The 144,179-nt window shown below is 37.1% G+C and overlaps 1 protein-coding gene and 1 long non-coding RNA gene across 2 annotated transcripts; both read left to right on the forward strand.

Annotated features, from left to right (window-relative positions):
* Window positions 1–7,109: 7,109 nt before the first annotated feature.
* On the forward strand, window positions 7,110–63,901 carry LOC150092473 (uncharacterized). The gene is made up of 3 exons (XM_090414762.1): window positions 7,110–7,372; window positions 35,040–35,092; window positions 63,757–63,901. The coding sequence occupies exons 1-3, from the start codon at window positions 7,288–7,290 to the stop codon at window positions 63,883–63,885; spliced, it is 267 nt and encodes an 88-aa protein (XP_090270888.1). The 5' UTR covers window positions 7,110–7,287; the 3' UTR covers window positions 63,886–63,901.
* Window positions 63,902–78,508: 14,607 nt separating this feature from the next.
* On the forward strand, window positions 78,509–106,526 carry LOC150092474 (uncharacterized). The gene is made up of 2 exons (XR_016550511.1): window positions 78,509–78,546; window positions 106,190–106,526. It is a non-coding gene; the product is annotated as an uncharacterized LOC150092474 (long non-coding RNA).
* The last annotated feature ends 37,653 nt before the right edge of the window (window positions 106,527–144,179 follow it).

Consider the following 144,179-nt stretch of genomic DNA (forward strand, 5'->3'; position numbering starts at 1 on the left):
CTCTCTCTCCCCCTCCCCCTCGACTGGCATTTACCTCCAACCTCTCTTAGCCCAAACACTTCACATCAATAGTTTTCTCAACTTCTAAAAAACTAAGCATCCTTTTCTGCACAAGAAGCTATTTTACACCCACCTAAATCCACCCATCCGTAGAATACTACACATACATTTGGGGTGGTGCACCTAAAGCCTCCTAAAAAATTGTTGCAGTCCAGAGGATAGCAGTTAGGCTAATAGATGAACCTTTCCTCAGAGGTTTACTTCTACCTCTATCTCACAGACGTAATGTTTCAGCTCTGTGTTTCTTCTGCAAGTACTTCCATGGTCAACTTCAGTGAATTGGCAACCATCATTCCTCAACTTGCTGTTGGCCCATTTAAAACAAGAGCAACTCCTATTCAACGTCCCCTTACAGCACAACAGCAAATTCATCGGCTCTGCTTTTCTCTTGGCTTATATATTCCATCAACTTCTGGAACAGCCATCTTCATTGTGTTTCCCAACAGTTTCAACCTACAACTCTTTAAAAAGAATGTCAATAGGTTTCTCCTTACTCAACCGACATCTACGCCTCACACACAGCACTAATTTGATATAGGCTCTTGCACCTCTCATATGTGGAGGAGTTCAGACGATGATGCATTGCGTTAAGGATCACGAGATTGTAGCAGTTGTCTAGTGTACTCTCTTCCCTGCTGGCAAATTAAAATAACTGACAGTCTTGGGCCAGCAATCTCTAACTGATTAAGGAAAACCTTCGGTTACCCTCTTTCACTCTCCAAAGGTAAGTTAGGGCTAACCGGATGGCCAGCTTTCTCTCTGGTCGTTCATTGCACCTCGTGATGGATTTTTAGCTAGTAGCTTTAGAACCCATGCAGGTAAGGAGTGTCTCAAGGAGAAAAGTACAAATTTTTCTAGAGTGAAGAATCTACCTCTGAGATGTGTTTTTGCAAGAGATATGTGAATATCATCCCAGTTTCGTATCTCACAGAAATAACGTTCACAAGCATACAGTTTATCTGTAGCGACACTTCTCAGAGAGCAATTTCGGATTCACTTATTACGTGCAGTGACAAGTGCAAACGAATATCTGCGAGTCTAGCTGCAATTGGTCGAACGTGATAATTCCGACACTGTGTTAGATCGCAGTGCATTTGTTTCGTAATCTAAAGCGTTAAACAAACAATTCCAATTATTGACTATTCAATCAATGTCGAAACATAAGCTGTAACCTTTAACGTGTTGTATTAAACACAAAAAAAAAAATTTAATTTTTTAGTTTTTTCCTTGCGAGTGCTGCAGTGTCGCAGTGCTTATGTACAAGCTGCCACTGGTTGGTATTGTAATATTGCTTCTCAATTCATCAGGAATCTGTGTGTTGTTCTCAAAGATTAAATTTCTCATTCTTTTTATGGTTATCGAACCTATTTTTGTTTAGGCCCAATAGCCATAAAAATAATATAAATTATGTAGTAAAATTTCATGTTTACTACATAATTTTGCAATTCATTATAACTTCTACCAGTTCCAAATGATTTCCTATTTTTATTTTTTAAGAAGACCAATTCTATTAAACTATTATTTAATTCATTTTCATCTGTGTCTTCTGGCTTTGATATTTGTTGTTATTTCTTCTTCACTTTCACCATACGGTTTGATAAAATAGTTTTCCTATTGTCCTCTTTCTACGTCTAATATATTTATATTGAGCGCCTCCATAGCGCAATGGGAAGAACGACGGTACATTGCGCCCTTCGATTGGAATAGGCCTAAGTTCGATTCTCGTCGCGACGGGGGGAATCTTTATCTGGTCGATTTCAATCGAAGGTGAGTTAGCCGATCTCATACGGAGTCAACAGGGTTTTTTCTCACGGAAACTCGGGTTTTTCATCCCGCATACATACAAATCGGCCCTTCAGAACACACGCAATTTACAGACAAAAATTACTAGTTGTGGTGGTGTTGGAGGTGGGCGGTAGATGGCGTTGATGGAGATGATTCGTAGTAGAGGTTAGGTGTAGAGACAGTTGTAGGTGTTCTCCCGCGATGAGTCTTCGGACTCCTTGGAGGTATCAGGAATAATAATAATAATAATAATAATAATAATAATAATAATATTCACAAATTAGTTTTTTTTTTTTTTTGCGATCACTCCCCTACTTGTTTCTGTGCACCGTAAAAGTCAATTGCTGGTTAGGATAATAACCTTTCCAATATTTTTGCATTATGAGTTTTATTTTGATATCTCATTTCTGATTCGTTGATATTCTTCATTTGGCTATAATTAGATTTATCTTTTAATTATTTATATATACAGTTTTTGTTGCAAATAAAAGCATTAATGCTTTTATTTGTAATGCTTTTATTTCTTCGGTAGACCAGGCAGCCCATCTTGTTTTATATTTTCTGGTGAGTCTCTGTCCCTGTGCTTCATACATTACTAGATTAACGTTAAGTTTAATTTTTTTTTCTTTCTATTTAGCAATGAGAATATAGATTCTCATTGGTAAACAAATTGCAAATTTATCGGTATGTAAATAAATTCTTAACTGATTAACAGTTTGGAAACTGGTTGACAGCCTATCTCTGCCTTTAATCGTGAATAATAACTGAATTCAGAGCTTTCGCTAATTTGTAAAACCTTCGAATAAGAGTCATACAGACAAGTTCCATCATTTAGTAACTCTTAACCATTATCCATTAACCATTATGCATGTATTAGTTTATGAAACTGTGTGTGCTAGGTTCGATTTTTTGAGTTGCCGGATTAAAGATCCAAATTTAAGCAAAGGGAAATATCATATGACCCGCTAAAGATCGGCGAACTCGGGAAACAGCTGTAGACAGGTCTAGTAAAGTTCCCCTAATTGGTGACCTGTATTAAACTAATAAGTCTTTCTTTTGACAACCTAGCATTGTAGAATAATATTACATTATGTTGGCTTTATTCCTAAATGTCGAAAACGTTTTCGATATAACGTGTTTACTTTGTTCATTCATGTCCCTGATCCTATCTACTGAAAAGCAAACAACAAAGAGAAACGTTTGTGAGAGATCAACAAAGAGACACTTTTTCCCATCGATCCCTCCTCTTCCCCAAAAAATCATTTCTATCTTCAGATCCTTGTCTCACGCATCTTCCCCTCCCAAATGCTCTCTACCCACTCATAATAACAATAATAATAATATTCATCTAAAAAACAGGTTTTTCAATTACTTCCCTTACATTACTTCACTCCCACTCTCCCAACACCTCCTTCCTTTAACAGCATATGAATGCATATCGCCGGGATAAGGAGACAGAAAACAACATCCAAAAAAGGTATGTCCGAATTTCGCTCCTATATTACTTTTTATACACTTCAGTAATGATGTCCTAAGATTTGAGTAAAGAGCCAATGACATTGTAAAATAAAGGGGGCACTTCGAAACGAAAGTAGGCTATATTAGTCATTAAAATGACAATAAAGAGGGAGATTAAAATAACTTTCATATCTTACAATGTAAGAAAAACCATCGTTTATTCAAGTGTAACTTAGCAGAAGTGATGTTTGCACTCTACAGCGCTTGACAGCACGACGAAAGGCGTTCGAATCTAGTCGCCGACTAGAAGAACTTTTTCTAAGCCTTTTCTTGACCGGTTCTAGAGTTAGTCGATCTCTGGCACGGGTTAGCGGCTTTTTTCTCCCGGAAACTCTGGTTTTTCATCCTGTAAATTCAAGAGAATCTGTTGTCGAACCCGCACTATTTTCAGACATTAAAAATATTGTGTTAGGGACCACCAGATGGCGACACTTACTAGCCGCCTTCCTCACTGAGTGATTGAATGAATTAGTGATAGCCTTGGGCCAGCTATCTCTGATTGGCTATCAGTGGAGATTGAACTGCCCACTCAGTCTCCAAAAGTTAGATAGGGCTAAATGGCATCGCTTACTCCCTATACGGGAACAAAAAGGCGTTAGCTGATTTTTTTTATTCAAAAACTCCAATATATTTTATGAACGTTATGTGGACACTGTTAGGAAGATAGACTGTTAATTACATTCAAAGGAAGAATCATAATAATGAGTCATAAATCATGGTATATTAGCCCATGTCTCGGTCGCAGCTTAAGTACATGATATTACACTATTACAGTTCAAAGGAACAATTGTAGTAAGTCGCGTAGATTTAAAAAAATAGTTGAATTAATTATTTAAATTTAAATAAAAAACTTGTGAACAATTAATAGTGATAATCCCAAAACATGTATATTGGCATACAGTCTGGTGGGTTTAGGTTCGGATAATTTCTTAGTGTTTAACAAGTTGCAAGGAAAAGTCGATCGACTTGGAAGTTGCTGTCTGGTTGCAAAGAATTCTGTGAATAGCGTGAGAAGGAAGGTTAGACATTTCAGGTTCCAAAATGTAATATAGTCTTGATGTTCTTCGTTTTTAATCAAGGCAGCACTGCCAGTCTATTCAAAATAGGCAATATGGCATGAGCAAAGAATTTGATAGATATATGGTAGGGAAAGAGGTGGTGATATATCCTTTATTTATATGAAGTAATCATACAGATTGCAAGGATTCTTCGTAAATGCAATTTGTTCCAAGGTTCCTTAATCTAAGGTATTGAACTTTTTTTCGCATCGGATTGTAGTCTATTATTAGGATAATAATTATCAATAATTTTTTGAATGGTAGTGCAACTGTATCCATTTCATGTCCGATTACTTTTAATTTTAGTTTCATTTTCATTCTTGGGATTGATGTGTTGAATGTAGTTAACGATATATATCCCTGACGATGTCCATGTAACGTTAGATGAAATGTATTGTTGTTTTTGAATAAAATTCTATATAATTTTTGTTATCTGTGCAATCCATTTCAGTTATTTTAATATGTTTAATGCGCATATTTCAATAAAACCATTTATTATAAAGAAAAAGAGAGATAATAGCCTTTATACACTCTACCAATAATTATCTGGACACTTGAGCAATTTAAAATTGATACTAGCAGGCGAACCCTAATATCAGGTATGTTCACTTTTGGCTTTGATCATCTCCTGCATGATTTTCCACCAATGTGTGGTAGACATCAGCTGGAATTTCTGTCTGTTTCTCCATCAAAGCAGCACCGAGTTCAGCGACAGATCGAGAACGTGCTGCTCTGGACCTCAGTCGCTGCCCTAATTTGTCTCACAAATGTTTGATGGAGCCGAATTCAGAATTCTGCACAGTCGTTTAACACCCATCTCTTCATGCCATTCTATAATAGCTGCAGCTTTGTGGCTTGGGGCATTGTCGTGTTTATAATAACATGGGTCGATTTCATAAAAACTCCACAGGTTAGGCAGCAATTTATTATCCAGGATATCAAGGTACAGAGCTGCCTTCATGGAACCATGGACAATAACCAGTGGTCCCACTCTAAACCAGCTGAATATACCCCACACCATTACTCCTCTACTACTAAACTTCATTGTGGTAACAAACGTTCACCAGGCTGCCTACACACCCACACCCTGCCATCAGATTGAAAACAGGTGATCCTGGATTTATCGCTCCACTTTCCACTGATCAAATCTCCACTTCACATGCTCTTTGCACTAGCAAACGAGCCGCCTTGTTCATTGTGATATTCGGCTTGTGTGCCGCTGCTCTTCCCTGGAAACCCAGTAAACTGAATTGTTTTCATACAGTATTAGTGCTCACTGTGATGTTCTTGCCACTCCGAAACTTATCATGGTTTGTGACGATTGTAGCTTGGTTTTGTGTACCACCCATTTTAACACCCTCCTGTTCCTGTCAGTGTTTTACGCCTGCCGCTCTGGATGTTTACCTGCAGTAGTGATACCAGAACGTCTCCATTTGTGGACATCGCCAACCGTTGATTTTAGATGCTCCAGTTGAACAGTAACGGCCCGTATGGATATGCCACCAATGTAACAGCCCACGATGATACGCCCTCTCGAAGTCGCTAAGTTCACTTCGTGTTGCCACCTGCATTGAACTGCTACGATCTGTACATTGGATTTTATTTTATTAACAAACCTCGAGTGTTCCATAACTTCAAATAACAGGGGGGGATCCGGGTAATTATTGCTAGATTGATTAATTTTAAACTGTATACAGTTAAGTATACGCTATGCTAATTAAATTAACCTTGGCGTTAAGTCATTTCCATATTCCTTATTTTTAAAATTCATAATATATTTCGTGTACCATTTAGGACGTGAAGAACCTTTATCAAAGCTTTCCAATAAAAGGCGAGTTAGCATGTCTCACGAAGTCGAAGTTCTTTTCCTCCCTGAAATGAAACTCTAGTTTTTCTACCTGAAAACCGGACAGATACACACACACACACACAATTTATATCCATGCAGATAGGATTGAAAACCCTATCGTAAGAAGTTATTATTATTATTATTGTTACGTGACACCACCAAGGAGTCCAAAGACTCATTGAAGGAGAGCACCTACTCTTCAACTCTCCGTCTTCACCAACTGCAGCGAACTGTATCATCTATCATTAGAAGTAAACAGGCTTCTATGACTGCCAGCTATTCACTTGGTTGTGGCAGGCCACTGGGCCTAACACAAAAACCGAAGATGGGGTTGGACTGATCGCGTAATAGCTGAACGCCATGGAGTGTAACATTGTGAGTTTCTTAGCCTCATGAAAATTTCCCTGAGATAGGTAAACTAGCCTCCATTAGGATATACTGAATGTAGTCAGGATTTCAGATTCTTTAGGGCATAGAAACGCCTTTTGCTTGCTAAGTGGTCCACTTAAAGTGGACTCACAAAAGATTTGGAAATTTGGAATTTATATTGCTAATTCAAATATTTACAAATATAAAGTTTGAATAACGATTCATTTAATAAAATCAATTTTATTAAATTTAAATTTAATAAAATTTAAATTTTAGCGTGCATTTAAATTTAATTAATTTAATTAAAGAAATTTAAATGCACACGTTGTAAAATATACAAATAGTTATTAAAATCACTTGAACATTAATTCACGTAAGATTTTTTAAAAAACTTCTCTGTCAGCGCTGCGTTTTTGGTTGGGCGAATTAGAGATTCGTTCTCTAGACTTCGAAATAAGCGTTGGCATCGCAATACGAGATTTTTCTAGTGAATTCTAATTTTTGCCACTAGGTGATTCATTGTACATAGCACACGTTATTGTTTGAGCGATATTAATTAGAGAGGGTTAGATAGTTTTGTGACTTCGTAACGGCGTAATGTTTTTGGGTATTAGTGGTGTTATTCGTTAATAATTTACTTTAGCTGCAATGCCGCAAGGGAAACTAAAAGTGAAAACGAAGTTACCAGACGCCTTAAGAAAAAAGAAAATTGCTACAAGAGTAGCAAAGAAAGGTAAGTATTTTTATAGGTAACTAGATTTGAACTCACTACGCGTACGTACCGAAATGCCACTAGAAATTATTATTATTTTAACGATGTCTCCATGGAGTCAAAAGACTCATCGCGGGAGACCCGACATTGACACACTAACCATTACTTACACAATACCTGTCATACCTCACCTTAAATTCATTCACAGTTGAAGCATTCACAACCACCTCTGGCAAAGCATTCCACCCATTCACAACCCTCCAAGTAAAAAATCTAGTCCTAGCACCCTTGTTAACCACACTCTTACACAATCTCCAGGGATGGCCCCTCGTTCTCTCACTTCCTGCACTAGTCTTAAAAATATTAATCCTGTAAAATCCCTTTAACAATTTAAATACCTATATCATATCTCCTCTCCTACATCTATCAGCAAGTTTTTGGAGCCCACAGATCTATCCTCATAGGGAACATCGCACAGACCTGCAACAATCTTTGTAACCTGCCTCTGAATCCTCTCCACCACTTCCACATCTCCAAGAAATCCTGGTGACCAGATCCGTGCACATTTGTCCAAATGCTGCCTTATTAATGCCTTATAGAGTGGAACAATAACCTCCCTATCCCTGTTTGTTAGTGTTTTCCTCAACAACCATGTAATTTGATGTAATGTTTTGGCAATCTTTGCAATATGCTATTTAAACTTAAGTTCTCTGTCCACAATAACCCCCAAGTCTCTCGTCTCGTCAACTTCTTGCAGTTCAGTTCCGTTAATATAGTAAACAGCATGCGATGTCATCCTCCCAAAGTGTATCACCTTACACTTAGCCATGTTGAACTGACAGTCAGTTCAAATGATGTAAACATCTTACAGGATGACTTAAATAGGCTGACCTTAGTCCATACCATCAGCCTATTTAAGTCATCCTGTAAGATGTTTACATCATTTGAATTGATTATTGCTCTTCCCAATTTTTACATCATCAGCAAACAAGTGGATGTTTCCATTCAAGGTATTTCCAATGTCATTGATGTACAAATTAAACAATAGAGGACCAAGCCCTGAGGTACACCACTAGTCGCTTGCCTTTTCCTAGACTCAGCTCCTCTGTAAACCACTCTTTGATATCTGTCCACTAGCCATCCTTTAATCCAAATCACCGTCTTCAGATCCATACCCATTTGCTCTAATTTATGTAACAGGGTTCCATATGGAATTCTGCCAAAAGCCTTTGCAATGTTGAGCAATATCACTGAGTAAGGATTTCCTTTATCCAACTCCACTGTTACTTTATTATAGAAAGTAAGCAAATTACCTAGACAAGGCCTACCCTTCACAAAACCATGTTGCCCCTTACAAAGTATCATATTGCTGTCCACCACTCAGTCCTGAATTCTAATTTTTACCAATTTCTCCAAAATCTTAACCACCACTCCAGATATATTGATTGGTCTATAATTTGAAACCTCAGTCTTAGAACCTCCCTTGTGCAATGGAACTATTTTCCACTCTATTGGCACTTTACCAGAACTGAGGCTTAAATTAAACATCCTGGTTAGAGGAGTTGCTAATTCTCTTGCACATTCTCGTAACACATGGCCGATATGCCATCTAACCCAATGACAGTGTTAGCATTAAGGTTCTTTAATATATTAAGCACCTCATTTTCGTCTATCTCTAGATCTCATCAGTCAATTGCACATTTGACACTGCACTATCACAACCAGGATGGTACACTTTTGCAAAATTATCACTAAGCAACTCAACTATTTGATTAGCTTCTGTAATTTCCCTACCATCAACACTTTTTAAAGTAATCTTTCCGTGGATATTCTTCCTTTTATTACCCACATAGCGAAAGAACTCTTTTGAGTTTCTTTTGAATTCATCAGCTAGCTTCCTCTCATAATTAGCTTTGGCTTTCCTTACAGGTTACTCTCTTTGCCTGTACCTTGTATCTCATTGGAACGCTCATCACCTTTTTCTTTATACTTCCTCCACAACCTTTTTTTTATCTGCAACTCCTGTTTAATAGTATTATTCATCTATTTTACTCCTACTTGATTTCTCCTTCTGACTCTGGGAATACAGTCTGATATGGCTTTATTCAAATACTCCTTGAGAATCTCCCATGCACCATCAACATCTCTCCCCTTGAAATTCTTATGCCATAGTACAGCTGAAAGCTGACTTCTCAGCTTGTCATAATCACCAGCCTTGTAATTCCACATATACCCATTCTTAATAGAATATTCAGCACATCTTACAATCTCCCAGGTCAAGACCACATGATCGCTTTCCCCAAGTGGAGACATTGTAACTAAATTACTTATTGATATGTTCTCCGATGTTATGACCAGATCTAACACTCTAGAATCTCTTGTCCCTTCCATGCTGTCTCAGGTAGTTATCTCTTAACTGTATAAACTCCATTTCCATTGTTCCTTGTGACCATTCTTTCTCCCAATCTATGTCCCCAAAGTTAAAATCCCCCATAATAATTACTTGACCTTCACTCATCGTGCTAATTTGCCAATACATGCTATCTACATTCTCCCTTATTCCCCTTGGATTATAGCAACAACCAATTACATATTTTGCCTTGTTAATCTCCACCCAGTCCTGAATTCTAATTTTTTACCAATTTCTCCAAAACCACCACTCCAGATATATTGATTGGTCTATAATTTGCAACCTCAGTCTTTGAGCCTTACTTGTGCATTGGAATCATTTCCACATCTTTCCACTCTATTGGTACTTTACCAGAACTGAGGCTTAAATTAAACATTCTGGTTAGAGGAGTTGCTAATTCTCTTGCACATTCTCGTAACACATGGGCCGATATGCCATCTAACCCACTTACATCGATGGATTGTGATCCATCATGTAGAATTAACAGCAATAAAAATATTAAATGAATGGAATAGGAGTTTCCCAAATCTTGTACTATGCTACAAATTACAAGAATAGATTGAAGATTTCTGGGTTACAAAAATTGACAGATAGATGGAAGGGAGGTGACATAATAAAAACATTCAACCTGTTAGAAGGGTTTATAGAATGGGGATAGAAGAAAATTTTCACTTTCTCAGGTGGTGAGAGAACAGTAGGTCATCATTGGAAGTTGAGTAGTGTGTCAGCATGAAAGCTATTAAGGATTTTCCCAAAATTGAGTAATGCAAAACTGGAAAATGTATATGTAGGTGGCTGCAAATTAGATACCTGTTATATTATAGCTTCAAAAGAAAATTAAACTTCATTGAAATTCTTCACCTTTATAAGTTCATGGATTTTTGGTTAGTAGCATAGAGAGGGTGCCATCAACAGTTGTTGAATGTACTATTGCATTAAATTACTCTGAAAATTTAGGATGCTGTTTAATTGATTAAAAAGTAAGAATTACTCTCATCTGAACTTCTTTCCCCTTTATTATCATTACTATTATAATATGGTCATCTCTATGGTATCTTAGGACTTATCATGGGAGGTCAGCACTAACCATTATTCACACAACACTTATAATTAATTTCCTTAAATTCATTCACTGACAAAAACACTCACAACCACTTCTGGCCACCAATCCACTCATTTAACAATCTTCATGCCAAAAATTTAGTTCTTACACCTTTACTAACCACACTTACATCACAATTATCCCCTTGTTCTCTAACTACTTGACGTGCTGAAAAATTTCTTCTAAATTCATCTTATAAAATTCCTTTAGTATATAGTTCCCCTCTTTTCCACCAGTTAGCCAAACTTTTATTCCCCACATCATCTGCCCTCATTGTAAGCATTCCACAAACCTGCCTTCGATCTTCAAAATGACCAAATCTCATAGTAGCCCAGGTGTGGTTCATATTAGAACCTTATGTAGAGGAATAGTAATATCCTTATCTCTACTTGTTAGTATGTTCTTCTAAATTTTAGTTTCTTATCTGTCATCACCTCTAAATCCTTGGCATCAAATTTCCTGCAGTCCATTTTTGTTAGTGTGAAGCACAGCTTATAGTCTCTTCATTCCGAAGTGCATAATCTCATCATATCAACTTCAGATTATCCTATTGCTCTCAGCCTATCTCCACTTTGCCACCCTAAATTGACAACCAATTATCCTATTGTTTTAATTACCCAATTATAATTGATAATTAAATTGATATAATTTAATTATAATTTAATTTAATTTTAATTATCCAAGATGGTAGGAAAGAGACCCAGAGGAAGACCAAGGTCTAGGTAGGTGGATTGATTTGGTCAGAAGTATCTTAGAAGCCCAAAATGTTAGATATGACCAGGCTGATTTGGAGGAAAATGTTAATAGTGATTAATAATGTAAACTTAATCATACTGCTGTCATAGTAGCTTGAACATCCCTTGGGGGGGGTACATATCAGGAAATTGATGATTATCTATTACCCATGCACTCAGCCTATTTAAATCATTCTGTAGAATTTCACACCACTCTCCTGTGTATATTTTTTAATATTTAACCCATGCACAAGAGGTACAAGAACCTACAAAACATTAGTGCCATTTGTGACATGCATATGTGGGTTGAGAAAAAAGAAACCTATTGACATTCTTAAGGAGCTGTAGGTTGAAAATGTTGAGAGACACATCATGAGAAAGGCTGTTCCAGAGGATAGACCTCAATGGAATTAATGAGGAAAAGAAGCAGGTTTGATTAGTTTGCTGTTATACCATAAAGAGATGTTTGACAGATGTTTTTTCCTTTCTCTTTTTATTGGGGGGGTCCCCCAATAAAAAGAGAAAGGAAAAAAAACTAGAAAATTTTCCAAAAATCTTTTCCTAATTAAACTTCATTTTTTTATTTATGTTGTGCCATGTCTTCCATTTCTATACTACTTATGAAATGAATTAGTGGTCACATAAGGTGGGAATATCCTATAGCTCTCGGGTATCGCGGCGACTGCGAACGCAAGGCAAACGAAGTAGTGCTCCTGCAGACCAAGAGCTACTTCGTTTGTCTGAGCCGGACCAGAGGGGATCACAGGTATCATGTATTGGCGATCACCGCAGATGCTCAGTCATAAGTTGTATACAATGTGCGGAATGTATTCTCAAATCGCCTATTCAATTCCCCCCCCCCCCCAGATTAAATCCTGAGTGCGCCACTGACTTTTGGCATTTAGATCTCTTAAAAGGATCTTTGTATCTGATGTTGTTTGACTTAGTTGCTTAAGTAGTTCTGTTATCTGGGTGATATGCATTGACTATTGTAATAATATGTTTTGGTAGAAATAGCTTGACTGCTTGGGCCTCTGTATTACTATTTATAGTTGATATGATTTCTTTATATTTAATGTGTTTGGTCCGTAAGAGAATAGCTAGACCTCCACCAGAGCGATCTCATCTAACTTTGTTTAGTGTTGAATAGCCTTTGATTCGAAGTTTAATTTTTTGTAGGCATACAATGTGGATGAAGAGCGTCTGTTTTCACTAGATAGATACTATGAAAGCACTACTCCAATCACTGAAATTTCAGCCTCCGAATTCCTGCAATATAATCACAGTGCAACATTTATTTCTGTGTTTGAAGCATATCTGGTTGAAGCCTTTCCAAATTTTAGATTACATGATTACATTCCTCTTGAATATTTTTTTACCACTGCTTATCTCATTTAATAATTTTTCAAAGTAATTACTTCAGACATGTAAAATATCCATTTCTTCAATAATTTAGGATTTCTAAACTAAAGGCTTATGTTGCTACTTTGGTTTGAAAAACACAAGGACAAATACAGCTACCCAATATTATCAAGCCTGAAAGCTAATAAATCTGCTAATTTAACTGTCAAACTTTCTAATTTAATTTCTGAAAGGATTTTTTGGTATGGAACTTATAAAAGAGATAAGTCATTAAAAAAATATGAAATAATAAATAAACGAAGAACCAAAAATGCATGAAGGGGTAAATATATAAATTTAAAAAGTGGAATAGCAAGATGAATATATATCCAATATAAATCCAATTAAAATTAAGGAATAAATATGCAAATGTATAAAAAGACTATCAATGAAATAGAAAAATATTTCAAATGCAGTATTTATTAATTATCTTGTAATAATTATTTCTCCCTACATCCCAATCCTATCTTGACTTAATATAGGATTGGGAATTTACCTTTATTACATTCTTTGCATGTTATTGTTTAAGTGTATTAGGAAGTTGTGGAGTATGTCTAAGCCATGTGGCCAAATAGAGAACACATCATCCAACTTGAATTTCAACTGCTGAAAGAAAAAAAAGACTGGATGAGATGGAGAGCCTTTGTTCACAAGATCACCAAGTGTTGGAAACAACAATGGCACATAACAGAAGTTATTAATCCCCCCTATACTAAGTTGATATGCTGCTGATTGGGTCTCACCTCTTATAACATGTATTGGTTAAGTTGGAGTCGAGGAAGGTAGGATTCTGCCATTATGGGTGGCTTTTTTTTTAAAAACACACACACACACACACACACACACACACACACACACACACACACACACACACACACACAGGACTCTTATATGGATAAATAATATAGGAAATAATTTGAAGGGAGATATTCAGTTTTTTTGCTGGTGATGCAAAGTTGGGTAGCATAGTAGTTAATCAAGGTGATGTAGAGAGCTTGTAGGATGATTTAAACAGGCTGACTATGGGCAAAACATAATGGATGTCAATTTAATGTAGAAAAGTATAGAGTTATGCATTTTGGGATGCAAAGATTACAAGCTGTGTACCACATCAAGGGCAACTGTACTCCATAAAATTGATGAAGCCGGCAACTTGGGAGTGGTAGTAGAGAGTTGACTTTTAGAGGGCATATTTCTAACGTAGCCAGGATAGCTCACAGGATTACTTGGTTACTGAAGATCACACTAACAAGCACAGATAAGGGAGTTATCATTCCTTTTTATAAAGCCTTGAAATGACCACATATGGATTACTCTGCCTAGGTCTAGTCAACTGGATTTCTTTGGGATGAGGAAGTGGTGGAAAGGATCCAGAGGTGACTGGTCTATGGAATGCTTCCTGTGAGAATAGAGTGTTTGTGGATTGCAAAAGTTGGTACATAGGCAAAAAGAAGGGGATATGATAGCAACACCTAAGTTACTTAAAGAATTTTATTAGATTTATGCAGTGGAAATGTTTCAGCACTTGGTTAATGGGGTTGGAACAAGAGGTCGTCTCTGGAAGTTGGGTAAGAGTATGGTTTGCAAGGGCACTAAGACTAGATTTTAGCTTGGAGAGTGGTGAATGAATAGAATTGGTTTGTCTGAGTTAGTTGTGAGTGATTTGTCTGTTAACAGTTTCAAGTACAATAGATATTGTGTTGATAGTATGGGTCTCCCACAATGAGTCTCATGACTCCATGGAGGTGTCTGTTTAATAATAATAATATCTAGTTATAACACTTCATCAAATTCCTGATCTGTACCCTCAAGGGTTGTACAGGATAATTATGGTAGTAGTACGTGAAAAAGTTACACTATGACTAACTTCCAATCAACTATTTTCTTCCAGATTAATCTGTCAAGATTCCAATATTATCAGATCTTATATTTCTGTCTTTTCAGGCACTTTTTGCTGTACCAATCTATCAACATCTTGGTGTTCTTCTGTGCCTGTTTACTATCTAAGTGACAAAGAACACTTGTTTTGCTAATCTTTCCTCTCCCATTCTGTTTACGTGACCATACCACCTAGTAGCTCTACTAACACGTTCGTGAATGCTAACAATCCCAGGTTCTTTCCTAATATCATTTTTAATGTTATATTGCCATTGATGCCATCTGTTCACTCTGCTAATCTTTCTCAGAACTTGCATATCAGGTTACCAGTCTTTGATCAACTGTTTTTTTTTTTTTTTCCTAATCTAACTTTCAGATCCATAAGTTAAAATTGGTTTGAACACTGTCTTGTATATAACTAATTTTATCTTTTGACTAATTTCTTTCTTATTCCATATAAATTTATTCAACTGACTTCCTACCATATCAGTTTTACTAATTCTGTTGTCTCTTTCCATATTTAATTTACCATCCTCACTAAAAACTGTGCCCAAGTAGGTTCACCATTCAGGATACAGTTGATGTTTTCAATGTTTCTGCCTATTTTCATTCTCTTTTTATTGCTGATTTTCATATCAAATGTATTACAAGTTATTCAATTTAATTAGGGAATCTTGCAGTCTTGCACTGAATTTATTCAGAAGTATAACATCTGTATAATTTGTGATGTTAATCACAAATTATACAGATGTATAATTTTGATAATTATACATCTGTATAATTATCAAAAAATTATGCAGATGTATAATTATCATCACAAATTTTGATATCAGATGTTTAATTCCGCCTTCCTTAATAATGAATAATAGACAGTGGCAATAATGTGCACTCTTGTTGTACACTTGATTTTACACAAACTATTTTCCCGTACTTCCTTCATTTCTGACTGCTGACTTACAACTTAAATTGAGGCTATGTATTGCTTGATAAAAACCAAAACAATCACTTGATGTTTTGAACTTCACATTGAGGTCATCATCTGGAGTATACACATATATAAAAAGTAACAAGCTGCACTACAATCTACATTGTATGCTAAAGTTACATTGATTTGGTGAGAAGTTAAAACTACTGGCCTGACCTCTGGTGGAAAAAAAATTTACACATCAATGCTAGAGTCCTGTTATTATTATCTATTTGGTTACAAAAATAAATTAAGCTAGAGAAAAACATGTTCACACAAAGTTACTCATATAAGTTTAATTTATTTGTATACTTATATACATGCCCCCAGTTCCTTTGTCAAGCATCTGGAGGTGTGTTTTATGGCCAAGTTTATATTTAAATATAAACAAGACAAACAAGGTAAGTGTTAGATGGATGAGTAGTAGTATCACGCTTGATATGCAAAAAAAAAGAAACTGTCATGGAGAATTTAGAAGGAGAAAGGCGATCAGTACACCCATCAGCAGTACAAGGCTCAAGCTAGGAAGATTACCATCATAGTAAGAAAAGCTAAATCAGATTATGAGAAGACCTTATAAGGAAATCAAGGATAATCCCAAAGAGTTGTTTCGCTATATGGCAAGTAAAAGGAAGAATGACTTCAGAAGGTAACTTTAGTGGGTGCTGATGGTATTGAGGTAACAAATTCAGATGTAATAGTAGAGTTACTGAGTGATCACTTTTCAAAAGTATCACCCAAGTGAGGATATCTCTATACCTGTAGCAATAACCAAAGTAAGAATTTAAATTAAGAAATCAGAGGTACTTAGTATATTGCAAAATTTAAATGCAAACACTGCTGTAGGTTTAGATGGAATATCAGCTCGGGTGTTGCGTGAATGTGCAAAGGAATTGTCAATATACCTCCTACTTGGTTATTTAACTTAAGTTTGAACTCTGGTATGGTCCATAGGGAGTGGAAGGGAGGCAAAGTAGTTCCTTTGCATAAAGGTGGCTCTAAAACTGTGGTAGTTAATTACAGGCAATTACCATCTCAGGAGTGGTGGTAAAAGTATTGGGAAAGTCGGTTAAAGACAAAATTCAAGAATGGGCAGATCAGGATGTGATACTCTATAGGGGCCAACATGCTTTTGTTAAAGGTTGATCCTGCTTTAGCAATTTATTAACTCTTTATAATAGAATGACATCTGAGTTGGACAAAGGAAATGGCTACACAGTGATACTTCTGGATCGTTGCACAAATTAGAGCAGATGGGGATGGATACTAAACTGGTGATATGGATAGGAGAATGGCTCAGGGAGAGATACCAGAAGGTGGTGTATGGAAGAGCAGAGTCCAGGATGAGGCAGGTGATCAGTGGTGTGCCTCGGAGATCTGTGCTTGGGCCATTGTTGTTTAATTTGTACATAAATGATACAGGAAATGGCTTAAAGGGAGATATTCAGTTGTTTGCTGATGATGCAAAGGTGGGTAGTGCAATAAAAAATCAAGCTGATGTTGAGAGTTTGCAGGATGATTTAAATAAGCTGGCATAAGGTAATGGATGTCAGTTCAATGTGGAAAAGTGTAAAGTTATGCATTTTGGGATTAAAAGATTACCAGCTGTGTACTACATTGGAATGGTACTCAAAGAGATTGATGAGGCTAGGGACTTAGGGGTGTTGGTGGATAGGGAGATGAAGTTCAGGGGACACATTGCTATGGTGTCCAAGATTGCACATAGGATTATTTGGTTATTGAGGAACACACTAACATCCATAGGTAAAGAGGTTATTATTCCCCTTTATAAAGCGTTGATACTTCCACATTTGGATTACTGTGCTTGGGTCTGGTCACTTGGATTCCTTGGGGATGAGGAGGTTGTGGAGAGGGTTCAGGGGAGAGTGTCTAAGTTGGTGAGTGATGTAAAAATGCTCCCTAAATAGATTGCAGAGAAGAGGGGATATGATAGAAACATTTAAATTACTAAAAGGTTTTTATAAGATTGATGCAGGTGAAATGTTTCAGCTGTGTGATAGTGATGGAAGAACAAGAGGTCATCCCTGGAAATTAAGAAAAAGTGTGGTTAACAAGGGTGTGAGAACAAGGTTTTTCACCTGGAGGTTGGTGAATGAGTGGAATGCATTGCCTGACTCAGTTGTGACTTCTTTGTCTGTAAATGAATTCAAGAAGAGATATGATAGATATTGTTTTGATAGTTTGGGTCTCCTGCAATGAGTCTACTCTCTCCATGGAGATACCCATAATAATAATAATAAATCACTCAGAAAACACACCTCCAGCTGCTTGCCAAAGGAAAATGGATCCTATAATGTTTGACCACATTAAGTGCCCCTTTAATACAGTCTATTACATAGCTAAATTCAGTAAGCCATTTGCTGATCTCAAAAACTTGATAACCTTTGCTAAGTAAGCATGATATAGATACAGGTCCAGTAGAGCAGTACCAGAATGACATGAAATGTAAAGAATTTGTGTCAGATGTTGCTGTTCTTGTTTTTAGAGAAACTCATCCCATAGTTCTATACAATATATACATGAAAACACTTTGTGTTTTCATGTATATATTATATATTTATTAAATATACTTATTAAAGAGTATTATTAAATATACTGACATATATTTCAGTCTAAATTAACAGACCATCAACAGTGTCTTAAAAAAACAGTTGTTATAAAAGAGTTAATTCCAACCTTGGCAAGAAGATAACTCCAATCCTATTGCACACATTCAAGACTATTATAACAATCTGCTTCCATTAATAAGAATACAAAACAGAATAATTAGAGCCATAACTACTACCGACTCTGCACACTCAACCAATGAACTGTATATCGTTCATAATATTCTACCATTTCAGAAACTATATCTCTATGGTTGTCTGTTATATGTAAAAAGAAACACTGAAAGTTTCTTGGTATATAATGTAGACTATGGATTGCGCTGCAGTCGAAACAAGCTGGAAGTACCTAAGGCTAACAAAGAAATTTTTCATAAATTTTTCGAGTACATTGCGATGAGTAGCTATAATAAACTTCCAAATGAAATTAAATCTATAACCTCAGAATGTATATTCAGAAAAAGATGAGAAACTACCTTATGGGATTAAACAATGTTGACAATTATTTTAAACATATAGTATAAGAGATCATTATAACTCATATATCATAACCAATTATGGTATTGATTTACAAATTGGTTTGCATTCAATTAGGTATTAAAATATCAACATGTACATTATTATAACACTGGTAAGGCAGCCCTCTTAGATGCAGTCCCCGTACTCCCAGTCTCTGTTTCGGGCTAATTACTTTTCTAGTAACCAGTATGGCTACAGCCCTTGGTTACACATATTTGCATTAACTAACGTACATTACTCTAAACCAGTTACTTATAACTATGAAACCATTCAAAATATAGGATATTCTACTTGCATATATGAGAGAACTTTTTATTAATCATAATAAAATAATAGCCAAAATAAGTGTTAGTACCAACAGAATATGATAGTAATACTTGAATTTTATTTTCTAACATTGTACTGTGCATCGAATTGTATTGTGAAATATTGTCATAATTATACAAATTGAATAGTATAATAAGTATAATTTATATATGTGATGTGAATAATAAAAACTGTTAAAAAAAAGTTCTCTATCACCAAAATTTGCAAAAATTATGAAGAAATTTAATATTAGGACTTACTTCACTACCCTACGAAAACTTCGTTCTTATCTGAGTCAACCCAAGCCAAAACACAACCAACTTCAGTTCCCAGGAGTTTATAAAATCATCTGCAGTTGCAGAAAACCATATTATGGGCAAACCGATAAGTCGGTCTCACTACATCTCAAAGAGCATCAACATGATACATCTTACAAAAGAACCCGTGCAAGCACCCTCTCCAGTCATGTCCTTTTCTCTGCCAACTAGATAGACTGGAATCTTACTACTAATATCCATAAATGTGCTGGCAAACTAGAAAGACGCATCTTAGAATCAAAAGAAATAGTTCTGGACCTCTCGTACATGAACAGTAATCTAAGCTTTAGCTTACCTTTCTCACACAGCGCAGTGATTCAGTTCTGCCGCTCTTAAGATAGTTGCCACTCACTAACACCTCACGCTAGACTTGCCACACAGACGGCATTTCAAATTTGATTGTTGTTATTCCTAACTTGTTTATATGAGAAGTCTATTTATCTTGCTATTTTTTTCCCAGTTTTTGTAATAATTTATACACCTGAAGAAGTCGGCGTTCCGACGAAACTAGTTGTGTTTTAATTAAAGTTTTTTACTTACCTTATCTTGGTGTTCCTAGTCAGTAAAATTATGATTTAAAAAATATATGTGTGTGTGTATTCATGAGCATTGACTCGGTTACTTTGATACATTTAGAAAGATATTTAATGACTAAAAAACCGAGAATTAATTAAAAGCTTTCATGATAAAAAAAAACACAACTAGTTTCAGCTTTTTACAGCCTTCATCAGGTATCTTTTTAGGAAGAGGAAGAAAATAATAAAAACTGAAGATTTAAAGCAACTGAGAAGCACGGATAAATTGCAATACATAATAGAAATAAAAAACGTTCTATTAATGTTCAGGTTGTTCTATTTTACGTGCCATTGTTTGTTTTTGCGTGGTAGTAGACTCGAGAATGCCAGTACTGAATAACAGCAGTATGGCTATCAGGGATGTTATAGCTTAAATTGTTGTTTAAATGATCAGGATTAAGGACGATCTCCCTGGATTCCACTATTTTTCTTTCAAATTCATCATGGCAGTGGAAAATGTTTTCAAATCTATCCCAGGAAATTGAGTGACCTTGTAAATCATCATCATGAGGATTGTTAGAGAAGAGAACATGGCTGGATAAGGCACCAGCATATGATCTTTTATAGGAGATGTCTCTTTTATGTTCCTCCATACGAAGTTCAATGGACTTATTAGTTTGACCATAATAAGAAACATTACAGTCACATCATAGTTTGTATTCGCCAGGATATTTCAGGTTGTGATGCTTAGGATGGCTTATAAGAGATCGGATCTCTTATAAGCGCGAGTGAAGAGATCGGATCTGAGCGCGAGTGAAGTACAGAGTTACCTATTCTAGGAAACATGCAGTCACAAGCAAGGTCAATGCGATGCAGTACAGTCCGGCATGCCTGTAGTGTGCACTGTCACATTTTTGTGATGCAATACAGCGTGCTATGGCGATAGTGTGCTCTTAGCTTTACGTTAAATACGGGGCTGATGATACTCAACTCTAACCATGGTGTTCTGTTAAAATTTTGGGCTTTGTAAAGTGTTCCGTTGTAGGAAAAGTTTGAGAAACCCTGGTATAATGAATAAATTATTCTTGCCGTGGAAGACTGGAAATTGATTAGTTGTTATCTGAACAGATGGAGCAGAAAGCATGCTTAAAATGGGCTAGTTGCAAAATTAAAGAGAGATGTGCCATATCTTATATCAACACATTGTATTGCACATAATTTGAATATGGCTTGGCTGTTTTAAATTCTATTGAAGATGTCATCTTTGTTTCTGACATTGAAACAGTAGCTAAAAATTATATTTTACCAGAATTCACCAAAATGAGAAAGATTCAGGAAAAGTAGCAGGCTATGTTACAAACCAGTATCCTGAAGTTCAAGTATCAGCATTCAAAGTAAGTATCTGACAGAGTGGGAGCACTGGCTGCTCTTGTTAACTACTACTTTTCAGTGGTTATGCATTTGGTGGAAATAGGTAGTGGAAAAGGGGGTGATGCTGCAATATCAAAAGGCCTGTTAAAGAAAGTGAAACTACCCCTTTGTGATACAAATCCATTTATTTTAGATTTTTGAACTTTATTCAAACAACTGCCACTGATTTTTCAAAGGGAAAATTTACTAATAAGGCAAAATACTATATGGACAATACCTTGAATGCAGTGAAAGAAATGAGAGACGCTCCACAGCCTTTTGAGAGGAAAATTTTTAGAGTACATAAATAGTGTAGGTATTTGTAATGGTATTCAGATAATGCTTGCAGAGGGCTATTCAAATGTTGAATGAAAAATACATTACGAAAAATTATGGATACAACTACCATGTTAGAGTAAAACTTTGTACTATATGGACAATACCTTGTCCATATAGTACAAAGCAAAAACTCCACTCTTTACTGTAAGCTTAAACCAAAAACTCCACTCTTTACTGTAAGCCTACACACACCAGCCAATATATACATACTCACTCATATCACCACCCTTTGCAAAAATTTGGAGTCATCATCACCTCAAAAACAGAGCTATAACAATTTGCTCTAATGAACAAACTCTTAAACAAGAATAAAAATTATTAGCAATACATTTATAAATAATAGATATAGCAAAAATACTATTAATAAAATTTTTCATAAACTTCATCAAAAAGTAATATAGATTACAGTAAAACTATAACACTCCCATACATTAAAAGGGTTATCAGAAAAAATCAATAGAATCCTACATCATTATAATCTTAATGCCACTTTTAAACCACCTTTAAAATTAAAAAACATATTCAACACCACTAAGGATTCTCTCCCCTATTGGTACACCCTGGAGTTTATTGCATCTATTGCACCTCTAACTTACCTTATATTGGGAAAACTGGACGTACAATCCCTATCCGTAAAAAAAAAAAAAAAAAAAAAAAAAAAAAAAAAAAAAAAAGAGAGAGAGAGAGAACACAAAAGGCACATTAAATATACTTTTGGTGAAGCAGGCCTCTCAGATCACGCTCTTAACATTGTACATCGAATTGATTGGAAAAGTACTTGTTCTTTGCATCATACAAAAAATTGGTATGAACAGAAATTTAAAGAAGCCTGTGAAATTTTGATTAACCCTAATCTTAATAATAATGGGGGCTTAAATATCCCAAGAATTTGGATAGCACACATTCAGCCCACTTAGTTTCCAGCAAACCCCGACTTTAGGACTCTAAGCAATTTTTCATTGTTTATCAGCCACTATCCATACCAGTTGCAATTTATACTTATATAAGTAATGGGAGAGGAAAGATTAGCAAAACAAGTGTTCTCTACCAGATTGGCAGGAAAACGACCCAGAGGAAGACCAAGATATAGGTGGATTGATACGGTACAAAGTGCCTTAGACGATAGAAATATAAGATCTGATAATGTTGGAGTCTTGACAAGTAACAGACTGATTTGGAGGAAAATTGTAGATAGGAAGTTAGTAATGATGTAATTTTTTCATGTAGTACTGTTCATATCCTGTACACCCCTTGAGGGTACTAGGCAGGAATTTGATGATGATGATGAAGTAATTTTATTTTCTGTTTATTTATTTATTTATCTATTATTTTATACATGAACATGTTACTCTCCAGCTTAATTAACTTTGTTGTAACCTAATAGATAATAATAACAGGACTCTAGCTTTGATGTAGTGAGGTTTTTTTTTAACACCATACGGTTGTTCAGTAACTTTAGCATGCCATGTAGATTGTAGTGCAGCTTGTTTGTGTGTGTGTGTGTGTGTGTGTGTATATACATACTCCAGAAGAGGACCTTAATGTGAAGGACGCAATGTCGAGTGTATATATTTTGGTTTATATTAAACCAAAGTTTTACTCTAACGCAATAGTTGTATCTAGTGGTGAGCTATAAGGTACTCGTGCAAGCCCTTTTTTAATTTTTTCTCAAATTTGTAAGCCCCTTGTTCTTCTTTAATAATCTTGTAGAACTAGAAAATACTGCCATGGAATGTATACATGCTACTATAACTGCTACTTTAAATTCATATGGATTTTTTCTGATAACTATATAAAAATCATTTCATTGCATTTTATTCTGATGGAGCTAATGTAATGTTACGAAACAAATTAGGTTGCAATCAAACTTTTACAAAAATTTCCCAGAGTTGTGATTTGACGTTGCGCTCATCATTTACACTTTGCATTAGAATATTCGATAAAAAAACATTAAAGAAATAAATCCTTTTGAAATATTTATGGATAAATTATATGCTTTTTATCATCAATCACGAAAAAATCAACAAGAATTAAATACGATTGCAAAAGACCTTGGAATCGAAATTTTAAAGATCGGCATGTGTTTGGATCATGATGGCAACTTGCAGTTTATGAATGGCTCTTGCTTGGTGGAGAAATTACCCAGCTTTATGCAAGCATTTTGCATCGAACGATAAATATAGGAACTTTTTAAACCGACTTCTCAATTTGGAATTTTTAAAAGATCTAGCATTAATGATTGATATCCTATAGGAATTATCATATCTGTCAGAAGCTCTACAAAGTCACAATATAAGTATTATAAGGATTAAGTTAGGCCTTTTTTTTCTTTTTTTTTTTCTCGACAATGCAAGCCCTTTGTTAAAATTTCCATAGCTCACCACTGGTTGTATCCATAATTTTTCGTAATGTATTCTGATAACCGTGTAAGCATGAAAGAAAGGATTGAATGAAAAATACTGATAGATGAAGGAAGAATGTATTTGATAAAAATATTTAGTGAGAATGAATCAAAAATTTTCAAAGCCATCTCAGCATTTGATACATTTACTTGGCCTGTAGATCTAGAACAGGGGTCTCCAAACTACAGCCTGCAGGTCAAATGTGGCCCACGATATGATTTTATCCGGCCCGCCAACTGGACTAATTTTTCAGTAAGAATGCACAAAAAAAAAAAAAAAACAGGGTGTTAATAGATTTCAAATGCATTAATTAAAATTGTGTTCAAAATATATTCCCGAATAGCAAAAAAGTAACCGTGATCCAAGTTACGGTCTATCTGACTGTAAAAGGTCGGTTAAAATGGACTAACGAAGAAAAAAAAAATTTAAAGAATTCAAAACGAAATAAAAAAGTTACATCCGAATAAACTTTTTTATCAACAAAAAAAAATTTATGTCGCACGAAATAAGAACACTTAAAAAAGTAGGTAAAAACGTGGTTAAAATTAACTAACAAGCAAAAAATCAAAATAAAAACAAAATTTCCTGATCTGTATTCATTGACAAAAAACTCGAAGTTATACAAAATGAAAAAAAAAGTTACATGTAAATTGTCGGTGTATATTCGGTTGAAAAACTAACGACTAGCAAAAATTTGCTGATAGTGTTCGTTGTCATTATCATCATCATACGTATCAAGGATTTAGGCCTAGTATGGCCTGTTCCGGCCTTAGAAGTCATCGTTGAATCGTTTAAGAGGACGTCCTGGTTTTCTTTTTCCTAATGGCTTGTACTTTAAGGCTTGTTTTGGTAATCTTTCTGTTTTCATTCTTTGAACGTGTTCCATCCATTTATGTTTATATTTTTTAATTTTTTCAATTACTGGTTCCTGGTTTAATTCTTTCATAATATCTTCGTTTCTTTTGTGATCAAATAGGGTATACTTTGCAGTTTTTCTCATAAACTTCATTTCTGCTGTTGTTAATCTTTGTTTGTCTTTTTGTTTTATTGTCCAGATTTCGCTTCCATACATTAAGACCGGTAGGGCTAATGTATTGTATACTTTTAGCCTGGTTTGTTTTTGAACTAGGTTTGGTTTAAATATCGAGTTAATTACTCCTGTTATTTTAAAATATTTTGCACTTTTTATGTTTATATCTTTTTCATTTTCATAAGTGATCATACATCCTAGGTAGTCAAATGAATTCACCTGTTCTAAGATCTTGTTATCTAATACTATTTTAGTTCTTGCTGGATCTTGTCCTTTAAAGGCCATAGTTTTTGATTTTTCCGTTGATATTATCATACCATAATATCTCATTTAGATTTAAAATAGCTTTCTGTAAGTTATCTTCAGAATTTGTAATTATTATTTGGTTGTCTGCAAAGAGGAGAGTGTTTAAGTTAACTGTAGGTGAAAGTTTAATTCCTTGATGTAAATTTTTACTCCATTTTATTATTATTTCATTTAAGTAGATATTAAAAAGAGTTGCTGTTTGTTGTCATTAATATATGATAATTTAATCTCACATACTCTGTAATCAGTTTTTATCTGCTTTCAATAAAACTCATATATCTAGTTCTAGAGCTTTTTATTACTATAGCCCCCTGAACAGTGCTGAAGTACCCAATGTGGCCCTCATGGCAAAAAGTTTGGAGACCACTGATCTAGAAGATTTTTGGGAAGAAAATATTTCAGGAAATATTTTTGATGAAACTGAACAGTTTCAACAAATTTGGTGAAAGAGTGGTACAAATTCAAATTTTTAGGAAGGCATTTAAACATGCAAGTCTTTTTGAAAGAAAAATGAATAATAAGGACAGGTTTCTATTTCTCTTAAAACTGCTTGAAATTATAGCCATTATACCATCAAGTACATCATCATGTGAATGAGGTGTTAGTCCAAGGAATGTAATTAAAGGGAAGTTGAGGTTATCAATGAATCCCTCCACCTTGCATGACTTATTGATGACACATACGATACATTACCCTTCTCTGCAAGATTTTTATCCAGATACGTCTGCTGTTAACTAGTATTTTGCAACAAAGAAAAGACATGCTTATGAAAACATGTTTTTTTCTTATGAAAGGCCATAGTGTTAAATTGTGAATGAAGCTATGTTATGTAATTTATTATTTTCATTCACATTTAACATTGCCTATTTAAATATTAATCATGGTTTATATAAAATTGTTTATTATTCCTTAATTAAGAATTACTAATTAAATATTTACTGAAAACCTGACCTGCTATTAATTTATAAAATAATAATATGTATAGAATTTTGTATAACTAAATATATGTGGTGTAACGTAAAGTGTTAATTTATATTTAACTGTATACGTAATCAAAAAGTTAAAGAAGTAGCTTAAATATTCTGTTGTTCTTATTTGTCAAATATTTAATGTTATGTAATCATTCATGTAAGAGTAGTAACAGAGCATACATTACATTAGCGAAATGTTTACGTCTAGTCTGTTGTCATGGAGACGCACGCGTAAACAACCACGAGTGAAGAGAGCGTGGCGTTCGAACGTAAGGTGGGAGTGAAGGTCATAGAGAATATAGAGAAAAAGGGTAAAGAAGAAGGAAGGTCATAGATAAGATAGAGAGGTAGAGAAGAATTATTATTAAGCGAGGGAGGAGAGAGTTTTGCGGAACCAAGATTATAGAATCCATAGGGCAGAAATTTATGAAAATAGTGTTCGGAAGTGAACCAATAAGTAGTGAATCATAAAGTTTAATATTATAAGTGAAATCAGCTGTCGTTATGAAGAAAGGTTAATGTCGTAATCAGATAAAAAGGAAACTGGACAGTCAATGCGAAAATTCTGATTAGTTCCAGTTAATCTGAATTACGATTTTAATTCTATGTTGCCCTAGGAAAAGGTTATATTGATTACTTGGAGAAAAGCGAACAAGAAAAGATATTAGTACCTAATTACTGTTGTTTGGAATAGTGAAGTGCGACTTACAGTAATACAGTTTAAACTGTGGAGAATTTTTATTATGTGTGTTCCGCTAACGTTAATTAAGTTAATTCATAAGTGCTCTCTCAATAATTTGATGTATTGAAGAATTTGTCTGGTAAGAGTAGTTGTATAAGTTTGTATATTCTAGCATTAACTGTGATATATCTCCGATGCTCAAGGACCGGAATTTATTTGTTTGGAATATTGCTTACATAGAGTATTGCCTGCTGTGAATATAAACATTGAGCTGATAGATTTGTGAAGACTGATTAAATGTGAAGTTGTTATATTAACTTGAAATAAGAAGAATTGTGTTTTTGAGACTGTGAATTGTATATGAAAGTTAGAACGTTGAATTGGAATGAGTGACCTAAGAAGTTGTATTAAGTTAATTGTATAGTTCCATTTTTAAATAGAGTTTTGTATTCGTTAACCATATCATATATTAAATGTTTTATTTTGTTGATCTAAATATTGTGTTTGCCTGAATTCCTTTTTATTGCACCGTTCATAAATATTCGAATCTTGCGGGAACCCCAAGTAAAAAAATGATAATAGATGATTTGGCCTAATGAGATGACTGCTAACTTAATTTAGAACTGATCCTACTGTTTATATAGACTAATCTAAGAATAGGGTGGCGCAGTATAAATATAAATTTCCCTACTTTTGGATCGGTGATCATTTCGTGATTAGTTGTATTATTCATAAAAGTGACTTGAAACTAAATAGATTTAGAACACGACAGAAAAGAGTCGTCACGACAGATGGCGCAGTCGGCAGGATGACTTATTGATGACACATACGATACATTACCCTTCTCTGCAAGATTTTTATCCAGATACGTCTGCTGTTAACTAGTATTTTGCAACAAAGAAAAGACATGCTTATGAAAACATGTTTTTTTCTTATGAAAGGCCATAGGAAACCATTATATAAATGAGCTATTTTCTGCTGTTCACTTTAAACCTGCATGAAAAGAATGGATATTTCTGTATGATTACACATAATGTGTAGTAAGAAATAAAGAATGTATTACTTTGTTTTGTCATCAATCATAACATTTAGTTTTTTTTATTTTTTTAAAAAAATATCACCTACAACAATATATAAAGCAGATACCATTAGCGAGTAAAATTCTTTTGTGTCTAGTAGATTTAAGTTGTATTTCTTGGAGCCCTGTGTGTATTGTATTTTTATTTTTGCAAGCAAGTGTAATACTGTAAGATTTTGAAATAATGTTTTTTAATGAACTCATATGGTATCCTTATATTTATAATCATAAAATTTTGTAATTTTTTAGAATGCACACTATGTGTTCACTATATATCACTGGTATGTGCCATTGAAATTTAAAATTAATATTTGTTTCCAAGAAGAATAATTTTATATGCATTATATTTTTGTTATAACAGTAAAAAGGAAAAAAATAATTGAAAGATAAAATAAATATTTAAATCATAGTTATATCCAAATCTTTCTTTGTTCTCTACAGCTGGATGACTAGCTTTCTCTCTTGTTGACTTTCTCTTTTAACCTTTCCTTTGGTTTATAGTTTAATATTTGTATGGGTTATGGAATATTTGTCATTTGGTTAATCTGATATCTTGTGCTTTTTTTTTTTTTTTTTTGCTTGTTGATTGTATTTTAATTCTTGATGTATTGTCATTAATATTAATATATATTAAATTAAAAATATAAATCAAGATTTTCATATGGTCAGATAATGTACATTTTACAGTTCTCACAAAATTATTATGTGACACATGCCAAGGAGTCCAAGACATCATAGTCCAAGATACTTTCAGGCACAAACTTTGTTTGCACACACTTGGATAAAGGATTAAACTAAATTTATTATAGGCTGACCAAGTGAAAAATAAACTTTCAACATCTTTCTCTAAATCCAGAGTAAATTAATAAAAAGGTGGCACACCGTTTGGCAGCTCCTATAGGAGGAGATGACCTTGCTAATGCTTCTGCCTTGGTATCTCCACTTGGGCCTGGCTCCCACTGAAGAGACCTCAAAAAGGTCAAAACTAGTCTGGGTAGTGGCCCTTCCCTTAATGCATAACATTATACATATCCGCAAGGAGATGTGTTTTGCATTATGGGAGATACTGAGATAGGAGTGTTAGTAGCTTGCTCCACCTTTGCAAGGAGTTGGCCGGTGTTGTACCACTTTACCCCAGTCCTGAAGATACTTTCAGGTGCAAACTTTGTTTGCATACACTTGGATAAAAGGATTAAACTAAATATATTATAGTCTGACCAAGTGAAAAATAAACTTTCAACATCTTACTGCCTAAAATATTCTGGTGTGAGGTTGATAGAATGAAATAGTTGGATGTTGCTATAGACATGGCAATGAAATGTATAAGACAATCAAATAGGGAAAAGTAGGTGATCATTAAGGGCAGAGGCTGGCAAGTTATACAAAACTCTACTCACATACCAAAAAAATTACTTGCCCCCAAGGGAAATCCCCCCCCCCCATTTATGATCTGTCCCAAACAGGAGTTCCACAAAATGATTAATAGTACTCTACCATGGTTGGAATTTTTTTTTTTTTTTTAATAAAATATATTCTATTCTGTCTAGTCTCCAGTTACTTGCCAGCTAGCAAATCTACTCGCTACAGTCAAATGAGTGAGCATATTTGTAGAGTCCTGATTATGGATAATTTTAATTATACTAATATAGATTAGGATTGACGAAATAGCATCCAGAAGTAAAGAAAATGAATTTCTTGAGTTTTTGACAGACAACTATACCTTAGGCATACTGAGTCTTGGATTTGATCATCTCTTTAGAGAATGTTATTATGAATGAGGTATTGAATTGCCTACCAGTTGGTACAAGTGACTGTGAAATAATTACCTAGGTTGTTGCCAGCTATATGAGGACTTCTGTGAGGAAAGGATATATGTGGACTTACAACGCTAGGGATTATTAAAGCTCAAGGCAACCTTCCTATGATGAACTTTCACTCTCATGGAGTGAAAAGATAATCATTTTATTCAGTGGATTGACTGAGAAAAACATATGAAAGGTTTATATAAGGAGGAAGCCTTGTGCTTGATCTTATGCTAATTTTTCCACTATTTAAATTATATCTGTGTATGTTTTGGGTGGAAGATGTTTAGTTGTTTGTTATGTAAAGCTAGGGTTAGATCAGAAATGGAGCTGATGTGGAAACCCTTCAAGAAGAGTCTGATCAGTTGACAAGTATAGCAGAGTGAGAACATCAGTTCATTATAGCTAAATGTAAGATTCTGTACTTGGGAATTCAGAGATTACATGTTGCATACGGTATTTGGGAGGTTTGTGCTGAAAGGAGGACATAGGGAATCTTGGATGGACTAGGTTCTGAAGCTGTTTCTACACATTCAGTGAAAATGATCCAAAGAATTTAAATATGAGGGAGATGCTGACTGGTATAGACAGAGAGATAATTGTTCCCCTTGTATAAAGCTTTGATCATATCACCTGAAGTATTGGTGCACAGATCTAGTCAACTAGCTTGAATGGTGATATGGAAATCATAGAAAGGGTGAAAAGGTAACCAGGCAATGTAAATTTCATCATCATCATCAAATTCCTGCCATGTACCCTCAAGGGGTGTACAGGACTACATGACAGTACTACATGAAAAAATTACATCATTACTAACTTTCTATCTACAATTTTCCTCCAAAGCAGTCTGTTACTTGTCAAGACCCCAACATTATCAGATCTTATATTTCTATCGTCTAAGGCACTTTGTACCGTATCAATCCACCTACAACTTGGTCTTCCCCTGGGTCGTTTTCCTGCCAATCAGGCAGAGAACACTTGTTTTGCTAATCTTTCCTCTCCCATTCTATTTAAGTGACCATACCACCTGAGATTAGCTCTGCTAACGCATTCCTGGATGCTGACAATGTCAAGTTCTTTCCTAATATCCTCATTTTTAATATGATATTGACATTGATGCCATCTGTTCACGCCTCTAATCTTTCTCAGGATTCTCATATCTGCGGTCTCTAGTCTTTGGTCAAGTGTTTTACTTCTGACCCAGCTCTCAGATCCATAAGTTAAACTGGTTTGAACACTGTCTTGTATACAGCTAATTTAGTGTTCCGACTAATTTCTCTCTTATTCTATATGAATTTATTCAATTGACTTCCCACCATACCAGCTTTGCTGATTCTGTTGTCTATTTCTATATTTAATTTACCATCTTCAGTAAAATCGTGTCTAAGTAGCTGAAATGTTTTACTTGTTCCACAGGTTCTCCATTGACAACACAGTTGACATTTTCAATGATTCTGCCTATTTTCATTGTCTTTGTCTTTTTATTGCTGACCTTCATATCATATCTATTACAACAGCAACATTTTGTTAATGTACACCATGTTGTTTTAGTCTTGCGTATTGTGACAAACAGTGTTTTTTGTGCTCTGAAGATGCTGGTTATAATACCAGCGAAATATCAGCATCAAGTTAATAAATCAATTATTTACTTAGTTTCTGTGTTCTATTGTACCGTTAAAATAATAAACAACATATTACAACAGCAATTGAATTTAGTCGGAGAATCTTGCAGACTTGTAGCGGATTTATTTAGAAGTGTAACATCATCCGCATAAAGCAAAGAGCTGACATTAACATCTCCAATTTTGATATCAGGTTTAATACCACTTTCCTTCATAATGTGATCCATATAGATAATGAATAACAGAGGGGATAATGTACATCCTTGTCTCACGCCAGATTTAACATTAAACCATCTTCCTGTATTTCAATTCTAGCTGCTGACTTACAAATCAAATAAAGACTAAGTATTGCTTGATATAATGCCCCATCGACACCATATAACTGCAGCGTATTGAATAGCTTCTCTCTTGGCACCTTGTCATATGCCTTTTCCAAATCTACAAAACTTAAATACAGATCTTTGTTATATTCCCATGCTTTCTCGACTATTTGTCATAAAGTGAAGATCTGATCCTGACAGCCTCTATTTGGCCTGAATCCAGCTTGTTCTTCACCAAGCTTTTCTTCCACAATTCTTCTCAACCGTTTCTCAAGTATACTTGCATAGATCTTGCCAGGAACACTCAGTAGGGAAATACCTCTGTAATTCTCACATTCAGTTTTATTTCCCTTTTTATATATGGGTACTATGAGAGCTCTACTCCAATCATCGGGAATTCGTCCCTCTGTCCAGGCTTTCTGAACTATGCAGTGCAGCCACTGTAAGACTTCTATACCACCATACTTCAGCATTTCTGGTCGAATATCATCTACTCCTGCTGCCTTTCCACATTTCAAGCCTTTGATGGCTTTTTCTACTTCAAGTATGGATATGTATTATATAATTAAATTATTATATAATTATATAAAAAACCAAAATCAAGGTATGTACATAATTTTTCAACATTTTTTATTCTGCCATAATTGCCTTCTACACTCACCCGTAATGTCCTAAAAAATATATATATATACCCCTTTTGAGTTATGTTAGCCAATGTATTAAATATAAGGGACACTCCTAAACAAAAACAGGCTAAAATAGCCGTTAATTATATTAATAGTGTTTTAGAGGAGTAGCATGGGAATACCCCAGAAATTATACTTAATGGATATGTATTCCTGACTGCATGCTTGGTCAGTGTTTTTTATCACTGTGCTGTCATCACTGCTTGTTTCATTTAGCAGTTTTTCAAAGTAATTACTCCATACTTCAAGGATATCTTTTTCTCCTGTTTTCATGTCACCTTTATCATCTAACTCCTTTTACAGCACTCTTTCCTCCATTCCTAAGCTTCTTCAACAACCTCCAGAATATTTTGCTACCTTCTTGATATTTATTTTCTATATTCTTGCCAAAGTCCTCCCTTGACTTCAGTTTAGCTAGTTTTACACACTCTTTAGCTTTCTTACATTTGTCTCTGTATTCTGTAAGAGTAAAAGCTGACTTATTTGCCAGGAACTTTTGATATGCTTTCTTCTTTTCCTTCACTGCCTCTTTAACTTGCTGTGTCAACAGGGAGTTTTGATTTTTTATCCTTGCACACAACCTCACCACATGCCTCTCTGGCAGAATCAATCAATGTTTTCTTCAGAGTTTGCCACTGAATCTCAAGGTTTGATTCCTGTTCTCAAACTCTTTCATTTTCTTTTCAATAATCTTTCTGTATTTTAGTCTACAGTTCACATCTGAGAGCTGCTCAACTTTTATTCGCTTCAAAACTTTCTTACATGTTATTCTTTTCAATATGAAATTCAATTTTATCCTGCTCAAGACTAAATAGTGATCACTTCCAATTTCAAATCCTCTGTACACTCTGGTGTCCTGCACCAGGGAGAAAACATCACTATCAACAATAACATAGTCAATGAGATTTTTCTTATTCTTTGCCTCTTCTCTCCATGTGAATTTGTGCACCTTTTTATGTTGGAACATGGTGTCAGTAATAACCAGTCCATGTCCTGAGCAGAAATCCAGCCGATATTTGCCATTATTATTAGCTTTGCTCTTTTCTCCAAATTTTCCCAAAATATTTTTGTATGTCTCACAATCATTTCCTACTCTGCTATTTAGATCCCCAACAAGGACCAACTTTTCCATTTTTATTGTGTCAGTTGCTTTTTCTATAGCATCAAAAAATTCCTCCACTTCTACCTTAGTAGAACCTTCTGTGGGACCATAGGCACAAATAAGTCTCATTGTCCAGTTCCCCATTCTCATATTTGCCCACATTACTCTGCTTGAGACTGACTGCCATTCAAGAAGATTAGCCTTGTATTTTGTGTTGAATACTATGGCTACTCCTTCTTTTCCTTGATTGTCATTGCCTGAATATAACATTTTGTATTTATTGCTCAGAAAGATCACACCAGTTTTGGTCTTTTGTTTCAGTCACCCCTATTATGTCGATCTAGTACTTATCTAATTCCTCAGCTAGCTCCATTTCTTTGCCATTCAGGCTTCTTACATTGATAGTACTGATCTTTAACTCTGGTGATGTTGAGTTGGGGTTTGTTTTCAGATTTATTCCAGTAGCTGACTTTTCGCTGTTTGCCCTGTTCCCTGGCGAAAACAACGGGGGCCTTGTTTAACCGGGCGAAGCCCCAGCCGGCATGAAATTTTGTCATGTTGTACCATCATTTTTTATTTTGGTTTAACCAATAAGAATACAATTTGGTCGGCTAAATCCCAAATTGCCAGCCCATCCTCGTTCGTTCAGTATCAAAGTAGATACCCAACAGGGTTCACCACGAGAAGGTGAGGATTGGACATTAGGTCAGAAGCCCTGGTCAGTTCTCCGCATTCCTTTAAAGGCTATGTGGAGGTCTCCTCTCAGTTATACAGCTTTGACCCTTAAGCACCCCATGTAAATTTCAGAACCTGTTAAATAGAAGAGGTGATATGATAAAGCCATAATTAATTGAGAGGAGTCTAGTTAAAGGAATTTTTTACAGGGTGAAGAAATAAGAGAAAGGGAGCCATCTCTGTAAATTAAATTGGGACATGGGAGAAATTTATTTATTATTTTTATTACCTAGAGTGGCTGATAATGGAATGCATTACTAGAATTTGTCAGCAGCATGAACTGCAAACATTTAAATAGTGATACAAGAAATATTGTGGCATTTTTGATACACTTGTATAGTGAATATGTTGACTTCATGAAACATGTTGTAATAATAATAATAAACTTTTATTTGTTCAACATTATCATTATATATATTGTCTTATCTTTCAGATAAAAAGCCTAAAAAACCAAAAGCAGTTGCTTGGAAAAAAAAAATACAATTGGTAAGCCTTTAATTTTAATCATTTATTAAAATATGACAAAAATGCAAGAAAATCCATAATCATTTACTTAAACTTGATGTTTTTTTATTAAACTAGGACCAAGCTAAAAAATCTAGGAACAAAACCTGCTTTTTCCTGTGTGTTGAGGACGATCATATTACAATGATGGTTTTCTCAATTACAGGAAAATTTCGCTTAACATGAATTTGATATGTGCAATAATCAGTTAGCGTGATTGAATGAAATGATACTATTTCCCACTTTAAGTGAGTGAATAATCAGTTAACGTGATATTTTTTTTTTTTTACATGTGAAATTTTATGTTACATGAAATTTTTTGTCACCAATCTGCAGCGAGCAGAAAAGCTGGAAGTCATTAAGAGACATGAAAGCATACAGCGAGTCTGGACTGTATTAAATAAGAACAAAGAATACAGAGGAAAAATTGCTATTGCTTCTTTAAGCATGCAGATCACCTGAAATAGAGGCCCATTTAATGATAAAGATAGTCAGTCTTCTATCACTCTGGATTGAGGATTATAACCAAAATATAATACCTCTTAGTACAGGGAATATTCAGGCAAAAGCATTCGGTATTTTTACCTCATTGAAAGAGACCAAATTTCAAGAGGAATATGAAAGCTTTACTGCAAGTTTAGGATGGTTTGACTATTTTAAAAATCGAACTAGACTGCATAAAGTAAGAATAACTGTGAAATCTGCTAGTGCTAATAAAGAATCTGTGGCCAAGTTTCCTGAAGAATTGCAAAGGATAATTCAGGAAGGTGATTATGAAGATTGACAAATACTCACCATGGAACAAATTGGTCTCTTTTGTAAGCGTATGCCAGCAAAAATTTTCCTAGCTAAAACTGAAGCATCTCAACCAGAATACAAAGTATCTAAAGATCATCTTATGCTTTTATTAGGAGGCAGTGCAGAAGGCAACTTTAAACTCAAACTTATGTTAGTTTATCGTGTGCAAAATCCAAGATCCAACATTATTAAAGAAATCAGCACAGTTGGAAAAGAACTTGGGTTTAATAAACTGGATAATCAAGATGTGAGAAACTTGTTCTATTCCATTCAGAACATTTAAGCTAGAGTGATTTCCTTCAACTAGAAGAACAACATGCATATGAAGAAGATAAGGAGTGCAAACAAGAATAGATGTTAAGACTAAGAAGCTAACTGCAAAAGAACTTGAGCCAGTTTTCAATCACATTGAGTATGCTAAGGAAATTTTATTTGATGCTGATCCTGATATGGAACGAAGCTTCGAAGTCTGCCGAAATCTTGATAAAGTGATTGCCATCTATCGCAAATTGTATGACAAGATGAAAAAGTCGAGCACGATTCAAACAGCTTTACTTAAATTTTTTTGTAAAAAGAGTAGCTCGATCAAATGTTTAGACATTAAATAAAAATTTAAGCAATTGGTTTTTATTAACTTTGATGATTTTATCTTCTCTAATATATCTATTGTATTTTTTATTTTTATTTTTTCAAATTTACGCTAACTAATGGATGAATTATAACTATTCCTATTGTTTATTGCATTCGTTTAAGGCATTTTGCTTAGCTTCATTAATTGATGGATTAATTAATCGCGTTAAGCAAGGCTTTCCTGTAGTGTTAAAAGGCATATAGTCACCTATGAATTTTGGTCAAAAAAGAGCAGTTTATTAATGTCCATCATTGGAGCAGCAATCTGTATACAAAATTAACCTGTAACACGTTTCTGAGCATTGCAAAAGCATTCTCTAATATTTTGCATTTCTGAAGATGAAGCAGAATGCTTAGTAATATAAATGAGCTGAAGAAGGTTTTTTATATGATAGAAAATGCTTAACAGTCAAGGCTGGATAACTGGGAGTAGACATGGCCTTTTGGGGGGATGCAGAGAACCGAGCATTTGACCTGATGTTCAACTCAACTAACCTTGGCGCACCTTATTGGGTATCTACCTGGATAGTATTGATGAGCTGAAGATTTGGGATTTAGCCAATCAAATTCTATTTGCATTAGTTTAAAATATAACTTAAAATGATGGTACAACGTGATGGAATTTCATGCCAGCGGGAGCATTTCCCAATTAAATGAGGCCCCTGTTGTTTTCGTCAGGTAAAAAAATACAGCAAACAGCAAAACGTCAGCTACTGGAACAAACCTCAACTCAACATCAGCAGAGATCAAGATTAGCACCATCAACATAATAGGTGAGCAGTACTTAAGGTTTAAAGCTGTATAACTAAGAGGAGACCCCTACATAGCCTTTAAAGGAATGCGGAGAACCAACCAGGGCTTCTGACCTAATGTCTAATCCTCACCGCGTTGTGCACTCTGTTAGGTATCTACATAGATACTGAATGAACAAGAATGGTCTAACAATTGGAATTTAGTCAGCTAAATTGTATTCTTATTGACTTTAACCAACATGACAGAATTTCATGCTGGCTGAGACGATGCCTGGTTAAACAAGGGCCCCCAGTTGTTTTTGTCAGGAAAAAAGAGCAAATAGCAAAAAGTCAGCTACTGGAATAAATCCTGAAAAACACACCCCAACTCAACATAACCAGAGACCAAGATTGGTACTATCTACATAAGAAGCCTGAATGGCAAAGAATTGGATAAGTATCAGATCGACATAATAGGGGTGACTAAAAAAAAAAATAAAAAAAAACTGGCGAGATCTTTCTGAGCAATAAATGCAAAATGTTATATTCAGACAATGATAATCAAGGAAACAGTAGCTATAGTATTCAACACTAAATACAAACCAAATCTTGAATGAATGGAAAACTAGATTTGTGCCTATGGTTCCACAGAAGATTATACGAAGGTAGAAGTGGAGGAATTTTTTGATGCTTTAGAGAAAGCAACTGACACAATGAAAAAGGAAAAGATTGTCCTTGTTGGGGATCTAAGTAACAGTAAGAAATGATTGTTAGGCATACAAAAATATTTTGGAAAATTTGAAGAAAAGAGGTTAAAAAGCTAATAATAATGGCAAATACCTGTTGTATTTCTGATCAGGACATGGATTGGTTATTACTAACACCATGTTCCAACATAGAAATGTGAGCAAATTCACATGGAGAGAAGAGGCAAGGAATAAGAAAAGTCTCATTGACTGTGTTATTGTTGATGGTGATGTTTTTTCATTGGTGCAGGATACTAGTGTACAGAGGATTTCAAATTGGAAGTGATCACCATATTGAATTGAATTTCATATTGGAAACAAGAACATTTAAAAAAGTTTTAAAGCGAATAAAATTTGAGCAGCTCTCAGATGTGAGCTGGACTAAAATACAGAAACATTATTTAAGAAAAAACGAGAGTTTTAGAACAGGAACCAAACATTGGCGATTTAGTAGCAAATTCTGAAGAAAACGTTGATTGATTCAGCAATAGAGGCATGTGGTGAGGTTGTCTGCAAGGATAGAAAAATCAGAACTCCATGGTTGACACAGGAAGTTAAAGAGGCAGTGAAAGAAAAGAAGAAAACATTGAAAACATAGTTCCTGGTAAATAAGTCAGCTTGTGCTCTTAGAGAATATAGAGACAAATGTAAGAGAACTAAACACCATGTTAGCTAAAAAAAAGTCATGGGAAGACTTTGGTAAAAACATAGAAAATAAATATTAAGAAGGTGGCAAGGTATTCTGGAGTTTGTTGAAAAAAAAAAGCTCAGATATGGAGGAAAGAGTGCTGTAAAAGAAATTAGAGATGATAAAGGTGACATGAAAACTGGAGAAAAAGATATCCTTGAAGTATAGAGTAATTACTTTGGACAGTTACTAAATGAAACAATCAGTAATAGAACAGTGGTAAAATACACTCAAGACATGCAACCAGGAATACATATAGATAGTGGAAGTAGAAAAAGACATCAAAACTCTGAAATGTGGAAAGACAGAAGGAGTAGATGACATTTGACAAGAAATGATCAAGAAGGGAGGTATAAAAGTCTTACAGTGGCTGCACTGCATAGTACAGAATGCCTGGAGAGAGAGAGAGAGACAAATTCCAGGTGGTTGGAATAGAGAGCTCTCATAGTATCAATATATAAAAAGGAAAATAAAACTGAATGTGAGAATTACAGAGGTATTTACCTACTGAGTGTTCCTGGTAAGATTTATTCAAGTATACTTGAGAAATGGTTGAGAAGGATTCTGTAACGGGAAGCATGGTGAAGAACAAGCTCTATTCAGGCCAAATAGAGGCTGTCAGGATCAAATATTCACTTTACGATGAATAGCTGAGAAATTACGGGAATATAACAAACATCTGTATTTAAGATTTGCAAATCTGTAAAAGATGTATGAGGTGCCAAGAGAAAAGCTATTCAAAACAGTTGTGTGGTGTCAATGCCCACCACACAAAACAGTTGTGTGGTGGGCATTATATCACTCAATACTTAGTCTTTATGTGAGTTTTAAGTCAGCAGTTAGAATTGAAGGAAGTACAGGAAGATGGTTTAATATTAAATCTGGTGTCAGAAGAGGATGTGCCTTATCCCCCTCTGTTATTATCTATATGGATCACATTATGAAGGAAAGTGGTATTAAACCTGATATCAAAATTGGAGATGTTAATGTCAGCTCTTTCTTTTATGCGGATGTATAAAATATACATCTTATCATCTGTATATAATATACTTCTAAATAAATCTGCTACAATTCTGCAAGATTCCCTGACTAAATTGAATAACTGTTGTAATAGAAGGTCAGCAATAACAAGTCAAAGACAATGAAAATAGGCAGAAGCATTGGAAATATCAACTGCATTGTGAATGGAGAACCTATAGAACAAGTAAAACATTTCAGCTACTTAGGCACAATTTTTAGTGAAGATGGTAAATTAAATATGGAAATAGATAGCAGAATCAGCAAAGCTGGTAAAGTGTAAGTCAACTGAATAAATTTATTTGGAATAAGATTATTAGACATATTAAGAGCCAAAGGCTTCAATTCGGCGACATAAAACTTGTTTAAGTTAAGGAATATATATCCCATATCGTTTCTTAGCCGAATAAGAAATAAGTTCGGCATTTCCAAGCGTAAACAAATACCTGGATGCTGCAGCAACTGACCTTTGAGGTAGTGCAAGCTGAGGCAACTCATGTCTAAGGTGGAGCAAGCTCCGATCACTATTCTTGATATTTACCCATAATGTGAACTTAGCTCCTAGGAGCTGTATTACTGTTCTACATTATGAGAGAAGGTCACTACCCAGACTGGTTTCAACTTTTATTGAGGTCTCATCAGTGAGTAGATAGACCTAGTTAATAACAAGTTTGTAGCGAACAGAACTTATCACCCTTCTATGAGTATTGCCGAGAGGTGTCCTAATGATAATATGTCCTGCTTTGGAATAAGAGAAATTAGTCAAAACACTAAATTAGCTACAGTGTTCAAGCCAATTTTAACTTATGGATCCAAGAGCGGGTTAGAAATAAAAATAAATATAAATAAAAAACTTGACCAAAGAATAGAGACCGCAGATATGAGTGTCCTGAGAAAGATTAGGGATGTGAATGGATGGCATCAATGGCAATGTCATATTAAAAACGAGGATATTATGAAAGAACTTAACTTTTTGTTAGCATAGCTAATCTCAGGTGGTATGGTCACTTAAACAGAATGGAAGAGGAAAGATTAGCAAAACAAGTGTTCTCTGCCAGGTTGGCAGGAAAAATACCCAGAGGAAGACCAAGATATATAGGTGGATTGATACAGTAAAAAGTGCCTTAGAAGACTTTTAAGATCTGATAATGTTGGAGTCTTGACAGTTAACAGATTGATCATCATCAAATTCCTACCATGTACCCTCAAGGGGTGTACAGGATATGATAGTTCTACATGAAAAAAACTACATCATTACTAACTTCCTATCTACAATTTTCCTCCAAATCAGTCTGTTACTTGTCAAGACGCCAACATTATCAGATCTTATATTTCTATCGTCTAAGGCACTTTGTACCGTATCAATCCACCTATATCTTGGTCTTCCTCTGGGTCGTTTTGCTGCCAACCTGGCAGAGAACATTTGTTTTGCTAATCTTTCCTCGCCAATTCTGTTTAAGTGACCATACCACCTGAAATGAGCTCTGCTAATGCATTCCTGGATGCTGACGATGTCAAGTTCTTTCCTAATATCCTCATTTTTAATATGATATTGCCATTGATGCATCTGTTCACACCTATAATCTTTCTCAGGACTCTCATATCTGTGGTCTCTAGTCTTTGGTCAAGTGTTTTACTTCTGATCCAGCTCTCAGATCCATAAGTTAAAACTGGTTTGAACACTGTCTTGTATACAGCTAATTTAGTGTTCCGACTAATTTCTCTCTTATTCCATTTGAATTTATTCAATTGACTTCCCACCATACCAACTTTGCTGATTCTGTTGTCTATTTCTATATTTAATTTACCATCTTCAGTAAAAATCGTGCCTAAGTAGCTGAAATGTTTCACTTGTTCCACAGGTTCTCCATTCACAACACAGTTGACATTTTTAATGAATCTGCCTATTTTTTCATTGTCTTTGTCTTTTTATTGCTGACCTTCATACCATATCTATTACAACAGCTATTCAATTTAGTGAAAGAATCTTGTAGCGGATTTATTTAGAAGTATAACATCATCTGCATAAAGCAAAGCGCTGACATTAACATCTCCAATTTTGATATCATAAATTCAAGTAAAACATTTCAGCTACTTAGGCTCAATTTTTACTGAAAATGGTAAACTAAATATAGAAATAGACAACAGAATCAGCAAAGCTGGTATCGTGGGAAGTCAATTGAATAAATTCATATGGAATAAGAAAGAAATTAGTCGGAACACTAAATTAGCTGTATACAAGACTGTGTTCAAACCAATTTTAACTTATGGATCTGAGAGCTGGGTCAGAAGTAAAACACTTGACCAAAGACTAGAGACCGCAGATATGCGAGTCCTAAGAAAGATTAGAGGCGTGAACAGATGGCATCAATGGCAATATCATATTAAAAATGAGGATATTAGGAAAGAACTTGACATTGTCAGCATCCAGGAATGCGTTAGCAGAGCTAATCTCAGATGGTATGGTCACTTAAATAGAATGGGAGAGGAAAGATTAGCAAAACAAGTGTTCTCTGCCAGGTTGGCAGGAAAACGACCCAGCGGAAGACCAAGATATAGGTGGATTGATACGGTACAAAGTGCCTTAGACGATAGAAATATAAGATCTGATAATGTTGGAGTCTTGACAAGTAACAGACTGATTTGGAGGAAAATTGTAGATAGGAAGTTAGTAATGATGTAATTTTTTCATGTAGTACTGTCATATCCTGTACACCCCTTGAGGGTACATGGCAGGAATTTGATGATGATGATGATGATGAATTTTGATATCATGTTTAATACCACTTTCCTTCATAATGTGATCCATATAGATAATGAATAACAGAAATGTACATCCTTGTCTCACACCAGATTTAACATTAAACCATCTTCCTTTCTCCATATCTCCCATAATGCAAAACACATTTCCTTGCGGATATGTCTAATGTTATGCATTAAGGGAAGGGCCACTACCCAGACTAGTTTCAACCTTTATTGAGGTCTCTTCAGTGGGAGCCGGGCCCAAGTGGAGATACCAGGCAGAAGCATTAGGAAGGTCATTTCTACTTATAGGAGTTGCCAAATGGTGTGCCACCCTTTTTTTTTTAATAAATTACTCTGGATTTAGAGAAAGATGTTGAAAGTTTATTTTTCACTTGGTTAGAGTATAACAAATTTAGTTTAATCCTTTATCCAAGTGTGAGCAAACAAAGTTTACGCCTGAAAGTATCTTCAGGACTGGGGTAAGGTGGTACAACACCAGGGCAACTCCTTGCAAAAGTGGAGCAAGCTACCAACACTCCTATCTCAGTATCTCCCATAATGCAAAACACATTTCCTTGCAGATATGTCTAATGTTATGCATTAAGGGAAGAGCCACTACCCAGACTAGTTTAGATTTTTATTGAGGTCTCTTCAGTGGGAGCCAGGCCCAAGTGGGGATACCAGGTAGAAGCATTAGCAAGGTCATCTTTACCTATTTTCCTGTACTTCCTTCAATTCTAACTGCTGACTTACAACTCAAATAAAGACTAAGTATTGCTTGATATAATACCCCATTGACACCATCCCATTTACACCATATAACTTCAGCGTATTGAATAGCTTCTCTCTTGGCACCTTGTGATATGCCTTTTCCAAATCAACAAAACTTAAATACAGATCTTTGTTATATTCCTATGCTTTCTTGACTATTTGTCATAAAGTGAAGATCTGATCCTGACAGCCTCTATTTGGCCTGAATCCAGCTTGTTCTTCACCAAGCTTTTCTTCCACAATTCTTCTCAACCGTTTCTCAAGTATACTTGCATAGATCTTACCAGGAATACTCAGTAGGGAAATACCTCTGTAATTCTCACATTCAGTTTTATTTCCCTTTTTATATATGGGTACTATGAGAGCTCTACTCCAATCATCGGGAATTCGTCCCTCTGTCCAGGCTTTCTGAACTATGCAGTGCAGCAGCCACTGTAAGACTCTTATAACCACCATATTTCAGCATTTCTGGTCGAATATCATCTACTCCTGCTGCCTTTCCACATTTCAAGCCTTTGATGCTTTTTCTACTTCAAGTATGGATATGTATTCCTGACTGCATGCCTGGTCAGTGTTTTTTACCACTGTGCTTTCATCACTGCTTGTTTCATGACTGATTGTTAACAGATTGATTTGGAGGAAAATTATAGATAGGAAATTAGTACTATCATATCCTGTACATGTCAGGAATTTGATAATAATGATGATGACATAATAGGTGTTGCTGAAAAAAAGAAGACAAAAACAGGTGAGATCTTTCTAAGCAACAAATATCAACATCAATTAGAGTGATGTGTGCTAATATCAGAATGGTAAGTGTGGACAATGAGATATCTGCTAATAGTCCAGTTCTTTTTTCTAGGAGGTCTAAAAAACTGACTAGGAAATTTTTATCAGATACATAATTCAGAGAAAAGAGCAAAGCTAATAGTAATAGTAAGTACCTGCTAGATTTCTGCTGGACATGAACTAGTTATTAATAATACCTTGCCAACACAAAAATGCACAAATTCACATAGAGAGAAGTTTCATTGACTATGTTTTTGTCCACAGTGATGTTTTTCCACTGGTTTAGGACGCAAGAGTATTATACAAAGAATTTGAAATTGGAAGTGATCACCACATTTAGTGTTGAGCAGGATAAATTTGAACTTCATATTGAAAAGAAGGGTGAGAAAACATTCAACAGGAATGTCATCTGGAATAGTGTTTTCTACTTCAGGTACACTTGAAATAGAAAACCTATCACAAACCTCTAAGGCAGGTGGAGTAGATGATATTCAACCAAAACTGCCAAAATACTGAAGTATAAAAGTTTTACAGTAACTACACTGCATAATTCAGAAGGCCTACTCAGAGGGGTCAAATTCCAGATGATTGGAGTAGAGCACTTATATATCTCATCTATAAAAAATGGAATAAAGCTGAATATGATTACAGAGGAATTTCTCTACTGAGTTCCTGATAAGAATTATGAAAGTATTCTTGAGAAATGGCTAAGAAAAATTGTGTTGAAGAAGCTTGGAGAACAGCTGAGTTTAGTCCAGTTCATAAGAAAGCTGTTCAAAATGCTCCAGTTATATCATGTAAATGGCATTATGTCTAACAATACTTAATCTCTATTTGAGTTGTAAATCAGCAGTTAGAATTGGAGGAGGTACAGGAAGATCATTTGTTTTGAATTTTGATTGAAGTTTGTAATGATATAACTTTTCATGTGGAACTATCATAAGATCCTGTACACACCAAGGGTATATGTCAGGAATTTGATTTCCTAACCATACCATCATCATCATCAAATTCCTGCCATGTACCCTCAAGGGGTGTATAGGATATTATAGTACTACATGAAAAAAACTACATCATTACTAACTTCCTATCTACAATTTTCCTCCAAATCAGTCTGTTACTTGTCAAGACTCCAACATTATCAGATCTTATATTTCTATCATCTAAGGCACTTTGTACTGTATCAATCCACCTACAGCTTGGTCTTCCTCTGGGTCGTTTTCCTGCCAACCTGGCAGAGAACATTTGTTTTGCTAATCTTTCTTCGCCCATTCTGTTTAAGTGACTATACCACCTGAGATTAGCTCTGCTAATGCATTCCTGGATGCTGACAATGTCAAGTTGTTTTCCCAATATCCTTGTTTTTAATATGATATTGCCATTGATGCCATCTGTTCACGCCTATAATCTCTCTTAGGACTCTCATATCTGCAGTCTCTAGTCTTTGGTCAAGTGTTTTACTTCTGACCCAGCTCTCAGATCCATAAGTTAAAACTGGTTTGAACACTGTCTTGTATACAGCTAATTTAGTGTTCCGACTAATTTCTCTCTTATTCCATTTGAATTTATTCAATTGACTTCCCACCATACCAGCTTTGCTGATTCTGTTGTCTATTTCTATATTTAATTTACCATCTTCAGTAAAAATCGTGCCTAAGTAGCTGAAAAGTTTCACTTGTTCCACAGGTTCTCCATTCACAACGCAGTTGACAACATTTTCAATGATTCTGCATATTTTCATTGTCTTTGTCTTTTTATTGCTGACCTTTATACCATATCTATTACAACAGTTATTCAATTTAGTCAGAGAATCTTGCAGACTTGTAGCGGATTTATTTAGAAGTATAACATCATCTGCATAAAGCAAAGAGCTGACATTATCATCTCCAATTTTGATATCATGTTTAATACCACTTTCCTTCATAATGTGATCCATATAGATAATGAATAACAGAGGGGATAATGTACATCCTTGTGTCACACCAGATTTAACATTAAACCATCTTCGTATACTTCCTTCAATTCTAGCTGTCAACTTACAACTCAAATAAAGACTAAGTATTGCTTGATATAATGCCCCACCGACACCATATAACTGTAGCCTATTGAATAGCTTCTCTCCTGGGTCATATGCCTTTTCCAAACCGACAAAATTTTAATACAGATCTTTGTTATATTCCCATGCTTTCTCGACTATTTGTCGTAACATGAAGATCTGATCATGACATTAAATACACTGAATCTCCAACGTTTGATTCCTGTTCTCAAACTCTTTCATTTTTTCTTCAATAATCTTTGTGTATTTTAGTCTACAGTTCACATCTGAGAGCTACTCAACTTTTATTCGCTTTAAAACTTTCTTACATGTTATTCTTTTCAATATGAAATTCAATTTTATCCTGCTCAAGACTAAATAGTGATCACTTCCAATTTTAAATCCTCTGTACACTCTGGTGTCCTGCACCAGGAAGAAAACATCACTATCTACAATAACATAGTCAATGAGACTTTTCTTATTCCTTGCCTCTTCTCTCCATGTGAATTTGTGCACATTTTTATGTTGGAACATGGTGTTAGTAATAACCAGTCCATGTCCTGAGCAGAAATCCAACCGATATTTGCCATTATTATTAGCTTTGCTCTTTTCTCCAAATTTTCCCAGAATATTTTTGTATGTCTCACAATCATTTCCTACTCTGCTATTTAGATCTCCAACAAGGACCAACTTTTCCTTTTTCATTGTGTCAGTTGCTTTTTCTAAAACCTCAAAAAATTCCTCCACTTCTACCTTAGTAGAACCTTCTGGACCATAGGCACAAATTAGTCTCATTGTCCAGTTCCCCATTCTCATATTTGCCCACATTACTCTGCTTGAGTCTGAATGCCATTCAAGAAGATTAGCCTCATATTTTGTGTTGTATACTATGGCTACTTCTTCTTTTCCTTGATTGTCATTGCCTGAATATAACATTTTGTATTTATTGCTCAGGAAGATCTCACCAGTTTTTGTCTTTTTTGTTTCAGTCACTCCTATTATGTCGATCTGGTACTTATCTAATTCCTCATCTAGCTCCATTTCTTTGCCATTCAGGCTTCTTATGTTGCTAGTACCGATCTTTAACTCTGGTGATGTTGAGTTGGGGTGTGTTTTCAGATTTGTTCCAGTAGCAACCATACCATCTTTCCTAATTCCATTGTCTATTTCCAAATGTAATTTGCCATCTTAACTAAAAATTGTGCATAAATAGCTTAAATATTTAACTTCATACCAAATTTATTACAGCAGGTATTCTAGTTGCTGAGGGAATCGTGCTGTCTTGTTGTGGAACTTTTTTAGGAGTATAACATCTGCATAAAGTAATAGCTGAAATTGGCATCTCCAGTCTTTATATCAGGTTTAAAACCTCTTTCCTTCTTAATGTGATCCATATAGATGATGAATAGCAGTGGAGATAATGTACACCCTTGTTGCACATCTCACTTAATATCAAACCATCTTTATGTACCTCCTTCAGTTCTAACTGCTGATTTACAACTCAAATAGAGACTATCTATTAATTGATATAATGTCCCATTTAAACTAGATAACTGTAGTGTTTTGAACAGCTTTCCTCTTGGCACCTTACCATATGCGTTTTCCAGATCTACAAATATACAGATTCTTGTTATATTCCCATGATTTCTCAATTATTTGCCTTAAAGTGGAAATCTGATCCTGACAACTTCTGTTTGGCTTGAAACCAGCTTGTTTTTTTCTAAACTTCTCCTCCACAATTTTTCTTAGCTGTTTTTCAAGAATACTTGCATAAATCTTACCAGGAACACTCAGTAGAGAAATTCCTTTAATTCTCATTTTAGACAAATTATGGACTCTACAACCATGTTAAAAATAACTTTAATTTCCCGACATTTTGACTTTCATATGAAGGTCATCATCTGGAGTACACACATACATGGACAAGCTATATTACATTTCATCAGTATGCTAAAGAGACAATGATTTGATCAATGGTTATTCTACTGGCCTGACTTCTAGTGAAACATTAGATTGAAGTGAATTAAAATAAATGAAATAAAATAACTACATCAAAGCTATATTCTATTTAAGGCAGCATCAGGGAAAATTTTTTTCCTATTGATAGTTTTATTACAGTAAAAACGATGTCCTAATTTAACATGAAAATTGTTATTAGATTTAAGGTCCTGGATTACTTGTAGTCCTATTTATAATTAACTTTTAGGGAGAAAAGTTATGTGGGTAGAATATGTGCCTTCCATATTCTTGGGATTTTTAGACCATTATTATTTTTAAGATTAGGGTGGTTGATAAGAATTTCACAGGCCTCCTTCAAATGGAGAACATGCTGTACTGGGTTCTCCATTCACTGGTTCATTTGATTGTGATTAAACTTTGCTCCTCCTTTAATGTTCGTGAAATACATTAAAGCTGGTTTCTCCAACTAGCATGAGAAATTGTTGGATATGTGACATTTTTGGCTTGGAATTACAAATTCCATATAACCGTGCTATGTTCTCTCCAGAACCTTTTGAATGGGCAAACTGCCTGGCTAATTAATGTTATGAATTGACATGGCTAAATAATGATCAAGAATGGAAAAATAATTTGAGACATTTTTTAATTAAGTGATGAGAAATTGGAGAGTCTCGATACTCGTGAGACCAGCTCAATTTCTTGCATTGCAAGCCAATCTCAAGAGCTTCAGATATTCACTTTAATACACACCAATCCGTATGCAGAAGAAGACAAAAAATCGGGATCTCGAATCCAACAATCTCGGTTGCGAAGAAGATCTTTTACGAAAGAGACATTATTTTGATGTTTTGAAATTGCTGCATTGGAAAGAGAGGCCACCAAACGAAATGATATCACAGCTGAAGGTTTAAGCAAATATATCAGAACATACAATTTCATAGTTTCACTAATGATGCTTTTGGATGTGCTACCGCATTTATCTAACTTGTCTAGATCATGGCAAAGTCAAGATGTTGACTTAACTAAAATAGAGCCAGTCTTAGAGGCCAGAAAATTATCCATCCTGGAATTGAAAGACACTCCTGGCAGTCATTTTCAAAATCTTCATCAGCATCTTTCAGGTGAATGGTCAGACCTTCACATTGATTATTCAGATTGTAATGTTATTACATTTAAGACTACAATATATGATAAATACATAGGCACAGTTATTAAACACCTAGAAGCAAGATTTCCAGATATGCCAATCATTTCCTGCTTTTCAATGCAGAAAGTCATGATCAACGTGAGGCTTCTGAGATTCTTTTTGAGTATTATTCTAGAACTGGAAGTCCTGCAGTTTTAAACTATGAAAGTACTAAACTAGAATGGGCAGTTGCATCAAAAATGATTAATGGACAGTCATACAAAAAATCTAGATCCAAGACAAATACTGCTGAAATTAGCAACAACATCTGATCTCAAAGAGTCTTTTCCAAATTTAGCAAAACTAGCTGCTGTTGGACTGGCCATATCTGTGAGCACAGCTGAATGTGAAAGGGGATCCTCTGCATTAAAAAGGATAAAAACTTGCATGAGGAATTGCATCAATACTTTATATAATCTGATGCCGATTTCCCTGGAGGGACCAGATCCAACAGATTTTAATTACGAAAAAGCTGCTGATAACTGGGCTTCTAAGAAGAAGAGAAGAATTAATGTATAGAATTTTAAGCTGTGAGCATTACAAGGTTTTCATTACTTAATGAGAAAATAAGAAAAATCCTAGTCTTGTTTGTTATAATTACTATATAAAATATTATCCTTGTTTGAAGTAATTTCTAATAAAATTACTATTTTAATTTGTTATGAAAAAAGGGTCTTAACTCATTCAAAATTTTTGTATGCCTGGGGAGAACACTGACCATGGCATAAGAATTTTTGGAAGGAAAGATATTAGTGCATAGGAGATAGTCAAGGGCTGTTTGATGGAAGCACTTCTGGTGTTCCAAGCTTATATGTTGATTAAAGGAATGAGCATCACTGTATATTCAGGTTAAGTGTTGGAGGTGCAGCATTTATTAAGTGGGAGTTGTAGATGAAGGAAATACAAAGCTGTGGACAGTATAGAGAGAAAGATGATCAGCAGCTTATGAGCTGTACAAAGCACAGGCAATAGGTCACCAAAAAAGCAGATTATGAGAGGAGACTAGCTGCCAAAGAAAATCCCATGTTCATTCACTATGTGGCAAGTAAAAGAAGCAGCTGCTATGGAAGGATAACTTGAACAAGTTATCCAAGCGCTGATGGAAAGGAAGTCAGAGCAGTAGATGAAATAACTATCAAATCATCATTTTCTGTGTGTGTGGGGATTACATCTAGGTAGCAATACTGTAGTGTCAGTGATATTGATATGAGAATAGAGGTTAGATGAATTGAAAATGCTTAGGATCTTGCAGAACCTTGATGTAGATGTATTACAAGAAAGTGCAAGGGAATTGGCAGCTTCTCTGACAACTGTCTAATATAAGTCTTGGCTCTGGGAAGATGCCAGTGGTACAAAGTAGTTCCATTTCAGAGAGGAGGCTCTGATGTAGAATATTACAAACCAGTCAGTATCTCAGAGTGGTAGTTAACATATTGGAGAAGTTAGTTAAATGCAAAATTCAAGAATAGGTGGACAGGATATGCTCATTTTATAGTAGTATGACAGTTGAGTTGGATAAAGGAAATTGGTTCAACTATATCATTGTGTACCATATGAGACCATTTGACAGGATACCATGTGGAATACTGCTATATAAATTGGTACAAATGGGGGTTTGATATGACACTGGTGACATAGATAAAGAGGGTGACTTACAGACATACATCAGACAGTGGTATATGGGGAAAATTGAATCCATGAGAAAATGGGCGAGTAATGGTATACTGCAGGGCTCTGTACTTGGCTGCTATTCTTTTATTTTTACATAAACAATATAGGTAATGATTTAAGGTGAAATATCCAGTTATTTGCTGATGACAAACTTGAAAAAGTAATAGGCAGTTAAGATAATATAGAGTTCCTTCAGGATAATTTTTGTAGACTGGCAGTATAGTCAAAGGCAGTAACTCTACCAATTTAATATGACAGAATATAGGGTCATGCACTTTGGAATGAAGAACAAGCTGTGTACTACGGTGCTGGAACTGGACTGCAGGGAATTGATGAGGCCGGGAGTTTGTTTAGAAGGCATATTGCAAAGATGACAGAATAGCTCGTGTTAATTGAATGCTGAAGAACACACTGACATTAAGTGATAGGAAGGTTTTAATCTCTTTATAGACTTTAATATATAGTCATCTGAATCACTGCGCATAGTTCTATTTTGCCAGGATTCCTTGTGGAATTTTTTTTCCAATACTCAAATACCAGCATGGTTTTTTCAATACTAATTAAAAAAATAATCAGCCATGATTTATTCACATAAAGATTATAAAACTGAAAACCATGAATCACTACTATTACTGAATAACATCTGAGAGACTACTATACACAAAACAAATGTAATGGTATCAACATCGTGAAACTCAAATCTGCTTTACTAAACACTGTTGCACACTAACAAAAAAAAATTACATATTAAATGTTAATGAATAATTTCAAAGATTTCTGTATTATAAAAATCTAAAAATATTCTTCTGTTATCAAGGCAGCCTTTATAGATTACAAGAAAGCTTTTGATAAAATACACGGAGAAAAACTATAGAATATCCATTACATTTGGTACACGCTATACAAAGTTTATATAAACATACACAAATACAGTTCGGTAACAAATTAACAGAAGAGACTGAAATAAATAAGGCATCAGACAGGGATGTAGCTTATCTCAATAAATACAACAATAAAACAAGGTATCCAGTTAACCAGAAGAAATGTTATCAATATAATGCTGTATGCAGATGATCAGATTATATTAGAAGACAATAATGTTGATGTTCAAAAATCAGTCTATGAAATAAATGAAATATGCCAACAGTACAATTTAAAAATTTCACAAAAGAAAGCAAAAGTCATGGCAATTAAAGATTGAGATCTTGTTAGATCAAAATAATTATAGAAAATAAAATCATATAACAGATGACAGAGTTTTATTATTTTATTATTTTAAAATTAATTTTAAGTTAAAGTAATGGCCACTCTACTCTGTGGTTCAGAAACATGGACAGTTAAAAAGAAAGATGAAATAAAATACAGGTTGCAGAGATGAGATTTTTAAGAGCAATTAAAGGATGCACAAAATAGGACCATATAAGAAATGAAGACAGAAAAGAACTGGATATTTATGACATAAATGAAAAGATTAAGGAATATAGAAAGAAATGGAAAGAACATCTATTTAGGATGGAAAGATATCCACTACCAAAAGAGTTGGATAAATATAGACCAAAGGGAAAAAGAGGGAGAAAGACCAGTGAAGCCAGAACAACCAGATGCCTAATCTTTAAAAAGAAGAATAAGAACATTCTTTAGAAAGGATTGCAAAAACAAAAAAAGAGGGGGAGAATATTATACTTAATGGAGACAGCACTTGTCTTGATATTGACATCGCCTTCCATTCAAGAAGATTAGCCCTGTATTTAGTATTTAATACTATAATTACTCCTTCTTTTCCTTGATTGTCATTGCTTGAATATAACATTTTGTATTTATTGTCCAGAAAGATCTGACCAGTTTTGTCTTTTTTGTTTCAGTCATCCCTATTATGCCAATCTGGTACTTATCCATTTCCTCAGCTAGCTCCATTTCTTTGCAATTCAGGCTTCTTATGTTGATAGTACTAATCTTGAACTCTGGTGATGTTGAGTTGGGATATGTTTCAGGATTTGTTTCAGTTGCTGACTTTTCTCTGTTTGTGCTGGTTCCCTGACGAAAACAATGGGGGCCTTGTTTATCTGGGCAGCATCTCAGCTGGTATGATATTCTGTCATGTTGTACCATCATTGTATATTGTAGTTTAAGCCAATAAGAATACAATTTGGTCGGCTTAATCTCAAATTGCCAGCCCATCCTCATTCATTCAGTATCCAGGTAGATACCCAACAGGGTGCACCACGAGATGGTGAGGATGGGACAGATAGGTCAGAAGCCCTGGTTGGTTCTCCTCATTCCTTTAAAGGCTATGTGGAGGTCTCCTCTCAGTTATACAACTTTGACCCTTAAGCACCCTATGATCAGCATGTTTTAAAAATTCAAATCCTATCTCTTTTATGGTGACTGTCAAAGTGAACATGGTTGTGCATGTCCTTGCAGTGTTTCTTCACAATAAAATGAGTTGTGTTCATGCTGGTTCCCTGGCATTTGCAAAGGCATTGAGCACAATTTCTGTGCTCGATGCCTTTGCAAGAGTTTCTTAACATAGCAGTGTGTGTGTATGTATGTGTATATATATATATATATATATATATATATTGAAACACGGTATATCCTCTGATCCAGGCAACTGTCAATCCCTAGATCCTGAATCGAATCTCATTCACTTTCTGAAATTCAAAACCAGTACAAAATACCTTCGCAGTTGTGCACATTACAACTGCATCTCCACTCATTTAAGTTAAAAGTATATAATTCTTACTCAAGGGAATTAACATGAGTATCACTCTTTGATTCTTTTTCATCAGCAGACAATTGAATATCTTCTATCACTCTTATACATGAATATTATCGATTAATTATAGAGTACAGGCAGCCCAAGAGTAGAACTGTGCAGCAAACCAATAGTTCCCCTTTTTCTCTAGACATTCTCCTCAAGTTCAACTTGCTGGTATTGTTCCAAGAGCCACTCTCTTATCCATTTGACCAATCTATCATCCATCTCCAGCTTTTATACCAACTTGTTATGTGGGACCTTATCAAAACGCCTTTGGATAGTCTAAGAATATCACTGTATATATGATTTCCTTATCCAGCACATTTGTCATTTTGTCTTGAAATGCCAATTAGATTGCTAAAATGAGATTTGCCTTCAGAAATCCATGCTGACCATTACAGTCAATTCTCTGCCTATCAGTGCAGTTCTGTGTGAGACTAATCTCTGTACTCTACCTGCATCTGCAGTATACAGACCAGTCTAATTGGAAACCTCTGTCTTAGCATCACACATAGCACTATTTTGTTCTTTCTACTTTCCACAGTTCTCATTATACAACCACATCAAAGGTATAACCAACACTTTGGCACATTTCTTTAAAATATATAGTGATCTCTTACATTTCCACAGCCTCCTCCCTTTTAGGTGTTGCCTAGCATTGTTCATATCAATCTATATCATATATACAGACAAAGTGCTCACTGAATAAATCGATTACTTTCCATGGGGATTACTTTCTATTACTATAACCATCTACTAGTGTCACCTTAAGAAGAAGAAAAATTAGAATTTCTATACAGAATTGTGGACAGATAAATATTTTAAAAAAATATAACTGGCAAACATTTAATGAAAAGGAAATAGCTAAAGAAGAATTAGAAATCAGCCTGAAAGAAACAAGAAATGGAAAATCACCTGGAGAAGATAAGTTAGGTTCAGAATGATATAAACATGCAGGAATAAGGTTCAAAGAAAGACTCCTATTATTTTTAAATAAAATCTACTCAACTAGTAATCCATCAATAGAATGGAAAACAGCAACTGCGATTCCTATCTTTAAAAAAGGTAGTAGAGATGATCCTAAAAATTATTGAGGTATAAGTATTCTAAATTCCTGTTGCAATGTATGTGTGTGTATGTGTGTGTATATATATATATATATATATATATATATATATATATATATATATAGCAGAATTTTAAATAAACTAATAAACTATTCTGAAAACTTTATTTTAGAAGTACAGATTTATGGATTAGAAAAAGGCGATCATGTATAGACCCAGCCTTTTGCCTAAAATTAATAATAGGGAAAAGAAGAGAATACAATTTAGAAACACATATTACATTTATTGACTTTGAAAAACCATTTGACAGAGTTAAAAGAAGCACTTTATTTAACATATTAAAAGAAAGGCAAATACAAGTAATAATCTAAAAGTTATAAGTATATATGAAAATAATCGAATACAAATAAGATTAAATCATTCATATTTACGAATTTAGGGACACAAAACACACGTTTTGAAATGATTATTTTACTTATTATTGATAAAATAACACTTGACATTTCAACTCCTGTATTGAGGTCATCATCAGAAAGATGCATGTGTAGGAAACCAAGCTACATGCTCATGCACTCTATAAAGGTAAATTAAATCTACGCTGTTAATTAATCTTTTTCTTAGCCTGACCTCTAGTGAAAAAAAAAAAAAAAATTAAAAAAAAATGATTAATAAATAAAAACTACAATAAACTCTGCTAAAGTCCTCCTGTACTAAGATTCTTGATTTGTACAATTCAGATTGTTATACTATGATTTTCTTCTGGACTCGTACAGTTCACATTGCTATTGAATGTTAAGGGAAACAAAAAAACACTTCTTGTATTGGGATTTTTCTTTGGCTTGTTCTGGTTGCTATAAAGGTTGCAAATGGGTCCTCCACATTCTTGGAATGATTAGGCCTTCATTTTTGTTCAGATTTGGATTATGTTTGAACATTTCACGTGCTTCTTTAAATTTCCTCTTGAACCAGGTTTTGGTGCAGTGTAAGGAATTGGTACCTTTCCAATCAATTCTGTGGTATGTTTTGGAGTGCGTGGTCAGAAAGGCCTGTTTTTCCAAAATAGGGGTATTGAATGTGTCGTTTATGTTCGTCCTTCCTAATTGGGATGGTTTGCCCTGTTTCCCCTATGTAAGGTAAGTTACATGTGCATTGTATTTTGTAAACCCTGGGTGGTCTAAATGTGGAAGAGGATCTTTGGAAGAACTGAGTAGGTGTCTTAATTTTGTCGGGGGTTTAAAGGTGGTTTTGATGTATTTGTGTAGTGTTCTGTCTATATTTTCGGAAATGCTTCTAACATAAAGTATGGCAATAGCATTCTTGAAATCTTTTTTGTTTTTACTAGTATCTCTGTGGAGAATCTTGTGAATAATTTTTTTACTGTATCCATTTTTTATAAATGTATGGTTGATGATCTTGTATTCTTGGTTTAGAGCTTGTTCATTTGAACAAATAGTTTGAGCTCTGTGTTTAAGGGTGCTAATGACCTCTAGTTTTTGTGTTGGGTGGTGATGAGAATTGTATGTACTGGCCTGTGTGTGTGTGTGTGTGTGTAGGTTTGCAGCAGACTGAGAAGGAGAGACAGCCTGAGGGAAGACATGTGACAAGTGTGTCTAGGAACGGAAGAGAGTTGTTTTTTTTCTATTTCAATGGTGAATTGGATACGTTTGTGTTGTTTGTTCAGGTGACTAGACTCCACTTCACACCAAATAGACTCAAGCCCACCCATTATATGGAAAAAACTGTTACTAATATTGCAGTAATAACTATAAATGGATTCAAATCATCTGATGTCATTAGCATTCACCCTTCCTTTCTCTCCTATGTGTATTCTTCATAAAAATACTGTAACCTTTATACCCAATACCAGTTAGTACATCTGCCTCTGAGAGCCAGGTCTCACTAATGCTAATAATCTGAGATCTGAATCTCAAATACATGAATAGAATATTCTATACCTGTCTATAAATGTGGTTCAAAATCAGTCTAGTTGGGATCTTCAGCTTTTTTCCCAGACAGCATAATATATAATCACATCCTGCCATAATGCATTGACTACTGCTGAGCTGCATTCAATAGATTTTTTTTTTAACATATATATCTGACCTACAAACAAAAATAATGATATCTGTGCATATCATTGCTGAGTAAAGTAAAGTAAGAGAGCAAAAAGAAGAAATTTGTTTTTACACACAAAATGGCATTGGCACAGATGAGTCGCATTTTCCCTCCTGAAAACTTGGGTTTTAATCCTTTTCATCTGAATTTAGAACTCATACTATTACAGACAATAATACGAATGTTAGGATTAGGCCACAAGATGGTTGCAGTTGTTCTCGCTCTCTAAGGCTTTGATTTATTGATAATCTGGGTTCACTATTTATAAATTGTTGAAGGATAGAAACTAGTTGTCCACTAGTTTTCAAAAGTTTTACAAGAAGAGCCCCACTTATTCATTTGGGGAATAAAATGCATTAGAGGATTTATACATTTATAATTTCTTAAACCATCAGTCATTGTGAATAATGAATATTGAAAATTTAAAAGTAAACACATGGAGTGTGGTATCTTTGTGTGGTTGCAAGAGTGCTATATTAAAAACCATTTTACTGTCAGGATCATCATCAAATTCCTGCCATGTATCCTCAAGGGGTGTACAGGATATGATAGTACTATATGAAAAATTTACATCATTACTAACTTCCTATCTACAATTTTCCTCCAGATCAGGATCTTATAGTTCAAAAAATTAAAATTAAGGAATACAATTTCCCATTTTTTTTTGCATAGAAAGTCCAGAGGTTGAGATTTGGATGATAAAGAACTTCAGCACTTGAAAAAAAAGTTGAAATTTATAGGGATCTTATGGCTAGTTTTATCAATTTTGTGATCTGCAAGGCTGAATTTATAATGCTTATTTAATTCACTGTAGGATTGATTATCAGAAATATGTTTTGTGACAGAACAGCTAGGTTGTTTAAAATAGAAGTGAGACAGCAGTCATACTCTGTCTTTTGGAGAAGATAAAAGAAACTTGATTTTGTTGGCAGGTTTTATATGTGATTGAAAGATGGAATTTCTTTGGAATGCAAGAGGCACATTCAGAGGTTCCCTGAATATAAAAATTAGATATCCTGTTGGAGTCATCTCTTCTGGTAGTATTGGGGTTTAAAAAGGATGATTTTGTCGATAATTCTTGTCTGTAATATGCAGCCATTTCGAGGAAAGGTTTTTTGGATGGTGGATATTTCTTGTTGAAAAGATGTTGAAAAACAGAGTATGCAGATTTTTGATGATTTGATAATACTGTATACCTGCAAAGAATGCGAGCTGACATATAGCAGCCAAAGTTAGTTTATTTGCATAATTCTATTTCCAAGTTGAATTTGATCTTAAGGTCTAAGTTAGTAATTTTTTTTAAAGTAATCTTTTAGATCTTGATGTTGAGTTCTTCAAGGTGATGAAAATATTATCTATATGTTGGATCCAGAAAGAAAATTTGTTTTTTAAGGCAGATATGTTTTTTTTCTTCTAAATGTTCATTTAGAAGAAAAGAAAATCTCAATTCCCTCTGTTTTTTTTTCTAGTTTGCCATTCCTAAAATATTCAGAATTCATAACAAACCTAGAGATCTTCATTGTGTGATGGGAATTTAGAAGATAGATGTTCAAGAGCATCTAATACAAGAACATTGTTGAACAGACTATACATTAGAATTAAGTTTTTTCTTAATTAAAACTTAATTCTAAATCATTAAGTTTTAATTCTTTACTTCTAGAGATGAGGTCAGCAGTAATTTTTATATGAGCATAAGACAGGGCTAAGAGGAATCTTCATCTCTTGCATTATACTGTCTTCATAATTCCTTCTTTCAGATTACCTGCATAATCTCATTGCCCATCCATTTTATACTTATCTTATTATTAACCCTCTTAAGCTTTGAAATACATTCATACATTGCTGCTCATCTAATATTATCTCCATTCCACCTAATCCCTCATTCCATGCTATTATTTTGCTGCTTAATGAACTTCCATACCATCTTCCTTGTAGTTCTGCCATCAAAGATAATGTCTTTTCAAATGTATGTCTGTCATGGTGACTTGCACAAAAATATCCTCTGCAGTGATGAAATGCTGAACTCTCCATGCTTGTACGTCCTTTGTTAAAGACTGCATAAGGAAGTTATCCCATTTAAATAAGAAAAACTTAATATTAGAGCCTGTGTAGCTCAGTGGATGTGGCGTTTGCACACCACCGCGCTAGGCCGCACGAAGGAAGTCTTGGTTTCGAGTCTAGTCGGCGACTAGAGGAAATTTTTCTAAGCCTTTTTTCGACCGGTTCCCGAGTTAGTCGATCTCTGGCACGGGCAAGCAGGTTTTTCCTCCCGGGAACTCGGGTTTTTCGTCCTGTAAACTCAAGAAAATCGACCATAGAACCCATATTATTTCAGACATTAAATATATTGTGTTAGGGTTAGAGACCACGAGATGGCGGCACATTTGAGCCGTCTCTCTTCACTGCGTACCGCTTAATTAGTGATAGCCTTGGGCCATCTGTCTCTGATTGGGTACCAGTGGAGATTGAACTGCCCACTCAGTCTCCAAAAAGTTAGATAGGGCTAAATGGCCTCGCCTACTCCCGTATATACGGGAATAAAAAGGCGTTAGCTGATTTTTTTTTTTTTTATTATACTGTCTTCATAATTCCTTCTTTCAGGTTACCTGCATAATCTCATCCCATCCATTTTATACTTATCTTATTATTAACCCTCTTAAGCTTTGGAATACATTCATACATTGCTGCTCATCTGATATTATCTTCATTCTTTCCAACTTAATATTAAGATGTGAAGGATATTGTGCTTTTTCGTATAATTTTCCATTTACATGTAAATTAAATCATATCAAATATTTAAATGCTATACTATCTTAAATAATGTTGCCAGTTAACAGTTACTTCCCTCTACCTACTGCTATTATTGGAAGTCTACTATTCATAACTAAATAATGTTTTCATGTGATTTATATGTATAATGAAGATACTGTGCACGTGTCCATTTTGTGTTCTTTACAGCAAGGTTTCTCAAATGTTTCCTACGACAGAACATTTCTTGAAATTTTAACAGAACACCTTGGTTAGAGTTGAGTATCATCGGTCTCATATTCAATGTAAAGCTAAGCGAACACTATCACTGCAGCAAGCCGTATTGCATTGCATAATACGACAGCGCACCCTACAGGCGTGCCAGGCTGCAACACATCACATTGACCTTGCTTGTGACCGCATGTTTCTTAGAATTGGTACCTCTATACTTCACTTGCGTTTGGAGGTGTCGACAACCGCGAGCGTCTGAGTCAAGGCCAGCACACTCTGGCCTTAATAGCACAATCCACACGTAGGGTGAGGAGCGCCTGATTTTCAAACATGTTTGAACTTGTTGCAGCATTTAAAACCATTCCAGGCTCATATTAGTTTTGATAATTTTTCATGGAACAGTTATTCTCTTTCTGCAGAATATAGTTTATGAAACGCTGCTTTACAGTACACAACTTTTTTTTTTTTTTTTGAAGGTTACACTACATTTAAAGCATTCGAGGGAGGTGTCACGAATAATAATAATAAAAAAGGGCATGTTTCTCTCAAATTTACTTCAGTATTTACAGTTCCTTGTAAAAGTTATAAACTGTCAAGAATATCCTTGAAATTTTACTAGGGTTGGTGTTAACCATAATTTGATAAATAAGTGTTCTCATTTCGTTCATCATCCAATATCCTCTGAACCTAATATCGGTCACTATTCCACATATGAAAGGAAAGATACTTTAAAAAGCACAGCAGCTACAAGTCAGTTACACATGTGCCACCTAGCACTGATCCTTTATCCTAGATAAAACTTGGGCTTTTATTGCTCAGTGAATCGTGTTCTTTGTCCAACTGTGTTATTTCTATAAATCATAGAATTTGAGAGAAAAATTCAAAAGTGTTTTATATCTTTCATGTCTGTAAATTTAAATATGAAAAACATTTGAATCTGAGACCATCAGAAGCTCCTCTAACTTAAGCAAAAGTAATGTTGCATATTGCTAAATTTTGGAAGAACTCTCCTAAGAAGATAAGGCAACATACCAATGCTTTGTCAGAGCCAGCAGCCTAATTCTGAAATGCATATTTCATCTATAATTGTACACACACACACACACACACACACACACACACACACACACACACACACACACACACACACACACATCATACCTCTTTGTATTGGTTTCATGTTATATAAGTTAAATATCTGCCATTTGAAAGCAAATACAGCGGTATCTTGCTAATCCAAACTAATAAAAACTGTGCTTGTTCGGATTAGCGAATTTTCCCACAAGAGACAATAATAACTAGCGTTTAAGACAAAAATAATCGCATTCTAATGGTAAATCAATTTAATTTTGTAAATAAATGAAGTAATTGATAGAAAAAAAGCCAGTGTACTGTAATGTAAAACTTAAAAAATAATACAGTACAAAGTTTATTTTAATAAAAAATTTAGTTTGTATGTACCTGTATTGTTGAGGATTCTGATTTAATAAAATTGCATAGTTCAGTACATAACTTAATTTGTTTAAAAAAATCAATTTCTTGTATACAACACAAAAAAAAAAGTTTCATTTTCTTTTGCTTCTTGGAAGCTAAACTTTTTTTCAAATGCTTCTTCTCAGAGCTGCAGCAATAAAATTTTGTGGAATGGCGTATCATTCTGCTTAGCCCATTCTATACACATATTAAAACTGTCAACTGCCTCTTCATGTTTTACTTTTTTTCTTTGAGTTCTTTATCAACATCTAATTTATTAATTATATAAATATAATATCAGCATATAATATTTATATGATATTTATAAATATCAGCATCTGATTTAATTTCGAATGCACTTTCAGTTCTACCTATAATTTATTTTGTAACGTCTGTTTGTGAAATTTCGACATCTTGATTTATATTTTTAACCAAATTATGTACGTTTTGAATTTCCTCTTTTTGTGTATCACTGTAATTATCTTGATAAATTCTAGAAGGCCACAGTTTTTTCCATGACTCTTGAATTGCTTCAGGTTCGATGGCTTCCCAAGCAGCAGCAACTGAGAATGTTACATCCTTCAAATTTATATTTTTTATTGATATGGTAACATCATAATTTTGGGAAATTACATTTAAAAGCAGGTCTTTACGATATTTTAATTTAATGGATTGTATTATGTTCTGATCCATTGGTTGCACCAGTGGAGTACAGTTTGGAGGCAAAAACATAGCCGTAAAAATTTCCTTCCTCACTAATCAATTCATCTGCCAGAGGATGTCCAGGACATCCTCCGGCAGAGGAATAATAAAAGTGTTTTCTGTTCTAAATTCTGGGATTTTAAATAAGTTTTAACAGACAGTACGAAATCTTTGTGAAACCACTTCGAAAAAAAGTTCGACATTCATCCATCCTTGACTTTGACTTCGGTACAAAACCTGAAAGCAGCAGTTCTTAAATGGTCTTGGGTTTTTTGATTTTCCAAAAAAGTAACTTTAATTTATGTTTACCTGAGGCGTTTGCACAAGGCATTATCGTGACACGCTCTTTGGACATTTTTTGACCAGGCACCGAGCTTCATTTCTGTGAACTAGAGGTTTCTCTAGTAACAACTTCGAATAACGACCACTTTCATCCACATTATAAATTTGATCATTGGTTAAATTTAATTCAAGAATTTTTTCTAAAAAAGCTTTTTGGAATGGTTCTATGATGGAAACGTCACTAAACGTTTTTTTTTTCCCTGATATTGATAGGTAACGAATACCGTTGCATTTCTTAAATTTTTCTAGCCAACCATCACTTGCTTTGAATTTCTGATCTGGGTAAATTTGGGAATGGAAATGCTTAGCTTTCTGCTTTAAAATACCTCTGGAGATGGGAGTATGACAACTTCTTTCTTGAAGAAACCACATGTAAACAGCAGAATCATTTAAAGAAAAATCACTTGTTTTCAGAGTTTGTCTCTTGCTTGGGCCTTCTTCTGTGGTTGAAATATAAATTAAAATTCTGTCTTTGTTAATGTCACTGATTGTAGATTTGCCGATATTGTATTCAGTAGCACAGTTGCACAGCCGCTTTGCCCTTTTTCTAGACGCTGAATTATTTTACACTTATCCGACAATGATGATATCACATGTTTTCTTTTGGTATGCTTCGACCCGTTACCATTTTAACGAGATAAATTTTAGTGTTAAAAACAGTAAAAGAAAAAATGAAGTTAATAAACAATAAAACTGTTCACTTTTAAAATTTATCAGAAAAATAAAATTTTACTTACTAAAACAATCGATAATTTCAGCGAATGATTATAATCATTCGCTGAAAATTTACGAAAACACAAAACAATAAACAACTCAGACAACGTTTCATTTCAATAACTAAAGAAACACTGAGCGTTATATACAACCAGACTTCAGGCTAAGTCGTTGTTGTTAAAGGAACATAAAGATACACAAATGTTGTACACTAGTGGTGACTAATCAGTTCATTAATAACAGCAGTGATTCATGCTGACAATACAGTACGTACTACAGTATAAAAAAGCAAACGTGAACATAATAAATCAAAATAGGCCTACAGTATAACTGTACAATCGACAGTATGAAAAAAATACTATACTGTAATAATAAAATAATAGTTGAAATAATTATTAAATAAAAATAATAGTACACAAAATAATAATACGTAATAAATAAAACTTTTTTTCAAACTGCAGTTGGAATTACTGGAGGGTTCGGATTAGCAATATACCAGTATGATTGATTGTAAAACATTGAGGTACTTATTCAGATTTCTTTAGGATTGCATTGTGTTCATTTTCTGTTTGAATTATAGGCTTCTGCATACTACTATTTGTCAACATTAAGAAAATTTCTGTTATGTTTCTAAATATTTATATATTCTTATTTATTTATTAAATTTAAGAATTCTTGGCAAATTTATTTATTCACTTAGTACAATTATAATTTTCTGTATTTTTAACAGGCATTAGAAAAATCTTTTCGGTCGGATATTGAAAGTGAACTACGAGCTAAAGCTTATTCAGATGGGAATACCTTCAAGACAAATAACTCAGCAGTTTTGGAAAAACATAGAAAACAAAAATTAAAATAATACTTTGTATATGTGACTGTTGTCTTAGTTTTATTTTTTAATTAGAAATATTACAGATAAATACCTTTCTTGTTGACATATATTCCAATATCCAAAATTATATTAGATCTCTGTACTGTTTACATCCAAGTATAGGATCATTATATACCTAATTTTTGTAATAATAGGGCAATGAATCTTATGTCTGTAATTGCTATATCTGTCACTGGGGTATTATTTTTCATCCACTTTGTCGGCTTTGCTTGGGGGAAAAATCTTGAGTTTTCAGCATTAGAGTGGAGAGGAATCTAATGGGTATAATGAAATCACTATCCAGAAAATAACTAGTACTTATCATCATTCACACAGACTTGCAATCGGATATTAAAAGGATTTTAACATCCTACCTTAAAGGGACTTCTGAACTAATAGCAGGAAAATTCTTTGCAAATGCATTCTGTACATTATTTTCAAACCAGCATCATCTACCAAAGAAAAAATTCTCTCCTTTGTCCTTACCTAGTGCTTATCAATTGCCCTGTTCCTGCTGCTTTGGACACACTGACAATTATTTTAAGATCAGAATGTAAGAACACCAAGACTACATAAGATTTTTAGAATCAGAGGGTTCTAGCCTCATTTCTCATGCATAGTTCATTGGAATCAAACCAAGATTACACACTGAAGTAGGTTTAATTTGATTCTTTATTCCTTGAAAGTTGTAAATCCCCATGTTATCACCCTAATCCATTTGGCTAGTTCTCCAGTTAATCTTATATTTGAGTGGAGAGGTTATTGGAGTAATCTAAAAAATCGACTGCAATTATTGACTTATCTTCAGATTAAGAAATTATCATCAGTATGTTTTTCTGCAGTTAAAGCTTAAGTGGATATTAAGTATTCCTGGATTTTCTCTTCAAAGGTAGAACTTAAGAAAGAAAGAAGACTATCATGGCTCATTCTGACTTCTGATTATATATGAAATAATCTATATAAGTATATGACTGTAACGGATTCCATTTGTTGCAGTCATCTTTTTGCCAGGATCATTGAATAAAAACCAAGGACTAACACAGTGTTTTTTGGAAATCTCTCATTAAATCTTTCAACATTGGAAATTTCAGTTTCACCAACAATCACCTTCTGTCACTAACTGTAGATAGCTAATGCATGCCATGTGTTTTTACATTTACTATCTAGCATGAACTTGGCTATTTGCATTGTAATAGTTTTTCAATGTTTAATCAACTTCGTGATCTTTGTATTTGTTTGTTTTGATGCTTATCCTGAAGAAGCCACCAGTTCTCTTTTAGGTGGTAAAACTAGTCAGTGTAATTATTTAATAATGACTACTAATACCTGTTTTCTATGTATATAATCCTTAAGTTCATTTGAAACATTAGTTAGCAAGCTGTGCCAGTTAGCTATGATTTCTTGTTCTTTGAGAAAGTTTGTGTATATATATTTACCAGTGTTGTAGTTTCTGTAAAGTGACAAAGAAGAGTGCCATTGAGAATTTCTTTCTTAATCTAAACAAAACCTATCCACATAAGTAGGTACATACACAACCCCCCCCCCCACACACACAATATGATATAAAAATGCTTGTTGATACAGTCTCTTTTTTGACTAGGCTTCCCTCAGTTGAACTCTTCTTTATTCTCCATATCTTCCTATCTAGTGTGCTATAGTGTCAAAAAGATTAACGAAATAAGTATTCCTGCCACCTCATGTCCATCTCACCATGTAGATTATTATAATAATGCCATTACTATTTCCTGTATTTGGGGCATCTCTCTCTATTCCAGGTGTGTACAAATTCTCTCATTCTAGTAGTTTGTAATATTATGGACAAACTGGGAGATCTGCTAACATCCACTAGCAAAACTTTGTTCAGTCGGGTCTAGTTAACCATGTCTCAGATACCCTGCACTGAATCAAACAGGAAAAAATGAACTATTATGCAGCAAATGCAAATTGGAAACATTTTTTTGGAATCAATAAAGAATGTAAAAAAACAATATGGCTGTGTGAAACTTCCCCAAATTGCATCATCACAAACCATGGGTTCACTGCCTGTTGAGTCTGATACCTCCTTCACTATCTTCTTCCACCTTTCTTTCTCCAGTGCACAGTGTTGCAGTTTCTGTACACCTATTCCACACCGATCCTTTGTCATCTATCCATTCTCTATATGGTCTACCTCTTCTGTTTACACCATCCATAATGTCCATCTCAACATGAATGCCATTATTTTCCAGTCCTCACTCATTCTACAGATATGTCCAAATAATTGCAGCTTCCATTTTATAATATTCTGCATTAGATTCTTCTTTGGGTGCATCTTCCAATAGAGCTCTTCATTTGTAATTTTCTGTACCCATCCTATTCTTAGAATCTTCCTGTAACAAGTTCTTTCAAATGTCAAAATTCTTTTTCTTGATTCCTTATTTATCACCCATGTTTTGTACAGTAGACCACTAAAGATGCATGTTTCTGGCACTCTTAGTTTTTTTTGAAGACTGATCACTTTACTTTTCCAGATGTTATCCATGGCCTTCAGATTTTTTCTTCCCTTTGCTATCCTGATCTGTATTTCTTTTTTACAGTCCAAATCATATGTCATTTTACTTCCCAAATATGTGAACTGTTCTACATTTTCTCTATCAGTTCCATCCACTTGTATCTTTTGTTTCATTTTCTTCTCACCAATTACCATTCTTTGTTTTTTCCAAGTTCATAACAAGTCCAAATCTCTTTCCTTCCTCATTTAACAGTTTCAATGTTTTTTGTAGTTCTCGTTCATCTTCCTCAATAATAACAATGGCATCTGCAAATCTCAGATTGTTAATTCTCATCCCATGTACTGATATTCCTTTTACATCTTCCTTCATTTTATCCATTGCTCTTTCTAAATGTCCGATGAAAATATTTGTGATATTGGGTTCTCCTGTCTAGTACCTCTACTTGTTCTAAGCCATTTCTCCAAATCATCACCTATTCTAACTGTTGCAACTGCATTCTTATACACATCTTTTAATATCTATCTATCTATCTATTAGTTTTCTATCAATTCCATAGCATTCTAGCAGTGCTAATATCACTTTCTGGTCTATACTGTGAAATGGCTTTCTTTACTATTAACTTCATTGTCAAAATCTGTTGAATTGTACATCCAATATTTCATTCTCTGTGACACAATTTGAAATATTTGGAACTGTTAAACCTATTTTCTTATTTCATTGCGCTGTTTCCTTCCATTAAACCTGAAGGGAAGTTTAAAAAGACACCTAAGCCTAAATGCTCATCTACTATCCAATTTCTCTCACTATAGTCCTCTAAAGTAACAAAGAGAACCACTGATGCTCAATAAATCACTGCCAGTATGGATTCCATTACTATCAATTGATGTTAATGCCAGGCAAATTCTTACTTGTTCTACTTGACCTTGAGGCAGGACACAAGAATTTGTCTAGTACTTATTTTCAAATCAGGCAAGAATATCAAAAATTGCAGCATGTGTTTAGATTGAAACCAAACTACATAGATTTCATGATATATTAGAAATCAACAATTAAGAGGGATTCTCTATTTGGTTGGTATAGTAAAGTTACTGTAAGGTGTAAATATGTGAACTTGATGTGAACTTAATCAGAATATGCACCATGTGAGAATGATTGGTACATAGAGAGAAAGAATAGGTGTAAGTGGAAAAAACTTAAAGACGAATGAATTGTTAACAATTATGGTATTAAGTGTGTATCTAATAAGTTGCTTGGGAGAGGTGAATTACATGTCATCCTGTAATCTTTAGACATGCATGTTTGCATTTATGATAGGCATAATTTAAAAGGGGGAAAAAAACCTGAGGAAAGAAACAAGATTTGCTGTGAAATTTAAATGATTATAAGGGAGTGTGTATCCACTGAACTAGTGATATTTATCGATGATTCATCTAACCATGGCATAAGTTCAATGTGCCTTGATGGAGCATTAAGCAAGCACAACCTGTATACTGTGTTGTGCTTGTTAATGCATTTCATCTATAGTGAAAAGCATGAATCTTCCTAAAGACACCATTCATCATTGATGCAAGCAGAACAATTTTCTATGTACCACACTGCTTGACAATCTTAACAGAACAAAATGTTTTTCATGAATATTTTAAGTGTCTCCAAAGATGAATAGTTGATATGATAGGCATTGTGGCATGCAAATTTCAAGTTTCCAGTAGGAATTGATCTACCACTCAACTGATCTGCACACAATGCAAATCATTTATGCCTGTATAAACAGGTTGCTTGGGTTAGTCAGGGTACAGGTACCTCAAGGTGGCAAATCATGATCATTTAGATTGGCAGGCCACTTTATGATTTGAAGCTAGGCAGTCACAAGTGAAGGTAGCAGATTGGCTTAATGTATCATGAAGCATCATGTCACTGTAAATGCAGTTACAGAAGATAGGAACCATTACATGAAGAGCTGCATCAACCATAACAGATGATTGTCTGGCTCGAATAGGAAGATAGAACTTATGATGTCCTGTCACTAGCTGTCTGTTGAGGTTACTATCACCAGATCGGAAAATCATTTCCAACTGTTAAGAAGGCTCATTTAGTGGACTACCAAGGAAGCCAGTGATTTGTATCCCGTTAACCAAAAACTATTGCAGAGGTTGTTGAAATTGGAGAGAATGAGACTGCACTATCATCCCTCTGACATCAGAGAAAAGGACATTTAATGATCAACAATTGCACCTCCTTTTTATATTATTGATAGGGATACTGTATCTGTGTACTGATATCAAGAATAGATTCTCAAACCCTGTGTGCTACTTTGTAGAGGTGTGATTGGCCCAGATTCTCTTTTCATGCATGACAATGCCACTGCCCATAGAGCTGAAGTGGTGGACAAGTATCTTGAAACTGAAGGTATCTGATTACTGCCATGAGCCAGCATAATCGTCATGCTTAAATCTGATTGAACATGTGTGTGATGCCATTGACTCTTGCATTGCACGTTGACAGCTACCATTTCCATCACTTGGTGAACTAAAGTTTGCTCTGGTAAAAGAATATGATGTGTTGCCACAGAATTTTCTAGACACCCTTATGTCGAGCATGGTCCACTATCGTCAGCCTTTTTTTATCCGTTAGAGTGAAATCATATGCAATACTTATGTTATATGTCATTTTTTAAAGCATGTGTCAACTTCTGTAATGTGATCTTTTTTTTTTTTTGGTAATTCTTGCATAACCCTGTGTGATCTCTTACAACTGCCATGTCATTGTTATTTTATTGTACATCACCACACCAAATTTTGTTCTACTTCATCAGAAACTGCATGAGTTATGCCACATTTTCCATGCATTTTGTTAGTTTTATCAAGCAGTGTATATTTAGTGACAGAGTAATTAATGTAATTAGATACATTGGTATGAAAATGTATAGTTAAGAATCCCTCCACTCACAGACACTACACCACATAGATGAATGAAACACCTCGCGAAAAAACTCCTTAAAAAGAACCTTCCTTGCAACTACACTACACGCACGCACGCACGCACGCACGCACGCACGCACCATATCTTAAGTTAAAAGTAAAATAGATAAACTGAGCTCACGCCTAAAACAATCAGAAGAACAGTCTACGGACAATGTCTCTACCTTCTGCATACAAATCAGGGACAGGCAGGGTTTATCTCTGTTCTTTCCATGTGTCTACAGCAGCGTTTCCCAAACAGCGACAAGTTCAAACATGTTTGAAAATCAGGCACTCCTCGCTTGCGTGTGGATTGTGCTATTAAGGTCAGTGTGTGCTGGCCTTGACTTGCCCACTGGCTGACAGTCGCCCATGGTTGTCGACACCTCCAAGCACAAGTGAAGTATTGAGGTATCTATTCTAGGAAATGTGCGGTCATAAACAAGGTCGATGTGCTGTGGTCCAGCATGGCTGTAGTGTGTACTGGTGCATTTTTGTGATGCGTTACAGCCTGCTGCAGCGATAGTGTGCACTTAGCTTTACATTGAATATGAGACCAATGATACTCTAACTCTAACCAAGGTGTTCTGTTAAAATTTCAGGATTTGTGAAGTGTTCAGTTGTAGGAAAAGTTTGGTATCCCCATCATTGTGGGATCTAGTACTTTGGTCAGACAACCATGGTAAGAAAAAAAACGACATAAAAAGTGTATTTAATATGGACAATTTAAAAGTGGATTAGCACAATATGCCTTGGATGAAGACCATTTCATCAGATAGAAGAAAGTCACACTACTACACTAATCTCAGTTTAAATCACAGACTACTTCCAGGAACCCAGTGAACTGTAATAGAACCAATGGTGAAATCCTACATAAATTTTGGTAATTTTACCAAAGCTACCTACCTAATTTTACTAATAAAATTCTATCAAAAAAAAAGAAAGAAACTGACATGTCACATATATTGAAAACCTTGTAAAATGTGCCTGTTTGATGTGGATATGCTTTCAAGAAAGTTGCTGCTGATGCACAACATGTGCAAAACACATACCAGTGAGTGTGTTAATAAAGGATCTGCTTGCTTATGTTGACCATCTCTGGACAAGTATCAGGAGCAACCAGTTGCTCTTCTAATTTTTCTAATTCAACCTCTTTCTTCTACATATCGGTGACTTACCACAATCGACCACCAGTTCAATAAACACTTTTGTTGATGTCAGTGCACTGCACTCCTCATTTGACAAATCTTGCATTACACAAACCACCACCACCACTACTACCACCATAAATTCTGATCTGAAACATTCTGCAGCGGAGTTTGGATAATCTTGTCAATTTCAGCACTTGCAAAACAGAACCTTATTTCCCAGTATTTTTTTGACAATACTCATATCTCTAATCAAGATGAGATTTCTTTTTGAAGTACTCTAACATCAAACTCCCCTCTTGTCATAAACATTAGAACTGTTACCTTCTTGCCATCCAAATCAGAATTTCTTTTGCTCAAGGAGTTACTTTTATAATCTTGCCTAATCCTCTAAAGCTTACAAGTAATTCTACTACTCGTGAGTACTACTCTCACATTTGGATTAGTACCTCTAAAAGCTCTCTAAAAATACTTGATTCAATACAGAATAAAGCAGTTATGTTAATTAATGCACTGCGAGTATCTTCTATAAATAATCTAAACTGGCATACAATATCTTTACCACTCCCCCACTAAATTCACAAATGCATGCAGCAGCCACTCAAACATTCCTTCATGGCTCATCTCCAAACTGAGAAACAAATTTCTCTTCTTCCTCATTCCTTCCTTCTGCTGCTTCCCTCTGGGACAGTATCTTCTTTGTTTTCCAAGGAATATATAAGGGCAGATTAATGTAGTCTGCCCTTATATGCAAAACTGCATAGGCCAGATACCATCTTTGTTACCTGCAGCTGGATCTTTTTCAACTATCTTCTCTCCTTTGAACTCAGGTGGCCATATCTAAGCACAGCAGTCGAGAAGTATTGTCAAAGCCCTGATCAGTGAAAGAATGACCGTGTGTTTTACCAAACATTTAGTTAAACGATATAATGGTTAACTGCCTTCATTTTGTTTATATAATAAATGTAGCGTGCCTGCATTAATAATTGATGATAGGTAATATACTGAAGACCAAAACTGGTGAGATCTCTCTGAGCAATAAATACAAAATGTTATATTCAGGCAATGACAATCAAGGAAAAGAAGGAGTAGCTATAGTATTCAACACAAAATACGAGGCTAATCTTCTTGAATGGCAGTCAGTCTCAAGTAGAGTAATGTGGGCAAATATGAGAATGGGGAACTGGACAATGAGACTTATTTGTGCCTATGGTCCCACAGAAGGCTCTACTAAGGTAGAAGTGGAGGAATTTTTTGAGGCTTTAGAAAAAGCAACTGACACAATGAAAAAGGAAAAGTTGGTCCTTGTTGGGGATCTAAATAGTAGAGTAGGAAATGATTGTGAGACATACAAAAATATTTTGGGAAAATTTGGAGAAAAGAGCAAAGCTAATAATAATGGCAAATATCTGTTGGATTTCTGCTCAGGACATGGACTGGTTATTACTAACACCATGTTCCAACATAAAAATGTGCACAAATTCACATGGAGGGAAGAGGCTAGGAATAAGAAAAGTCTCATTGACTATGTTATTGTTGATAGTGATGTTTTCTCCCTGGTGCAGGACACCAGAGTGTACAGAGGATTTGAAATTGGAAGTGATCACTATTTAGTCTTGAGCAGGATAAAATTCAATTTCATATTGAAAAGAATACCATGCAAGAAAGTTTTAAAGCGAATAAAAGTTGAGCAGCTCTCAGATGTGAACTGTAGACTAAAATACAGAAATATTATTGAAAAGAAAATGAAAGAGTTTGAGAACAGGAATCAAACCTTGGAGATTCAGTGGCAAACTCTGAAGGAAACATTGATTGATTCTGCCAGAGAGGCATGTGGTGAGGTTGTGTGCAAGGATAAAAAAAATCAGAACTCCCTGGTGGACACAGGAAGTTAAAGAGGCAGTGAAGGAAAAGAAGAATGCATATCAAAAGTTCCTGGCAAATAATCAGCTTTTACTCTTACAGAATACAGAGACAAATGTAAGAAAGCTAAACAGTGTGTAAAACTAGCTAAACAAAAGTCATGGGAGGAATTTGGCAAGAATATAGAAAATAAATATCAAGAAGGTGGCAATTTATATTCTGGAGGTTGTTGAAGAAGCTTAGGAATGGAGGAAAGAGTGCTGTAAAAGGAATTAGAGATGATAAAGGTGAAATGAAAACAGGAGAAAAAGATATCCTTGAAGTATGGAGTAATTACTTTGAAAAACTACTAAATGAAACAAGCAGTGATGACAGCACAGTGATAAAAAACACTGACCAGGCATGCAGTCAGGAATACATATCCATACTTGAAGTAGAAAAAGCCATCAAAGGCTTGAAATGTGGAAAGGCAGCAGGAGTAGATGATATTCGACCAGAAATGCTGAAGTATGGTGGTATAGAAGTCTTACAGTGGCTGCACTGCATAGTTCAGAAAGCCTGGACAGAGGGACGAATTCCCGATGATTGGAGTAGAGCTCTCATAGTACCCATATATAAAAAGGGAAATAAAACTGAATGTGAGAATTACAGAGGTATTTCCCTACTGAGTGTTCCTGGCAAGATCTATGCAAGTATACTTGAGAAATGTGAAAGAAAAGCTTGGTGAAGAACAAGCTGGATTCAGGCCAAATAGAGGCTGTCAGGATCAGATCTTCACTTTACGACAAATAGTCGAGAAAGCATGGGAATATAACAAAGATCTGTATTTAAGTTTTGTCGATTTGGAAAAGGCATATGACAAGGTGCCAAGAGAGAAGCTATTCAATACGCTGCAGTTATATGGTGTCAATGGGGCATTATATCAAGCAATACTTAGTCTTTATTTGAGTTGTGAGTCAGCAGTTAGAATTGAAGGAAGTACAGGAAGATGGTTTAATGTTAAATCTGGTGTGAGACAAGGATGTACATTATCCCCTCTGTTATTCATTATCTATATGGATCACATTATGAAGGAATGTGGTATTAAACCTGATATCGAAATTGGAGATGTTAATGTCAGCTCTTTGCTTTATGCGGATGATGTTATACTTCTAAATAAATCCGCTACAAGTCTGCAAGATTCTCTGACTAAATTGAATAGCTGTTGTAAGAGATATGGTATGAAGGTCAGCAATAAAAAGACAAAGACAATGAAAATAGGCAGAATCATTGAAAATGTCAACTGTATTGTGAATGGAGAACCTGTGGAACAAGTAAAACATTTCAGCTACTTAGGCACAATTTTTACTGAAGATGGTAAACTAAATATAGAAATAGACAACAGAATCAGCAAAGCTGGTATCGTGGGAAGTCAATTGAATAAATTCATATGGAATAAGAAAGAAATTAGTCGGAACACTAAATTAGCTGTATACAAGACTGTGTTCAAACCAATTTTAACTTATGGATCTGAGAGCTGGGTCAGAAGTAAAACACTTGACCAAAGACTAGAGACTGCAGATATGAGAGTCCTGAGAAAGATTAGAGGCGTGAACAGATGGCATCAATGGCAATATCATATTAAAAATGAGGATATTAGGAAAGAACTTGACAGCATCCAGGAATGCGTTAGCAGAGCTAATCTCAGATGGTATGGTCACTTAAATAGAATGGGAGAGGAAAGATTAGCAAAACAAGTGTTCTCTGCCAGGTTGGCAGGAAAACGACCCAGAGGAAGACCAAGATATAGGTGGATTGATACGGTACAAAGTGCCTTAGACGATAGAAATATAAGATCTGATAATGTTGGAGTCTTGACAAGTAACAGACTGATTTGGAGGAAAATTGTAGATAGGAAGTTAATAATGATGTAATTTTTTCATGTAGTACTGTCATATCCTGTACACCCCTTGAGGGTACATGGCAGGAATTTGATGATGATGATGATGATGTAATATACTGAGTGACTCCACACAACTGCCATGAACTTCAAAGATGTATATACACCTCAAAACTAACAAAATGGGCTTAGTAAACACAGATCTGGAAACCTCATGTTTGAGATATAGTCTGTTGTAGTGATAGACCAAATGCCAACAACCTGCAATGCAGATAGAAGAATAAAATCCATTTAGTAACTTGCTGAAGAAACAATTTAGGATGAATGCTTCAAAGCAGGTGTTTAAAATTATCTCTATTGCCAGCTAAACAGCCATTGAGATATCTTATCACTGACAGCTTGTGAAAGTTCCTAGCTAGAGTATGATATGATGGCACTGCATGCACATTCAACATGTTCTAGCAGTTCAGTGTTTCCCACTGAGGTAGAGTACAAGAATTATTTCAATAATGAAGTCCCACAAAAATCCTCAGGGTTCATGACCAAAGAAACAATGTAATTGGCCCACCTCACTGAATCCATCTTATAGGAATCCTTTGATCAAGATACCATTGGGCCTCATGACCTGAGAATGATGGGGTTCTGTCATATGTGAACTATATGTTTCTTCTGTATGACAAGGGAATGTCATTGAGAATATTATGGGAGATATTTTCTAACACTTTTTGGAAGAAGTCACAGTCCCAAGGTAGGTCCTATTAATCTGTCTCTGGAGATCCTCCCCCATACATCGATGAAGAATTGCTCCTATTTAGAAAGAATAACTGTGTGGATTTTGACTAACTTGACTGTTGTCATAGCTGAAAATACCATCAAGTGAAAGTCTTCTCATCTCTGAAAAGTGTCAAGAGAAATCAGTTTTGGATACACTGACAGAAAAACTAGTCAATGATGGTTTTATATCCTGGTAAAAGTGCTTGAACACTACATTTTCCTTAGTTTCCAGTAACATCTTTCATTTTTGTTGTATACATGCTGTGCTATGCTCAAAAAAAAAGGCAGTGATGTTTGATAGCATGGAATTTGGTTACCATGGAAAGCCTGTTGATGAATCTGAATGCTTCATGTGCATTTCTGTTGAGATATGCATAATAAAAGTGCATATAAGCCATTTCAAACATGAACTTAAAAATTACAAAACACCATCTGACCTCAAAACACTGAAGCAAATAGTAACTGTCACCTGCTCAGGATAAACTTATTATGGTGAATATAACTTCAGATTAATCATTCATGTGATTTTGATATTTTACAGTCACATGATTAATCAGGTTGCAACTACATAAGGTGTATCTTGGAAATGTGAAGTTATCAGACTTATGTCTTATTCGACCTTTTTATTAGTCTAAAGTGGAATCACCTTGTATATTATTGTTTGGTTCATTAATTATAAATAAGGTGTTATCAATAATACTTCATAAAACATGATGAACAAAACACATTTGCATTTTATTATCTTTCTTATACATTCCCTTGACACAGAATAGCAAGAGTGGTAAGATAAATATACTATCAAGGGACAATACAAATAAACTGGAAGAGCTATAATTGTAACTAATTGGATGCATATATTGTGTGAAAGAGTGGCGTTAAGTAATTGAATGAAATGATAAGAGGAACAACAGGAAAATCATTTAACATATTTAAAAAAAAAAAAACTTTTTTAGTCTTAACTCAAACAGTACAACAAAGAAATGCTAAAAGGATCAGTATCCCTCTATGCACGAGAATAGTGCCAAAATGAAGCAATGATGCTAGCCAATATAATAAATGCTAACTGCAAAATTCTTGGTCAAGTGTAAAATTCAACTGGATAGATAAAAATTTTTGTCCCCCCCCCCCCCCCAAAAAAAAAGATTTTTCATAGCATCGGTGGACAGGACTTTTTTTTTATTATAAAAAAAAATGAGTTTTATTTGTATTATATTTTTTGCATAGTCTAAAACTCTGCTCTAGAGAACAAACATGGACCTTTTTCAAGCCTCCAATAATTCCCACCTAAAGACAATTATAAACATCCATGCCCACAGAAGGATTCGAACTGGGAGCCTGTTGGGTGTAAAGCAGATATGCTAACCATTGGCCAACCAGGGTGACATTTGAAACTGTTTCTTTGAGCAGGAAGGTCTTATATTAATGATACTCTTGTATTATTATTGTGGGCTACTCCATGGAGTCCTTACTCATTGAGGGAGGTCCTAAACATCATGCCCTGCACTGTTTAACATTCGCACATTATCTATCATACTTAAACTCATTCACAATCATGGCACCTACAACAAACTAACAACATATTCTGCTCATCCACCATTCTCCAAGCAAAAAAAAATCTAGTTATAAAACCCTTGCTCAGATTTCAAGGATGGCCACTAGTTCTCCCACCACCAGACCTGTTCTGAAAAATTTTCTTTGCATTAATCTTGTAAAAACTCTTCAGTAATTTCTGTCTCATTCATATCACCCCCTTCTCCTCCTGCCAGCCAATTTCTGTAACCCACAAATCTTCAACCTGTTCTTGTAAGCTTTTTTCCAGTTGGGTAAGAAATAATTGAAACATCGATTCAAAGCTCTTGATATCAGTGAGCAAAGAGGTCATTAACTGATTGGGGTCTTGTAATTTCAAATTTATATTATTCAAATGACTAGTTATGTCTACTAAAAATGCTAAATCGCTTTGAAACTTTTCATCCTCCAATTCTTTAATGGGGACACCTTTAATGTCCAAGAAAATCTTCACTTCGTCTTAAGTTCATAAAATCGCTTGAGCATTTCAGCTCTACTTAGCCACCTAACTGCACAATGGTGCAATAAGTATTGTACCATATTCGGCTTCAAGATCTTGCAAAAATTCTTTGAATTCCCTGTTCAACCCTTTACTTTTTATCAAATTAATAGCCTTTGTTACTACATTCATGACGCTGTTCATCTTGAGTGACTTTGCACATAGATTTTCCGTATGAATGAAGCAGTGGCACACAAAGTATTTGGGTTCAATTGACGTTTCTTAAATTCATTCTTAATCAGAGCCACGAGCCCTTTTTCACGACCTACCATGGATGGAGCACCATCTGCATCGAGACCACTCAGTTTTTCATACGATAAATTAAAATCTTTTAATGCTGAATTGACCATTTCAAATAAATCTTCAACTTTAGTTGTCCTCTTCATTGATTTTAAAGCAAGAAATTCTCGTATATTGAAATCCGTAGTTATTCCCCGTATAAATATAGCCATTTGTGCAGTATTTGATAGATCAGTAATCTGATCGATGGCTAATGAGTAAAACAAATTCTGCTGAATCTACTTTCAAAGAAGATTGGATGTCATCAGCGATATCTTTAATATGGTCAGAAACAGTTCTTGATAGGCTAATATTTTTAAACAAACTCAGTTTTTCTGGACATAAAATCTCGACGGCAGTAAGGATGCAATCTTTCACTAACTCACCTTCATTATGGGTTTTAAGTTTTTTAGCAATTTGTTCACACAACGCATAACTAGCTTGAGTTACAGATAGTCTTTCCTGATTAAGCTTTTTAAAAAGAGATGGGCTTTTGATTATATTTTCTTTCAAAGTCGCTATCTTGTCTAGACGTTCTGATCCTTTTAAATTTTCATATTTCTTATGCTTATTCAAATAATATCGTTCAAGATTGTATTTTTCGTAAACTGCAACATGTTCGTTACAAATGAGACAAATGCATTTGTCATTAATTTCAATAAAGTATAGTTCTGTCCATTTTTCACAAAACAGAGCACATTCACCACATCTTTTACGCTTTTCGCTACAACTTGTCATTTAAAAAACCAAAATGAATAAAGTTGTCAACTTGTTAATTACAAGGCACTCGCAGTACTGCATGAGAAAAACAAAGTCGATATGTTTTGACATGCGGGAAAATGTCATGGTGGTAATTGGGAAGCAACCAATCAGAGAAAGTCTGAACTTTGCCCGCGAGAAATGCTCCTGATTTCTTTTTATTTTAATGGCTGGTCTCGATTTGATGTTTGCTAGACGTATGACGGTCATATTTCATGTAATATAGTTATTTTTGATTTTGTATATTTAAATTAATTTAATTATAATAAATTTAAATTATAAAATTTTATTTACATGTACATACGAGTACATCAGCAAAGGGGCGGATTGAAATCCACTCGCGGGCGAGGGGTTCTCCACCCCTGGTATAGATAGATACAAAAGATATTTTTACACGGCCTTACATGACGAGCCTTAAAGGTCGATGGAGGTATTCAGTTAATAATGAATTCTACAGTTAAAATTTGTGTGTTGCTTTCTTATTTTATGAAATTTAAATAAATTTAGTATTTCTTTTATAAAAACAATCATCTGTTCAATAACTAGATGTTTTAAATGAATGTGTTGTTGGCATCATCATGAATTAAATAATGATTAGCACATATAAGTGGGGAAAATAGAATTCATTCCTCCATATTTCCTGGTTAAGAACATTGTCAGAGAGAGAGAAGAAAAATTGGTTAACAGCATTCAAAACTGATGTGTCCTAGTTAATGTTACTTGTGTCTTGGTCACCGAAGAAAATAGAACAAGCTATCGGAGTTCAAAGTTGATAGTAACAGAGTACCTGGTAAACAATCGAGATGTGGATGATGGTAGAAAAGAGGAAAAGGTGTGAAGATGGTGCACAGATTAAACACATGTGCTTATATACCAAGTTCACTATTGACCATGAATCCAACAGCATCCTTCCCTTTCTGCACATTTTATTAATCTACACCAGTACTGCAACATTCGGTTTTTCTGTTCACTGAAAATCTTCATTTAGTGCCAGATATCTATCCATGTTCAGCACTATCATTAATCGCTGAAGATTTGTTATAATTTTATACACTAAGTTCAGACCATCTGTTTTACTGATTCCTTTTGTTGGAAGAATTGAACAAAATGAAAATCACTGTAACTGTTAATGTACATAACCATGCTGCCATCCAAACATTGTCAAATATCGTACCTCAGCTAGACTGCAATTGGATGTAAAAAAAGTGTTGCCCTAACTCTTCCTTAAAAGAACATCGGAACAAATAGCACATTTCTTTGTAAGTTCAATCTGTGTGCCACTTTCAAATCGCTTTAGAAACTCTCCTCTGTTCTACCATGTGTACTTATGAATCAAATCAACATTCTGCAATTAGAATTTAATTTGAACATCTGTTCCTCAAAATCTAAAACTGATACAACATAGCTGAAATCTGTGATGAGTCGTGATTCTATGGAGATCTATTGTTAAAATCTCAACAGTTCTAATTGCATGCCCATGTATCTTAGAGTTTTGGGAAGTAATCACAGTTACTGTAGCAAGATGTTCATAGTGTTTTAACAAATGATGTATGTAACCCTATTCTGATTTTCCAAAAATTAGCCACTTTTATTTCTTCCAGCCATGAAGAGCAAACGTATAGTACATTATTAGCATAGGTGGGCTAAGAATTTATATATTTTTTATTAATTTTATATTCTTTGGAGTTTTATTTATTTTTACACAAACCCTGCTCTAGAGACCGAACATGGAATTTTTTTCAAACCACTTCAAGCAATGAAATTCACCTCCCACCTCAACACATCACAAACATCCATGCCCACGTCATGATTTAAACCAGCAGCCTGTTAATTGGAGAGTGGAAATGAAAGGCACTCGGTGAAACCAGGCCAGCAGACTTATTCTCAACTCCAATAGCATTTCTCTGTTTACTCATATGATTACGATATGGGGTGGATGTGTCGAGTCTTATTTGACAGTTTTGAATATTCTGCGATATTTTCTTTTTTCCCTGACGATGTCCTTGTAATAAGAAGAAATATGTGAGAGCTCAAAAATTATTTTTTTAAGGTGCTAATCATTATGTAATTAATTTATTTTGGTTTGTGAATATTATATAACTACACAAATATTGGGTGCTTTTTTTCCTGTTTGACTATGGAATCATAAGTGTCTGTATGGACCCAAAATTGTGATTGGTAGCTTTGATATGATTTGTCTCTTATACCTCTAGAACCACTGGAGGCCTGAAGTGGCTTCTAGTGGTTCCAAAAATGTTTCATGTTTGGTCTCTGTAGCAAGATGTCTGGACTGTAAAAATGAATTAAAAATATAAAACATATGAAACCTCCATGGAATCAAAAGACTCATCGCAGGGGATCGCACTGTCACACACAGTTTATCATACTGTGCCAATGCATTCCATCAATAACCACTCTGCATGCAAAAAAACCTGCTCATCCCCTTGCTCTCACTCTCCTTATACAGCTTCCTGTGATGACCTCTTATTCTCTTCCAGTCTTCACCTATTCTATGCAAAACCTCCACAGTAACCTGACAATAGTCCCTTAACAACTTATGTCTCAATCATATCCCCCCCTCCTCCTATCCACCAGTTTTTGCAAATTGCATTTTTTCAATCTGCCTTCCTACTCATCGTTCCACAGACCAGAAACCAAACTTAGTCAATCGTCTCTTGAACCCTTTCCAATATTTTTTATTTATTATTATTATTATTTTTTTTTTTTGAAAATGAGGTGACCAAATTTGTGCACAATAATCCATATGCGGTGCCTGATCAAAACCTTATACATTTGAACCATAACAGCCTTATTTCTACAAGTCAATTCCCTCTGCATCACTTCAATTATCCACTGTGATGTCCTCACAGTTTTGTTTTAGCAATATATCACCGAAATTTTAGACCCTTGTCCATAATCTCACATCTCTATCTCCAAGATATTTCCTCCAATTTTGTGTAACCTACATTCCATCTTTACTTCCCAAATTTCAAAAGCTTACACTTCACAACATTGAACTTTAACCCACTTATCTGCCCATTCAACCAGTGCATTCAAGATGCTTTCAAAGCAACAGCCTCTGATCTATTCCTAATAGTTCTCCCCAACTTTGTATCGCCACCCTAGTTGGCCGAATGGTTAGCGTATACGCCCTCCAGCCAAAAGGCTGTGGGTTTGAATCCCACTGTGAATATGGATACTTGTAATTGTCTGTGAAAATACTAGTGTTGGTGGACGGTAGATGGCGTTGGGGTAGTTGCGGTTCGTTGTGCTGAACGAAGACAGTTGTAGAGTAAGTGCCCTCCTTTGATGAGTATGAACCCCTTGGAGGTGTCACGTAATAATAATATGCAAACAACTGCATATTACCATCGAGACCTCCCAGTATCATTTGAGTACAAATTAAATAGCAATGGACCCAAAACAGACCCTTGGAGGTCACCACTAGTAACGCTTTCCTCTTCGAAAAAATATTGCTCCTCCATAGACAACTATTCAGACAGTCAGTCCCCAATCCAGCACACTAATCTACTGTTTAGCGCCATCCGTTCCAATTTAATTATCCGCTTGTCATGCCAATTTATCAAACGCTTTTGCAAAATCAAAGTCTATCACCCTTATCCAATGCATTTGCCACTTTTTTATAAAAGTAAGCAGATTGCTAAAACACGATCTTCCTTTATCAAACCCATGCTGTCCATCAAAGAATATTTTCCAATTGTCAAGCCAGTTTTGAATCTTGGTCCCAAGTTAGTTGGGTAGTTGCCTTTCTAGCACTTTCACCACAACTCTAGACACAGACTGGCCTGTAAAGAATTAGTCTTATCATCTCCCTTATGAATCAGAACAATTTTTCCCTCTTTCAACTCCTTTGGAACTTGGCCCAGTGCAAAATTGATGTTAAAATATATGTTAAAGCTGTTGTTAACTCCCAGGAACCTTCCCAAAACAGGTGGTGAAATTTTAAGTGATGCATCCTTAATAACATCAAGGTTTTTCAATTCCTCGTATACTTCCTGCTCACTAACAGTTCTTCCCACTGTTCAAGTTCTGCATGATGTCACATTCACAAGAATGAAATACGTTTATGAACTGCTAATTCATATCATCTGCAGCGGTTATCATTTTACCATTTTCCCTGATAAATATCAAAGGAAAAAAAATCAGCTAACGCCTTTTTATTCCTGTATAGGGAGTAGGCGAGGCCGTTTTAGCCCTATCTAACTTTCCGAGACTGAGTGGGCAGTTCAATCTCCACTGGTACCCAATCAGAGATAGATGGCCCAAGGCTATCACTAATTAAGCGGCATGCAGTGAAGAGAGGGCTAACGAATGCCGCCATCTCGTGGTACCAATCATTAACACAGTAGTTTTAATGTCTTAAAATAGTGTGGGTTCTACGGTTGCTTTTTTTTCTTTTTTTTTGAGTTTAAGGAAAGAAAACCCGCTTGCCAGTGCCAAAGATTGACTAACTCGGGAACCGGTCGAAAAAAGGCTTAGGAAAAGTTCCTCTAGTCGGCGACTAGAATCAAACTCGTGACGCTCTTTCTTCGGGCGGTTTAGCGCTGAGGAGCGTGAACGCCACTACCACTGAGCTACACAGGCACTCCCAATCAATACCATCCTCCCATAATAATTCTTGGTTTTTTCTGGCCACATATTGAAAATTTTCCATTTTTTTTTTTTTTTTAGCCTCATCTAACTGCTACTTATATTGCACTTTTGCTCTCCTTATCAAGCAAGTAACCTTCCTCGCCCACTCTTTGTAGTCCTCATGCAACCAGTTATTATTACCACTCATCTTGTGCTTCTTGAATAATACCTTCTTTTTCCAGATTGCGTACTTTACTCTTGATTCGTCCATTTCACGCCTGCTCTATTTAACTCTTGACCTGTGGAATACATTCTGATATTTCCCCACCAGATAGTGCTTGATTAAATCCCAAGCAGCATCGATATCCTCCATGCAGTTCCTCATTCCAAGTTATTGCTGCACGTTGTCTCCTGAGATTTTCTTAATCATCAGCCTTAGAATTTCACATATATCCCTTTCTACAGAAGTCTTCATGTGGCTGGCAACCCTGCAGGTGATCACCTCATGGTCACTCTCACTAACTAGTGGAAAATTTGATACCCCTGTTCATCATATCATCTGACACGATGATCAAATCTAGTTATATGAAAAACGTACTAGAGGTTTGCAAATAGCCTTTCGTCGGTAGAAGCAACATAATAAAAAATATGCCACAGAGGATTGTGTTCGTTAATCAATTTATCTTGAGAAAAGAGCATCATCTGAGCTACCTTATTGACAGAGACAAGACTTGAATTATGTGCATCTTAATGTCTGCTTTCCATTTTCTCTTTTTCCCTATTCAACAAAGCAGTAATGCCATAGAAAAATTGCAGACTATGGCAGTATTTTATGCTGTTTCCAGAATATTCTTAAAATATTTACTTATTTCTTCATTAAAAATGAAAGAATATTTGGCATTTCTTGATGCTGAAAGGCTTTGCCGATTTCAAACTTTGTCCTTGACGTGCTTTTCATGGGGTCGAGTAATTTGCATGTTACTCAGTGAGGTTCGGAAATTGGATTGCATTTAAATTTTGTCCTGGACAATGCCAAATCAGAAGCTAGTGTTATTAAAAGAGAAAATTAAACGTATCTGAATTATATGTTTGTGTAGTACACCCATGTAATTCAGACGTAATCTTTTTTTTTATGTGAATTCCATTTAGATGCACGTCTCTATTTTACGTGCACGTGTATTTTGCGTGCATTCCATAAGCGGAATGCACATAAAAAGTTGCTAATTAAAATTTCTCAATCATTATCAATATCATTTCCTATGACCATGTCTGGCACATATCTTTAAGTGTTTATCGGATATGATGACGACGTGTTTGTTTCTTCTTAACCTGGTTAATGGGACAGCAACGCGCTGCTTTACTAGTGAATAATCTTTCACTAGTTGTATAATCAGAATTAAGTGGTTTCCCGTTGCTTTCCTTATCCAATAGTATTCTGCGTCCATACGTATGTGCTCAAAGGACTGGTTTGCCTGTTTTGAAAATTTGGGTTTCCAGGAGGGGAAAAATAAAACACTTCTGCAAGAGACCGTCTAACTCACCCTGGATTAAAAAGTCCCGATAACGGTTCGCGTCATAGACGGGATTCGAACTCAGGTCTTTCCAAAGAAAGGGCTCTGTTGAAACCAACTGAGTTGCGGAGAGCTCAGAATGTGATGATGGAATTCATTTCAATACTACTCTTATCACTTTCTCCGAATTGATCTGTTTTTAGATCAACTGTTTCTTTCCTGTCATCGAAATATTCCAAGGTCAGATTAGTCTGGTTGAATGAGTGGTTAGTGACCTTGTTAAATGGGGGGGGGGAGGTTGGTTTACTTGTTCATCCAGTAGACAGTCGGTTCGAATTCTATCATAGGTGTGGATATTTTGGAAATATCTCTAGATAGTAGACGAATTTCATTAGATGGTGCGAGGCTACTACCCTGCTTAGAGGAGGCTTGACTGGCTCATAAATGTATGTTTAGTCTAGTGAAGGCTTTCCATAGTGCAGTAAGCAGGATGAGCGCTTTATTGAGGTGAGAATTATTTCAGTCAGTCAGATTTGGATCTAGAGATTAGTATGAAACCTTCTTTGTAACTGGGTTGTCAGTTTCCTCCCTGTTTCATTGGTGGCATCTCTTGAAATTTCCTCTCGAAAACTATAGGGTGTGTCCTACACATCTAAATCTTCATCGAAGCCCTTCTTTTACATAAATACTTCTTTCCTGGACAACACATCATCCTATACATAATTTTGCTTTGCAGTTTACTCCGTTACATTAGAATACTAATAAACACGACGATTTCCATAACAAATGCCCTAAAATACCCATCTTCTTATTTTCCACGGGGGTGAGGGATAACTGTCGACTTCAGTGTATCAAGAGTCCTGGCTTATTTCTCAGAAGAAAGATTTATTCATCTTTGCGTGCCTTCGATAAGACATCTGCAAACAATCAGATTTCTTTTCTCCTGTGCATAGGGACCTTTTTTCATTATATTTCTTGCTGTCAAAAAGAGGATCCTCCGTTTTCCCATAGATTTACTGTTTTATGATGCAGGTCTTTTCCACGGGCATTTTCATACTGTTAACCGTCATCGTTCTTCAGGTTTCTTTTAGCCTGTCTTTCCAAACAGTGATGGTCGTCATTCCTTCCTTTTCAAGCTTCGAACTAGCAGACCAGCTTATTCTTTCATTCCATTTCTCCCTCTCTCTCGTTTTCTTTTTTCCCACCAGTCATTATACCCTTCCCACAAAGACAACAGAGTTCACCAAATACATCCGCAGTTTAGCAGTGCCCTGTGTGCATTATTAAAATAGAAAAAAATCATAAATTAAATAACTAAAAATGTAATCCTATGGTTGGAAAGAAATTACTTCGAATGGATTGAGAATGACAAAGTTTATCGTAAAAGTGATCTGCTGGTCGATTTCGTTCAATTTTCAAATTTTGGAGCTAAATATCGCTCTCGATGCTTAAACATTACTTATACCACTTAACGATCCTTCATAGCTCAGTCGATATAGACGAAGAATTTTGCTTAGAAAGACCCTAGGATGCGAACTTTTATCAGGGAGTTTCAGAAGGTGAGTTGGCCGTTCTCATACGGAGGAACAGGATTTTTGTTCCTGTAGAAATGTTTTTCATCCCGGAAGCAAACCAGTAGAATAAACACACCTCACAGACAAAAGAATACTTTTGGGCATACGGTGAACCATCCTTGAATTACGGTTATGACATCCCAGGACACTCGGAAGGTCATTGGCTCTTAATTGCCAGTTGGAACTTCTACTGATGAATCAGGTGGCATAGAATGATCTAGTCAGTGAAACCGATCCCAATTTCTTCGACTTTCCAGCTGCACTGTAAAGACTAGCAATGACAGAAACATATCTGTTTCGAAATTTGGTTAAAATCAGTTGAACAATGCATGGAGCCTCTGTTTTCAGAGGAAACGCTTTCTGATCCTTTCATTTTGGACCGATCGATCTGAATCTCTCTCTCTCTCTCTCTCTTTTACCGCGTAAAAAACAATTCTCAATTTGGTCGAAATCGGGAGCGAACGAATTCACCCGCAGAGGTGTCGATGGAAAACGCTTCCTCAATAACTTCCTTCATTTCAATCAAATTATTCTGAATTTCCCAAAGGTATCTTCATCAAAGCATAAATTAATTTATTGTAAATTTTGTCCAAACTGGTCGAACAATGCTGCCCGTCGTTAGTGACTGGGTGAAAGAGGAGCTGGAGCAGAAGAGAAACACTTTTTTTTTTTCATACACATTATTCGAATTTAATTTTGCAAATTTGCGATTGAAGACCTCTATAGAATAAATGTGGCGAATCAAAATATTCATTTTTGGGCTGAAGATCTCATTTCATCCATGATAATTAATGAGTAACCAGTGACTCGCTACAGAATGCTTAAAAGTCACTGCCGTGACTTCATATTTACTCACAAATCACTTAGTGGTTTGTAATTACTGTACACTTCTCATTTCTGACACGTATATACACACCGTATACCAAAATAGATGGAAATCGATTCGTCTTCCATCTTAGTACTAAAATGTCGCAAGAGATGGCACGACCTGTCCGTGGTACGGTTTGACACCGCTTGAAAACAAAAGAGAGAGGGGGGTGGGAAAGAAATACTACATTTCAGATTTAAGTATTTCTTCGGTTTTCCTAGCAAACTATATTAGTTTTTTAGTTCAACATATCTAAAAATGTACTTTCTGAGCATAAACCTCAAAACAGTCGTGGTTTGTAATTGAATTTTCTACTTGTTTCTTCTTCTTTTGATTTTTCAACTGAAAATCAGTTGTTTTTTTTAACTAGTCGCGCTGTGAAAATTAAACGTCGAATGTTCTGTAAAATTTTTGAGATCAATTATTTCGCACAGGAAAAAACTACCGGGAAAACATTTATTGCTTATTTGTATCTGAAAAGATAAAATTTTAAACAAATTAAGTAATTAACACAGTACAGCGAGTACTCACCTTTTTGTCTTTATTTGTAAGAATTCGATAAATTTTTGGATTCTTTTTCATCGTAACGTGTTATCTTGCATTTCTGTGTCAGCTTCACTTTCTTAAAGAAATTGAAAGAACGAATGTCTATATTTCGCGATGTTACTCATTTTCGGCATAGATAAAACAAAGCGGCTTTCCGTGCATGAATAGTACAAAACGTGATGGTGCAGAATTAATATTTAAAACCACTGCTTTCATGTTAATTTCTGTGGCTTCGCTCTGGTTTAAAGTCAGTATAGCGTTTAACGTCAGTCCCTCACGAACAGCGATTCCTAATTTCTCCAGAGAAGGTCAGTAACGTAGGAGCAGCGAAGATGAAAAGATCGAGTTTGCCACTTCTAATTGCTGAACTCTCATCGAGTGAATTAGCTTCTATCCAGTGAATATTCTCCAGGTAAGTGAAAAACACAGTCTGTGATTTTAGTATGAAGGACGAGCATCGCTTAATTTCGCATTCAATTAATAAAGCTCCACACCGGTCTTTACGTTGATTGCATGAAACTATGAGCGAGTACACGAACAGGAGGAAGCCGTTAGAAATTCTTAATTTACATCTCCAATAACATAAACAACTGAACCTTCGTTTGGTCGCTGTTTTCTTATAGAGATCGGCCAACTCTGACCGACGCAGCCAATCCTTCCGTTGAAATTTCCCTCCAATAATAATAACGAATGAATTGCTGTTTTAGAGATAATACGAAACGCGATAGAACGTCAACGTGATGCATTTTTGCAACCTGCTGGGAGTTCTCGTTTCCAAATAAAAACTAGTGCACTGGTTTTGTTGTAATTGCACTGCTGCTGTGGTGATCGAGTTACACTGAACAAGAGAAGAAACGCACGCATTAGGGCTGTTCAGATTCACAAGCAGCGAATGTGCGTTGGGTGTCTTCGAGACCCGTAAAGAGTACACTGAATAACTTAGCGCCGGAACGTCCTCGATAGAAAAGTTAGAAAGTAACACCAAAAGATAAGGGTGTAGTCAGGCTTTCTAAATGCCTCCTCTGAAACTGAGGTTACCTACGTACTTTTGTTATATATGACCTGTGAGCATATGCTTGAAGCGAAACCGGCATTCAGGGATCAAAAATATATGGCAATGAAATACAACAGACGATTGCTTCGGGAACACTCGCATTAACACGTTTGCCCATCACTACGTAGGTTCTTCTTCTTCTTAATATCGCATTTCTAGAGTTAAGAGTCGTCACAGAGAAAAGCCGACCATTTATTTTACGCGATAAACGATCAGGATCTCTCTCTCTCTCTCTCTCTCTCTCTGCCAGCTCAAATTTTAGTACTGACTTCTGTTACCTTTGTAATTTAGGAGCTGAAGAAGGTGCAACCACTGATATATGCGTAAGCGGCCTGTCGTATTCGTAAACTAACAAGCTGGACATCACAGGTAAATAAATAGAAAAAAGGAAATAGTAAAAAGGAAATATGAATAAAAAGCAAATCTTAACTTATTTCAAGTTTACTGGGATATCCAAATTTGATAATATTGTTGAAAATCAGTAGCGAGGGGACTTTATTATGCGACTCCCACCCACAAACAGTCGTGTCTACAACAGTGCAATAAGTTAGTACCGTGGGCGAGCTAAGGATTTTTTTTTTTTCATTTTAATTTCTAAATATATTTCACATACTCCGTTAACCCTGCTCTAGAGACGAAACGTGGAACTTTTTTGAGCCACCTACCGTGAATTCAAACGCTGGGTAAGTTTTCGTTAATATCAGTCGTATTTTGCATCGCTTCAAGCGAATTTAATGTAGAAATGAGTTACACGATTGGAAGTTTTTTTTTTTTTTTTTCACTTGGTTAGACTACAATAAATTTGTTTGCTTACACTTGGATAAAGGATTAAACTAAATTTATTATGAGTTACTCGATTGTTCGCTTTGTAGTTTTCATACAAAAGAGGTGAAACGTCAAGACTCTGGTGGTGTGGGGAGCTAGTTTTGGGAGATTCGATTAGAATTTGGTGGGTTGTCGTAATTAAGCCTCAGCAACTGATGCCGAGTCCAGTGTTGCGAGTGACACCCGCCTGGTTTTCAGGAAGAAAAGCATTAAAGAAAACGCCCTGCAACTCCCTTACGACACAGAATTCATCTTTGCTTGAAAATTTGTTATAAAGGTTCTTCTCGTTTCACACCGGTTCGAACCCAATCTTCAGCGACCGAAGGCGAAACGTTGCCACGTTTCTCGCAATCGCGCTGTGGAGGCGAGATCTCTTCGACTGCTTACGAAACTACTGCTGAATATGAATCCATTTTTAAGGGCTCTCTCACAAGTAGAAAATGTCAGAGTTTGGGAGGTTGGTATTTCCGAGTCGGCATAGTAATCTTCCTTCTCATAAAGCAGGTATTTTCAAGACATTTATGTTATTCGAGCACTCGAAGTCACCGTTATGCCCGCGAAAAGAGTATCGTAGTTAATGCAGTAAAATAGATTTCTTCGAGAGGAGTTATTTTACTTCTACTGCAACAAAAGCACAATGCTCCTCTTACGAGGGTGGTCTGATATGTTCTCGGCCTCGACCATAGATGGCAACAATATCGGCACGATTTTTTTTTCTCAGTTGGCACATCTGTCATAACCATCCATGTGAAATTGCAAGTCATTCTATCATGTAGTTTGTTTTATAGAGCTGTCTGAAGCGAAAGTGTTGTTTGTATCCTTCGAAATGGATAAAATTGAGTATCGTGCGGTTATAAAATTCTTTGTAAAAGAAGGTTTAACAGCAAAAGAAATTCATTCGAAGTTCGTAAAAGTTTACGGACACGCTTTTCTTTCGTATTCGACAATTAAGATGTGCGGCTGCGGAGTTCCTCTGACTTCTATCTCTTCCCAAAACTAAAACTCTTCCTCGCCGGTCAGCGTTTTTTTTTCGAATCAAAAAGTGATTGCAGCTGTAGAGGGGTATTTTGCAGATTTTACTGAGAACCACTACAGGGACGGGATAATGGCGCTGGAATAAATGTATTAGGCTTAAGGGAGATTATGCTGAAAAATAAAAGTAATTTTGAAATTTTGAATTCGTTTTTTCATTGTCAGGCCGAAAACTTTTCAGACCACCCTCGTACGCGGACATCGATGTCTCCCAAGTGCTGTATTGACAGAAAAACAAAATACTTCGTTGGACGAACCAAGAACTGTAATATCTAGCAACTAACTATTTCTTCTGCATTGTTTTATCTCTTGTACGGTGATAAAAGAATTCAGAACACAACACGATTTTGATCGATATTATCAATCAAAATCGTGTCTTGCTCAGAAAAGTTTTTCAGTTTTAAAAAGTTTGAATTTTGAACTTTAATTTCAAGTCGGAGAGATTATTCTTACAAGTCGGAGAGATTGTTCTTAGAAGCAACAGAAGGTTTGAAACATACTCCAAATCTCAACAAATATGGCTGTATAAATTTGCTTAAGATTTGGGAGACAGTAATCTTAAGACATAACTTGTACCGGCTTTTTTCTCTGTTTATTAGGACTTTAGTCTTTGTGTAGTAACTGCAATTTTTTTTCAGATAGAGGGCGCCTAATTAGGACTTCAGTCTTTGTGTTGCCTCTACAATTTTGTTAAACTAGTCCGTTGATTACACCATGTTGTTGTAGTCTCGCGTATTGTGACAAACTGTGTTTTTGTGCTCTGGAGATGCTGGTTATAACACCAGCTAAATATCAGCAATAAGTCAATAAATTATTATTTACTTATAATTTTGTGTTCTGATATATACCGTCAAAAATAAAACAACATTTAATTTCAAATGGCGTTGATTTCATTTGGCTGGAGGAGTCAGACTGTCTTAATTTGTACACCCTCCCTAACAGAACCTGAAAATTTCAGGTTCTGTTAGGGAGTTCTGTTAGAACGTTTAGGAAATGTTCTATCATATTTGTGTATGCGAGATGTATTTTTCGGTGTGATTTACTGGCGATATCTAATTTACAGAAAGAATGAAAAAGAGAGGGGGAGAGACAGTGTTTGCAATGAGATTTGTGCAGTTTTGTTCGGCACAAGACTTGCCTCCCTACCAGGCTAAGGAAGATGAGACGAGGGTCCGCATGTTGCATCCCGCAACGTAATAACTGAAAATCGACTCAAGCAGAAAGCTTTTAAAGGGAAACCAAACTGCAGTTTTTATTCGTAACGATTACAGTTTTATGACGTGATGTGTTTCATTGTGCCTGAAAATCGCATCGCACTTCTACAAAGAAGTTAACTGCTGGAAGGAAAACTGATTTCCACATCAGGGAAATCCTAGAGGAATTGCTCGGAAAGAATAAATTTCCTCTCTCAAAGTTCAGTTTCCAAGAACATGTGCAATTGCATCACTGGAGTGTTCAAAGAACACTCTCCTTTTAATGTCTGATATTATAAATGCAGTGCTTCTTTTCACACATAGTCTCAATAGGAGAAAAATTTCCGTTGCCCTTCGCTACTCGTGCCGGCTTCGTTAAGAACGCACACCTCATTCTTCTGTGACATGCTCTTGTTGCTAAGCCACGAAAGTGGAGCTCGGCTCTAGATAAAAGGAATTAAGCGACTGGTAAGACAAGAAGACATGCACAGGAATGGGATCGAAGAGGATGGAGAGAGGTTACCTTCCCTCGGGACTATTCCGGAAATGAATAAGAGGATTACACATGCTGGTCAGCCACTGGGGTTTACGAGAAGTCTTCTGCTGGCCACATGAGCCCTCTCTCTATTACGAAGCGGACAAGGAGCGAGAGGTCACGGCCTCAATGTTTTTTGAGTGGAAATAGCAATGAGCAGAGTAAGACAGTCCCGTCCGCCAGCAGTTCACCAAATAAAAATAATGCAAATCGTTAAAGTTGCTTTGACTGTTTGCAAGCCACAAATGCCATCTGCACTAGCCATAGCGGGATGTTACCCCCCCCCCCCCCCCCCGATGGAAAAATTCATAAAATCTAAATCATCACGTGGGTTGTACCAACGCAGATGTTTTTAACAAGTTCATGTTAAAAGTGCGCAAACAGGCGAGCGGAAGCTGGGACTTAATAATTTCTTAACAAGTCCCAATCGCAGCGCTTTTACTTGGCTAGTGCAATTGTAATTAAAACTCTCAAAACTTTCCCAGTTACGCAGCAGCTCTCAAAATATCAGCAACTTTTCAAGGAAGAATGTTTTGCCCCAAATATTTTCGGATTCACGGCAGACTGCATTTTTTTGCATTCTTCCTCCCCTAGGAATTGAGCAGCAGCGTGAGAGTCGGTTTGTTTCGAGTGATCGCTGTCACGTGAACCTCAGGAAAGGACACGGTCGGTTCACCAGGCGCCCATTTATTTATTTACGTTCGGTGCCAAAAAAGTGTAGTAGCTGCAGCAATAATTCAATAATAAACGAAACAGACCGAACTATCATTTCATTTAGCCACTAGATGGCAGCAGCACATCACATCCTTTTTCGAAAAATGATGGGTTTGGGCATTTTCTTTGTCTGCGAACCAGAGACGATCGTCTCACTTACCTTCTGTACAGTATCACAGGAACAAGAATACTCTTCCTTCTTGCGAGTTATTACGCCTTGTCAATGAACGAGCGGTCTTGTCAACAAAATGTGATTTTTGAGATGGCAGAAAGTCAGTTAGAATTCGACCGCAAACAGGGTTATTCGTCCGCCCAGAGACCAATGACATCCCTTTTATTTACGGTGTGTGAACCCTTTCCGTTTTCTGATTAACTCTTCTTTGTCTAGTTAAAAAGAGGGGAGTTGAAATATCCACCACTGGGAGGGACCTTTCTAAGACATTTCTTTTCAGCATTTCTTTTCTACACCAGTGGTCTCCAAAGTATGGTAAGCGTACCCCAGGGGGTACGCGAGTCGATACGTGGGGGTACGTCAAAAAAAGTCTTATATTGATAGTAAAAAAATAAGTAACTAATTAAAGATAAAGAATATTACTTTCTTTCATCGATTAAACATATATCTAATATAGACAAAGAATATAAAGATCCTGTAATCTTAAATTTGCGAGTAGCGCACATTGGGCGACTTTGCACACATAATCGTCCGTGGCAAAGCTGTCATGTTTTTTAAACTAGGAAGCAAATCTCTCACTTCTTGTCATTGCCATTGTTTGTAGAGCATCCTAGTGTTGACAAGTCCAACTAGAGAAGGAAAATTGCTTAGTTGTCCTGCTATCTACAGATGACCCCACAGTTGTATTAATTATTTGACTATTAGTAGTAAGTTTAACGATTTTTTAGCATATATTGTTTCTGTGCAATTCCAACGCCTTTTTGTGCTTACTTTTACGTTTACACTAGAAATAGTGAATAAATATTACCAAAATTGCTTATATTTTTTAAACGTGTTTGATATTATCAATAGTAAATGAATTATATTTAAATTTTACAAATGAACCTTCACAAAATGGATAAATGGTTAAAACAGTTTCCTCCGAAGAAACTGCGAATCGAAGATAATTATGGTAGTACTTCTACATCAGACGAACAACAAGGAAAAGATAGGATTGATTCTTCTATTCAAACAAGTTCGTTATCAGTCAAATTAAGTGATAAAAAAATTAATCTAAAACTTAACAAAACCTTGCCCAAGAAAGGTCGAAATGATCAAGAAGACTACTTGAAATGGGGATTTACATCGACGATAGTCGACAGTGAACCTCGTCCTACATGTGTATTGTGCCATGAGCAAATGATGCACTCCTACCGTTTGGTTCTACTTATTTATGTGAGGTATCATTTCCTGCAATGAGAGGTATTAAAACCAAATATCGAAATAAATTAAACTTGGAACCAGACTCTCGTATCGCAGTATCAGAAGCCATCAAACCAGAATTTCAAGAAATTATGAAAGAAATGCAAGGCCATTGTTCACATTAAATATTGTAATAAATATGTTTGTAAGCTGTTAATAATAAAAATAATGTGTAAATATATTTACGTTTTTAATGATTATATGATGATACAAGGCATATTTCCTTTTATAATACTTATTACAATCGATTTTTGCTCAATCAATTGGGAGTACGCGCTATTTATTTTTTCTGTCTTGGGGGTTCGCGATCAAAAACGTTTGGAACCCACTCTGGTCTTCACGTGCGATTTCCTATGACTTTATTTAAGCGGAACGTGAAGCATTCTTCACCTCAAACGTTCTCCATTTTGTGTTTTCTCCGTAAGCGTATGAAAAGAGGCAGTAATTGGGAACTTTGTTGTGCACGGCAGAATTAAGATCACCACAGACAGATCACCACAAAGGTGATCTGTCTGTGGATGCAGGAAGATAATCGACAGATATGCGAAATCGATTAGCGAGATTTTTTTTCTCTTTTTACGATTGCACTGAGTAAATGCGATATTCTTCCGTATTCGCAAGAATATCGCGTTTTTTTTTTTTTTTTATAGACGTATATCAAATTAGCCAAAAACGTTGCATAGAAACACAATATAACAGCAAACCCACGTCCCTAAGTCTATTCTCTGTCCAAGCCCCGGACTTTACTTCAAGAATGCACGCGCACCAAACTAACACTCTCCGCATTTTTTCTTTTATTTTGGGATGAAAGTAAACCGACAAAAGCAGGTTGCTCGGATGATCTGCTTCCATTATTATTGCTAATGTATGGAGAACGAACGAAAGGAGCTTTCGTGGTCGCCACTTCCTGGCATCCTCTAACTGGGTCCTTTGCACCGGAAGAAGAAGAGAACGACGCTGTCTAAACAGGAAGTAGGAGTTAATGATTACACCAGAAACGACGCGAGAAAAAATTTAAAAGCAGTTCCAAAAGAATTTGGAAATGAGCGTGCAGAAGTTTTAAAAATTACATCGCTTGATTTTGACCCTCGCTATTTCGATTTTACCGGAAGAAGATGATTTGACTCGTGTGTGTGTGTCCGTTTGTTTATTTATATTTCGTTTATGTGAGTCCCACTCACGTAACGTTTTAACGAGTCGTATATTACTATCAGTACTGTGAAAATCGGGAAATCCTGATCGATAAAATAACCAATGGAACTTTTTTTCAAGCCTCTTCAAGATTTCGGTCCAGCATTTCGAAGCAAAATCGGTGTTTAATTCATTCAGAAGCACTTGTCAGTTTAGGATTTACCTGGCCAAACAGAACTGCGCTTTATCAATATATGAGCGGCGGAAGTTTGTTTTCCGTCTCTCTCTCTCTCTCTCTCTCCAGAAAACCACCATTCAGAATAGCCTTCTCGGGGTTTTCTTAAACTTTCCAAAAATGTAACGCATTCATCGATCGTAGGTTGGAATGCTGCATTTAGAAACAGACGCGATTGCTTAAAGCGATCTTAAATCCATCTCCTAATCATTCTTCCCAAACTTTTTTTACCCTTTTTTGCATTCATTTCCGTGGGAGAAGTGAAATTTCTCGAGCTGGCATAAGAAAGTATCTTCCTTTAACATCGCTGAAACCTAAGTTTCATGTTCACTTCATTAAGAAATTAAATGAATTATTAAAAATTCCTTCTTTATTGGAACTACATTCTTATAAGAAGAATTCTCCAACTTCTGAAGAGTTGCTGCTTGTTTCCTCCCTCAGTTTCTTTGGAAAGCTTAACAGTGAAAAAAAATGTAGAAAACCTGATTAAAAGAAAAAGTAATTGACTTTCATTAGTGAACACTTTCAGCCAAGTAGCTAAAAACACGTTTGAAACTAAAGATGGGTTCACTTTGTCGGTCCGCTTAAAGCAACTCACGAAGACGGTTGCATTTTCGTAAACTTTCCATCACTTACAAAATCTTTTTTAGTTTTCAAGCCACGTGGCTACGGGAAAAAATGTATGACGTGTACGTGCTAATCCGTTCAGGACCACGAGATTTAAAATATGCTTCATTTCTTATGCCGGATGGTATGTACGATGCTCAGAGTTTTAATGAAAATATGTGAGCGATATTTTAAATGCGAATTAAAATGTGTTCAGGAAATCGAAACAAATATTGTGAATGGGAATTTAAGCTAGTTTTATATGACAGCGAAAAGATAAAAATTAGGGAAAATGTCTTGAAATTTTCTTTGAGCAAGTTTCCAAACTGATCTCATTGATTCGACCAACAGTCCCGGGCGCGAATCCGCCAATGAACGTTGAGGGAACGCCACTTCTAAGACAATCGTAATCCAGTGACGGCTTGTTGGAAATGGATACTCCTCCAGCAGGAATTGTTACAGTTGAATTTTGTCACGTATCCACTAAGAAATGACTACGACACGGATCGTTAAATCTGCGTTAATGGATTCCATCTTCGGTGTCAGACCATTATACCCCCCTTACCGAAGGCCGAAGTACCTTGAAGGTGTCCGCCTTTGGTCTCCGGGGCAGAGTTTTCTGATTATAGTGAGTTTTACAATCTCGTGGGTGGGATTCATATAAGAAAATCGTGTTTAATCTCGATGAAATTTTTCTCAATTTTGCAATTAAATTTTGAAAGTGCGCACGCGTTTAGCAGATGATGCTCATAAATTCAGCTTACGGAATTTAACGAGTAGCGTTAAATTCCATAAATTCCACGCAAGCACACAGATTCTACTTACAAACTAGCAAAGTGTTTCTTACTAAGAAACAATTCGCTTTTATTCATCAGAAATCCGAGACTTACTTCTGTGGAAGGTGAAATATTCCACTCTCCCAGATGAACCCGATCGTGTTTTGATGCACCGTTAATAGCGGTGCATCAAAAGAGGGAGGAAATCAAGTGTGCACCCAAACTTTCGGAGTATAACGCGAAAGGGTTCGACTCGCAGCTGTTTTATTCCAGGCTGGGCTTTTCTTGCAGCAAAGAAAAAATGATTCGAGGAAGTGTTCCGAAAGTCAGAGAACGAGAGCCACTTTTGTAGGCACGGCGGGAGTTCGTCTCGCGCTGGGATTTTGCTGCGCATTTTAAACACCGAGTGAGGGGCGTTTCGATGAAGTGACGCCAGAAATGTTTATTGTATTTGAACTATCTAATGGACAAAACACATCTGAAATGGACGAACAGATGGACGATAACTGTTTATAGAGTGGGGTGGGGGGGAGCGGATTCTGTCGGTGCGTGTGAGGAGGAGAGGGAAACTTATCTCTTCGCAGCACGCTGCTCGGTCGAAGAAAAATAAGGGATTAAAAGGGACTGATCTTCCTTCGAACAGCCGCGCAAACAAAATCCAGCATTCCTTCCTCGTGTGTGCGGCTGCATTTCAGAGCCCTCACCCGTCAAGATTAAGAATGAAATCTTAGCACAAGTTCTTGTTTACTTTAGTCCGGAGACAGAGATGTAAGATTTCTTCGAACATCAGATTCTCTTCCTCTTGGCAAACACTCGGAATTAAGGAAAGAATCTTTGTGTGTGTGTGCTGATTGTGTTCGTGGGTGTCTCGCGCTACCTGAACCAAAAGGTGTTTGTCTGAGCGAAAAGCGACCGAGTAAACTTTCAGACGGGAGAAACATTTTCAGTTCGGATCAACGCTAACGCGCCCGATGGTCTTCGGACTGCAGGATTATACGGATGCTTCGCAAGATCTTGTGTCGAGCGTTCTTTCTACGGAGATTCGGTACATGGTTTGTAAACGAGGATGTCTTTAACGCCCGCGATCTCAAGTTCATCCCTCAAATTTAATAAAAGAAGAAAAAAGTAATCTTTTATACTGCGGTATTTGTTTGAGGGTCCACTCAAATCGCACTGCTGCTATCCTACAGAAGGGAGGACACGTACAGGGATCATGCTCCATCGCCTCCCAGAAGTAGAAAATAACTTCTTTTTGCTATTCACGAGCGATTTATTCAGTTTTCCTTTTCACAATTTATTCAGTTTTCATTTGCGAGGCGCCAAATCAATCTAAACGAGACAATGAGTGAACAGGTTTTTGTGTCATTTACCCGTTTCCCGTAAATAGTAATTTCATTCATAACCGGTCGGTAGAAATTTGTTTAATTTACGGGAAGTCATTGCTACGAAATGCGATAATGCATAAAATGAAAAAAGGATAAAATTTAAATCCACCGAAATAAAACTGACTTGAAACATTCATACTTAAATTCATTTGACGCCATTTTTCATAACCACCAAAGTGAAAAAAAAAGGGGGGGGGAGGAATAGAAGCGAACACACTCGAATGACCTTTCTCTTTTTGTCGCGAATGTTCAGATCAAATCAATTGATTCTTCGGATTCAGTTGGTCGTCTGAGTAAGCCACTCTCATCTGTAAATCGCAGGCTGCTCTTCGCTTTTCTGATTTGAATCGCCACAACAGATCGCGTTAAAAGATGAGAAACGAGCGTACTGAATCCCCCCCCCCCCTCATTTGTTACTGGGATGCAGTTTTCCACATTTGAAGAGGTTTCTACTTCTTGTCTTCAGAGAGCTCATTCAAATTCATCCGCAAATCTTCAGGTGCATGTTAGATATCCAGAAGGAGTAGCCGGACAATCAACGTCGGTACGATATTAAGGTTCTCAAGATCTTGAAATGCGTTGCGCAATTCTTAATCAGAGCGTAAAGTTCTCGTGTATAATCGTACTTTCTCACACGTTCTCTCTTCTGTTTCATCTGATATTTTGCAGTTCAGAATAACATCAGCAGCATTACAATCACTTCACCCTGACAGTCCAAAAAATCATATAAAATCGGAGGCATCCAAAGTACCGTCGTACTCGAAGGTCAACTTATTACCGAAACGATATTTTCTATTTTGTGCTTGTTTCGACCGATCTTCCAAACAACTGCATCCCACGGATCATGGAACGAATCCTGTAGTAGAGATTTAAACAAGACGTAAAAATACTGAAGTGAGGTTTCGGGATGAGGCATCAAGAAAATTGCAGTTTGTTTGTTGTTTTTTTTTTCAACTTAGAAAACAAATGATTGCGTACGTGAATGAAACGTGTGGTTTCGTTGCCAATTACTGCTGAAGTAACTAACGAACCTAACATACAGGGAGAGTATGTGCTATGCCTGTCAATAGCGTCTGCTGCCGGGCTAGTTTATGTTTGTTGTTATTAACATTAATTGGAATTAAGTGGTAAAATAACAAGTATGTAACGTGTCCATATTTAGACTGACAGAATGGAAAAACCAAACATGAGAATATGAAAAAAGTAAAACGCCAGTGAAGGTAATCCAAAGCCATTAGTGTTGGCTAAAAACGTTATTGAAATCAACGCACAAATCACATGACTGTTGGGAGGACCATTTTACACGACCTACAGTCACCTCACTTGCATATGACGTCCGTTATTGGTATTAATGTTTTCGTTTAAATACATAAATAAACGTTGTTTAATCACAAGTAGTCTTCCAGTGCAGTGTTTAATGGAATGAAGAATCCGAATATTATTTCATTGAACGCTTTTAATATAGTTGCGTGGTGCGTGGAAAGATTTCCCCCTTAGCTAGAACAAAGAGCACGCGCACACCACAATTTGCATTGCATATAGGAAAATTTATAAGTTTCTTTCTCACAAACAGTAATTAACTATGCAGATAGAGTTTCTTATCGACACTAAATCAAGGAGATGACATTCAATGAAATTACTCATATTTTCATAATGAAACTCTCTTGTGGAAAGACTCATCGAAGGAGAAGATTTTGATTACAACAAGCTTCTATAAAAGAGTTCTCAGACTCATCACGGAAGGGCCACTCTACCACAGCATGCATATCTGAACTTTGAACTCGTTCACACTCCGGCATCGACAACACATTTAAGCAAGGAATTCCACTCACTCACACGCCACTCTTCACTTTAAAATTCTCTTATTCACCACACTCCGTCGCGCAACTTCCAGTCCTGGAAGTTGCGCAAAGGGACAGTCATTATCCCCTTCCACCATTTGAGAAACCTCTCCGATATCCACCCGGAAAATTCTATCCCTTAAATGCTTCCACCATACCACTTCGCCTTCTATCCACCAAACTGAGGGTAGATCTTCAACCTACCCTCGTATCTAACATTCCAGAAAGCATTCTCTGCACCCCTTCCAAAATTTCTTCATCCACTTCGAATCCCAGCGAACAGATCTGACCACAGTATTCCAGATGTGTGATCTGATCAGAACCTTTCACAATGGAACCTCATCACTTTATGTCTGCTGATCAACCCTTCTTAAGAATGTAGCGATTCTGGGAGTTATCTTTACCCCCTTTGCAATATGTCCCTTGAATTTTGCATTTTCCACAATACAGCAATCCCAAGATTCCTTTCCTCTCCGCTCCTCCATTGCAATTCCACAAATATAGTATGCTTCATTTCACCTGTAAACCTCCGCTCCTTTGCCAAAATTTCCAGCTATTCAGGTCTTCCTGAAGCGCCTCTGCCTCAGCATTACACTTAGTCACCTTCTCTATATTCAGTTCACCGAAAAACAAGCAGATATCTAGTTGCAGTCTAGCGAAATTACCATCAAGATAAAAGATAAACAGTAATTATCCAAGTATCGAACCCTATGACACCTTTCTTTCCTTCGCCCTGATACCTCTTCCCCAACACCACTCTAATATCCGTCATACAGCCGATTGTCAATCCACTTCACCTATCGAACATTTAAAGCCATACGTTACAACTCAAATATTAACTTTGTAGTGTGACAACCTGTCAAATGCTTTTTCAAATCACAGGAAAATTACAGCGCATGCATTGCTCTCATTGGCTACTCTTGTTACTTTATTGTAAAAAAAAAAAAAAAGATTACCGAAACAAGAACAACCCGTAAAAAGCCTGCGATGCCCTGCACAGATAATGTTACCCTGTCTGCCGGTATATGATCTTGAACTCTTGCACGTCTTCCCGAAATTCTAACACCCAGACGCTCGTCTGCAGATCCACGCATCCATTTTACCACAACACTTTCGTACGATAATCGTACGAGGGTGGTGGCGGTGGGGTAGTAACATAGGCACTAACAGCCAATTGTTAGCTCCTACGTTTCGAAATCCCATCCAGTCCCGCCGCCTTGCTATCCGGTGTACTCGTTATTCTAAATCCATCCACCTCTAATCCTCCAACCCTTCCGGTCACCCGAAGAGCAAATCTGTTCCTCCAGAGCGAAATACCCAATAAAGTATTCATTAAATAAATCGACGACCTCTTTCATCAGGCAGTTCGTTCGTTCCACCCTCCTGCCAGCCCATAACGAACTGGAATTCCTTGCGATTGTCTCTCGAATTTAGTACGTGTCTCAAATTCCAATTTTTCTGACCAGTCTCGGAGACGGTTAGAATCATCTGCCTTACAAATCCATGTAAGCTTCTTTCTCTTTAAGAATTTCGCATGCTTATGCCGTCCCAAAGGCAACTCTCACCAAACGGAAGGGAAAAAATTCACGCCAGTCACAGGCTAAAGGAAATACCAAACGGTTTTTCGTCATTCGCTCTCCGCTGTATGCTCTATAAGACATTTGGCCCTCAAGAATTCCAAAAATGAATTACCTTATTACTCTACTTCAGTAATAAGATTGAATACGTATTTGAGCTTCCGTGATGATCACTAGCGTTCCACTTATCAAGCCAATTTTCTTACAAACATTTCCTACCGCATCACCACCTTCTACGTGGCGTACAGCAACTTTCTTACTCAATATCTGGTCCTGCCCGCTTTCATCTTACACCGTACTCTCTCGAGACCGTCAGTGTCATTTTGTCTGCCCTGAAAAGGCGCAACTTGTCAGTTACCATGAGTAACACTCCACTTCCCCGCATCTTCCTCTCCACTTCTGTTCCTTTCAGGACATCATCTTCAGCCGGCATGCGTCATTAAATATTACCTTGGAACAGACCGTGTCAATTAACACTCGTTCCCTTTATTTGTGACACTCCTGACATTAGCAGACGGAACAGGTAGTGCACTGCCTCGTGTAGACGTGCTAGTGCGCACGCGTTGACTTCTGCAACTCTATTCAATGATGCACCCTCTCCTGGGCTAGCTTTTCCACACGAGCCATCTCTGCTCCCCTTCAATCCAACGATTTTAGTTTCCCCTACTCCAACTTTCGCACTTGTTCAGAGAACTCTTTCGTGCGTCTCTTCTGCCATCAAATGCACTTCAGACATTTGCGTCTTTAAAACCACACATTTGTGTTATTCCGCTCTTCTCCTCTTTTCATTGCCATCGTTATCTTTAGCTGCTGTTCTCCCAGGGAAGGACTTCCTAGCATAAGCCCCATAGATTATGTCCATTATACTCTTAGTCCTCACTCTTTCTCACATTGCTCGCTCATTTTCATTTCACTTTCTCGCGTCTGCTACTTTCCTCTTTTTCGTGTCCTCATCTCTTTTTGTCACTTCCGATTTTTCCCTTTCTCTCTCTTCCATCCTTAATCTTCGTGCTTCAGAAAATCTTCTGGCACGTGCACTTTCGCCGTCCCGTATCGTTTCTCCTGTCTCCATTTCAAGCAAGGACGCGCAGATATTGAAGTGTGGTGCCAAACTGTCCTTTCAAAAACTTCGCGAATAACAAAAGTAGTTGTTCAATAATTAGCGCCACCCCCATTCCGTTAGTAGTTCTGTTGCAAACGCAGACTTTTGTGAGCGTTTGCTATTCTGAATTCAGCTCAAGCGGATTCACTGCGAAACAGATCGTCTCACAACGAAGTGGATGTTGAACAGAATGGCATAAAACAAAAATCATTCCAAAATGAGTCTTCCGATAAATAATTTAATAGCAAGCAATTCAGATAAATGCCGAGAGAATAACTTTCTAATTGACGGATATTCGTTTCTTCATTTGTTGCGTTTTACTTGCGACACGGGCTTCCTTCGTCATTCAAATGAAAGCGCTCTTTGTTGTTAATGATGCTTAGTTGATGTCCGGTTTAGAATGCAGAGAAGGCACTCTCTCTCTCTCTCTCTCTCTCTCTCTCTGTGTGTGTGTGTGTGTGTGTGTGTGTGTGTGTGTGTGTGTGTGTGTGTGTGTGTGTGTGTGTGTGTGTGTGTGTGTGTGTGTGTGTGTGTGTGTGTGTTTAGGTGCACGCAATCGTGAAGACAGCCATTTCATCAGGTGAGGCTTGCAATGTCGACAGACCCCGTAGGTTGATCAAATAATCAATAGCCATGTTTTGTCATACAGATAGCGACACGCGCTGCCATTCTGTGCTTTGCTTTATTTCCCATTGACGTGTGATCGGCGAATTCCATATGGAAAACTTCACACTTAGAAAGATAGGAAGCGCTTGTTACAAATTGTCTTTTGTAATCAGATAACAAATTCAGTTCCAACTCAAAATAAAAATATGACCTGGCGTGGAGAGAATCTCCCAGTTATCCGCCGAAACATTTTAAAATTCAAACATCAAAGTGACTCCATCGCCGTAATAAATCATCGCCTCTTTGAGTCTTATTTAAACGTTACTCGTGTCTCTCTGCGATTCTGAACTATTTAAGGTTTCTCTAAGGCGACCTCGGTTTAATGCGCTTTTATAAGTGACCTCGAAGGAAATAAGAGACTGCATTTCTCTCAAGTGAGGCGACGTCTCTAGCGAAGTCGGCAGTGAAGGTTAGCGAAAAATCTGGGTTCGACATCCGTCGCACCGCCAGAGGAAAATTTGTGCCGTATGTTTTCCACCGGAAGCAGAATTAGTCTGTCTCCCCATGCATGCGGCAGGCTTCTTCCTGCTGCAAAGCAAACAAAGCGGTGAGCAGAATGCACGCGGCTTCTAACGCATTCGAGAATTCCATTAATTCTTCCATCTACGTTTTATTCTTTTAAGCGAGGAAGGATACGAATTCTGCAAGATGACTCTGAGAGCACCTGGAATAATACTAAAACAATAAAGGGTAAGTTAATTATTTATTACGATGAGCTGCCTGTTTCTGACATGGCGCGGAAAATAATGCTTTTCCATTTCCAAGACGAATAGAAATTTTCAAAAAAATCGGAAAGTCCTTTTTGATATTTCTTTCTTCAACAGGTGTCGTCAGTACCACCCGTTAAGCCTTCCATGAGTTGCGTCCTGGCTGAGAAGTTTTCTCCATAGAAAAAGAAAAAATATTTCGCTTTACCTTTTCTTCTGAGCTTCATTTCTCAATGCCGAAGGCCTAAGCGGTCCACTTAAGTTTTGAATTCCTTCCTCATTAAACACTTAATTAACAAAAAAAAAAAGGAAAACCTTATCCAAAGGGAATAGAAAAATTAAGAATAGGCGAATCTAAAACTGAGATTGAACACGACGTTGGTTAATGCAGACGTGAGGAGCCGTTTTTCGTCAGATTGCCAAAAGTTACTCCAAGGAGTTCTCATTGGGTTGCAGAAGGTCGTGATTGGCCGAAATTATATGCGCAGTTTTATATATAATAAAGCGATCGCCATTCCCCCATATTCACACAAACGAAAGCAAAATTATCTTTCTTCACATTTAACAAAATCTTTTCAGAATTAATTAAATGAATAAAGATGAGACATCTAAATACGTACGAGTCTGCAGTATTGAAACAAAATCTGTACAATAGTATAAGAGCCTTCTTAACGTAGCTGAAAGACCGACAGGAAAATACACCCTTAATCGGAAAACAACGAAGTTCGATCCTCGTCGTGACGAGAGAAATTATAGGCTTTTTCAAGCGAAGGTCAGTGAGTAAGCCGTACTACGCAAAATGCTATTAGTGGACAGTAGATGGCGCAGTGGGTATGAAGATGGTGGATTAAGTAGGGTAGGGTAAGTGTGCTTTCCCACGAAGAGTCCTTGGAGGCGTCAAAAAACAGTGATTTAATTTATTTTTTTATTTTTAATAAGGAGGTGTGTATGTTTTCTAACGCTACCAGTATTTATTGGATTTAAATTAATCATGTTTCGTATTTTGGAAATTTTAAAATCACGAAGTGCAGTGCATCATCATTTTTTTTTTCAACCATGGACTGTTATTTATGTGCAGAACTTGGAATTTACGCTAATTAAAAGTTAAAAGCAAATAATGATAGAAAAAAAACAAACAAACTCCTGTATTCCATCCTCCACGATTCACAGCATTGTAGCCATCGCCACGACTTGGTCGCGTCACTTGTTCCTCGCAGAAGTCTGAAGATTTCGTTTGCAGAAAAACAACATTTCGGGGTCTTATTCTCAAGCCCCTGAGATATTTTAGTAAAAGACAAAAATAAAAGGCCAACGCACATATTCTGCGTACGTTGGCTTTCATTTTATTTTTATTTTAATTACGTGTGGAATCGATCTGTTGGCGTGTGTACCTGCATTCCAGTCATCAGGCTGCAGGTTGAAATCGCATCGGTTTCATCGACTGTAAACTATCGTTCGTGCCGCTTATGATGCATTTTGACATCACAGCGATTTACGCTGCACAAAAGCAACTTTTTTTTACTGCTGTTATACTCTACTTTCCGCAGATGTAGAACAGCTTACATTAGGTTTTCGAAATCATTCAAGAAAAGACATCGTGGTACATTTCGAATAGTATTCTCTATAGAGCCAGTGAATATTTAATAAAAACCAAAAGTAAAAGGTTAACATACTTTGAAATTTATTTCGTGGAATGCCAAGGCAACTCGTGGCGAAGGCCTCCAGTCACTCACTGAAAGCGCAAACACTTTTGTGGCAGAAAAAAAAAAAAAAAATGGACATTTCAAGGAATGTGCGATTCATTTTCAACAGCAACTTCCTCGAAATCTGTGACGACCCTCGCTTTCTTTCCTGCCAGTGTAAATGCCACTGCAGTTGCTTCCATACAAGGATTGCTGACAAAAGAGGAAGTTGTGAGATAGAATATTATCCTCATATCTATCGACATAATAGAGATGAGGATTCCTAGTACCACTGAGTCTCAGCCGATATTGATTTTTCTCTCTCTCTCTCTCTCTCTCTCTCTCTCTCTCTCTCTCTCTCTCTCAATGTGATTGCCACTAGAAGCCAAACCAACCGCAAAAATGCTGGAAACATTTATATATATATACTTATACTTTTGTATACTGTGTATATGTACTTTTTTTCTCTACTTTTACTCACCTGAATTCTTTTTTCTATTTTTCAGTGACCTACCCAGCAATGCTCTCTCAAGTTACAACACTGAATTGCGGGATTGCGATGATACTGTTGCTACAGTTAAACCCCAAAGGAATTATCTTGTCTGCCCTCGCTACCACTCGGATATACAAGATTCTGGAAAGCCTCCAGAGTTCCGTCCTGTAGCCAGCTGGCCTTAGAAAATCAGCGATATTTTCCTTTTCATATTTCCTCGTTGGCTGCTTGTGATACATCGAACTGTAAGAAATGCTCGGGAAGAGAAAAAGAAAAAAAATCGCCATTTACAAAAATCAACAGTTTGCAGTGTGGGAGGGAGTCGAAGAAGCATTTCAGTGACTTACTGTATTTTGCCCTTGAAAAATTGATTGTTACTGTATACAAACACAACTCTAATTACGTTCTATTATAGAACACAAGTAATATTTCCGTGCAGAATGGCAGCTACCATTAATAACTGAAAGTAATGAAACAAACTTGCAAAGTTATGGAAGAAAAGGCCTAAGCTTTATGCATAAGGGGCTGAGCCTTTTACCAACAACTCGTTGCAAAAATTGCAACGAGTTGCCCGGTAATGTACTATGTACTAGGATCACTTGCATTGGCTAACGCTAGTATCGCCGATACTTTATAGTTTACTATATTCGACAAGAAACTCTCTGATTCCAATCTTTGAGTTTCTTATTCGGTTTTAAAACTATGTGGGATTTAATATCCCCTAAATTTAAGTACAAATTTAATGTTTATTATTGCTGATTAAATTTAATATTAAAATAAGAACATGGAATGAAGAAGCCTACCTGAAAATCCCGAGGAATGTGTGGGCTTTATTTGGGCTCAATAAAGAGCATGGACCAAGAACTGAGGATACTACTGGCGAAAGATCTCTTTCAAGCATGTAATTTCTTTGTTTAGTGCAGCGGTTGGTGATCAGCATCTATAAACATTCATAGCTTGTGTGTTGATATGCCTGTTTATTTTCAAACTATTTTTATTTATTGTTTTATTTAAAATTATGTAAACAATTTTAAAAAAACAAATTTAAGGATGTTTTATTTAGTTCGTGACTTAAAGCACAAGTTTAAGCCCAAATTGAATGTCGTCAAAGACAGGAATGGAGCATTACTAACAGAGGAGTTGGAAATCAAAAACAGATGGAAAGAATACTGTGAGGAACTGTACGGTAGCGTGGATAAAGAAAATGTGGAGGAGCCCTCTCACCAGGAAAATTTTGATTTGGAACCTCCTCCACTTAGGCACGAAGTTGAAAGAGCAGTTAAGTAGCTCAACAGCAATAAGGCCCCAGGGGCAGATGAAATCCCTGCAGAGTTAATTAAGGCCACAGAGGATGGAGGTTTAAGAGTGTTTCATAGATTGATTACAAGGATATGGGAGACAGGATCATGGCCTAGAGACTGGAAGAAGTCGGTTTTCATACCACTACTTAAGAAAGAAGATAAGAACTATAGAACTACTAGTTTAATATCTCATGCAAGCAAAATTTTACTGAAGATCATGCTAAATAGGATTGAGGCCAAAGTTGAGGTAGAGATGCCCGAGGGACAAGCAGATTTTAGGAAAGGTAAGGGCACCAGAGATCACATCCTTTGCCATAGACAGATCTTAGAAAAATATAAAGAATTCACATTCCCTCTGGTAATGTGTTTCTTGGACTACTCTAAAGCTTTTGACTGTGTTCAGCATATGAAATTGTAGGAAGTAATAAAAAATAATGGGTTTTCCTCAACACACTATCAGGTTGATAGCCAATTTATATACCAAACAGGTGTTGGATTGACTGATTGGCTTCAGGTATCGAAAGGGAGTTAGGCAAGGATGTCTACTTTCTCCTCACTTGTTTAGTATATATGCGGAGGACATCATGCGTGAAGCATTGGATGAGCTCAAGACAGGAATTAGGATAGAAGGTTGATTGATCAGTAATCTGAGGTATGCTGATGATACAGTACTCCCCTGTAATGACAAGGAAGAACTAGGAAAAAATCTTGACAAAGTTAACAAGATCAGTAATGCCAGAGGATTTCAATTCAATCCTAGCAAGAAAAAAATTATGATTCCCAAAGGAAATACAAACGGGGAAGCTCTTGAGAAACAAGTGTACCTTAATGGAGAAAGAATTGAGGGAGTCAGCAAGTCTGAGTATCTGGGATCCATTATTAATGTGAAGAATTGTGGTTCAGAAGACGTCAGAAAAAGGTTAAGAATGGCTAAAACAACAGTCAGAGACTCGCCTAATATCTCGAAGGATGGATCTATCTCCATGGAAACAAAGTTGAGGATTTTGGATGCAGTTGTTTTTCCAACAGCGACTTATGGATGTGAGACTTGGAACTAGAAGAAGTCTGATATCTGTTTTTGAGATGTGGTGTTACAGAAGGCTGTTGAGGATATCAGATACTGAAAGGTGTACAAATGAATGGGTGTTAGAAAAGATTAGAATAACTTTAAATAACTTTAAGGCTCCTTAAGGATATTGACAGAAGAAAGTTAAAATATTTTAGACACATGGAAAGGATGGAAGGGGGGACTTCTCAGAACAGTAATAGAAGGTAAAGTTCCTGGAAAAAGAGGAACGTGTAGACCATCAATGATTTGGATGGATTGTGTGTGGGGTAACTGATCTTCAGAGAGTTCAGGCCTCCAGTAAAGCAAACAACAGGACTACTATACATGGCGAGGCCTGGTGTGGAACATCACCGAGCATCGGAGTGACCATACGGCATCTGTAGATATCCGGTGAACATAGAGAGAGAGTTTTATTTAAAGCCTACAAAACTTACAAAATTCATAACGCTACAATAACGCCATCTTACGCCTATTATTGCATAATGTTGTTTACAAATTAAACACTGTCAGCCCGCTGATTTTCCAGGTACACTGATCCGGTCCTTGAAATAACATTTATTTGAGCATGACTGTGATTTCAATATCCCCATGCCTGAGTGTTTATATCGAACAACAAAGCAGAAAACGCAACCACTGAAGCATCGTTGCATGTCATAAAATTAAAATACATCCCGGATATTGAAAAGATCGCTATCGTTGATTTTCATGAAAACGACAGCAAATAAGTATTCCGAGATCTTTTCACCATTTCCTTATCACTTGACATAGCACGTGACAGTTATACCTAAGATGAGTTACTCAACAGCCTCAAGACAAGGTTATAACTTATTTTCTGCTTTCATCTTTCATAATCTGATGACGATTTTTTTAAAACGGTCAGTACGCGGTCATTCCTCCTGGTCGACCATGTATAGTGTAAACTATCTATGATTCCTCTTTTTTTTGTTCTTTCGTTTTACTTTACTTTATTGCATTCTTGCTTTTTCCCATTTTCAATCCTAATTCTGTCTCATTACTGAGTTTAGTACTAAATACGTTAAAACAAGTTATTTTCCAGACATTCTTTTTAGTAACAAGTTTTAATCGACAATGGTAAGCATTTAATTTGTAACCTTACGGGCAGGTAAAGGGATGTCAGCCCCTTATGCACAAAGCGGCGTCGCCTTTTCTGATCTTAATATTAGAGCTACATGGAAATGTTTTCCAAACGTCAAGATTGCTCAGAGGGTGATGCGCTGAAGTAAACGATAAAAAATTATTTACTTCTTATTACCTGCGTGTCTCTTATCATTCCTGTAATTTTCAAGCTATTTTTATTTGGTTGTGTGGAATGCAAAAGAAGCTTCAAGATTGGCGTTGATGCAACTTCAAAGAGCACCCTCAGACAAAAATCCACTCGTTTGATTTTCCCCAGTACCCCTTAATTTAGTGGCAATCAAATTTTTGCAAGGAAGTATCATTTGAAACAAATATGGATGAGCAAAATTTCAGATGAGATTTTATCATGAGAAGATTGAAGTTCTCTCGAAAATTGTTCTTTTTCGTTCCAATCCAAGAATTAAGTCTGAGGTCAGGACGAACATCTGAAGTCCTTTCCTGAGTATAACTGCCAATGCATACGAATAACAGTTCCTGTATCATCATCATGCGTTGCAGCGTTGGAATGCTTCACCATTTCCATGGAAAGTTGATGGAAGTTTTTTCAATGGCTATACTACTAATTATATATTGGATTTAATCCTTTATCCAAGTGTAAGCAAACAGTTTGCGGCTGAAGTATCTGCAGAACTGGGGCAACTCGTGGTAAAGGTGGACCAAGCTCTCATCACTTGCCTTAGTATCTCCCATAATGCAAAGCACATCTTCTTGCGGATATATATAACTCTATGCATTAAGGAAAGAGTCACTACCCAGACCGGTTTCGACCTTTATTGAGGTCTCATGAGGCCCCAGTCCTCAAATTACTTCAGGCGAAAACTTTGTTTGCTTACACTTGGATAAAGGATGAAACCAAATATATAATCGGTTTCCAAGGAAAGGTTTGCAGAAGCGCGTGTGCTCTTTTGCTGTTTTCATTTTCAGAGCAATTGATCCTGTTTGCTCATCGAGGGTTGTTCGATAAAGACCCATCCTTTGCTTTAACTTCCACTTTCTGTAATTAGATAGCCAAGTTTACCGAGTGGTATGTTAAACTAGATGGTTATCTCGTTAGCCTTCTCTGGAGGTGCTCAAGGGCTCGATCCCATCGCCTACCTTCTTTCTTTCTGTTTTAAATAAATGACGTGCACTTACCAATGACCACGTCCACAGTTCGCTGACAGCCCATTACATTCCACGCCCTACTCATTCGACAAATCTTGCAGTACACGAGCAATTCAATCTTCAGATCTTCAATAAGCAGTGCCTTAAATGCTTATCTGCATTCTTTCTTCGATGAAGCAAGAATATCCCTGGCCACCTTCAATGTAAACACAATAAAACGTAATCTTGCCTTCTTTCTCGCAAAACTATATCAAGTTACTTTCGCCTATTTTCAGTAATACGCAAAGTACCAAACAGCATCCGATCTCTTTCCTCCAAGCGACATTTAAATCTAGCCTTCCTCGGCATAAATACACCCCACCAATAGTTTCCTCATCCTCTAAAAAACGGATCCTTCTCCCCATTCAAGGTGATTTTTTTCATACATTCCGCTCTAACCGTGTGTGTAGAAATCCGAAATCTTCCCAACCTCAGAACATTGTTCACACAATCTGGACTAGTTTTGTACCTAAAACCCCCCTAAAAATTCTCGGTGCTGTGCAGAGGAGAGCGACTCGACTGATTACACTCCTCTCCCTCTTTCATGGACTCACCTTAACCTCGCTCTCACAGACTCACTGTTTCAGCTCGATGTCTCTTCTGTAGGTACCTGCATGGACATTATTCCTCCAATTTCAGTTGGGTCGATTGAAATTCAAACAGCAACTGTCCAGCATTCAGCGCACCTACGAAGCCCTAAACCTGCTCCTTCTCTTCCTCTTTTATTCAACATGCCTCACTCACGAAGTCTTCTTCGACAGCTGAAACTTTTAGCTTGTGAAGTAAAATGTCAAAATAGGTTCTTCTTTCCCAGTCTTTGCCTAAACATGGCAGAAATGTGCTGTGGGTTCTGCCCCTGTGCGCTCGAAAGGTGTAAAATTCTTAAGGGTAGGCGACAGAAGCCTGGGCTGAAGCCCTCAGAATAGGCAGCACTTTAAAATTTGGAAAGCAGTAAAAACAAACGTTTAAGTCTCAGACGTATTTTGGGACTATTTCACATAAGGAAAGATATTTAAAAAAATTCTATTCTTCAAAGTGAGTTTCCATTGATACCGGAAAAACGCAATCCTGCTCACGTGCTGTTCTCTCCTTGCGAGACCGATATTTCAAGTGCAGACGTACAGCAATGTATAAACACGAATAAGTGCACTACGCGTGAATTCCTACTTCTTCGAAGTAAATGTCAGCGCAGTTATCATTAAACTTGACTCCCGAGCTCGATTGCCATAATTCCATCAAATCATTTTACTTTAGATGACAAAGACATTTTTTCAATTATTGCCCTCTTTAACTTTTCTGTTCTTTTTCCTAAATGTACTTACATTTGGTCTGTTTTATTTCGAATACTGAAGGTTTAATAATATTACAGTCTTTTTCCGTAAACATTCTCTGACTACTTCCTCGCCAGTAGTTTTACTTCTTCACATAATTCCATCTTCAGTGTACTTCATAAAATCGCTTATTCCTCAGAAGATTACAGAACATACTTTTTTATTCTTTGTCTAAGTCTTGAAATCTCATCGTCGACACTAATTTCTTTTTCTTTAAAAAGATTTCCTCCTATGTTCGTGTTACCTGCCCACTCTTCTTGTAGGTGAGAGTGCAGAATAACTGTCGAAAGAAAACACCATCCGACAATCATAAGGAATTCGGGAGGTTTCAGCATAATTTGTGGTCAAAGACTAAAGTTTCGAGATCTATGAAAAATACCTTAAAACTCGGATTTTCTTGGAATCTAAAGGAGGACGAGAATACTTTACTGGTTTTAATGCTGAATCCTCTCTTATTCCCCGGAGGAAAGACAACGCTAGCACAAACGCACCCGTTCATCCTCCAAAAAACTTGCTAATCTTTTTCTTCCTGAACAATAATTTTCTTCTGATCGTTTCTATAAACTCCAAGTCTGCCCAAACTTAGAATGTTGTTCTCACATCTGGGGTGTGCTTAAAGACAGTCTCAAAATGTTAGCGTATCCAGAAGAAAGCTGTTCGCTAACAAGTGCTCCTTCTCTCAATGACTTCCTCCAATCGCTTTCCATGAACAGTCTTTCTCTGAGTTTGAAGCCATCTGGTGTGAGGCGGAGTCTAACAAGGTCAAATACATAGTGGGATGTTAATACAGACCTGGTCGATCGTTTGCTAGTGATGAGGAAATGCATCACCAAATAAATACGACAGGTGCGACAAGAGTAATCATAATGGGGGAATTTAATTATCCGAACATTGATTGGGTAGCTGAGAAATCGCATGAGAAGAATGAAACTGAATTTATTGAGCTGTTGCAGGACAACTTGCTCAAGCAGCATGCGACAGAAGGAACTCGTGGTCAAAGAATGTTAGACCTGATTATAGTGTCACAGGAGGTTTCAGTTAAAGAGGTAACTATTCTGCCACCGGTTGGTGACAGTGATCATGCAGTACTCACTTGAGAACTGGCTGAGTTTATGAATGTCCATTCAGAAAGGTTACATGCTGAAAGACAAAGCGGGAAATAACAACCAAATCATCACTACCTTCACATAATCACTACTTTGCAACGAACAGCATGGGTTTGCTAAGGGTTGGAGGGTAAGTTATGTTTTAGAAACTTCTCACACATTCTATAATAATGTTACCACTCAGACAAGGGGAATGGATACAATATCACACTTTTGGATTTTGCTATGAATCTGCAAGATTAACGGTAATTAGTGGTGTTCCTCAAGGATCAGTTCTTGGTCCACTGTTGTTCAATCTGTACATTAATGACATTGGAAAGGATTTGACATACTACATACAGCTATTTACCGATGATGCAAAGATAGGTAGGGTAACCAAAAATTTGGCTGATATGCAGTACTTGTAGCACGATTTGGATGAATTGAATTGTGGGAATGTGGCTATCGGTTCACTATTGATGAATGTAAAATCATGCATTTGGTACATTAAATATCCAATGTCATATTATGTTGGTCGGATTATGCTAAAAGAAACTGATCAGGCTACGGATCTTGGATTTTTAATAGATAGGAAGTTGAAGTTCAAGGGCCATATAGCATAGGTTGCAAATGCAACTCAGAATAATTGCAATGCTGAAACTAACCTTGACATGTAAAAATATGGAAGTCATTTTGCCTCTTTAACAAGCCATGATAAGACCTCCTTTTGACTATTGCGCGCAGGTCTGGTCCCTGGTTTCCGTGGTGATTCTGATATAGTGCAAAATAGAGTTGTTTCAAAAAGAATATCAGGATTGTGGAATTCTGATTATGAAGACCGACTGAGAATTTTTTGGCTGCAGACATTAGCAAATGCGAGAAAGTGGAGTGATGGGATTCAGAGTTGCAAACTTCCGAAAGGGTTATGGAATTTCAGTAAATGGAAATTTTCACTTTATGGAGGGCGGGGAAAGGAGAAGAGGGCATCCTTGGAAATTGAGAATGAATGCTATGAAGGGGATGAGTACTAGATTTTTCTCTCTTAGAGTTTTGCGTGATTGGAATGGGTTGCCGTTGGATGTTGTGTGTACAAGTAGCGTGAATGAATTCAAGAACAGGTATGACGGCTCCTCCGAATAGTATGGCCGCCCTCGATGAGTTCCTAACTCTCTGGAGGTCTGTCTTAATAGTAATAATATCATCGTTTCTATAGGAATTTTCATGAAGGCAGCTTTAGGATACTGCCGCCAGCATTTCTCAACTCTACGTTAAGCATGTACGAACTTGGGCAGCTGCAGGTCAGCATTCATATACGATTCGACGCTAAACTCACCGAACCAGCTTCTCATCATCTTCATTCATTTCATTAACCTCCATCTTTTGGAACAGCCTTCCGTATACTGTTTTCCCAATGAACAGAATCGTAACGCTTTAAGAAACACATCAGCAGATTACTTTTCTTCTCGTTATCACTTGCCACACGAGGTGCTGTCGTGTGTGTGGCGTTGATATATAGGCACATACAGGGAACTCATCGAGGGTTTCGCCCCTGGAGGACGTAAGGAGAATGCTTTCCCGGTTGAAGTTATTACCGGCGAAGAAATAAAGTATATTTATTTTTACAAGAAAATAGTAGTTGAAAAATGTGTGAAAATAGTAGTTGAAAAAATAAAACCTTCATTTATGAAGGTTCTTCACGCCACCACCACCACCATCGACTAGTCATTTTATGCACACGATATTTAAAATGCGAGTTAGTGGGGAGAAATCTGCTTGCATAAAACTTGAATATCTGCGCGTTGGAATTCAGACGAAGCACTGATGAAGGAAATTTGCTTTTCTGCAGACAGAGAGAAGCAATGGACAAAGAGGAACTTTTTGATAAAGCGACGTTCGAAAAAGTTGAACCGTGAGCGAATGACATGTTTTGGAAACTTTTAAAGCCTGACTGAATTGCAATATGAAAGATGACAACGCAAGAATCGACAGATGAGCCACAGAGAAGAAACTCAGCGAAAAGGAGGATTTCTAAATAATTTTGAGACACCGTTTATAGTAGGATTTAGCCGAATCGCTTCACATATGAAAGATTTTGTCTGTACGAAATTAAATAAAAGAAAAATAGGACCTCCGTAATTCAGATAAGCTAGAGAGGATGTACTCTGGTTGTAAAGACAAGACCTGGGCTCAAATCTCAAGTATTTCCTTCTCAAAAACAAGAGGAATTCGTCCATCAAATCAAAACCAAGAAACAGGACAGCGAATACTCGCATCATTTTTTTAAATTTTTTTATGTTGGGCCCATATACGAGAGGTTGACTGTTCAACCTATAGTACGTTAGGACCATATATGGGTAGTGGATTAGGAAAGTTTCAAGGTGTACTGTGAAAAGGATGTTGTACGGCAGCTGTACGTGTTTCAGTGGGCTTAGTATACAGGGTGAGGGAATTATTGATACTGTTTCAGATGAACCTTTCCCGTGCAAGTATTTATAGAATATGCAGATTGCAGAGACCAAGCGTCTATATGAAAGTGGGGGGAGTGAGTTAGTGAGGGATGGGTCATTTATTAGTCGTCTAACTGCTCTCCTCTATATTGAGTCAAACATTTTGAGGGAGCTTTTAGGAGCCCCTCTCCAAATGTGAGAGCAGTATTCAATAGCTGGGCAGATTTGAGATTTCTGTAATGTTAACTGCTGTTTAGAGATGAAGTAGGGTCTTGAGCGAAAGAGAAAACCTAGTTTTTTGGAAGCAGAGGATGCAGTGGTTGTGATGTGCTTATGCTAGGAGAGACTTGATGTCAGAGTAATTCCGAGAAGAGAAATTTCGTCTTGTCGGTGAATTTGAGTGTTGTCGAAAACAATGCTGGGGGGGGGGGATGGTTCTTTTTTGTGAGAAATAAGACAGAACTGGGTTTTACCAGCGTTGAAGTTGACGAGGTTATCTGAGTCCATTGGAGGATGGCTTGGAGATCGGAATTAAGGGCAGCTAATTCCGGTGATTGATGTTCTGTGGGTTGAAGTGAGTTGTGTAGAGTAGGGTTTATCAAATGAAAGGGAGGAGGAGTGTAATGTGCTGTCGTCTGCAAAACTGTGTACTGGGTTAGAGGTCAACTGAAGTAGGTCATTGATATATAGAAGGAAGAGGGTCGGTGAGAGAACTGAACCTTGTGGGACCCCAGCAGTAGTTGGATGGTGAGAGGATAGGAAGCAGTCTACCATCACACATAGTATGCGTACAGACAGGAAGCTGGCAATCCATCTGCAGAAGTCCTGAGGCAGTCCAAAAGTAAAACTTTGTGCCAGATCCGGTCAAAGGCTTTGGAGATATCGAGTGCGACTACTTGGGATTCGCCAAATTTCTCCAGGGCATTTGTCCAGCGGTGGGTGAGGTATGAAAGTTGATCTCCTGTTGAACGGTTTCGACGGAATCCGTACTGGTGGTCGCTTAATAGCCGGGTACCTTCAAGGTAGATTAGGAGTTAACAGTTGACAGAAGTTGGCAGTTACCTAACTCTGACCGTAGCTGTGATTGACCCTCACGTAGCCATTAAACGGAACGCGTTAATGGGAAGAAGAAGAAATACAATGAGAATAGGATACAGGCCATAATTAAAGCGATTTAAATGAGTTTTAAAATAATATTTGCAGTTTTTTCTTTTGCTAGAAAAGATGAATATTTTTAACAAACTAAAAATTTCTAAAATATTTTCTTTAGTTGCCAGTAATCCACTCGCAAAACTTTCTTTCAGTTTGAAAAGACTAACTCCATGTGTTTATCACTTCAATGGAATCAGATCGTATTGGGAACTGCAGCCGAGTAAACTTAAATGGATGGATAAACAAATCTATCCATTTTGAAGCAACTGATCAATATGCTGCAATTGGTTGTCAAGTAATTGCACTTCGCTATTTTACCTTGTTCTGGACAGGTCCGATGCCCCTTGTAGTCGCTGATTGTCCATGCCCGTCTATCCCGTAAATTTAAGGATGTATGGCTACCGCAGTAGAAGATACTGAAAGAGGCGTAGAGCGATAATGCGACCTTTCTGACCGTTCAGACGGTTTGAAATAGCGTTAGCCGATGAGGGACGGCTCCCGTACTTTAGATAAGCATACAGAGAAAGAGAGAGCAGATTCCACTAATTCATTGGCATCGAAAATCCTGGAAACATTGGCTAATTTATGGGAGATCGCTTATTTGAATTTTTGTCTCATCCGGTTTGAAATCTTTCAACTGAGTCAACTCTCGTTATTTTGATTAAAAAGTGAAACTATTCTGTGAACGCCCAAGAAAAGCTCGATAACCTTCTAGTCACTTGCAAGTGGTGTCGTCCGTTTCCTTTATGCCAAGCGAGGAATGAGCTGAGCTACGAAAGAAAGAATCTGCTTCCGTGGGTTGCGCAACAAAACCGCCTTCTTTGAAGGCGATTTTGTTGCATTTCATTCGCATGAATTAATAAATGGCCTCCATCCTTCAGGTTTGTGCTCAAACTCTTTCCTCAGCCCATTATTATGCCTGGACCCAAGCAGAGAGTATCCCTTATACGAAATATATCGATGCTTGCAGTTTTATCTTCAGCCGTAGTCTCTATTGCCGTCTGCCGAAAGTTTTGCTTGTCGCGTAATTTCGCAGATTAAAATCGCTTACTAGGCCATTCGGATTATTTTGTTTAATAAGTTGTTATTCGTGGCCACTGTCATGCAGCATGGATCATAAGATGGATCTGTCGTCTCTGTGCAAAGTCTCTGTGCCGCAGTGGACACTTTTACTTTTCCCCCGAAATTCGCAAAACATTTCAAAGCATAAATTGCAGACCTCAACTTCGCTTTGCCACATCGTGAGAAGAATGGGATGCATGCGTCTATCCTTTCATATCTTACATATCGGACGGGCCTCCATAGCTCAGTCAGTATAGATGGTCGGAAAGACCTGGGTTCGATTTCTGTCACTGACCTGAGGAACCTTTACCTGGTCTCTTTCGACGAAAGGTGAGTTAGCCGGTCTCCTACGGAGGTAGGGGATTTTTCATCCAGAAACTCGGGTTTTTCGTTCCCCAGAACACGCAAACCGTCCCGTGAACGGGACGGTTTGCGTGTTCTGGGGAACGTTCATGACTGTAATCCGTCCCACACGGATTACAGTCATGAATACGTCCCAGCCATGTGCCGGTTCCGAGCCAAGATAAAATTGGGGGAGTTGGGGAAAGCAATAGCGAACTACCCTGTAAAAGTCTCGCAGGAATAGCTTGTGAGCAAAGCCTACGAAGTCATCCACAGTCGGAAACGACTGGAAGGGAAAACCAGGTACATGCCACGTGCACACACACCTGACCCTAAGTTTTATCTCCCAAATGAGAACAAATATAACGATAAACAAGTTTATCATTAGTCTGGGGAATTCACACACGCAGACGCAGAGATGTCCTTTTACACTCAAAGAAAAACAAAACGAGCTCCAACACCACACGCAATTGCGAATGACAAGTTTTCAACACGAGGAAATCCATCGTCACCCTTTTCTTCAAAATCGTGATGTGTTGGAATCCAATCCGCAATGGAGCGTGTCTGAATGATGGTAAGAAGTGTATTTGCAGTCCAAAAAACTTGCTTAATAAATGATCGTCGATACTGAATTACGATTCTCCGCAGCTTCTTGATAGGTCATGCACTTTTGAACAAACGCCATGAAAACCTGACCTGTGTAGAAACTCGCTACTTATATTTCGGTCAGATTTGCAATAAACGTTGGTTGCATACGCTCCGTTTTCTGGTGATATCCCTTCGGACTTCTGCAATTGAGTTGCTCTTTGGTTGCATATTATGATGAAGGGAAATTGCGATTTCTGTTCAACTGATGCTAAGAGTGCCCCTTAGCATCAGTTGAATTCGCTAAGGGGCACTCTTAGCAAATTCAATTGATGCTAAGGGGCATCAATTAAATTTGCTCTTCAATCTGTTTCTTCTTTCTGGGCATCTATTCCAGTCGACTAAGATCCAATTCAATCCGCAGCTCATTGCATCGCATTCTCATTTGGCACTCCTTGCGCGAAACAAATCTCTCTGTGTTCGCTGCTTATCAGAATCGACGAATTCTCCCCCAAGTTTTGAACTTTAAAAGGTTTCAAGGTTTCTCTTTTAAACTTTAGCCGTAAACCTTTCAAACCTCAGCAGGTTTAAAAAGTTCTCCTTTAAACCTGCTGCAGTTTAAAAGTGAACTTTTGAGAGAATTCTTGACAGTACAACGAATATCCTCACAATTCAACCCTAAATTCACAAGAATTAATTTCTTTATGTTCTTTCTTTTATCTAATACTTCATTTTAGTTTTTTTTTTCTTTGTCTATGTCTGGGGGTTTCAGCAACTGGAATATCTTGAAACGACATCATAAAGAGAATCCAGGAAAGTATAGGATGAACAATCTTTCTTGATCAACCATATGAACAAAAGAAAGCCAAACGTGAAGTGGTGAAAAGAGTATTTCTCGGATAAGAAATTACTTCATACAAAGATGAATAAATGGCAGTTTGTTTTGCTGGATAGCAAAAGAAAGGAAATCTTATGGGGAAAAAGGAGAAATCGATTAACTTTAAATTTTAGAGTGCAATCTCTCTCTCTCTCTCTCTCTCTCTCTCGGATAAAGCGTGCAGCTACGAAATGGAGATCACGGCATGCAGCTGGCTCCAAGCGGGATAAAATATTTCAGAATAAGCTTCGTTACTGAATGTGAGACGTCTTCGGCCGAGTGATTGGATGTTACGGAGGAAACATTTTGCCAATTCGAGAACGGGTTTTTTGTTTGTTTCCGATACGCAGAGAGGAGCGTGCACCTCCTCATCCTGGACTTCTCCCACGGTTTTTGTTGAGTCGTGGATGTTGTAGCCTCCTGCTCCATAGTATTCGTTCAGCTGACTTGTCAAGTAGAATTTCGCCTCGAAATAATGCGAGGTTTGAATCGCCGCGCATTCCTCGGAAATGGTTGACATAATTCTGGTGGTTTTTCCCTCTCGTAAATCCACCGCGTTTGTGTGTTCCTCTTTTCACGACTACAATGATGGGAAAATTTTACCTTCCAACCAACCAGTTTGGAGGATATTGAAGCGCTTTGGGGATAGATGATGGAGGGCTCTAGTAATGGCCCGTTTTGTGTAAGCTTTAACTCCCCCCCCCTCCCACTTACAGAACACGAAGAAGGATGTGATTTCGACTCGAACTGAGTTTTCACCTATTTTGCATTCTTTATATAAACAGACAATCGAAATGCTTCGAAGTCATGTCGGAATAATTTGAAGCGCCGCCCTCGAGAAAACAATCCTTAACATAACCCTAACACTAGCGGTCATTATTTTGTAAGAACTCTTTTCTTTTTTTTTTTTTTTCCAGTTCGAGTGGGAAATTGTGTCTAATTGAAACAAAATATGCAACATCCTTTATTTCAAAGAGTTTCCATCTTTTGGGGCTGTCAGAAAACTCTCTTGGCACCCTCTTATTTAGAAATTCCAGGACATGACGGTTTGGGAATTGTATACTCAGGATCGTCACCAGATTAGATCGCGCCCTGAGGCAAACAATTAAATATCACTCCTGATGGATACTAAGACAAAAATATAAGAAAATCTCCAATTGCTATTTTGTTTTATTACAAGAGAAACAGTAATGCAAAACGATTACATAATAATATTAATTAAATGTTCGCTCTATGGGGATATCGCACAATGCGTATAAGCTCTTCTAAATTTAAATTATAAGTTATGTCCGCCTCTATCGATACAGTTGCTACACCAACCGATCTTTCTTGGGTCATTGCTGTCCGCAAATAATTAAAAGAACTTCTTTCCGCACTTGCTACGCAAACAGGAATTGTCAGCGTAGCGACGGCGCCTACCGCAATATGGTTGAACGAGCGCCCTTATTAAGCCGCGCCGTGAGGCAAGCTGCCTCTACGGTACTGTGCATTTTTAAATGCCTGCGATTCCACACTGAATCCGCCTCTTCTAAGCATATTTATTGCTGAGATTTCTAGCAATAAAGTTTAGAAATCTGAACGTCAGATGACGCATACTCATGGTCTTAAACATGACGCCAAAATGTTAGTTTTTAAGTACAATCTTGGATTTTATCGAAATCAACGTTTGTTTATTAATTTTTTTGAGAATGCGGAACCCTGCATAAAAATATTTCTTCTCGCGGAACCTCTATGGATCGAGAGTCTTAAGCTGAGCACTCCAGGAAAGCGTCTACCAATGTTGCCCGACCACTTCATCTAAAATATCAAACAAAACATCTCAAATGAGAAAAATCCTCCGAGTGGTACGAAAAACAGAAGACGCAGTTTACAAGCGGCACATTATTGCTTTGAACGCTGAAAGGCCAAATTCTCGTGTGGAAATCTAACAACACTCATGATTAAAAATAATGTCATCAACTGAAAGAGACGCTTCTAAATTGCAGTCAACCTACTGCTTCTATCCGTTTCTGGCTCTCTCTCTCTCTCTCTCTCTCTCTCTCTTTTTACTTATGAGATATTTTTGTGAGAAGTTATATGCATAACGTGCTATCAAATACCGAATGAATGATAATATACCGTCTATCCAAAGAGAAACCGAACTTCTCGAAAATAGAAGAAACTAGTGGCGCCACCTGTTGTATCTTTTTGTTGTCGAAAGCGGCAACCTTCATTAGTGTTGTGTCAACTGTTTATGACATTTGTTTCATCAGAAGCCGAGTTATAGTGCCAAGAGTGACAGTGTATTTTGACGAACGGTCAGTCGTCATGATATTCACGCCGTACGAGACGAATTCTCTCTATCAATCGCTTAAACTTCGAGATAAAACTCACCATTGACCGTTTGGCCAGGCGGAACGAATTCTTTGTGCATAATGTCCTTGAAATCGTAGAAACAAATCAGCATTGTCTTTACTTTTGACTTCTCCAAGCGACTTTTTTTCGGATGCCCCTCTTCTGGTGGTCTCCACTCAGCACTCTGGCGCTTTGTTCCTACTTGAAACGATCGTTTCAAGGAAGTTTGATCGTCCTTACGATCGGCTGTAATGAAGTACTTGCGGTGTTCAATTCGATACATTTTTTGGTCGTCGGTCACCTTGTGGGGAACAAATCGCGAATTCAATTTACGAAGGCCAAAACTCTCGGTCTAAATGTTGTGCACAGTTGATTTTGGAATCCCCAATTCATCTTCAATCAATCTCACGGACGATGTTTGGTTTTCTTATATGAAATCACGCACTTTTTGGATGTTAACTTCGTTCAGTCCAGTTTTTAGACGGCCCAGCTTTTCGTCGTCCTCAATCGTCTCACGACCACTTTGAAATCGCTCTTCAACCACTCGTAAACTTGAGTACGGGATAAGCATTCATCACCGTATGATTTTTGAAGCATTTGATGCGTTTCGGTAAATCTTTTACTAAGTTTAAGATAAACGTAGAATATATAATACTTTATGCTTATATACCATATATATATATATATATATATATATAAGTATAAACGGTCGGAAAAAGCTCATTTCCCGACCGTTCGTCAAAACACACTGTCACTCTTGGCACTATAACTCGGCTTCTAATGAAACAAATGTCATAAACAGTTGACACAACACTAATGAAGGTTGCCGCTTTCGACAACAAAAAGATACAACAGGTGGCGCCACTAGTTTCTTCTATTTTCGAAAAGTTCGGTTTCGTTTTGGAAAGAGCGTGTAATGATATTATTCAGTTGTTCCCATTTTGTCCTCGCTATACCGAGCACATCGTACAATAGTAATTTTGCAGTAATCAACACTGTAAAAGTTATTTTAATACTGTCATCTCATACTTCACCACTAATCCGTGTAAATGACGCAGGCTAATTGTTTTATAAGAAAAAAATGAGGAATCAGCAGACTTTAATTCACTGCGAGTGTTAACTCTACTAAACGTTCATTTCTTATAGAAATTATTGAAGTGTTTCGTTTGTTTGATTGTTTTTTTCATTATGAAAAATAATGCCGGTTGGCTTTGAGATGATATTTGCTGACTCGTCTAGAAGCATCTCATGATGACCAAAGTGCCCAGAAAGTCGCTCGTAATTGAGAAGAGCTTCTTGACCCACGCTGTTGTCTCTACCTTCCAATTCTAAATGACTGGTGGTCACCTATTCTCTCGGAATGTGTTAGACAAGGGATGTTTTAGGATATATTTGTCATAGTTCCTAAGAAGAAGATGAAGAGGTAAGCTAGCAGATTGACTGAAAGGGGGAATGTTGTATTTAGGAAAGCGAAGCACCTCCCTGAAACTGTTTTGAAATGCCCGAGCGACTTTAAACAAAGCATGAAGCGGAAACTGAATTTTGGTAAAATTAGTTGGCCAATGCGATCTACAGAAGAAGAGGAGGACGAGGGGAAAGAAGGACGCCTGGGGCTCTAATTATTTCATTAATTTAAAGAAGGGGACATCAAACCCAGCAAGCCCGGTAAATTCACTTAAAAGTGGTCGAGTTCGGATCCCAATGATTGCCTGTAATAACGGTAGTTACTGACTCGCTACACAAGTTAGGTGTATGGAGAATCAATCTTCTTAATATTTCCTTAATTAACATCTTTCGAGTGAGCACGAAAACATTTTTTTTCCAATTAGGTCCAACTCATTTAGTTTACGGCCAACAGGTGGAAGATGAATTTCATGCGAGATGCGAGCACATCAGCCCTGCGCTTGATGGAAACTTGAACGCGTAATAAAAACAGTTCTGCGTTTAGTTCACTTTCGTTAAACTGAATTATTTTAAATTCGATCTTCTTCTGAAGCCAGTTTGAATATTCTGAGAAAAACGAAGTAGTACAGAACACGCATTGCTGAACGCCTCCAAATTAATTTATTCGTCGCCAAATCAGCATAAACTAACTTTAGTAATCTTTCTGAATAGCACGTACAGTATTTTATTGCATTAAGGGAGGGAGGGGGAAGCTCGAGGCTATAGGAATTACAGGTAACACCCTTGACCGGCCTTACGTGTCGATCACAAACCCCCCCCAAAAAAGCAGTTACAGCAGTTTATTTTGGCTTTCCTGCTCAATTTGATGAACTCCAGCAACGATTTATGTGACCAGCAATTCTCTTGTAAAATGAACTCCTTCGCTGCAGATTTTATAAGTGAAATGCAAGGTTGGGGAAAATATACACACTTAAAAAAAATCGTATTTTCATTCCGATAAATTTACTCCGAATTCTTAGGCAATAAAACTTTTAAACTGAGAAATGAAATGTCCAGTACTGAAGTCAGTTTACTCATCCCTACACCCCTACGCAGTTGGAAGCGCGAAATTAAATTACAGCTGCAGGGAGAACGAAAAGGTGAATACCACAAAGTACTTGTTTAAAACTGCCAGCAAACCAAACAAGAAACCACACATTAGAGGAATATGCAACAGAGTTGGAGCTCTCTTTTTGCGAAGATTCTTAACTGTGCAATGTGGAGAAAGCTAATATTTCAAGGATACGAACTGTTATACAGTATTCTAAGCCGGCCGGAACCTGCCAACCCCAAATTGATGACGCGGATTCATACAGCATACTAACCAACCAACCAAATAGACACATCCCAATGAACTGCAAATTTATCTTTCCACTCGGACAACAGGATGAACATCTAAGCATGCTGCTCTTCTTAAAATCTGATATGCAAACATTCGCCAAGATGCTCACTTCTGTAGGAAAATGCGAGGATATAATCCCCATCAAAAGAACTGTGCGTGAAAAGTAGACTTATTTGGCTCCAGCTGATAGCTTCTTATAAGAAACGAAGCCAACAAACAAAAATGCGAAATCGGATCAGAGAGAGTGCACTTGACTTCTATAAGAATAATGAGAGTCTCCTTAGAACGAGTGTATAAATTTAGAAATTAGTTAACTCTATAATAGTGAATTAGCTAACGCAAAAACTTATACTGTGTGTGTGTGTGTGTGTGTGTGTGTGTGTGTGTGTGTGTGTGTGTGTGTGTGTGTGTGTGTGTGTGTGTGTGTGTGTGTTCGTAAATTTCTCGAATTAATTCTCCTCCTTCCATCGTGTACCCACTTTTTCACTCTCTCATAAACTTTCAGCAGTAATGAACGCTGAATGCACTTTGAGAGAGAGATTTAGGCTCGAATCCAGCCAGACACACGCACATACACAAAGGGCTTGTTCAGACCCTTGCGAGTGAAGCGAAGTTTGCCCGTTCGCCGTCTTTCCCTACAGAATTTTTCCCTTCAAACCCTGGCAGGCGAATCATCATCTCTTTCGGGATGCAGTCCAATCGCAACCTCGGATGATGATGATGATGCCAAACCATCTTCTCTGAATGCGCATTACTGCTTACACCGCTCAAAACTTCTTTTGTTTTCTCTGTCTGAAGTGACGCTGTTAGCACATGACGTCATTTTCCTTTCAATAAACTCAACTTCGTTGTCGTTTTGCTTTTCCCACCCCCTCTCGATCCCCTTATTTTTCTGTCTGTCCTTACCTGCGTTTGTTATGCGAAATGTTCCAGCAGCCACTGTCCCGGGCGATGGTCTTTCAAAGACGGGGAAATTTCAATTATCCGTCCCTGCTGGTGATGTTCTCTGCTGCACTTCCTTCTGCAATTCGTGGACGACTCCTCGCGGTCCGTAACAAGAGAACCTCATTTAGCTACCAACAATGAACTTACAACCGGGTTTGTTATGGTGACGCGAGCTCCACCAGGCAGCCCAAAGCGCGCGTGTTCTCCCACAGCTGCTTGAAAGCGTATGACGTCATCCGCCCCACCAGGAGGTCGCCGTGGCAATGAAGGCCTGCCCGCCTGTTTCCAGACGACCATTCTTCACGGAATCGCGTCCCACTGCGTTCGTGTAATTTAGCCGAGCATGAAACTAGTAAGTGCAGCTCTACGAGGCTGGCCGATGGCCGCAGCCTTCTTAAGCAAGGAACGGCGAAGTTTTTTTATTTATCCCCCCCCCCCCATGTTTTTTTGTGCCTGTGCTCTGACGTCACACGCGCGTATGAGCGGGGAATAAGCGAGGCTTTTCTGCAGGTACAGAGCAGGTAAGTGAACAAATCGAGGATATAAATCCGGGCATTTGTTAGCAGATTGATCGAGTTACGAATAAACCGAAGAAGGAGAAGTTTCGTACGCGAGAGGTCGCGCCGTAAAACCAAGATTGACGCAAGACTTAATTAAAAGAGATGGCGCCACATATGGTTATCCAGAAGGACGCTGGGACGAGAGTTGGCTTTTTTTTTTCCCTTCATAGCACAGCAAGCAAGCATAGCTGGAAAGATTTTTTGTTGCTGGCGTGTCCGTGATTAACTGCTGATTATATAAGGACCCAGATGACGAGAGCGGAAGGAGTGTCTTGTCAACAATGAGGCGGCGATAACCAGCGTAAGGACAAACCAAACATCTGACGAGCTGTTTCCACTTTGAAACGTCCAGTTCTTGTTGTTGCTGTGTTCAGGCGTCTTGGGGTCACGTGAAGCATTCATTCTTAACGGGGCGGGGGAGATAATGGACAGAAAGAGAAAACTGGACTTTGGAAATTGGGTTAGTTTGGGGTCCGCCAGAAGCAAGCAAATCGAATATTTCGTTTTTGTCCTGCTAATGTGGGGGAGGGGATTGAGTGCCAATGAAATGGTATCAAGTACCTTGTGAGGTATGCAAATTCCATCATCGAGTGTGAAAACTCAATATTATTAAAATAAATGCTGCTTTTTTTTTAATTTGAAGAGTGCGTATCGTATGATCACGTTTCTCGAAATCGCTGAGAGACACGTTTACTATGAGAATTTCGGTAATACTGTCGAATACCCTTCCCTCCCACACATCAACTCCCCCCCCTCTCTCTCTCTCTTTCTCTCTTTGCCAGCCTCCCCATCTAAGGTTGGCCGAGTGGGTAGCGAACCCGCTCTCCAGTCAAGAGGCTGCGGATTCGAATCCCACCAAGGACATGGATGTTTGGGACTATCTTACTAACCAATTACCATATGTACTGTTGTGACCTGGCACAGTATAACCCTGATATCTTCGCGCCATAAAAAAAAAACAAATCTCTCTCTCTCTCAAGAACCCACAATTGAAAATTACATTTTCCGGAAATTTTCAAGACGCCTTTGTAATACACGATGGACGGAAAACAGATCTCATATCGTAACTGAAGTGTGCCCAATGAATCGAAAATCACGACACCAAACACCGCTGTCGTTTCTTGCTGTGCAGTGTTGCGTGGCTCGCTGACAAAAAATCGACCTCGTTTACATTTCCAAGAAAAATTCGAAAAACGCTCAGGAAAAAGGGCAGCCACCAGTTTGTTTGCACACGTCGGAATATTTGGGCCTGAAAGATAATTCTTTCTTTCTTTCTTCTCCCTTTTTAACTCTTTTATAGGCACTCATTTTTATTCTTTCGCGGACATGGAAAGAGTCGACAGACAATCCCAAATAAGAGAAACACCCTCCTTCCCTCCTCCATCGGGGAGTTATTCGCAACGCAAAAAGAGCAGAAGAAATCCTTTTCCCTTCACTCATATCAACAAGTTCGGATCAGACTGCGGTGGGAGGCTGTCGCCACGGAAGTGCGAACACAGGAAAGAGGATCGCGAAGAGAACGTGCTGCAACGTCAAAGACGAGCATTAAACCTCTGTCATCGCAAAACAGAAGTTCACTTCTCTTTGTCACCGGAGACGTGTCGCCCTTTTGACCTCCCCAGGGTAAAGCGGTAGCCTCCGTAGCAAATACCGTTCTCCGACATCAGCAAAGAAGACTCGCTAAGAAGGGATAAAGATGCCTTCATTTTGCCTCCTCTTTTTCCGTAGACTCGGAGAGACAGTAATGGCCGGGGCTTAACCCACGAGAGGAAAATACCACAAGCGAAAATGCTGCAAATCTCCCTGGGTGGCTCGATGTCATCCGAAAGGTCAGGGAATTAGAACAAATGGGAAAATGCAAAGAGGCACCTGGAAGAAAACGGGATGCGAAAAAATACTCAACGGAAAAGCAAGATTATTTTCGAAAAGTGAAGAAAGCGCAGAAATCATTCTTGCTTGTTGGACACGCAAAAGTTCAGTCGGCTGAGGATCAGAAATTCACTTTTAAAAGGCGGAGGTTAAGCCAATTATCATCTGCTAATTTTTTGTACCTTAGGAAGTTTCAAATTACAAATTTTTGTTTAAAAAATCTCCGATAATTGCGCATTCTGCCTGAATGATTATTTGTTTCTACTCGTCGAAATGCAAATGTGTTCTGCGGTAATTTTCTTGCATTTCGTATCAATTGGAAAGATAACGGAGACATTTATTTCAGGTCTCTCTTCGTGAAGAGTGGTTCTAATCCCTAATCCTGCGGAACTCTTCGGAAGAAACTTTTGTACGGCTCATCCGTCGAGATTCCACTCTTTGCGTTCAGTTACGTTCTAAGGTTCATGCGATGGGTTCCGCCCGCCTTAGGAGTAGAAGATGATCTTAATAGAACCACTTCACTCGCCGCATGAAGAACAGAAAAAAGGACAAATTCCAGTAATGGCTTGCAACAATTCATTGGGGAGAAAGAAAAGGCCATCGTCAGTCAGCTATCTGTTTTTTCGGCACACACACAGTTCTAGTTTTCGATTTTTTTAAAATGAGAATCCCCCTCACCCCAAGATACCGTAAACCCAGGTTTTCATTACCTCGGGTGGACTGAGCATTAGATAATCGGAAGACTGCTGTCCAGAGCAAACGCACCGTTTCATATCGACTTATGTCCCGCCGAAGCAGGCTCGGGGTGTGCTGAAAATCAATCGCAGCTTAAATGAAATCAACTTCTTATTTCTCCTGATCGAATGCGCTTTTAGATTATAAAGATTAGGCACACATGAAATGACAGGCTGTGTTTATGTCAGTGATTCAAAGCTAAAAGTGAAAAATTTTTTTTTGTTTGAGTCGGCTTTCAACATAAAAAAACACACCATCCAAGATTCATCACACAGTGCGGTGCAGTCGTATTGCGATTGTGTCGCAATACGATTCAAGCTAGTATACAAGCTCCCCAAATACTAGCGTTTCCGCGTTTAAGGGGAAGAAAAATTGTACTTGCCTTATACACTATTGTACCAAGTGTGTGTGTGTGGGGGGGGCTTGCCTTATTCGCAGGTCCGGTTGTACTAGGGGTTTCCTGGCAGTTCAAAAAAAATTCATCTTCAGAACATGAGAATTTCAAAAGTCGTCTGTTTCCTGGAATGTGACGAGAAGGCGAGGAAGAAGAATAAGCAGATGGTAGAGGATGTATGTTGTCATCCTGTCTGTTTTGATATTTATATCACTATACATGGTGAAAACGCATATATAGCGATATAAGAATAGCTAATTTAGGTCAACTCCCAGCAGAATGGACGTAGAAAAATAAGCAGTCTCCAATATACGGAGGGTACAACCTTCACAGCAGAATTTATGGAAGATTTGGAACGGATAATTCTGTTGGTGAAGAAGGAGAGAAAAAAAAAAAAACGAAGACTAATTTCAATATCGGAATGCGGATGAATCTGTGATCGAGGAAGATGCAACAGATGTTGATAGTTCTGATTTACTGGGGTGCAAAGTAAGAAATGATGGTCAATGTGAAGATGAAATTAAAAGAAGAATAGCTATGGGGATGCTAAACTTGACAATAATTATGAAAGAAACAATGATTTATGGCAATCGATAAATCACGATGGAAAGCTCAATCATTACGAAATAAGACAGAAAGCAAATTGAATCATTTGAACCATTAAGAATCGCGAACAGCAAGAATGAGAGAAGATAAAGACGAGATGCCGCCTTGAAGGCATCGACTGTTGAACTGAAGTTAGCGTACTTTTTTGACACATTACTTGGGGAGATTAATTATTGGGGCGAAAAATCAAGAGATTATGTCGGAGAAGGTTAAGGACAGCGAGATTTTGATCGACAGTATATATATTAATTTCGATATGAAATTACAGCTGCTGAATGAAAGGCAAAAGACCGAGCGAGACGAAGAGATAGCGCACGGACACTGCAACAGTCGTCGTTCTACTTAGTGGGAACCCAGCAACCATCTGCTACTGGAGTTCTGTTTGGTTGCTGCTTCTCTAAATTTTCTCAAAGCATTTCTAGATACCTGAGACTCATTCTTGTGTTTGGATGTTCAAAAAGACATATTTTTGCTTTAGCCTTCTTTAACGACTAAGAAAATTCATATTCTTCTTTATTACTTTCGATGAGACCAAAGTCTGTTTCACATCAGGAAATTTGGATTCTTTTCATGCACACAATGGCCAATGAATTAGAAAATTTTATTAAATAAAAGTTCCGTGTAGGCATGCAACTACCAGTACCGATCCTCTTCACTCCCCTGCGCACGGTTAGGAGAGATAACCATGCTGCACGAAGGAAGTTCTGTTTGTCTCCGATCTTTGATTGCAAGCCTTCTCGGACAACGATGATCTCGTTCGTGGCTGTCTCAGCACCACAGCTACACCTCTTCGACGAGTGATGAGGTTATTCTTCCACTGATTAAACACCCTTTCGAGAAACCAGTCAGCTTTGCTGTTTTCAAAATCGTGGTTCCAGCCAGACACCCACAATGCGCGCTTTATCGAACTCCGAAAGATCCTTTGTTTTTGCCATTGCGATTGACCAGCAGTATTCTTCTTAAACGGTTGCCTAGAAAATTATACTCGGTGACACACGTGACCAAGTATAATTTGCACACTTGACCAAGTATAATATTAAGCAGCATGTGTGTCCGTAAGCATCTGCGTAAAGGTTTCTACAGTGGCCGATGTGTGTGTGTGTGTAGTGATTATAATGAACACTATAGTTTTTACTTCCTCCGTAACCGATCTTGCAGAAATAGATATGTTGAAGGTAGCTTCGATGGCGATGTTTCACGTGTTTCATTCTTCTAGATTTTCACTGTTCTGTCTTAGGTTACCTATGAAAAGAGTGGAGAATTATACAAGCAGGCGATCCCATATGAAACTATAGTTGTACAACAATCCGCAGTGGACCAGCGTGACGGATTATGACCCAAACTTTTAAGATGAATTGGGTCGAATAAAATAGCCCTCATTCCTCGGAGTTAGTACCTCAGGCAGTAAGCGGTTAAGCATGAAGGCAGAGGACGCTAAGAATCCCCCGGTAACAGATGACGCTGCCATTGGAAATTAGACCTTGGAACTGTGAGACTCTCATCAGGGAAGCACGGCTGGCTGAATTAATGGCGGCGTTAAAGCGACTAAAAGGGACATTTTTGGATTGGCGAAGTTAGACGTAAAGGCGAAGAAATCCTTCAATTAAAAACGAAACATTACTGGTTTATAGAGGCCAAGGTAAGGAAAGAGTCAACGGAGTTGGGTTCACGACCAACAAAAAATTGACGCATACTGTTCATCATAGAATAGATTTGATCCAAACAGCGAGTATTGTTGTTCACATCTGAAAAAGATATGTTCTCAAGATAATTCACGTGCACGCACCAACAATAAATCATAGTGATGAAAAGACTGAAGACTTCTGTCACGATGCATCCTTTAAAATGAAGGAAAAGGTCATTTCAAAATTGTCACTGGAGACTTCAATACACAAGAATCAGATGAAATTTCAATAGGGAATGTTGGATATGCCACGAAAGATGATGGGGGAGCAAGACTAAGATTTGGGGGGGGGGGTGAACCCCCAACATAAAGAATGCTTTTTTTAAACACCTTCATTGGACGTGTACGCGGTAAGGTACAAATAAATTGATAAAAAGAAAGAATAAAAATGTTTCGGGGAAAGAATAAAAATGCAAAACAAGCAAACTCAGCAGGTAAAAATTACTTGAGTACGAATTAAATAGCATATTTAAAAATATTACAGAGCACAATCTATCGGAAAGTAATGCCATCGTTACCTAAACCCCTTTCAAAGCCCGCTTGAAATGGCTGCTAACGCAGAACAAACAAGACAAAATTTCTGAAGAAGCGAACAGAGATGGAACACTTTAGCCTACCCAATAAAAATTAATATACAGTACTGGATTGTGCCCAATAATCAGAAATCATATTAAGGAAGAAATACGAAAATCCAAGTGTAAACTTATACAACAAACATTCGAAGATAAGTGCAACCTCATAAAAGCAAAGCAGCAGTTGGTGAACACTAATAAACAGAAAGTTGCATTACAACTGTCAGATGGTAACATAACCAGTGATAATATGCTACAGCAAAAAGATTTTTTACTCAATGTTATATTAGGATGGGAAACGAACTACTCTGAAATAACTGAAGGGCCTCAAATACAGAAGTTTTGTGGAGCATCCAAAGCATGCAAAATGGAAAAGCTGAAGGAGAGAGGATGGAGATAGAGCTGAACTTTTACCCCTTGTTGAAGAAAAACGTTGCACCAGGAACATGAAAAAAGACTGCCTTTATTCTGATACACACGAAAGTGAAGTGGAAAACTATCAGTCTACAAGCGGTGATTTACAAAGTGTTTACAAAAGTCTTGGATTACAAGTTTTGTGCAACAACTGTAGACTTTGAACAGCCAAAATAACAAGCAGATTTTCGAAGTAGCTTTAGCACAGTGAATCATATTCAAGTCATACAAAAGAGTATCCAATAATCTGTAATGAATACCAACTCCCATTATTTCATAGTCTTATTGATTATGGAGAAACCCTTCCATTGGGTAATACCGTAAGACAAGAAAGTCAACAATTGGAGAAGCTATACATACAACGATTCATTTTAAAGGAAATTCCTTGATGGAGGAGAAAGGTGCTGGAGATAAATAGGAAATATTCGAGTCATTTACGCTTTCTAAATGACATGAATTACAGATTCGTAATCGACTTCAAATTTCTAGAAAAACATCTGGTTTTAAGGTAACTCTAAAGAATACCAAAGTTGTATTCAATAGCTACAGTATGGGCGCCCAGAAATAATAAATAAATAAGGCATCGTTAGGTATACTTGAGACAATGGACAGAAATGGATCAAAATACTGGAAGAAGTCAAAAGCGAACAATGCTCGGATGGGAAGCATTTGGAAAATTACTGACGATATTCAAAAGCGAATTACCATTATGCCTGAAAAGGAGAGTTTTTTACCCTTACATTCCTTTTGTATTGACATGCGGCTGTGAGGCATGGACAACAAATGAAAACGACATTCGAAAACTAAAAACAGCACAGTTTAGTATGGAAAGATGCTTGGAATCGAGCACTGGGTCACAAAAGGAATACTGGGATAAGAAATCAAACCAAAGTCTCTGACACTATGGAACAAATGAAATGTCTGAAGTGGTAGTGGGCTAGACACATGGTTCGAAAACATGACCAACAATGGAACCAGATTCGATTCCACAGGAATTCAATCCAGTTGGATACAAACCTTAGCAAAGTTTAAAAAATCTGATCAAGAACTTCAACCTCCAGCTGCTCGAAGAAGGCACCTGCAGATTCTTTATTTGTTTCTTCTTAACCATTTGCGAGATGTTTTGCGAGCTTTTGGACACGAGTGAGATGAAAACAAGCAAATAACCATACACAATTACAGAACGTTGCGTTGTCAGAAATTACATTAGCGAATAATGGCTCATTTATTAACACAAAAGTTTAATGCCTTTTTATCCCCAAAGGAAACAGGAAAAGCTCCTTTAGCCCTAACTTCTTGAAGATCACCATCAAGCAAAGCAGTTTTTTCGTTCGGCAACCACCGCTAAAGTGATGGAGACTGGTTGCTCACATTGATGGACCAGTTGTTTATGCCTTCGAGGCTATCAATGAATTACGACTTTCAGGAAAGATAATACCGCAGACAACTGCCATCATCTTGTGGTTCAAAATCCTGACAGATATATTTAAAAAAAAACAAAAATTAAAATGAGCCGATAAATTTCAGAGAGGATACTCACATTTCATTAAATTTCATGCAGTCAGATAGGACTCATTAGTATTAGCTTCGAATCGTTTCGCAAAGAAATAATATCAAGTAATAACAGGGACAACACAAAGAACTACTCTCAACTAGTCTTTAACCCAAGATCTCAAAAAATTGCCAAACCGAAACGTTTACATATAATAACGAACACAGATCGGACCACCAAGCTCGTATTATAATTTTTAATATCACTCTCATAGATGACAAGCTACAAGGCCTAAAGAAAATAAATGCTGTGTGCCGGCAGAGGTCACGAGAAAATGTAACTGGTTGATAGTTCTCTTGAAGAGTTGGAAGTTGTATTCTTAAAGGAATACTTCGTGGAGATTGCTGTTCCACAGAACTGAGATAGGCAGAATGAAAGACAAATGAGAATAGCAGACTGAGTGAGTCAACAGTTTAACTGCGAAGGAATGGTGGAGAGTTTGTGTTGTTGTTGTATCTTTAGCAGAAATGGGACATGAGACATAGAGCACTGCAAATCTTTTATAATTTGGAAACTGGTTGTCTGTGAGTAGTAGCCAGTTAGACGAGCTACACCGTGAAGAGCATAGAGCATCAAGAATTTTCAGAGGTTTTAGGTGCACCAACCCAAACGTGAGATAGTATTTCAGGCTTTGTTGGATTTGAGATTTGTATAAAAAGTATCTTGCTGAGCGATAAAGGATGTCCCGCTTTTGGATGCTATCAAAGTAATGCGATTAGGCTGAATTCTGGCAAGAATGAGGATGAGTCAGTCGGAAAAAAAGAGAGAGATCAGCTCTGGAGTGTTAAGACAGGGATTGTCAAAGGTAAGGGGAAAAGATCAGAGATCATGTTTTGCTGGAGAAGTTAAAAAGAAAATGTTTGTGGAAGAGTTGAAAGTGACTATAGGCTGTCATTGTCCTATTGGCATGTGATGTGGAGCTCAGTGTTTAACGCATTCATAGCGGATGAATGACATTGAAGTTTCAGATCGTGATTTCCATAGGATGAGTGGAGAACACTCTTACCAGCAAAACGGTGAGGAGTTTGAAGTCGAGTAATTTTTGTATACGAGGAAGAAGGTGGGTGAAGTATAGCCCATAAAAAACACACAGATTAACAGGAAATTAAAGACAAAACACTTTTTTGTATCTAATCCACACACGAAAGGACGAACAAACATTTGGCCAGCACTTTATGCAAGAGATCAGAAAGCGCGATCGCAATTGGCGGAGCCCTGTTGATGATGGTTTTGCATGTCTCGTAGATTTCCATGTAAGCCGTGAACGAAACCGGTGTTCATGACTCGGTCCACTTGCTGTTCTCCTTTCTTGGGCCATCGTGACGCACTTTTTTATGACCACGGCTTGGATATAGGGTGGGAATTTAAATTGTATTTAACGAGATTAGAAATGGATAAGGGCGTTCCACTAAAGATGAAACCTGGATGTGTTTGTGATCCGAATAACTAACTGGATAGGTCATCTGAATAGCGTTCTTGGAAGGACGGATTGCTAGGTTTAGTTTAAGCACCCTCTCCTAAGGAATATCGGAGAGTTAAGTTGGGTTTTAGTTGTTGGAGAAAAGATTCAGGGTTCGGTTGTAAGCGGATGATCGGGTTTGGATGTCTGAAGGTGATGAGACGCATAATCCCTTAGGTTGGAGTTTATACCATGAGGGTTGGAAAATAAATGGGGAAGAATTTATTTATTTTTAATTGTCTTATGGAAATTTTATTGAATTTTTTTTTCATTAATGCTAGTTTGTCATAATAGGAAAGAAAAAAAATGAATTTGCTGAAATTCAATGCCTTAAAATTGCAACATGAACTTGCACACCAACATCAAGATCGCCATATGAACGAATTTCCTTACACTGCACCTTTAAGAAGCACGGGAGTGAGTTAAAGCACGCACACCACACGACATCTCATTTCCACCAAACGACATCCAGTGCGTATTCCTCAAACGATATTCGCCAAAAATCTGCTGCTGCAAATTCGGACACATCCACAAGAGGAAATCTCATAAACTCGCAAAGGATTTAAACACAACGCACGATCCATCTCTACAAGTATTTAACTATTGTCTATCTGAGACTATTCTACCGGACAAGGAAAGTAAAAGCATTAAAACAATTACCAGAGTGTTACGGTAAGAGACGATAAGTGATTCCTGTGAAAGGTAAGATCCATTCAAACGAATGTGCAGAATATTTGAATATATTTCTATATAAAAGGAACGTTCATTTATTTTTATGTGAATCCCACCCACCGAACACACAGTACCTGAGTGCCACGGGTAGGCTAAGGCTCCATAATCCTAAATTCTTGCTCTGTAGACCAAACACTGAATTTTTCAAAGCCATTTCACGCCTCCAAAAAAAGCAGAAATGTCGTCTTCCACCCAAACAAACTCACAAAACATCCATCTCCACAGTAGTAGCGATCGAACCCGTAACCTGTTGATTGGGAAGCAGGTATATTAACCGGTCTGCCAACGAAGCCTTCAGTTATGGCTGAACAATGAAAATAAACCACCAACAAGACTAAATCACCCTGGAGTACGACAGCCATCATATTATGGATTCGATAAGTGCATCGACGCACAAAATGACCGAAAGTCAGAAGGATTCAGAAATATTGACTTATCGTACAATTTTAACTGAAAGGTAGTGATAGAAACGTTTTGGTGTTAAAAGAATCATCCACAACAGGAAAGAAAGCCATCAAATTCTAAACTTCTATTAAGTGTAGGATTTGATCTACAATGCTTTTTGTGAACAAGGGGAATTATATTTATTAAACAAACACTTTTTAGTAAAGAAAATAAGTATAAATTAGACCGCTCGAAAACATATGCAATGAATTGCGAAATGCTGGACTGTTTTCAATGTTATTACATAATTTCCTTAAAACTGTGCGTTGTGAAATGCTGTCTCTGCCAACCGCCCAATTAAAATATCGCAAAATTTCGCAACGAAGAATTAAATAGGTGGCTTTCCATCTCAGAATAATGCGCAGAAGATGACACAAACAACACGTAGATCTGCATCATCGCATCTGTCAGGTCACACACCACGGAGGAAACAGTCAAAAATACGAACACTTCTTTCTGTATTGCACGAACAAACCGCTATTGGCGATTACTTCACCACACCACACCACACCACACTAAACGAGACCCCTAAAAACGCACTAATTCGGTATATCACTATAAACGACGCGAGCAGATTCAGATGGCAACATAAAACTCTATTGATATATTGTGCCTGATTTAAAACAACAAAAATATTCGCTCGAACCAGACGGACTCCATGGATAATACAAAGCATACTAATAGACGTCTTATGGAAACAACTTGAAAGATCTAACAATACATCATTAGAATCCGGTATCATCTCAGAGCACAGATCAGAAATGCAAGACCGAAACTACTACAAGGACAAACTAGCTACTGCTCGAAATGATATAAGGGAAACACACACACACACACACACACACACACACACACACACACACACACACACACACACACACACACACAAACTACTTCTTTTGAAACTGAAGCCACGAAATACTGCTTTTGCATGTGGCACGAAATCCCTCAAACACTCATAAAATGACTGTAACCAGAACTTTGTGAACTCCCTCCAAAAACTGAAAACCATCCTTTATCCACCCTCTCTTCCGCACTAAGCACTATTCGCCGTGAGGACTTCCAGCAATGCGAAAACCAATGCTAAAACGCAATTATAGCAGTGGAAGAACTGTAAGCCGACAAATTAACCCCGAGAAAGTACTGGCATTAATGGAATCAGACTCAAAGATCAAAGACTCAATGTCCAATTGTCTGAAACTCTTAAATAAAATCTTTGAAATAAGATACAGGTTCGACACGTTAAATACTACAGTCCTTTTCGGGGGGGGGGGATCAAATTCAGTCATATCATCCTCCTGCTATAATATTAGTGGTGGCCTAATCCATATTAAAAAAAAAAGGGACTACGGGTATTACATCAAAGCGATGTCTACAGTAACTAGTGAATCGAGTCCTAGAGTAAGAGATTGCTGGAAACCTCGAGTCCAAATTATTATGGCCTGTTAGACACAAGTTCTGTGGGTCTAAGAGAGTCCTTTTATATTCTTGAGATTTCATTCATCATTATTGCAGAGTTTAAGATGTTCGTACGAGGTTTTGGTATGATGTGAGAAACAGGTGCCTTTCCAATTTCTTTGTAACGTGCACAGGGCTTGATCAGAACGCTTCTGTTTTCCATAATTATTAAATTTGATTTGCCGTTGTATGTGTCTGTTTCTGGATGTCCTTCCTCGGGCAGGCTATCCTTCCCTCATCTACCTAAGCCTACACACACCGGCCAGCACTTTCACATTGCCTGTTATCACCAAATACAAAAGTTAGGCGTCATTAGCAGCATCAAAAGCAGAAAAGGTCTCAGGCGTGAATTGCAAATTATCAACAGTAATTTTATAGACAATGTTAAAGGAAAAATACTACGAATGAAATTCTTCCAAGAAAATTACAATAAAATCGTAGTCATTCCATACATCAAAAAGCAGCGTGAACAGATTGCTGCACATATCCAACCTTAATCTCTCCTTAACCCCTACGAAATTAAAGAATCTCCGGGTTCAGTGTTTTGTTATAACAAATCATTAATTAAATAAAAAGTTATTAAATGTTTAAACCCCTTTCTTGACTTATCTGTCACACTGTGCCATGGAAACAGTCCCTTGGCATTGTGCATACGAAATTATTATTATTATGTTTCCCATTTGATCCCACGCCTAGCGTGTTGTGGGTCCCGAGGTGAAGCTGCCAAGCGGCAGATAAAAAAAATTCATCCTCGGATAAACTTAACAAAAGCTTCAAAGTTAAAAACAAAACGATCAAACCCAAAGAAACAAGTGCAAAGCGGCCGTGGAAATAACTTTGAACATTTTTTTCCTATTTCACCTAGTTCAATTGATTAATTTCTCTTAATAAATCTAAAATAATCAAACGTCATCAATTAAATTAAAACCGTAAAGCCTGCTAATCGCTGCAGGGAATGGGCTACTTCTTGCAGCACTTAATGGCTGATCACAGTTGCGAAAGGAAACATTGGATTATTTACTGCACACGTGGAAATATGTCAACAATTCGTATATATAAATCTCAATCTAAACCTATTGAGAAGTGAAATGGATTTGTTAATATTGTTATTATGGACTCATCGTAGGAAGTCTCACTTATTTGTCGAATTGTGCCTTTAACTCATCACACACACACACACACACTTCTTATCTCTTGTGTTTCAGATTGAGCCTATCGTGGATGGTGTTTCTCATCTTCTTCTGTCGTGTGTACGATTTGTCATCGTTATATTTCTCATCACTACTCTCTCTCTATAATGCTCCGATGCATTCTGATTGTGGCCGAGCCATTCCAGCTGTTGTCATTTCGTATTATCCACAATTCGAAGTGATCTGTCAAGTTCTCATCTCATTCGTTTTGAATTCTGTCCAGTATGTGCTTGTGTTTTGGATGCTCTTTCAGAACCAGTTCTAATTGTGCTCATCTCCATAAAAAAGTTGTGGCAATAATCGAGCTTTCGCTGCACAACTTATTACTTTTTTTTTTTTGAAATTTCGTCATCATTATCCATCCTGTTGCGATTCTGTGGCTAATCGTCGTAGCCTCCCTTAAAGTACGTGTTGTGAATGAACCTCAGCAGTGAATGCTATTTGCTTGCTCTGCTCACTCGATTCTTTAGAACTCTTACTTTGTCTTTCTTTCATTGTTTTGTTAAGGTCTTATATTTTTTACAGGGTTAAGCATAATTTTGTTATGAAGGCACTAATTCTACCCTGCGATATTACGGAAGAGGTCCGGCGCTTATCGTTATTGCTTTCTTTTCCCGCATTGCGTTATTAATAAGGTCTTCGATAAGCGGTTAAGTAGGGGCGAGAGTAGGTAGCCTCACGACTCCTGTCTTCAGATTGAATTGCTGTTTATCGATGTGATCGACATGCTCATACCATTGCTTGGGTGTTCTGATGGCGCACGCTTAAAATTCCAACTAGATCACATTTTAATGCTTGTTTGCAATCAACGAAGCAGCATTAAAGATCAGTGTCTTCTGCAGCTACTTCTTCATTGCAGCGAATGAGGATGATCTGATCGTTGATTTTTTTTTAATCTAGATTGTCCTTCTCCGATAGACACATTCCGGTTTTTTTTTTTTTTTCAGAATTCTAATAAAATGTTCTTATTGTTGACACAGATTAGATTTATTGGCCGGTAATTCTAGCAACCCTTGTCTGTTACCGCTCTTTTGAAGTGGAATTGTTTTTCCAGGTAGCGAATTACTTTCGGGAAGCTTTATTTAGTTAGTTGATTGCTTTAGTTATATTTCTAATATCTGCGGTGCCTTTTCTTTCGGTGGCAGAGAATCGCCAAAGGTTGGATCTCTCTCTTTCGAAACGCTTCTTAGAAAAAGTTAGCCGAGGTATATGTTACTTGTTTCGTGTCTCCAGCGGTGTGGGAATGTGGTAGCCAATGAGCTTTAACTCTTGCACAGCTCACGAATATTATTTTGTCAAGCTTTGTGAGTTTTCTTTGATTTTCATTATAGTCAAGCATATTTCAGGCATTATGCTTATCCAAAATTCCATTGAATAAAAAATCTTACGCAACATTTCTTCACGAAGTTACTTCTAGGATGGCCTATCCATCCACTCCAAGAATAATCCCTTCTGTAAATGAGTTCTGCACAATCTTCTGACTAGCTTAAGGCTATCGTTTCCTCCAAACTCTGCCATTTGCATTCTTTCAGCATTCTGCAGTATTCCTGATATTGCTTTAGTCACTCGTCTCTGGACCACTACAGAATTTCCTCATCACGGCGTCAATCGGGTGACCAACACGGTACAGAACAGTCAACGTTGGGTAAACTATTCCGTGCAAATTTGCGTTTAGCATCGGCCCAAGAAAAGAACTCTGTGAATATATGGCAACTGCTGATCACCTCCCTTTTCCCGGACATACACAACTTGGTATCCCTCATTCTGTAGACCACATTTCAGTGTGTCAGATGTCTTCGCGAAGTCCAAAAATATCCCTGTATCTGCCTGTCACCTATACCTAACACATTCGTCACCTTATCATAAAACGCAAGGCGACTGCTCTTATTACAGCAATCTCATTACAGTGTGATGTCCATCAAACCAATCCTGTGTTCTGATGCTTACCAGTATGTCAAACACTTTTCCGCAACTGCGTACACAAGTTGCTTTATAATGGAAAACTCCTTTCTTTGCATACCTTGCACGTAGCGGAAACCTTTGGCATTCTCGTGTAAATTACCATAAGTTGGAGCGTTTGCAGAAACGGCACAGCCGTTTAGTTATTATCTTCACCTGCGTTCATTAAGTCATAAATGGTTTGAATTTTCTGAGTTTATTTGCGTGTTATTTTACGCGATTCGTTTTTGCAGTATTTAAAAATGTTATTCTTAAAATAAGCGCAAACATTTTAGGGCTGAATTCAATCTTGGAGGAGTCCGCAGATTTCGATAGCTAAGTAGCTGCATCCTGGTAACGCCAAAACATTCTTGAAGTGTGCAATTTCTTATTTTACTGAACTTGAACATAAGAACTCTCTAAACTGCACTCTTGCTCAGAAAAATCTGGAGACAGGTTCATTCAATTCCCGCTCTTTATAACCCGCATATCTTGACACACCCCAAACCGTTTAATCTGCACGTGGCCGCACTTAAAGGCATATGAATGCGGTTCATCTGGTCAATGTATCGCCCCGCCACGTCGTGGGTAATATAAAAGCGTACCAGAAGACGGGGGAGGGATGCTTCACGTATCAAAATGCATTTAGAAGTTTTTTTTTTTTTTCAGTGTAAAACATTTTCCCGCCTGGAAAAGGCGGAGAAAACGTGCACCGAAATGTCTGATTCGAACTTTCCATCCCTCACGAAACAACAGGAGTGTGATGATTCCCGATGTCTTCAATGAGAATAACGAACCCCCTTATTTGATAGTGGGAGGGGATTTTCAGTCCAATGGGAGGGATGGATGAAGACGTTCATTGCAACAAGAATTATTTCGGTTATTGTGCGTGTCTTCTCTCACGGAAATCATTGACGGGCTTACGGTCTGAGTTACTCATGGGGAGGGAGGGTCGAAAGTGAAACAAATCTCGAAAGTGTGTCCTGCTCTCTGGGATAAGCATGGCTTCATCTACTACAGACATTCAATGATCAAGGCAAACAAAGAAAACCACCCCGTAGGTTTGGCTGCTGTTCCCTCTCCTGTCAGAAAAGTGGGCCTTTCGAATCGCCAGTACTAATTGAAACTTCCTCCTTTAATTCTCATTTTGTGTCAAATTTTCTTTGTTTTCTGCGTCTAGTTGCATATTTATTTCGACTTTTACTTTCCTAGTAACATTCTCACGTGCTAATATTTCGTTCACGGCCGCATTTGCTTTTCTCTTTAATCTCCTTTCCATTTTTCTGGAACGAACGTGCTTTCTTACTAAGACTGCATCGCTTCATTTTTTTTTTTCGCTGCAAGCACGAGCATCCCCTGCCTTCTAGCGAAAACTCCATTGTGGACGGTGACGGGTGGCATCTCTATTAGTTGACGCATGCGTCTTCATTACGTCGCCGGTTCCATATTCGGAATTAAATTCTGGCTTATCTGAAAACCGCAAATAGTCATCTGTTACGCCTAAGTGAAACTGGACTACTTGCAGCTGCGCATGCTCTGTGTTTCTTCCTCACGTGCAATGTTTGGCTCCTCGAGTAACCATCGCGCCGGATGAGGGAGCCCCCGGGGACGATGAGATCAGCAACACGCGATCCGGGGCTGTGAACCACACTTCATCCGCGACACTGAGCCGACAGGACAGCGAACGCCGTCAACCAGACCAACTCCCCGAGCATCGTTACAAGTGGCAGTTAGACCTGTTGCTTTCTCTGCGTTGTTTTCATCGCCGCGACTTGCAGGCGCTCCCCAGTCAGCTACTCTGTCTACTCCACTCTTCAAGAAGCGACGCAGTGGTTTCTATTTCAGCTTCCGACATTCTGTGTTTCACGGTAGGCAAATTCTCTCTTTCTCTCTCTCTGCATTATTTCATTAAACGAAAAAAGTAGGGAGATCGTATATTCGATAATGTTATTTATATTGCATGAGTGTTGTCTTAAATGCGATGTGCGCAAAGCACGCAGCTTCATAAAAGAATGAGGAAATGACAAAAAAAAAACCCATGGATTTTGGGAGAAAGGAAAGTGCTTTCGGCAGAAACGATGAGAAAAAAAAACGACTGCCAGGCGACAGATTGTTATTTGTCTTCGGCCTTTTCGGCTTAATATGGCGACTGCTATTTTATAGTGAAATTAATATGCAAAGATTCTGTTGTTTACTCACCCCCACACACACCGTGCTGCCCAATTCCCATAACAAGTGCATAAATAAATATGAGGAATAAGAAGGCAACTTTTTATTCCTCGTAGCAAAAGAGACTGCTTCCGAGCAGCAAAACTGCCGTAGTGCATTGGCGACGATCAGCTATTTATTTATTTATTTAGGGATAGCTTATTTTTGGTAAAGGTAGTACGTACACAACGGATGCCACCCTCTCATCCATCTGATCGCATTTCTCTGTCTCTTTCGTTATGCATACTGATGGCTCTTTCTGCCGTTTTGCACAATCGCCGTCATGTCAGATGGCAGCGAGGTCTGTTTTATATCTTCCCGAAAGCGAGTGAGATAAGGCGAGGACTCCTCATTACACTCTTCTCCTACTTTGGACCCAATAAATTTAGCCGAGCCGTGTGTGTGGCTTGCGGTAATTTCTTGCTGTGTCACTCTGCAAAGGTTCATTCGACGTTCTGAACTTTGCAAAACTTGCCAGCAACAGAAGTCCGAGAAAATTCTGATGTCGGTTGAGAAGCGGAGTTTCCACATTGGCATCCTTTCACGCCCGCCTGGACTCTGCTCACTCAGTT

The sequence above is a fragment of the Typopeltis vanoorti genome, chromosome 25, assembly GCF_054136105.1.
Source record: "Typopeltis vanoorti isolate ZY-2024b chromosome 25, IOZ_Tvanoo_1.0, whole genome shotgun sequence".
Classification (NCBI taxonomy): Eukaryota; Metazoa; Arthropoda; class Arachnida; order Uropygi; family Thelyphonidae; genus Typopeltis; species Typopeltis vanoorti.

Excerpts from the sequence above, each read along its gene's own strand:
- LOC150092473 (XM_090414762.1), top strand. The coding sequence starts at position 7,288 with ATGCCGCAAGGGAAACTAAAAGTGAAAACGAAGTTACCAGACGCCTTA. Across the intron at positions 7,373-35,039 it reads TACAAGAGTAGCAAAGAAAG|ATAAAAAGCCTAAAAAACCA; the intron begins GTAAGTATTTTT and ends CTTATCTTTCAG. Across the intron at positions 35,093-63,756 it reads GGAAAAAAAAAATACAATTG|GCATTAGAAAAATCTTTTCG; the intron begins GTAAGCCTTTAA and ends TATTTTTAACAG.